The sequence below is a fragment of the Odontesthes bonariensis genome, chromosome 13, assembly GCF_027942865.1.
Source record: "Odontesthes bonariensis isolate fOdoBon6 chromosome 13, fOdoBon6.hap1, whole genome shotgun sequence".
NCBI lineage: Eukaryota > Metazoa > Chordata > Actinopteri > Atheriniformes > Atherinopsidae > Odontesthes > Odontesthes bonariensis.
The window spans coordinates 37,944,481-38,074,859 of NC_134518.1; the positions used below are offsets into that span (position 1 = coordinate 37,944,481).

Sequence of the window (130,379 nt, forward strand, 5' to 3'; positions counted from 1 at the left end):
CAGAGTGTTTTCTGCCACCCGAAGTCAACAATCCTGCATAAACAGCAGCCTGACATGCATACATTCAGCTCCGTGTCGGACATAAATCCTCCGGGCCTCCAGGTTTAACATATTCATTACCTTCGGCCTGCAGCTCATTTCCGAGTCGCTCAGCAGTGATGATACTCGGCGCCGGATGTCCTGGGCAGGACTCCCCGGGCCTGAGCGTGAATAAATTGACCCGGTCGCAGCAAAGTGTGTCGTAATGAGGGCGAGACGTGTCGGGCGGAGCCCTCGCTGTGATCCACTGTACACCACCAGCGCTGATTTATGGGGACGCTCAGGAGGAGCTTTCATTCACTTCCTGCTCTTTGTATTCAGATCAGTCACATGACTCTGAGTCGGTCTGACCTCAGATCTGCTTCTTCTTCTCTTGGTTTACCTTCAACACCGACCAGTGTCTTCCTCCCAGAACTGATAAAGGAATCAAACCTCTTCTTAGTGGCTCCTGGTTTACAGATAAATAAGCTTAAAGGGACATAGAGGACCGGTTAAAAGTCCAACTGCAGGTTTAGGACTTTAACTACAACTCCCAAGATGCATTTCAACAAAAAAGGAAATACTAAAGTCAAAAGTTTGAGAGAAAAATGAAAGACTTTGGCTGTGTTCCAAACCGCATACTTCTCCTACTACTCATACTAACTTTCTGAGTTAGTATGCGAGTTTGAGTAAGCAGAAGTTCCCGGATGCATACTAGATTCTCCTAAATGTTGGGTATGCATCATGAGGTTACTACTCATACTCAAACTACCCAAGATGCAACGTAACGTGACGTCGCCGATCGTCATTTCCTGTCAAAACGGCAGTTTCAAGCTAGCTACAACGAGGGTAGGTTCACTTCCTGTTTTCAAAACAAAAGCACCAATTGTATGGTAATGGCTTTCCCTATGATAAAAGGCAACGGGTATTTTATTTTGTGAAAATAACCGGAAGTGCGTTGCTCACTGCGGCTAGCTTTAGCGCTGAATTCGTGGGAACAAAATTGTAAACAGCCGGTATTTTGTCAGGTTTTCAACACGTTGGGGATCTAAACGACTACTTTCTCACCTGAAAATGTTTCAAATGTTGCTAAAGTTTACAGAGTTTAGAGCTTAAGAGAAATCAGCTTCAGGTCGGCTGATTTCTGCTCGGGCAGGAGCGAAATGCATTGTGGGTAAACGCTCTGCATACTGTCTGATCGATGAGTATGCCGTATGCAGTATGCAGTATGAAGTATGCAGTATGCAGTATGCAGTATGCAGTATGTAGTATGCAGTATGCAGTATGCAGTATGTAGTATGCAGTATGTAGTATGGAAGTATGCAGTATGTAGCATGCAGTATGTAGTATGCAGTATGTAGTATGTAGTATGCAGTATGCAGTATGTAGTATGCAGTATGTAGTATGCAGTATGTAGTATGCAGTATGCAGTATGTAGTATGCAGTATGCAGTATGTAGTATGCAGTATGCAGTATGCAGTATGCAGTATGCAGTATGTAGTATGCAGTATGCAGTATGCAGTATGCAGTATGTAGTATGCAGTATGCAGTATGCAGTATGCAGTATGCAGTATGCAGTATGCAGTATGTAGTATGTAGTATGCAGTATGCAGTATGCAGTATGCAGAATGCAGTATGTAGTATGTAGTATGCAGTATGCAGTATGCAGTATGCAGTATGTAGTATGCAGTATGTAGTATGTAGTATGTAGTATGTAGTATGTAGTATGCAGTATGTAGTATGTAGTATGTAGTATGCAGTATGCAGTATGTAGTATGTAGTATGTCGTTTCGAACACAGCCCAAGAGAATGAATCCACCGACAAATGTTTGGATCAAAGTACAGAAGGTCAAAGGTCAGAGTTAACAGTTCAGGCTCCACCTGTGGTTCTCCACCCTGAACAGAACCTGGACCCCCCAGGCTGCTGGGCGGGTGGGGGGATGAGGATCTGACTTTGTGACCTTGGGCTGTACAACACTCAGTGTGTCGAACATGAGGCTCCCGGTGCGCCGCCCCCCCCCCCCTTCGCACATTTGGGCTCCTTTGTTGCGCTTTGTTCTGGTTGGTCGCAGCCCTCCTCTGAGGCTCAGAACAAGAAGAAGAAGAAGAAGAGGAGGAGGAGGAGAAGGAGGAGGAGGTGTGGAAAACTTCTCAGCCCCTCAGGTCCCCGCGCTGGGCCTCTCTATGCCCGCATCCCTGCATCCTAACCCCCCCCCCCCCACACACACACACACACACACACACTCAGCATCTGCTCAGAGGATGAATAAATGAAGCCCCCCCCCCCTCCCACTGACAGAGGCCTGTCTTAATTGTGGCTGAAAGCTGGCTTTTCTCCCTGCTAATTAGCAGATTGCGGCGTTAAATGATTCAAAAAGTCGGGGCTTATCCGGCCGCCGCCGATCATCACTTATTCAGGCGGCGCGCGGCGCTCTGCGCTCGCGGTAAATTAATTTACTCCAATTAGCAGCCGCTGTCAGCGCGCATCACCGTCTCCTGGCGTCTTTAAAAAGTAATGCTCTTACTTTGTCCTCTGGTTTGGTTACATCTGATGTGCGCTGGAGGGGAACGGAGCAAACATAAAGAGACCACAGGAAGTGACACGCGCGCACGCAGAGACGCACCGACGGGATGAGGAACAGATTCCTGCTGGCAGCGGAGCGGGAACCTGTTCCTCTGCCAGAGGCAGGAGGACAGATGAGGCCCGGAGAGGAAGAAGAAGCTCAGAGGAGGAACACCTGAGCAGGTGGGTTAGGAAGCAGAGCCGCAGCTGTCAGTCAGGGCCACGTCACACAGCTGATCCAGAGTAGTTATGGAATACTCTATTCCTTTTACTGACCCGAGTTTGTATGAGTCACTCACTTAAATGAATCGCGTTTTCGAGTCACTTGAATCAGTCACCCAGAGTGTGCGCCACAGAATGTACAAAGCACGTCCCAAATCATTGTGAAAAAGGCTAAAAATCAAGAAGTCTCCAAGGTGAAACATTTAGTTTTCTTTCTTTCTCTCTAAATAAATGCAAATAACCCAAACAGCCAATAAATTAACATTCAGTGTGAAACAGTGCAAAATTATGATAAAATGTATGAAACTGTGCACAAATAAAACATTTAAATAACCTAAACAATAGTGCAAAAATAATAATATTCTAACATTCAACACCATTAGAATAAAATAATTATGTACAGAATGAATGAACTCCCGCTTCCTTCAAAATAAAGCCGGAAGGGAGAGGGAGCGAGTGAGCTGTGAGTCCTGAATCGTGAGTCCTGAATCGTGAGTCCTGAATCGTGAGTCCTGAATCGTGAGTCCTGAATCACGAGTCCTGAATCGTGAGTCCTGATTCGTGAGTCCTGAATCGTGAGTCCTGAATCGTGAGTCCTGAATCACGAGTCCTGAATCACGAGTCCTGAATCACGAGTCCTGAATCATTAGTCCTGAATCATGAGTCCTGAATCATTAGTCCTGAATCATGAGTCCTGAATCATGAGTCCTGAATCGTGAGTCCTGAATCTTGAGTCCTGAATCGTGAGTCCTGAATCGTGAGTCCTGAATCGTGAGTCCTGAATCGTGAGTCCTGAATCCTGAGTCCTGAATCCTGAGTCCTGAATCGTGAGTCCTGAATCCTGAGTCCTGAATCGTGAGTCCTGAATCGTGAGTCCTGATAGTGAGTCCTGAATCATGAGTCCTGAATCGTGAGTCCTGAATCGTGAGTCCTGAATCTTGAGTCCTGAATCGTGAGTCCTGAATCGTGAGTCCTGAATCGTGAGTCCTGAATCACGAGTCCTGAATCACGAGTCCTGAATCACGAGTCCTGAATCACGAGTCCTGAATCACGAGTCCTGAATCGTGAGTCCTGAATCGTGAGTCCTGAATCGTGAGTCCTGAATCGTGAGTCCATAATCACGAGTCCTGAATCGTGAGTCCTGAATCGTGAGTCCGGAATCGTGAGTCCTGAATCGTGAGTCCTGAATCGTGAGTCCTGAATCGCGAGTCCTGAATCGTGAGTCCTGATTCGTGAGTCCTGAATCGTGAGTCCTGAATCGTGAGTCCTGAATCGTGAGTCCTGAATCACGAGTCCTGAATCACGAGTCCTGAATCACGAGTCCTGAATCATTAGTCCTGAATCAGGAGTCCTGAATCATGAGTCCTGAATCGTGAGTCCTGAATCGTGAGTCCTGAATCGTGAGTCCTGAATCGTGAGTCCTGAATCGTGAGTCCTGATTCGTGAGTCCTGAATCGTGAGTTCTGATTCGTGAGTCCTGAATCCTGAGTCCTGAATCATGAGTCCTGAATCGTGTGTCCTGAATCGTGAGTCCTGAATCGTGAGTCCTGAATCGTGAGTCCATAATCACGAGTCCTGAATCGTGAGTCCTGATTCGTGAGTCCTGAATCGTGAGTCCTGAATCGTGAGTCCTGAATCACGAGTCCTGAATCACGAGTCCTGAATCACGAGTCCTGAATCATTAGTCCTGAATCATGAGTCCTGAATCGTTAGTCCTGAATCATGAGTCCTGAATCGTGAGTCCTGAATCGTGAGTCCTGAATCTTGAGTCCTGAATCCTGAGTCCTGAATCCTGAGTCCTGAATCGTGAGTCCTGAATCGTGAGTCCTGAATCGTGAGTCCTGAATCGTGAGTCCTGAATCTTGACTCCTGAATCCTGAGTCCTGAATCGTGAGTCCTGAATCATGAGTCCTGAATCGTGAGTCCTGAATCGTGAGTCCTGAATCGTGAGTCCTGAATCGTGAGTCCTGAATCACGAGTCCTGAATCACGAGTCCTGAATCACAAGTCCTGAATCACGAGTCCTGAATCACGAGTCCTGAATCACGAGTCCTGAATCGTGAGTCCTGAATCGTGAGTCCTGAATCACGAGTCCTGAATCGTGAGTCCTGAATCACGAGTCCTGAATCCTGAGTCCTGAATCATGAGTCCTGAATCATGAGTCCTGAATCATGAGTCCTGAATCACGAGTCCTGAATCGTGAGTCCTGAATCGTGAGTCCTGAATCGTGAGTCCTGAATCACGAGTCCTGAATCGTGAGTCCTGAATCACGAGTCCTGAATCCTGAGTCCTGAATCATGAGTCCTGAATCATGAGTCCTGAATCATGAGTCCTGAATCACGAGTCCTGAATCATGAGTCCTGAATCATGAGTCCTGATTCCTGAGTCATGAGTCCTGAATCGTGAGTCCTGAATCACGAGTCCTGAATCCTGAGTCCTGAATCATGAGTCCTGAATCATGAGTCCTGAATCGTGAGTCCTGAATCATGAGTCCTGAATCACGAGTCCTGAATCCTGAGTCCTGAATCATGAGTCCTGAATCGTGAGTCCTGAATCACGAGTCCTGAATCGTGAGTCCTGAATCGTGAGTCCTGAATCTTGAGTCCTGAATCTTGAGTCCTGAATCGTGAGTCCTGAATCGTGAGTCCTGAATCGTGAGTCCTGAATCCTGAGTCCTGAATCGTGAGTCCTGAACCGTGAGTCCTGAATCACGAGTCCTGAATCACGAGTCCTGAATCACGAGTCCTGAATCACGAGTCCTGAATCACGAGTCCTGAATCATGAGTCCTGAATCACGAGTCCTGAATCCTGAGTCCTGAATCATGAGTCCTGAATCATGAGTCCTGAATCGTGAGTCCTGAATCATGAGTCCTGAATCACGAGTCCTGAATCCTGAGTCCTGAATCATGAGTCCTGATTCCTGAATCATGAGTCCTGAATCGTGAGTCCTGAATCACGAGTCCTGAATCCTGAGTCCTGAATCATGAGTCTTGAATCATGAGTCCTGAATCGTGAGTCCTGAATCACGAGTCCTGAATCACGAGTCCTGAATCCTGAGTCCTGAATCATGAGTCCTGAATCGTGAGTCCTGAATCACGAGTCCTGAATCGTGAGTCCTGAATCACGAGTCCTGAATCCTGAGTCCTGAATCCTGAGTCCTGAATCACGAGTCCTGAATCCTGAGTCCTGAATCATGAGTCCTGAATCGTGAGTCCTGAATCACGAGTCCTGAATCGTGAGTCCTGAATCATGAGTCCTGAATCGTGAGTCCTGAATCGTGAGTCCTGAATCGTGAGTCCTGAATCGTGAGTCCAGAATCGTGAGTCCTGAATCGTGAGTCCTGAATCGTGAGTCCTGAATCGTGAGTCCAGAAAGCTCTAAATAAAGAATTCCTGAGAATCAGCTGTTGTGAACAAAATGGCTTCATTTTCAGTCAGGTTGAGGCTGAACTAAAATTTTTAAAATTTAATTTCTTTGCCCTTTCAGACCTTTTACATCAGATTGGATCCGGCTTGTGTCAGATAATCAGATCAGGTTGGATGTTGTTGGGTTTATTCCAGCTGTTTGAGCGTCAGCAGCACGTTTTTCTCCTGATCTGCTGCATGTTTTCAGTCATTTCTCCTTTTTTCTCCTGATCTGCTGCATGTTTTCAGTCATTTCTCCTTTTTTCTCCTGATCTGCTGCATGTTTTCAGTCATTTCTCCTCTTTCAGCTCCTCTTCACAGCTGAGGGCCGTCGCAGAATGAATGGACCTCTTCGTTCCAGATGTTTCATCATTAAAAGTGCGGCTGCTGTAAGGCGCCGCGTAGAAACGTGGAGTCGCAGAGGCGTGCGGCGGCACTCCAGAGACGCCAGATGTTTGCGCAGAGACAATTAACTGACAGGCGTCAGGAACCCGGAGGGGACGAGTTTGGACGTCACGGCTATGGAGATCTGGTTCTGGTCCTGTTCTGGTCCTGTTCTGTTCTGGTCCTGTTCTGGTCCTGTTCTGTTCTGGTCCTGTTCTGGTCCTGTTCTGGTCCTGTTCTGGTCCTGTTCTGTTCTGGTCCTGTTCTGGTCCTGTTCTGGTCCTGTTCTGGTCCTGTTCTGGTCCTGTTCTGTTCTGGTCCTGTTCTGGTCCTGTTCTGTTCTGGTCCTGTTCTGGTCCTGTTCTGGTCCTGTTCTGGTCCTGTTCTGAGAAGTGTTTCTGCTGTCGTTCTGCTGCTGAAACCGTCTCAAACTGCTCAAACTCTACTGCTAATCACACTTTTCCATCAGGGATTCATTCAGGCTGCAGAAGCTTTCATGTGTTCATCACAATTCAGTTTCTATAGAACACCAACTGTTTAATACAATGAGCCATATTTATTAGTTTTCATATCTTTGCACAACTCTCATCATCATTATGCATCTGTTGCTTGGAAATATTAATTATTTTAATCTTCATTTACTTAGTTTCTTCTTCATTTATTGAATTTATTCCACATCTGCTTCATTAATTCTTCCTGTACTGTTTAATCCTCATTTATTGAGTTTATTTATTGAATTACTTTATTCCTTGTTTACATGGTTAATTCTTTATTTCATTTACTTACTTTTCTTCCTTTACTTGGTTTATCCAACATTAACTTACTTTGTACCACATGTTTATTCCACATTTTACGCAGTTTAGCGTCAGATCCTTGTATTTGGCCAGTAAAAGCAGATTTTGCTTTATAATTCTCGGGGTTACCATTGGGGGCGGAGCCTCTCTGAACAGGTCCACCCCACATCACCACTGAATGTAACATGCGTTTTTGGCCTGCTGACTTATTGCTGACTCTGTGATCAGATTGTTTCTATAATTTGTCCCTGAAATATTTATGGCCATGTTTGTAGCTTGTAGAGCGAGTTATTCCGTCTGTGAATCATTTATATTCCGCCGGGTTTAACTGGGACAGTTTCAAGTTGATAAAAGTTACAGAGAAACTGTGAACCACCAAAGATGTTTCAGTGTGTCGGAGGCCGGAGGAACTGAAAACCCATCGCTGACACTCCCATCATGCTTTGTTTAAGAGCGCAGAGCCTCCCGATTAACACGCTGGAAACGTTTTATGACACCAAACGCAGCAGCTGACTGCTGGCCAAACCTTCCTGTTTCCACTTTTCTGGAATCCGTGGATCCGAACACATGTTGAATCATTGTTTCAGAGTTCAACCAACAAAACGCTCCCAGATTTTCAGTTTTAAACGTTGTCAAAGTCTCAGAGTCTGCGTCCAAAAAGCTGCCCAGAGCAGACATTTCATCCTAACCGGAGTCATCTGGACGTAAATCCGTCCAACTTTCACCTCCTCGGTTGCAGAATGACTCTGAGAGCTTCCAGGCGTTCGGATCCAAATGGGTCATCAGTAAATTTCCTGTCAGCTTCCACAGCCTGTCCCACTGTGAGATTCTCTCTGGGATTCAACAGAATTCTTTTTTTAACAAACTGTTCATTGAGTTTTACATAATAAACAATAGAGTTCCATACAATAATGATTAAAGTGTATTTTTTTTTTAGATTTGCAGATATAGATTCAATGTATCACAAAACAGATATCTGCCCCCCCACCCCCCTATCCCTCTGGCACCTAGCCCCAGCAGATAGATACACTGGAAAATATCAAAGTCTTACCAAGTATATTTGTCTCATTTCTAGTCAAAATATCTCATTACACTTAATATAAGACACAACTGCCTAACAAGCACCATTTCAGCCAGATATAGGGACTTGTTTTAATACAATACATCTTGAATATCTTGTTAAATGAAAAAGTCTTGAAATCAAATTGTTTTGAGTCACATATCACATGAAACAAGCTTTTTTTATTACATTTGAAGAGGTTTTTAAGCTAATTTCAAGATCACTTTTATCTCAAAAGTCCTAAATATCACGTTTTATTTCAAGAAATCTGGACAAGCCGATTTTCACTAGTTCCACTGGCAGATTTTTTGCTTATTTCAAGCAAAAACGTCTTTTATTTGTTGTTTTTCTTACTTATTTTTTCCAGTGTATATTTAGATAGAAAACAAAGGAAAACAAACAAATAAATAAATAAATGTGTGAAAGAATAAATATAGCAATATCAGTAAACGTATAAACAGATGGATAAGTGAATAAGATCAATATAAAATGACAAATATCTGAATTGGCAGATAATAATAATACAAAATATAAAAGACGAACATGATTCTGCATTTCAGATCCGTCTTCTGTGACTTTCTTCTGGATCCTCGTCCTGCAGCTCCAGGCCGACGCAGCGCTGACTTCATGCAGAGTGTCGCTGACGGTGCAGCTGATGGACGACAGCCAGCTTCAGCTTGTAAGTGGACACAGCTGGACACAGCTGGACACAGCTGGAGCAGGTAGACGGCTGAGGCCCATCTATCAGGAAGCAGCTCCCAGCATGTGGACGGCATGAAGGAAGCAGCCTCACTGCAGCTCACCGTCACCTCTTATTTCATGCCTGAGTAATCCTGCCCGACACGCACACACACACACACACACGCACACACACACACACTGTTTACTGTCAGCAGCCGTGTTACCAGGAAAACCACATTTCCCATCAGCCCCAGAGATCCAAACTGGTTCTGCCGGGGATCCAGAGCAGACCCAGCAGAGGTTCTGATTGGGATCATTTAGCTTTTTGTTAGCTTCACCAGAAGTACTGAACACAGTTTATTCCACTTTTACATCGTACATTTTTAGCCTGTTGCCCAGTGGGGTCACATGGCACTGAAAGAAACCTCCTCAAATGTTTCATTTTATCAACTAAAACCACCTGAAATGCTTCATTTCATGAACTAAACCTCCTCAAATGCTTCATTTCATGAACTAAACCACCTGAAATGCTTCATTTTATCAACTAAACCTCCTCAAATGCTTCATTTTATCAACTAAACCACCTCAAATGCTTCATTTTATCAACTAAACCTCCTCAAATGCTTCATTTCATGAACTAAACCACCTCAAATGCTTCATTTTATCAACTAAACCTCCTCAAATGCTTCATTTTATCAACTAAACCACCTCAAATGCTTCATTTTATCAACTAAACCTCCTCAAATGCTTCATTTTATCAACTAAACCTCCTCAAATGCTTCATTTTATCAACTAAACCTCCTCAAATGCTTAATTTTATTAACTAAACCACCTCAAATGCTTAATTTTATCAACTAAACCACCTCAAATGCTTCATTTCATGAACTAAAACACCTGAAATGCTTCATTTTATCAACTAAACCACCTCAAATGCTTCATTTCATGAACTAAACCACCTCAAATGCTTCATTTTATCAACTAAACCACCTCAAATGCTTCATTTTATCAACTAAACCACCTGAAATGCTTCATTTCATGAACTAAACCACCTCAAATGCTTCATTTTATCAACTAAACCACCTTAAATGCTTCATTTTCTGAACTAAACCACCTCAAATGCTTCCTGCTATTATTAAAGGAGACATTTCAGTATAAAAATGCTGATGTGTAAAATGAAAACATGTAGAAAAGATGTAAAAGTGACTCATGAATCTGGAAGAGGAGGAGCTCTGACATCAGAAAGGTTCAGGTGTGCACGCCTGTGCACAATACTGTCATTAATATTTCAGCTTTATTCTCAAAATGGGAATTTATTCCTCACATTTTGTCCTCATCTGCACATAAATGTTGTTCAAGATAATCCGTCTGATTTGGGTTAAAGGGTTAAAAATCAGCTGTTTCTGAGTATTTGATCTAAAGTGCACCGACAGTCACTTTTAAAAGGTAAAGGGCTCGTTTTTAAGCGTAGAAATATGCATTTATCTGAAGTAAAGTGAAGCTCGTTGGATCAGGAACATTAAACGCCACCTCTCAGCGGCGTTTCCTCCACGGATGATGTCCGGGCGGCGTTCTGAGCAGAAGATGTGAGGAAGCACAGAAGGCCTCCGAGGACTCGTGGGAAACCCTGAGAGAGCTTCAGCCAAGATGTTCACCTGAGGATGAAACAGCCGGAGATGTTTGAAGCTGGAGGTTAATGAGGGAATCCGCCTGAGAACAGACAACACAAAGGCAGATTTTATCTCTCATCATCAAACTGATGACATGTTTCACTGCGTAAAGCATTCACATCTGAACCAGATTCTGAGGACTGTTTAATAATAAAAACAGAAACGTTCATTTATCTAAAATAAAAGATGAATTTAACTCTGATCTCATTTCTTTTTCTTTTCCAAATATTTTTATTGAAACTTTCAGTTTCAGACAGTTTCTTTTCTTTTTAACTCACACATATGTAAAACAAAACAATAACCAGTCTGATAAAAATGTATAAGAAAATAATTAAACAATCTGTTGATAGAGTTTTACATAATAAACAATAATGATTACAGTGTTTGTTTTTTTAGATTTGCAGATATAGATTCAATGTGTCACAAAACAGATGTCCGCCCCCCCCACCCCCCCATCCCTCTGGCACCTAGCCCCAGCAGATAGATATATTTAGATAAAAAACTAAGGAAAACAAACAAATAAATAAATGTGTGTAAGAATAAGTATAGTAATATCAGTAAAACAAAATATATATACATGTATAAACAGATGGATAAGTGAATAAGATCAATATAAAATGACAAATATCTGAATTGGTAGATAATAATACAAAATATATAAATCAATTACAAATAAAGAAAAATATAAATAAATAAATAATAAAACACACACTAGCTCAGCATTGCAGTACTCAGTTCACAGTGATCTGACAACTTGAGAAGAAAATAATTGGATTAATTTACAGAGTGCTTTAGAGTAATAAACAGTGAACAGCCCCCCCACCAGCACACATACTGCTGGTTATTTATGGAATAAAAGGTAGAACAGGCACACATTAGTACCTCTAAATGAGTGAAAAAGGATACAAAGCGAATAAATCTGACTGTAAAGCCTCTCAGCGTATATTTCACTTTCTCAATTTTAAAAAAAGATCTTTAAGCAACCAGGAAACAGAAAGATATTTACCAGACTTCCAATGCAAACGTCTTATTAGTGAGGAAGTGATGCTATTATATGCTTTAGTGTGGACTTAAATGCAAGTGAGGGGTCAGAGAGGGGCCTTCAGTTATCAGGCCCCTCTCTGAGGAACCAGCTGCCAGTTTGGGAGGCAGAGCCTTCAGTTATCAGGCTCCTCTCTGAGGAACCAGCTGCCAGTTTGGGAGGCAGAGCCTTCAGTTATCAGGCCCCTCTCTGTGGAACCAGCTGCCAGTTTGGGAGGCAGAGCCTTCAGTTATCAGGCCCCTCTCTGAGGAACCAGCTGCAAGTTTGGGAGGCAGAGCCTTCAGTTGTCAGGCCCCTCTCTGTGGAACCAGCTGCCAGTTTGGGAGGCAGAGCCTTCAGTTATCAGGCCCCTCTCTGTGGAACCAGCTGCCAGTTTGGGAGGCAGAGCCTTCGGTTATCAGGCCCATCTCTGTGGAACCAGCTGCCAGTTTGGGAGGCAGAGCCTTCAGTTATCAGGCCCCTCTCTGTGGAACCAGCTGCCGTTTTGGGAGGCAGAGCCTTCAGTTATCAGGCCCCTCTCTGAGGAACCAGCTGCCAGTTTGGGAGGCAGAGCCTTCAGTTATCAGGCCCCTCTCTGTGGAACCAGCTGCCAGTTTGGGAGGCAGAGCCTTCAGTTATCAGGCCCCTCTCTGTGGAACCAGCTGCCAGTTTGGGAGGCAGAGCCTTCAGTTATCAGGCCCCTCTCTGTGGAACCAGCTGCCAGTTTGGGAGGCAGAGCCTTCAGTTATCAGGCCCCTCTCTGTGGAACCAGCTGCCAGTTTGGGAGGCAGAGCCTTCAGTTATCAGGCCCCTCTCTGTGGAACCAGCTGCCAGTTTGGGAGGCAGAGCCTTCAGTTATCAGGCCCCTCTCTGTGGAACCAGCTGCCAGTTTGGGAGGCAGAGCCTTCAGTTATCAGGCCCCTCTCTGAGGAACCAGCTGCCAGTTTGGGAGGCAGAGCCTTCAGTTATCAGGCCCCTCTCTGAGGAACCAGCTGCCAGTTTGGGAGGCAGAGCCTTCAGTTATCAGGCCCCTCTCTGTGGAACCAGCTGCCAGTCTGGGAGGCAGAGCCTTCAGTTATCAGGCCCCTCTCTGAGGAACCAGCTGCCAGTTTGGGAGGCAGAGCCTTCGGTTATCAGGCCCCTCTCTGTGGAACCAGCTGCCAGTTTGGGAGGCAGAGCCTTCAGTTATCAGGCCCCTCTCTGTAGAACCAACTGCCAGTTTGGGAGAGAGAGCCTTCAGTTATCAGGCTCCTCTCTGAGGAACCAGCTGCCAGTTTGGGAGGCAGAGCCTTCAGTTATCAGGCCCCTCTCTGTGGAACCAGCTGCCAGTTTGGGAGGCAGAGCCTTCAGTTATCAGGCCCCTCTCTGAGGAACCAGCTGCCAGTTTGGGAGGCAGAGCCTTCAGTTATCAGGCCCCTCTCTGTGGAACCAGCTGCCAGTTTGGGAGGCAGAGCCTTCAGTTATCAGGCCCCTCTCTGTGGGACCAGCTGCCAGTTTGGGAGGCAGAGCCTTCAGTTATCAGGCCCCTCTCTGTGGAACCAGCTGCCAGTTTAGGAGGCAGAGCCTTCAGTCATCAGGCCCCTCTCTGAGGAACCAGCTGCCAGTTTGGGAGGCAGAGCCTTCAGTTATCAGGCCCCTCTCTGTGGAACCAGCTGCCAGTTTAGGAGGCAGAGCCTTCAGTTATCAGGCCCCTCTCTGTGGAACCAGCTGCCAGTTTAGGAGGCAGAGCCTTCAGTTATCAGGCCCCTCTCTGTGGAACCAGCTGCCAGTTTGGGAGGCAGACCCTTCAGTTATCAGGCCCCTCTCTGTGGAACCAGCTGCCAGTTTGGGAGAGAGAGCCTTCAGTTATCAGGCTCCTCTCTGTGGAACCAGCTGCCAGTTTGGGAGGCAGAGCCTTCAGTTATCAGGCCCCTCTCTGAGGAACCAGCTGCCAGTTTGGGAGGCAGAGCCTTCAGTTATCAGGCCCCCCTCTGTGGAACCAGCTGCCAGTTTGGGAGGCAGATCCTTCAGTTATCAGGCCCCTCTCTGAGGAACGAGCTGCCAGTTTGGGAGGCAGAGCCTTCAGTTATCAGGCCCCTCTCTGTGGAACCAGCTGCCAGTTTGGGAGGCAGAGCCTTCAGTTATCAGGCCCCTCTCTGTGGAACCAGCTGCCAGTTTGGGAGGCAGAGCCTTCAGTTATCAGGCCCCTCTCTGAGGAACCAGCTGCCAGTTTGGGAGGCAGAGCCTTCAGTTATCAGGCCCCTCTCTGAGGAACCAGCTGCCAGTTTGGGAGGCAGAGCCTTCAGTTATCAGGCCCCTCTCTGTGGAACCAGCTGCCAGTCTGGGAGGCAGAGCCTTCAGTTATCAGGCCCCTCTCTGAGGAACCAGCTGCCAGTTTGGGAGGCAGAGCCTTCGGTTATCAGGCCCCTCTCTGTGGAACCAGCTGCCAGTTTGGGAGGCAGAGCCTTCAGTTATCAGGCCCCTCTCTGTAGAACCAACTGCCAGTTTGGGAGAGAGAGCCTTCAGTTATCAGGCTCCTCTCTGAGGAACCAGCTGCCAGTTTGGGAGGCAGAGCCTTCAGTTATCAGGCCCCTCTCTGTGGAACCAGCTGCCAGTTTGGGAGGCAGAGCCTTCAGTTATCAGGCCCCTCTCTGAGGAACCAGCTGCCAGTTTGGGAGGCAGAGCCTTCAGTTATCAGGCCCCTCTCTGTGGAACCAGCTGCCAGTTTGGGAGGCAGAGCCTTCAGTTATCAGGCCCCTCTCTGTGGGACCAGCTGCCAGTTTGGGAGGCAGAGCCTTCAGTTATCAGGCCCCTCTCTGTGGAACCAGCTGCCAGTTTAGGAGGCAGAGCCTTCAGTTATCAGGCCCCTCTCTGAGGAACCAGCTGCCAGTTTGGGAGGCAGAGCCTTCAGTTATCAGGCCCCTCTCTGTGGAACCAGCTGCCAGTTTAGGAGGCAGAGCCTTCAGTTATCAGGCCCCTCTCTGTGGAACCAGCTGCCAGTTTAGGAGGCAGAGCCTTCAGTTATCAGGCCCCTCTCTGTGGAACCAGCTGCCAGTTTGGGAGGCAGACCCTTCAGTTATCAGGCCCCTCTCTGTGGAACCAGCTGCCAGTTTGGGAGAGAGAGCCTTCAGTTATCAGGCTCCTCTCTGTGGAACCAGCTGCCAGTTTGGGAGGCAGAGCCTTCAGTTATCAGGCCCCTCTCTGAGGAACCAGCTGCCAGTTTGGGAGGCAGAGCCTTCAGTTATCAGGCCCCCCTCTGTGGAACCAGCTGCCAGTTTGGGAGGCAGATCCTTCAGTTATCAGGCCCCTCTCTGAGGAACGAGCTGCCAGTTTGGGAGGCAGAGCCTTCAGTTATCAGGCCCCTCTCTGTGGAACCAGCTGCCAGTTTGGGAGGCAGAGCCTTCAGTTATCAGGCCCCTCTCTGTGGAACCAGCTGCCAGTTTGGGAGGCAGAGCCTTCAGTTATCAGGCCCCTCTCTGTGGAACCAGCTGCCAGTTTGGGAGGCAGAGCCTTCAGTTATCAGGCCCCTCTCTGAGGAACCAGCTGCCAGTTTGGGAGGCAGAGCCTTCAGTTGTCAGGCCCCTCTCTGTGGAACCAGCTGCCAGTTTGGGAGGCAGAGCCTTCAGTTATCAGGCCCCTCTCTGTGGAACCAGCTGCCAGTTTGGGAGGCAGAGCCTTCGGTTATCAGGCCCATCTCTGTGGAACCAGCTGCCAGTTTGGGAGGCAGAGCCTTCAGTTATCAGGCCCATCTCTGTGGAACCAGCTGCCGTTTTGGGAGGCAGAGCCTTCAGTTATCAGGCCCCTCTCTGTGGAACCAGCTGCCAGTTTAGGAGGCAGAGCCTTCAGTTATCAGGCCCCTCTCTGTGGAACCAGCTGCCAGTTTAGGAGGCAGAGCCTTCAGTTATCAGGCCCCTCTCTGTGGAACCAGCTGCCAGTTTGGGAGGCAGACCCTTCAGTTATCAGGCCCCTCTCTGTGGAACCAGCTGCCAGTTTGGGAGAGAGAGCCTTCAGTTATCAGGCTCCTCTCTGTGGAACCAGCTGCCAGTTTGGGAGGCAGAGCCTTCAGTTATCAGGCCCCTCTCTGAGGAACCAGCTGCCAGTTTGGGAGGCAGAGCCTTCAGTTATCAGGCCCCCCTCTGTGGAACCAGCTGCCAGTTTGGGAGGCAGATCCTTCAGTTATCAGGCCCCTCTCTGAGGAACGAGCTGCCAGTTTGGGAGGCAGAGCCTTCAGTTATCAGGCCCCTCTCTGTGGAACCAGCTGCCAGTTTGGGAGGCAGAGCCTTCAGTTATCAGGCCCCTCTCTGTGGAACCAGCTGCCAGTTTGGGAGGCAGAGCCTTCAGTTATCAGGCCCCTCTCTGTGGAACCAGCTGCCAGTTTGGGAGGCAGAGCCTTCAGTTATCAGGCCCCTCTCTGAGGAACCAGCTGCCAGTTTGGGAGGCAGAGCCTTCAGTTGTCAGGCCCCTCTCTGTGGAACCAGCTGCCAGTTTGGGAGGCAGAGCCTTCAGTTATCAGGCCCCTCTCTGTGGAACCAGCTGCCAGTTTGGGAGGCAAAGCCTTCGGTTATCAGGCCCATCTCTGTGGAACCAGCTGCCAGTTTGGGAGGCAGAGCCTTCAGTTATCAGGCCCCTCTCTGTGGAACCAGCTGCCGTTTTGGGAGGCAGAGCCTTCAGTTATCAGGCCCCTCTCTGAGGAACCAGCTGCCAGTTTGGGAGGCAGAGCCTTCAGTTATCAGGCCCCTCTCTGTGGAACCAGCTGCCAGTTTGGGAGGCAGAGCCTTCAGTTATCAGGCCCCTCTCTGTGGAACCAGCTGCCAGTTTGGGAGGCAGAGCCTTCAGTTATCAGGCCCCTCTCTGTGGAACCAGCTGCCAGTTTGGGAGGCAGAGCCTTCAGTTATCAGGCCCCTCTCTGTGGAACCAGCTGCCAGTTTGGGAGGCAGAGCCTTCAGTTATCAGGCCCCTCTCTGTGGAACCAGCTGCCAGTTTGGGAGGCAGAGCCTTCAGTTATCAGGCCCCTCTCTGTGGAACCAGCTGCCAGTTTGGGAGGCAGAGCCTTCAGTTATCAGGCCCCTCTCTGAGGAACCAGCTGCCAGTTTGGGAGGCAGAGCCTTCAGTTATCAGGCCCCTCTCTGAGGAACCAGCTGCCAGTTTGGGAGGCAGAGCCTTCAGTTATCAGGCCCCTCTCTGTGGAACCAGCTGCCAGTCTGGGAGGCAGAGCCTTCAGTTATCAGGCCCCTCTCTGAGGAACCAGCTGCCAGTTTGGGAGGCAGAGCCTTCGGTTATCAGGCCCCTCTCTGTGGAACCAGCTGCCAGTTTGGGAGGCAGAGCCTTCAGTTATCAGGCCCCTCTCTGTGGAACCAGCTGCCAGTTTGGGAGGCAGAGCCTTCAGTTATCAGGCCCCTCTCTGAGGAACCAGCTGCCAGTTTGGGAGGCAGAGCCTTCAGTTATCAGGCCCCTCTCTGTGGAACCAGCTGCCAGTTTGGGAGGCAGAGCCTTCAGTTATCAGGCCCCTCTCTGTGGGACCAGCTGCCAGTTTGGGAGGCAGAGCCTTCAGTTATCAGGCCCCTCTCTGTGGAACCAGCTGCCAGTTTAGGAGGCAGAGCCTTCAGTTATCAGGCCCCTCTCTGAGGAACCAGCTGCCAGTTTGGGAGGCAGAGCCTTCAGTTATCAGGCCCCTCTCTGTGGAACCAGCTGCCAGTTTAGGAGGCAGAGCCTTCAGTTATCAGGCCCCTCTCTGTGGAACCAGCTGCCAGTTTAGGAGGCAGAGCCTTCAGTTATCAGGCCCCTCTCTGTGGAACCAGCTGCCAGTTTGGGAGGCAGACCCTTCAGTTATCAGGCCCCTCTCTGTGGAACCAGCTGCCAGTTTGGGAGAGAGAGCCTTCAGTTATCAGGCTCCTCTCTGTGGAACCAGCTGCCAGTTTGGGAGGCAGAGCCTTCAGTTATCAGGCCCCTCTCTGAGGAACCAGCTGCCAGTTTGGGAGGCAGAGCCTTCAGTTATCAGGCCCCCCTCTGTGGAACCAGCTGCCAGTTTGGGAGGCAGATCCTTCAGTTATCAGGCCCCTCTCTGAGGAACGAGCTGCCAGTTTGGGAGGCAGAGCCTTCAGTTATCAGGCCCCTCTCTGTGGAACCAGCTGCCAGTTTGGGAGGCAGAGCCTTCAGTTATCAGGCCCCTCTCTGTGGAACCAGCTGCCAGTTTGGGAGGCAGAGCCTTCAGTTATCAGGCCCCTCTCTACCGTTAAGATCAGGCTTAAAACTTTCCTTCCTGGTTCTGGTCCTGATGGAGGTTTCTTCCTGTTAAAGGGAGTTTTTTCTCCCCACAGTCGCCTTGTGCAGCTCATGACGGATTGGATCAGACAGAAGTTTCAGTTCATCAGCTGGTTTAATGAATCTGACTGTGTCTTTGTTGCTTTATAAATTAAACAGTCGGCACCAAAACCATGAATCAGGGCTAAAAACTGAAGTTATCTGGTGGGGAATTTGTTAAAAAAAAGAAGGAAAATGTGAATTTGTGGGGGTCAGGAGCACAACAGGAGCCCATGAAAGGTCCCGTCTCTGCTGGCATCAGCATGATGAATAAACAGTCCTTATGTGAAGTAAGGCTGGAGGTTTCTGCTCTTGTCGCAGCCTCTGCAGGAACATGGAAGGTGGCAGGAACAAAGAGGCGGTTTGTTTGGCAGCAGACTGAATATTCATCAGCACCACCTGCCACCTGCACCAGCTCCTTGTTTCCACGGTTTTGTATCATCTTCCTCGGCCCTCGCAGCGACCCGTGGCGATCCGAGCGGCTTTGAAGAGCTTCTCCCTGGAAATGGAGTTGTCCTTGGCACGCCGTCTGCAGCCCCCCCCATTAAAGGGCTCCTCTTCCATCCGGAGATCCATCTATCAGGACGGAACAAATGAGTCATTACGGCAGCTTACCGAGGCTGATTCTGCCCTCCTCCTGAAACGTGTGGGAGTTTTTAATATCGTGGAGAAGAAGAACAAGTCATCCTGGGACCAGTTTGGCTTTTCATCAATCTGCCGTTTCCTTTTCTTTTTTTTCGGTTGTTATTCTTCTCCCCCCCGCCCACACACCCAGAAACAGTGCAACACAGATCCTGAACAAAGCTTTCTTATTGTACTCCAGCTTAAAAATCAGCTCTTGTTTTCAGGAGGTCTCACAGGAAACTTGGACCACAGAGAGGTGGATGTTTTTCTAATAAAAGCTCTGGGAATGTTATGAAATCTCTTTGTTATACAAGAGGAAGTTTGCTGCTCTTTTATTTTCTTCAAAGTTAGGATGAACGAACAAAGAAAGCTGCTGATCAGCTGTAAACAGGAGAGATTCTGTCAGGTTTTACTGATTCTTTACTGTGAGGAACCAACGATACGGCTGAAAGGGTGGAGGAGGAGTCACCCAGAGAGGGGGTGGAGTCATCCAGAGGGGGGTGGAGTCATAAAGAGGAGGCGGAGTCACCCAGAGAGGGGGTGGAGTCATCCAGGGGGGGTTGGAGTCACAGAGAGAGGAGGTGGAGTCACAGAGAGGAGGCGGAGTCACACAGAGAGGAGGTGGGGTCATAAAGAGGAGGTGGAGTCACCCAGAGAGGGGGTGGAGTCACAGAGAGAGGAGGTGGAGTCACACAGAGAGGAGGTGGGGTCATAAACAGGAGGTGGAGTCACCCAGAGAGGGGGTGGAGTCACAGAGAGAGGAGGTGGAGTCACACAGAGAGGAGGTGGGGTCATAAACAGGAGGTGGAGTCACCCAGAGAGGGGGTGGAGTCACAGAGAGAGGAGGTGGAGTCACACAGAGAGGAGGTGGGGTCATAAACAGGAGGTGGAGTCACCCAGAGAGGGGGTGGAGTCACAGAGAGAGGAGGTGGAGTCACATAGAGGAGGCGGAGTCACACAGAGGAGGTGGACGAGCCCAAAGAATATTTGAAGGGCTGAGACTCGTATCTGTAATATAATCTGTAATATAATCAGTAATATAATCTGTAATATAATCTGTAATATAATCTGTAATATAATCTGTAATATAATCAGTAATATAATCTGTAATATAATCTGTAATATAGTCTGTAATATAATCTGTAATATAGTCTGTAATATAATCTGTAATATAGTCTGTAATATAGTCTGTAATATAATCTGTAATAAAATCTGTAATATAATCAGTAATATAATGTGTAATATAATCAGTAATATAATCTGTAATATCATCTGTAATAAAATCTGTAATATAATCTGTAATATAATCAGTAATATCATCTGTAATATAATCTGTAATATAGTCTGTAATATAATATCATCTGTAATATAATCTGTAATATAGTCTGTAATATAGTCTGTAATATCATCTGTAATATAGTCTGTAATATAATTTGTAATTTAATATAATCTGTAATATAATCTGTAATATAGTCTGTAATATAATCTGTGATATCATCTGTAATATCATCTGTGATATCATCTGTAATATAGTCTGTGATATCATCTGTAATATAGTCTGTAATATAATCTCTAATATAATATAATCTGTAATATCTATAATATAGTCTGTAATATAATATCATCTGTAATATAATCTGTAATATAGTCTGTAATATAATCTGTAATATAGTCTGTAATATAATCTGTAATAAAATCAGTAATATAATCTGTAATAAAATCTGTAATATAATCTGTAATATAATCAGTAATATAATCAGTAATATAATCTGTAATATAATCTGTAATATCATCTGTAATATAGTCTGTAATATAATCTGTAATATAGTCTGTAATATAATCTGTAATATAATCTGTAATAAAATCTGTAATATAATGTGTAATATAATCTGTAATATAATCTGTAATAAAATCTGTAATATAATCAGTAATATAATGTGTAATATAATCTGTAATATAATCTGTAATAAAATCTGTAATATAATCTGTAATAAAATCTGTAATATAATGTGTAATATCATCTGTAATATAGTCTGTAATATAATCTGTAATATAATCAGTAATATAATCTGTAATATAATCTGTAATAAAATCTGTAATATAATGTGTAATATAATCTGTAATATAATCTGTAATAAAATCTGTAATATAATCTGTAATATAATGTGTAATATTATCTGTAATATAATCAGTAATATAATCAGTAATATAATCTGTAATATAATATGTAATATAATCAGTAATATAATCTGTTATAAAATCTGTAATATAATCTGTAATATAATCTGTAATAAAATCTGTAATATAATCAGTAATATAATGTGTAATATAATCAGTAATATAATCTGTAATATCATCTGTAATAAAATCTGTAATATAATCTGTAATATAATCAGTAATATCATCTGTAATATAATCTGTAATATAGTCTGTAATATAATATCATCTGTAATATAATCTGTAATATAGTCTGTAATATAGTCTGTAATATCATCTGTAATATAGTCTGTAATATAATTTGTAATTTAATATAATCTGTAATATAATCTGTAATATAGTCTGTAATATAATCTGTGATATCATCTGTAATATCATCTGTGATATCATCTGTAATATAGTCTGTGATATCATCTGTAATATAGTCTGTAATATAATCTCTAATATAATATAATCTGTAATATCTATAATATAGTCTGTAATATAATATCATCTGTAATATAATCTGTAATATAGTCTGTAATATAATCTGTAATATAGTCTGTAATATAATCTGTAATAAAATCAGTAATATAATCTGTAATAAAATCTGTAATATAATCTGTAATATAATCAGTAATATAATCAGTAATATAATCTGTAATATAATCTGTAATATCATCTGTAATATAGTCTGTAATATAATCTGTAATATAGTCTGTAATATAATCTGTAATATAATCTGTAATAAAATCTGTAATATAATGTGTAATATAATCTGTAATATAATCTGTAATATAATCAGTAATATAATGTGTAATATAATCTGTAATATAATCTGTAATAAAATCTGTAATATAATCTGTAATAAAATCTGTAATATAATGTGTAATATCATCTGTAATATAGTCTGTAATATAATCTGTAATATAATCAGTAATATAATCTGTAATATAATCTGTAATAAAATCTGTAATATAATGTGTAATATAATCTGTAATATAATCTGTAATAAAATCTGTAATATAATCTGTAATATAATGTGTAATATTATCTGTAATATAATCAGTAATATAATCAGTAATATAATCTGTAATATAATATGTAATATAATCAGTAATATAATCTGTTATAAAATCTGTAATATAATCTGTAATATAATCTGTAATAAAATCTGTAATATAATCAGTAATATAATGTGTAATATAATCTGTAATATAATCTGTAATAAAATCTGTAATATAATCTGTAATATAATGTGTAATATAATCAGTAATATAATCTGTAATAAAATCTGTAATATAATCTGTAATATAATATGTAATATAATCAGTAATATAATCTGTAATATAATCTGTAATATAATCAGTAATATAATCAGTAATATAATCAGTAATATAATCTGTAATATAATCTGTAATATAATCAGTAATATAATCAGTAATATAATCAGTAATATAATCTGTCATATAATCTGTAATATAATCTGTAATATACGCCTCACCTTCCTCTGACTGAGGACGGTTATCGAGTCTCAGAAAGAAGGACTTCCACCTGCGTGTTGGGGGATTTCTGAAACATCTGGAGAACCAATCTGCTGTAAATAAGCAGCTCGCCGCCCGATAATTAAGAAGAGAAGAAGAAGCTGCACACACAGGTTTCTGTGGGAGGCAGACATGACGGATACACTCCAGCACATACATGCAGGCGTGTTGTTCGTCATGTCGGACGCACACACGTGTTTCTGCCGACTCCTCCGCCCAAAGCTGCTGTGGAAGCAGAACACATCCACCTGTTTCTGTGTTCAGCTTGTTCATCAGGATCCAACATTTCAGAGGAATGAGCCAGAAAATATCAGCTGTGGAGCGGCATCACTCAGTGGGGTCACATGGCTCTGAAAGGATCGGATTATTGGCTAAATCACAATAAGAATGAGCTGAGCAAGTAGCCTGGGAATTCCCATGCTGCTTTGCGTGCAATTTCATTCACACTGCAAAGGCAGCCTGGAAACCACCGCCCTTATTTTTGCCTGAGTTAGGGAACCAATCACAGAACGGGGGGGGGCAGCAAGACGATGACGACGTCTATGCGCGACACCGAAGCTTGTAGAGTGTTAATCCAACATGGCAGCGGACACAACGTTACCGTTCGATGCAGCCTTAGAAAGTGTTTTAAGTAGCTTAGAACGCAAGTTTACTTTTAAAAAAGAGCAACGTTTGGCGTTGAAAGATTTCTTCCTCGTCGAATTTCTGTCGCTCTACATACGTCATCTGGTATACGTGATACAATTGGCTAAGAATCGCGCGCAAAGCAGCATGGGAAGAACCAGACGCCATTTGATAGACATTCGTAGCGCCGAATAAACGGCTCTAGGCATTCGTAAACCACGCCTCAAATACGAGAAAATGCACACCGAGTTCCCAGACCACCATCTCATCCAGATGTGGACGCGTCAGTCAGGCTACTGAGCAAGGGTAATTATTAACATTCCAACTATTGCTAATAGAGCCACTTCCTGTTGACCTCTTCACCACCAACAACAACAACAAAGGCTGTGTTCCAAACCGCATACTTCTGCTCTCTTCTCCTTCTACTCCTACTACTCATACTAACTTTCTGAGTTAGTATGCGAGTTTGAGTAAGCAGAAGTTCCCGGATGCATACTAGATTCTCCTAAATGTTGGGTATGCATCATGAGGTTACTACTCATACTCAAACTACCCAAGATGCAACGTAACGTGACGTCGCCGATCGTCATTTCCTGTCAAAACGGCAGTTTCAAGCTAGCTACAACGAGGGTAGGTTCACTTCCTGTTTTCAAAACAAAAGCACAGATTGTATGGTAATGGCTTTCCCTATGATAAAAGGCAACGGGTATTTTATTTTGTGACAATAACAGGAAGTGTGTGTTCTCTTTGAGTTCATCCTGATGTCGGGTTTCTCTCTTCAGATCAGCAGCTTCTGTTGTTGCCGTGGCAGCAGAATAATCGTCGGGGCGCGAGGCTTCGGTGACATCAGACCGCCATCAGACCGCCCGTCACACACGTGTTTGTGAACACGGCGGTTAACGTGTCCTCGCTCCAGCAGCCGTGTGTTCATCACCAGCTCTCACTCACGTCCTCCGGGCTTCTCTTGGCGCACTCTCCCAGCTTCCCTCTTGTCCACGCCACAAAGCGGCGTCCCCCGGCGTCCCGCAGTCCATCAGAGAGAAGCGCTCGCAGCCACCGCCGCCGCTGCCATTATGGAGGCGCTCCCCGGGGAGGTGGAGGCGCCACGTCGCCTGTGAAGCAGGAGCTGAGAGCTGCTGGTGTTGTTGTTCAGACGGACGCGCTGCACAAACAGCGAGTTGGCTGCTTGGGTTGGCAGGGACGCCGGCTGTAATTATGCTTTCTGTGCCAAGCATCCAATCACATGTTAGCTGGAGCAGGAGCAAAGGATTGTGGGAGTGAGGGGAATGACAATGACTGTGTGGACCTCATCCTCAGTTAGGAGTTAGGTGGAGTTAGGTTAGATGGAGTCAGGAGGAGTTAGGTGGAGTTAGGTGGAGTTAGGTTAGGTGGAGTCAGGAGGAGTTAGATGGAGTTAGGTGGAGTTAGGTGGAGTTATCCTCATCCTCAGTAAGATGGAGTTAGGTGGAGTCAGGTGGGGTCAGGTGGAGTTAGGTGGAGTCAGATGGAGTCAGGTGGAGTTAGGTGGAGTTAGGTGGAGTTAGATGGAGTTAGATGGAGTTAGGTGGAGTTAGATGGAGTTAGATGGAGTTAGGTGGAGTTAGGTGGAGTTAGGTTAGGTGGAGTCAGGTGGAGTTAGGTAGAGTCAGGTGGAGTTAGGTGGAGTCAGGTGGAGTTAGATGGAGTTAGGTGGAGTCAGGTGGAGTTTGATGGAGTTAGATGGAGTTAGATGGAGTTAGGTGGAGTTAGATGGAGTTAGATGGAGTTAGGTGGAGTTAGGTGGAGTTAGGTTAGGTGGAGTCAGGTGGGGTCAGGTGGAGTTAGGTGGAGTCATATGGAGTCAGGTGGAGTTAGGTGGAGTTAGGCGGAGTCAGGTGGAGTTAGGTAGAGTCAGGTGGAGTTAGGTGGAGTCAGGTGGAGTTAGATGGAGTTAGGTGGAGTCAGGTGGAGTTTGATGGAGTTAGGTGGAGTTAGATGGAGTTAGATGGAGTTAGGTGGAGTTAGGTGGAGTTAGGTGGAGTCAGGTGGAGTTTGATGGAGTTAGGTGGAGTTAGGCAGAGTCAGGTGGAGTTAGGTGGAGTCAGGTGGAGTTATGTGGAGTTAGGTGGAGTTAGATGGAGTTAGATGGAGTTAGGTGGAGTTAGGTGGAGTTAGATGGAGTTAGGTGGAGTTAGGTGGAGGTAGATGGAGTTAGATGGAGTTAGGTGGAGTTAGGTGGAGTTAGGTGGAGTTAGATGGAGTTAGGTGGAGGTAGATGGAGTTAGGTGGAGTTAGGTGGAGTCAGGTGGAGTTAGATGGAGTTAGATGGAGTTAGATGGAGTTAGGTGGAGTCAGGTGGAGTTAGGTGGAGTCAGGTGGAGTTAGATGGAGTTAGGTGGAGTTAGGTGGAGTTAGATGGAGTTAGGTGGAGTTAGGTGGAGTCAGGTGGAGTTAGGTGGAGTTAGGTGGAGTTAGATGGAGTTAGATGAGTCAGGTGGAGTTAGATGGAGTTAGTGGAGTTAGATGGAGTTAGATGGAGTTAGGTGGAGTTAGGTGGAGTTAGGTGGAGTTAGATGAAGTTAGGTGGAGTTAGGTGGAGTCAGGTGGAGTTAGGTGGAGTTAGATGGAGTCAGGTGGAGTTAGGTGGAGTTAGGTGGAGTTAGATGGAGTTAGATGGAGTTAGGTGGAGTTAGGTGGTGTCAGGTGGAGTTAGATGGAGTTAGGTGGAGTTAGGTGGAGTCAGGTGGAGTTAGGTGGAGTTAGATGGAGTTAGGTGGAGTTAGATGGAGTTAGGTGGAGTTAGGTGGCGTTAGGTGGAGTTAGATGGAGTTAGGTGGAGTCAGGTGGAGTTAGGTGGAGTCAGGTGGAGTTAGATGGAGTTAGATGGAGTTAGGTGGAGTTAGATGGAGTTAGGTGGAGTTAGGTGGAGTCAGGTGGAGTTAGATGGAGTTAGGTGGAGTCAGGTGGAGTTAGGTGGAGTCAGGTGGAGTTAGGTGGAGTTAGATGGAGTTAGATGGAGTTAGGTGGAGTTAGGTGGAGTTAGATGGAGTTAGATGGAGTTAGGTGGAGTCAGGTGGAGTTAGATGGAGTTAGATGGAGTTAGATGGAGTTAGGTGGAGTCAGGTGGAGTTAGGTGGAGTTAGATGGAGTTAGATGGAGTTAGGTGGAGTTAGGTGGAGTTAGATGGAGTTAGGTGGAGTTAGGTGGAGTCAGGTGGAGTTAGATGGAGTTAGGTGGAGTCAGGTGGAGTTAGGTGGAGTCAGGTGGAGTTAGGTGGAGTTAGATGGAGTTAGATGGAGTTAGGTGGAGTTAGGTGGAGTTAGATGGAGTTAGTTGGAGTTAGGTGGAGTCAGGTGGAGTTAGATGGAGTTAGGTGGAGTTAGGTGGAGGTAGATGGAGTTAGATGAGTCAGGTGGAGTTAGATGGAGTTAGGTGGAGTCAGGTGGAGTTAGGTGGAGTTAGGTGGAGTTAGGTGGAGTTAGGTGGAGTCAGGTGGAGTTAGATGGAGTTAGGTGGAGTCAGGTGGAGTTAGGTGGAGTCAGGTGGAGTTAGGTGGAGTTAGGTGGAGTTAGATGGAGTTAGGTGGAGTTAGATGGAGTCAGGTGGAGTTATATGGAGTTAGGTGGAGTTAGGTGGAGTCAGGTGGAGTTAGATGGAGTTAGATGGAGTTAGGTGGAGTTAGGTGGAGTCAGGTGGAGTTAGATGGAGTTAGGTGGAGTTAGGTGGAGTCAGGTGGAGTTAGATGGAGTTAGATGGAGTTAGGTGGAGTCAGGTGGAGTTAGATGGAGTCAGGTGGAGTTAGGTGGAGTTAGGTGGAGTCAGGTGGAGTTAGATGGAGTTAGATGGAGTTAGGTGGAGTCAGGTGGAGTTAGGTGGAGTTAGGTGGAGTTAGGTGGAGTTAGATGGAGTTAGATGAGTCAGGTGGAGTTAGGTGGAGTTAGATGGAGTTAGATGAGTCAGGTGGAGTTAGATGGAGTCAGGTGGAGTTAGATGGAGTTAGGTGGAGTTAGATGGAGTCAGGTGGAGTCAGGTGGAGTTAGATGGAGTTAGGTGGAGTTAGATGGAGTTAGGTGGAGTTAGATGGAGTTAGGTGGAGTTAGATGGAGTTAGATGGAGTTAGGTGGAGTTAGATGGAGTTAGGTGGAGTTAGGTGGAGTCAGGTGGAGTTAGGTGGAGTCAGATGGAGTTAGATGGAGTTAGGTGGAGTCAGATGGAGTTAGATGGAGTTAGGTGGAGTTAGATGGAGTTAGGTGGAGTTAGATGGAGTTAGGTGGAGTTAGGTGGAGTTAGGTGGAGTTAGATGGAGTTAGGTGGAGTTAGGTGGAGTTAGGTGGAGTCAGATGGAGTTAGGTGGAGTTAGGTGGAGTTAGGTGGAGTTAGATGGAGTTAGGTGGAGTTAGGTGGAGTTAGATGGAGTTAGGTGGAGTTAGGTGGAGTTAGATGGAGTTAGATGAGTCAGGTGGAGTTAGATGGAGTCAGGTGGAGTTAGATGGAGTTAGGTGGAGTTAGATGGAGTCAGGTGGAGTCAGGTGGAGTTAGATGGAGTTAGGTGGAGTTAGGTGGAGTTAGATGGAGTTAGGTGGAGTTAGGTGGAGTTAGGTGGAGTTAGGTGGAGTCAGGTGGAGTCAGGTGGAGTTAGGTGGAGTCAGATGGAGTTAGATGGAGTTAGGTGGAGTTAGATGGAGTTAGGTGGAGTTAGATGGAGTTAGATGGAGTTAGGTGGAGTTAGGTGGAGTTAGGTGGAGTCAGATGGAGTTAGATGGAGTTAGATGGAGTTAGGTGGAGTTAGATGGAGTTAGGTGGAGTTAGGTGGAGTTAGGTGGAGTTAGATGGAGTTAGATGGAGTTAGGTGGAGTTAGGTGGAGTTAGATGGAGTTAGGTGGAGTTAGATGGAGTTAGGTGGAGTTAGGTGGAGTTAGGTGGAGTCAGATGGAGTTAGATGGAGTTAGGTGGAGTTAGATGGAGTTAGGTGGAGTTAGATGGAGTTAGATGGAGTTAGGTGGAGTTAGATGGAGTTAGGTGGAGTTAGGTGGAGTTAGATGGAGTTAGGTGGAGTTAGGTGGAGTCAGATGGAGTTAGGTGGAGTTAGGTGGAGTTAGGTGGAGTTAGGTGGAGTCAGGTGGAGTTAGGTGGAGTCAGGTGGAGTTAGGTGGAGTTAGATGGAGTTAGGTGGAGTTAGGTGGAGTTAGCAGGATCTCCGCGGATCCTTAAAAAGTATTTCATAAAAAATACGTTTTTTAAGGTCTTAAAATGTCTTAAATTTCGCAGTTTTTCTAAGAGTGGCATTAAATTTCATCTGGGCGGAAAGAAAGAAAGAAAGAAAGAAAGAAAGAAAGAAAGATATGTCTGGAGAGACGATTTTCTATCGCTCTGTGCACAATATAGCGGCCGCTGACGTTCGAGCTTGTGTGTGTGCGCCAGTACTTCCGGTGAAAACTTCCGGTGATTTGACAGCTAGGGCGTCAGGTTAGGGCCAGTGGCCGTAAACAAAGGTTAACTTATAGCCGAGAAGAAAGATGATAATATAACGTAGCTAAAAAGACTAGCTTTCTTCAGTAGCCTAATGCTTACCGATTTAGCAAGCCTAGCAGCCTAGCTGCTAATGCTAGCCGCCGTAACGTTACCAACCATACCCGACGTCAAGGAGTTGGCTGAGCAGGTTATGGAGGGGCTGGCAGAGTTAACTTCATAATGGGTGAGTGCAGGTTTCATTCACTTGTTTTCATTCTTTCACAGGATTGATCACTTTATTGGTTTATCCGGTTGCTGGCCGCCGAGCCATTATGTGTCTGGGTTTGTGTAGGTTACTGATAGTCAGGTTGTGTGATGTGTGTGAGAGTGTGTATTTGTTCTATGGGTGCGTGCCATTGACTGAAAGGTCTGTGCTCGTTTTTATTTATTTAATTAGATTGGAGATACTTTATTAATCAATTAAATTTTGTTGTGTGGTTTATGCAATGCAAACTCACTGTCCATAGTCTGTGCTTCACGTGAGTTGTCCAAAGTTCTGGTTTAAGTTAACTTGGGTAGTAAAATCGTTTTGCTAGTTGTAAAAGCACAGTAGACATAACTCGAAAATTAGGTTCAATTATGGATTTATTTTGCTCAGAGCCTCAGACAAACAGACAGACAAACAGACAGAGAGACAGGCAGACAGGCAGGCAGGCAGGCAGACAGACAGGCAGGCAGGCAGGCAGGCAGGCAGGCAGGCAGACAGGCAGACAGGCAGGCAGGCAGGCAGGCAGGCAGGCAGGCAGACAGGCAGGCAGGCAGGCAGGCAGACAGGCAGACAGGGAGGCAGGCAGGCAGGCAGGCAGGCAGGCAGACAGGCAGACAGACAGGCAGGCAGGCAGACAGGCAGACAGACAGGCAGGCAGGCAGGCAGGCAGGCAGGCAGGCAGGCAGGCAGGCAGACAGGCAGGCAGGCAGGCAGGCAGGCAGGCAGGCAGACAGGCAGGCAGGCAGGCAGGCAGGCAGGCAGACAGGCAGACAGGCAGGCAGACAGGCAGGCAGGCAGGCAGGCAGGCAGAGAGACAGGCAGGCAGGCAGACAGGCAGGCAGACAGGCAGGCAGACAGGCAGGCAGGCAGGCAGGCAGGCAGACAGGCAGGCAGACAGGCAGGCAGGCAGGCAGGCAGGCAGACAGGCAGACAGACAGAGAGACAGGCAGGCAGGCAGGCAGGCAGGCAGGCAGGCAGGCAGGCAGACAGGCAGGCAGGCAGGCAGGCAGGCAGGCAGACAGGCAGGCAGGCAGGCAGGCAGGCAGGCAGGCAGACAGGCAGGCAGGCAGGCAGGCAGACAGGCAGACAGGGAGGCAGGCAGGCAGGCAGGCAGGCAGGCAGACAGGCAGACAGACAGGCAGGCAGGCAGACAGGCAGACAGACAGGCAGGCAGGCAGGCAGGCAGGCAGGCAGGCAGGCAGGCAGGCAGGCAGACAGGCAGGCAGGCAGGCAGGCAGGCAGGCAGGCAGACAGGCAGGCAGGCAGGCAGGCAGGCAGGCAGACAGGCAGACAGGCAGGCAGGCAGACAGACAGGCAGACAGGCAGACAGGCAGACAGGCAGGCAGGCAGGCAGGCAGACAGGCAGACAGGGAGGCAGGCAGGCAGGCAGGCAGGCAGGCAGACAGGCAGACAGACAGGCAGGCAGGCAGACAGGCAGACAGACAGGCAGGCAGGCAGGCAGGCAGGCAGGCAGGCAGGCAGGCAGGCAGGCAGACAGGCAGGCAGGCAGGCAGGCAGGCAGGCAGGCAGACAGGCAGGCAGGCAGGCAGGCAGGCAGGCAGACAGGCAGACAGGCAGGCAGACAGGCAGGCAGGCAGGCAGGCAGGCAGAGAGACAGGCAGGCAGGCAGACAGGCAGGCAGACAGGCAGGCAGACAGGCAGGCAGGCAGGCAGGCAGGCAGACAGGCAGGCAGACAGGCAGGCAGGCAGGCAGGCAGGCAGACAGGCAGACAGACAGAGAGACAGGCAGGCAGGCAGGCAGGCAGGCAGGCAGGCAGGCAGGCAGACAGGCAGGCAGGCAGGCAGGCAGGCAGGCAGACAGGCAGGCAGGCAGGCAGGCAGGCAGGCAGGCAGGCAGACAGGCAGGCAGGCAGACAGGCAGACAGGCAGGCAGGCAGACAGGCAGGCAGGCAGGCAGGCAGGCAGGCAGACAGGCAGGCAGGCAGGCAGGCAGGCAGGCAGGCAGGCAGGCAGGCAGGCAGACAGGCAGGCAGACAGGCAGGCAGGCAGGCAGGCAGGCAGGCAGACAGGCAGGCAGACAGGCAGGCAGGCAGACAGGCAGGCAGACAGGCAGGCAGACAGGCAGGCAGGCAGACAGGCAGACAGACAGGCAGGCAGGCAGGCAGGCAGGCAGGCAGGCAGGCAGGCAGGCAGACAGGCAGGCAGGCAGGCAGGCAGGCAGGCAGACAGGCAGGCAGGCAGGCAGGCAGGCAGGCAGGCAGGCAGGCAGGCAGGCAGACAGGCAGGCAGGCAGGCAGGCAGGCAGGCAGACAGGCAGGCAGGCAGGCAGGCAGGCAGGCAGACAGGCAGACAGGCAGGCAGACAGGCAGGCAGGCAGGCAGGCAGAGAGACAGGCAGGCAGGCAGACAGGCAGGCAGACAGGCAGGCAGACAGGCAGGCAGGCAGGCAGGCAGGCAGACAGGCAGGCAGACAGGCAGGCAGGCAGGCAGGCAGGCAGACAGGCAGACAGACAGAGAGACAGGCAGGCAGGCAGGCAGGCAGGCAGGCAGGCAGACAGGCAGGCAGGCAGGCAGGCAGGCAGGCAGACAGGCAGGCAGGCAGGCAGGCAGGCAGGCAGGCAGGCAGGCAGGCAGGCAGACAGGCAGGCAGGCAGACAGGCAGACAGGCAGGCAGGCAGACAGGCAGGCAGGCAGGCAGGCAGGCAGACAGGCAGGCAGGCAGGCAGGCAGGCAGGCAGGCAGGCAGGCAGGCAGACAGACAGGCAGGCAGACAAGCAGGCAGGCAGACAGGCAGGCAGGCAGGCAGGCAGGCAGACAGGCAGGCAGGCAGGCAGGCAGGCAGGCAGGCAGGCAGGCAGGCAGGCAGGCAGGCAGACAGACAGGCAGGCAGACAGGCAGGCAGGCAGGCAGGCAGACAGGCAGACAGGCAGGCAGGCAGACAGGCAGGCAGGCAGACAGGCAGGCAGGCAGACAGGCAGACAGGCAGGCAGGCAGACAGGCAGGCAGGCAGGCAGGCAGACAGGCAGGCAGGCAGACAGGCAGACAGGCAGGCAGGCAGACAGGCAGACAGGCAGGCAGGCAGACAGGCAGGCAGGCAGACAGGCAGACAGGCAGGCAGGCAGACAGGCAGGCAGGCAGACAGGCAGACAGGCAGGCAGGCAGACAGGCAGGCAGACAGGCAGGCAGGCAGGCAGACAGGCAGACAGGCAGACAGGCAGACAGGCAGGCAGGCAGGCAGACAGGCAGGCAGGCAGGCAGGCAGGCAGGCAGGCAGGCAGACAGACAGGCAGGCAGACAGGCAGGCAGGCAGGCAGGCAGACAGGCAGGCAGGCAGGCAGGCAGGCAGGCAGACAGGCAGGCAGGCAGACAGGCAGGCAGGCAGACAGGCAGGCAGACAGGCAGGCAGACAGGCAGACAGGCAGACAGGCAGACAGGCAGGCAGACAGGCAGGCAGACAGGCAGGCAGGCAGGCAGGCAGGCAGGCAGGCAGGCAGGCAGACAGGCAGGCAGGCAGACAGGCAGACAGGCAGGCAGGCAGGCAGACAGGCAGACAGCGAAAACACGCAAGAACACAACAAAGCAAGGCTGCTCAATTTCTCCATTGATAAAATAAATTCACAACTCTACAACATAAAAATTCATAAAAAACATGTAGAATATAGCATATACTTTGTTGTCTACAGTAGTAGATCAACCCTCACCTTACTTTGAAGCTCCCAGATCAAGGAAGTGACGTCGACGCAGCTTTAGCAGCAGAGAAGCTATCAGGCTTGTGTTGATAATAATAAACTCCTGGACTATGTAAACTTCCAAATGCATCGCTTTGTGAGTACAGACCATATTTGTACTACTGTAGAAGTTTGGTGTCATGGCATGTGATTTTAGTGTGGTAATTTTGGAGATACTGCCAGGGTCCGTTAGCGCTTGTACTAAGCTATTCGGGATAACTCAGTAACTCAGCTGATGTTCAGCCAAGATCGGAAAAACTGCGGGTGGGCTACTTGGCTGGATATCACGGTTCAAATGACCCCAGGTTGAATCTACTCCGGAGTATCACTTTAAGCTGACTCCGTTTCCTCTGCTAAGCCCCGCCCACGCATATCCACCCTTCTGGGTGGATGAAGCCAGCTTCTGGTGGAAATGTTCTGCTGTCATTTGGTCTGAGGAGCATGCATCTTCCATCCAGCAGTAGCCTCAGAGGATATCAGAGCCCAGTGGATAAACTCTATCTGAGGCTAATGTTCCAGCAGAGTTAGCTACAGACTGTGGATGAACTCTATCTGAGGCTAATGTTCCAGCAGAGTTAGCTTAAGACTGTGGATGAACTCTATCTGAGGCTAATGTTCCAGCAGAGTTAGCTAAAGACTGTGGATGAACTCTATCTGAGGCTAATGTTCCAGCAGAGTTAGCTACAGACTGTGGATGAATTCTATCTGAGGCTAATGTTCCAGCAGAGTTAGCTACAGACTGTGGATAAACTCTATCTGAGGCTAATGTTCCAGCAGAGTTAGCTAAAGACTGTGGATCAACTCTATCTGAGGCTATTGTTCCAGCAGAGTTAGCTAAAGACTGTGGATGAACTCTATCTGAGGCTAATGTTCCAGCAGAGTTAGCTAAAGACTGTGGATAAACTCTATCTGAGGCTAATGTTCCAGCAGAGTTAGCTAAAGACTGTGGATGAACTCTATCTGAGGCTAATGTTCCAGCAGAGTTAGCTAAAGACTGTGGATGAACTCTATCCGAGGCTAATATTCCAGCAGAGTTAGCTAAAGACTGTGGATGAACTCTATCTGAGGCTAATGTTCCAGCAGAGTTAGCTAAAGACTGTGGATGAACTCTATCTGAGGCTAATGTTCCAGCAGAGTTAGCTACAGACTGTGGATGAACTCTATCTGAGGCTAATGTTCCAGCAGAGTTAGCTAAAGACTGTGGATGAACTCTATCTGAGGCTAATGTTCCAGCAGAGTTAGCTAAAGACTGTGGATCAACTCTATCCGAGGCTAATGTTCCAGCAGAGTTAGCTAAAGACTGTGGATTAACTCTATCTGAGGCTAATGTTCCAGCAGAGTTAGCTAAAGACTGTGGATGAACTCTATCTGAGGCTAATGTTCCAGCAGAGTTAGCTACAGACTGTGGATGAATTCTATCTGAGGCTAATGTTCCAGCAGAGTTAGCTACAGACTGTGGATAAACTCTATCTGAGGCTAATGTTCCAGCAGAGTTAGCTAAAGACTGTGGATGAACTCTATCTGAGGCTAATGTTCCAGCAGAGTTAGCTAAAGACTGTGGATGAACTCTATCTGAGGCTAATGTTCCAGCAGAGTTAGCTACAGACTGTGGATGAACTCTATCTGAGGCTAATGTTCCAGCAGAGTTAGCTAAAGACTGTGGATGAACTCTATCCGAGGCTAATGTTCCAGCAGAGTTAGCTAAAGACTGTGGATCAACTCTATCCGAGGCTAATGTTCCAGCAGAGTTAGCTAAAGACTGTGGATGAACTCTATCCGAGGCTAATGTTCCAGCAGAGTTAGCTAAAGACTGTGAATGAACTCTATCCGAGGCTAATGTTCCAGCAGAGTTAGCTAAAGACTGTGGATGAACTCTATCCGAGGCTAATGTTCCAGCAGAGTTAGCTACAGACTGTGGATAAACTCTATCTGAGGCTAATGTTCCAGCAGAGTTAGCTAAAGACTGTGAATGAACTCTATCTGAGGTTAATGTTCCAGCAGAGTTAGCTAAAGACTGTGGATGAACTCTATCTGAGGCTAATGTTCCAGCAGAGTTAGCTACAGACTGTGGATAAACTCTATCTGAGGCTAATGTTCCAGCAGAGTTAGCTAAAGACTGTGGATAAACTCTATCTGAGGCTAATGTTCCAGCAGAGTTAGCTAAAGACTGTGGATGAACTCTATCTGAGGCTAATGTTCCAGCAGAGTTAGCTAAAGACTGTGGATGAACTCTATCCGAGGCTAATATTCCAGCAGAGTTAGCTAAAGACTGTGGATGAACTCTATCTGAGGCTAATGTTCCAGCAGAGTTAGCTAAAGACTGTGGATGAACTCTATCCGAGGCTAATGTTCCAGCAGAGTTAGCTAAAGACTGTGGATGAACTCTATCTGAGGCTAATGTTCCAGCAGAGTTAGCTACAGACTGTGGATGAACTCTATCCGAGGCTAATATTCCAGCAGAGTTAGCTAAAGACTGTGGATGAACTCTATCTGAGGCTAATGTTCCAGCAGAGTTAGCTAAAGACTGTGGATGAACTCTATCTGAGGCTAATGTTCCAGCAGAGTTAGCTAAAGACTGTGGATGTGCAGCAGCCACTTTTCATCCTGCTGTTTTAACAACTTGCTCCAGTTCAACTCTGGACTTAAGAAACTGAGCCACAAAGAGGGATCAGTTCCAACTCTCAGAGCCTGAACTTCAGAGCAGGGAAATGGAAGCATCTGTATGTTTATGGAGGTAAACTGATGCAAACTGCTCCCGATCTCGTGTCAACATGCAACCAGAGTTTGACTGAAAATCTCACAAAAATCCTGAAACATAAAAACAGAAAAGATAAAAAAATAAAAACAGACAGAAAAAGATAAAAAAATAAAAACAGAGAAAAAGATAAAGAAATAAAAACACATCCTGAAACAAGCTGATTAGAAATGACCGTCCTCCAGGAGCTCCTCTCCATCATCCCGTCTCCCATCATGCCTCACCTGCCACAACATCACAGATGCATTATGGGATCTGAGGGAGGAGGGCCGGGGGCCGCGGAGCCCTGTCAATATTTGATGGAACATGAGAGGACCAAACACAGGTCGTCAGGAGAGGAGGAGGTCATCAATTTTACATCAGAGCGCCACAAAGACTCTCTGTTTCATCTCTTTGTTTCAGAGAAAGTTTGAGCAGAGTTTCATCCTCAGCGCTCCTCTGCTGCCGAATTCCTGCGATCAGAGGAACTCCAGAAGACATTTTAAATGAGGAGCTGGGATGTGTTATTTCTAATGTTTCCCGTTATGTCCCAACATGGCCGCCTGTTTTATATCCTTGTTTGCCTGGTTGATCAGGCTGTAGACGTGCTGGTTTGGACCAGATGTAAACCTGCTGAGCACGGTGGCCCTCATCACTCTGAGATTTTCTATCATGGAAATGTGATTAAAAAGTGTGAAGCCCCCCAAACTGCTGACCTGCTTTGAGACGAGAAACATCCAAACATCCAGAGAAGCAAAGGTCGGAGCTGAGAAGACTGAAGCTGCTGTAACGAGAGGATGAACAAAGGCGTGTAACTGTGTGAATGATCTGAGGAGCAGCGAAATAAATCACATCAAATCAACTGGGCCCCAACATGGATCCCTGAGGTACTTCCATGTTTTAACAGAGAATCCTGGAAATCCTGGAATCCAACCTGGTTCCTGAGACGCTTTAAAAGAAAATCGTCAACAAAGACCCAAAAACGTTCTGTTTCCAGCAGCCTTTCACTCTCCAATACCGCCTTAAAAATATGAAGGGGACAGAGTGGGGGTCGTAGGAGGAGAGATGAGATCCCACGGGATCCTGGAGAAGACGCAGTGAAGTGATTGTTTAGAACAAAACTTCAGGACGAGTTTTTAGACCCCGAACATTTAAAAACTTCCTTTTGGACAACAAACGGCCCCTCAGAGCCCCCTGATTACCCCCCCCCGCCCGGCGGGCCGGCGCTGATGGCGGGGCGGAGTCGTCCTGCTGTGCGTCACGCTGCAAACAGGATGATGCTGAGCGCGTTTCACGGCGGCTCAACGTGTTTTCTTTGATCAGCGGCAGCGCTGATGCAGATCAGACACTGAGACGGGGACGCTGAACACGGACGGAACAAGAAGCCGTGAAGGACGCTTCAGCCGTAAAACACTTAGAGAACAAGATTAAAGTCCGACTGTGAAAGAGCAGCGACACAGAAAACTGGGAGCCGTGACCTCTGACCTCCCTGATTCCTGATCAGCCCGGACGTTTCCATAGCAACAGAGTTCATCAGGACCTCTTACTCATCTGCATCTGGTCCCACAGCGCGGCCAAATCTTCAGATCCAGCTTCAGAGTTCAGATGGAATCAGCTCTGATCTCTCTGCAGCTTACAAACCAGTGTCCCAAGTTCCCAACCAAGAAATGTAGTGAAAAAACGCTGGATTTCATGTTTTGCATGCAAATACCTGTAAAACTGAAACGTAAAAGTCTATGCAGTTTTTGTAATGTCAACAATAGCCAGTATTCTGAACCTGGTGTACTTTGATTGACTGCATGTACCTTGTGAAGTGTAAACAAGTGTTATTCTTTGACAGAATAATTTCATTTTGAGTCAGATTTCCAGTGTTTTGGTAAAAAGTGTGTGCAGAAAAAGATGTGTTCTATTTTGAAATGAAGAGATATTATTTATTTAACAAAATGTGTTTTTGAGAAGAAAATGATCCATTTGGCCAACTGTGTTTTGTAGGTGTGAGTGTGTGTTAAGAGTTTAGAAAAAGTATCTGAAGTATGGGTAAGGCACATCAAGCCCATCGACTGAATATAAAAAGATCAAGCCTCACAATAGAGGTCCGATATCATAATTTACACGTTTTTAATCACAAAATGTAACATTTAATCACTATCACAGAGTTTATTTACTTACTTTGCCGAGGAAAAAACTCTGCACTTCATGGCTTGAATGAAAACTCTCAAAAAGACATAACTGCCCGCCGCAGATCGCCAAAAGACGAAGCTTCTGATCACTATTTTCCCAATTAAGTTCCGATGCGTGCCTTGGTGCGGGGGGGGGGGTCCTCTGCATACACTTACATGACAACTTGACTTGAAAAAGAAGTCACTTTTCTGCTGCCTCTTCCTTTTTGGCATCTCTGCCTCCTTCTTCTCTCTATTCTCTTCTCAGTTGACCAACAACCATCAACTTGGAGTTTAGGTACAGATACGACAGCCCACAAGCACCAGAGCGAGTCACTGAGAGGCCGTCAGCAAGTGGCATTTTGTTGCTGTGGTTGTGCACGTGTTGCTCATTAACAGGAGCACATGCTTAGTGCACTGCTGGGACAGGCTCCAGCCCCCCCGCGACCCGACCGACGGATTCAGCGGTGTAGCTAACGGATGGATGGACATGTTTAGTGCTCTTGTTAATGCAAAGTTATTTTGGAAATAAAGAGAAACGTACGGACAATTACTGAACTGATGTCCATTTTCAGGGGGGGGGGCACCACAATGTATTTGTGCTTAGGGCACCCAAATGGCTAGCGCCGGCCCTGCGTGTTCACGTTCAGCTTCAGGAGCCACTTTTATCTCAAAAGTCCCAAATATCACATTTTATTTCAGGAAATCTTGACAAGCCGATTTTCAGTAGTTCCATTGGCAGATTTATTTGCTTATTTCAAGCAAAAACGTCTTTTATTTGTTGTTTTTTTACTTATTCGCGTTCACGTTCAGCTTCAGGAGCCACTTTAGCTCCGGTTGTTGTTACAAGAATTCCACTGAACTTTACTGATGAATATTTCACTTTCACTTAGCAGGACGATGTTTGAGCCGGTCTTCCACTTTAATGACAAAACAAACTGCAGCTCAGACAAAACACTGGATTTAAAGATTAATGCCGCTGCAGACGTGTATCCTGAGCGGGGAAATGGGGCAGAAAGCTGAAGGAGGAGCTGCTCAGGTTGGGAAGGACGACGGTAAGTGCTCCGACGAACAAAACACGGATGCATAATGCACAAACATCCATTTGTCCTCTTTGACTGTGAGTGTGACAGACAGCCGGGAGAGGCTGGAGAGCCACTTCATTATCGTCATTATGAAAAAGTAAAAAAATCTGGAGAGGCTCGAAGGCAGCGCGATGAGGTCGAGCAGATTCCGGGGGGATTATCCCTTTAAGGCCGGACACTACAGGTGGACAGGGGAATATTTTAAAATAACAGATATCACCATGAAACTTCCTCAGTTGATGACTTATACAAGTATGAAAAAAAAATGTATTACATGTTTTAGATATTTGTATGTTTAATTATGCAAATGAGGCATTATCTCATTAAATATGCGTACATTTGCATATATTTCTGGAAGATAGATCTGAACATGTGATAAAGCCAGGTGCAAAATTCTTTTTTCATTTTGTTTACACACAAATTGTAAAGAAAATTACAGAGGGGTTTCAGGATATCTGCTTTCATTTCCTAGGAAATCAAAATATACTGTCCATGGCCTAAAAAAACATCAATTTTCGCCATATGTTTTTATTATAATGTCACATAAATCAGGCCAGGAATGATTTATCAACAAATCCTTCTATAAATATCTTCAGAATACTGCTAAGTGTATAACTGGAAAGTTTGGTGTTAGTAGGTGCTCCATAGGCTGAGATATTGATACTGGAAAAATACAAAAAACTGATTTTGAGAAAACGCATTTAAAGATTTAAATAGGGGAATTCGTTTTGGTAAATTTGGGCGAAACGTGCTGCCGCGATTAAACAAAATGTAATGAAATAAACATTTTTATTTATGTTTTCAACGTTTTCTTTAAAGCAGGTTGAAAGAACACATATTGAAGGAGTAGACTGGCCAGAAATCTAAACATTGACCCCTGTTTGACCACAAAAATCCCTGTTTTTGCCTGCCGTGTCTCGCCTTAAAAGCAGCAGCAGAAATCCCCGGGAACAACAGAAACGGCCCACCTGAGGTGATTCAGTAAAGTGCTTTTTAATAACTGCTGCCAACACCACTACATGTGATGCACATTAACTCAGCAGCAGGATCCTAATTATCCCCCCAGGACCAAACGTTGGACACCGTCAGCCGATTGAAACCACTTCTAATCACCTGACAGACGTGTGAGCGCGTATCAGACGCATCAGGTTTGAAGTCCATCGCATCGCCTCCGCGCCGCTCCGACTGATGATCGTTGAAGTTATTTTAGATTCCAGCATGTTTCTCACTTGTGTCATAAATGAATTTAATCTCAAACACATCCAGCATTTCTCCCTCGTGGACAGTAATGAATGCTAATAATAACGGAAAGTAGGAAATAACTGAGGGATTCAGAGAATATGCTAATGTCAGCGAGAACAAGATTTACGGAGGAACAACTTAACTTAATCTCTTTTATCTGTCAGTAAACCAAACAAAACAAGAAGGTTTTAAGGACTATACAAACAGAAATGCTAAGAGCTGCTTAGCATCTTCGTAAAAGGTTTTGAGGGGAAGCTAACAGATCAACATGCTAATGTAATATTAGCATAACAAAGCTACCCGTGATTCTCTGCCTTTTAGCAGAGATTACTGTCATTTTTAAGAACATATATGAGTTAATGGGTAATTAATAAGCCTTTTTAAATAATTTAAGATAAAAAAATATCAACACAGCTTTACTTTAGCAGAAAAGGTGGTTGACGTGTAAGACAAAGCTAATGTGTCATTATGCTAGTAGCAAAGCATAAAGCTAATGTAATATTGTTTGGGTTAAATACACAAACTGACTAACAGCAAAGAGAATTCAGCAAAAAGTTGTTTTAACAAGAAAAAAGATTTTTAAAAAAGGGAAGTTTTTAATGAGCTCATAAAGTTAAGATTAAAAATATCAGAATATTATTTTTACTAAACATCTTCAGGTATTTAATCCAGAGAACACGGTCAACACCATTCTAATAAATAATAAATAATTAAGTCATCTTTACAGAACCCTATAATGTTTCAGTTTGTGTAATAATCCTCAGAATGTAAAGTGTTTTACTGCAGATTACTGAATAAATGACATCAGAACTGTACTTCAGAACGTCTGTAACAGAACATATTGTTTGTGTAGCATTAGCGTCCTGTAGAGCCAATCAAAGCCCAGCAGGGAGCCCAGCAGGGAGCCCAGGGGAACCTCACTGGTGCCCAGTAAAATAAATAAAGCGTAGCAATGAAATATGGGTTATTTTTAATGAACAAGCACAATAAAAACTGACACACAAGTGATCTTTGAAATGAAGATGTAAGAATGAAAAGGAGAGAATGTTCTTTAAATGTGTTCATTAGATAAGAAATTACCTTTTGTTTCGATACGTATCTGAACTTAAAGAAATATCTGAAATCTACTGATCCTGATCTAAGTTGCTGCATTAATTATAAAAACATTTCACTCTAAACTAATTATGAGCTGAAATTAAATGATTTACAGACAATTCTAAAGTTCTTCTTCATCAAAATGAAAACTAATAGAAGACGTACAGGATGCACCTGCAGAGGGTTTTTATATTAACTCTATATTATATTAACTTTATATTATATGAACTTTATATTATATTAACTGGGTTAATGTTACTAACATCAGTGTTTCTAAACTAGATGAACAACTGAATAAATATGATGGTGATTAAACTCTTTATGGAGAAAATTAACCAGGAAAACCAAGGAAAGACAACTAACAATACAACAGTATATATATATATATGTATATATATATATATATATATATATATATATATATATATATATATATATATATATATATATATATATTCTAATATAATATATTATATATGTGTGTGTGTATACATTACATACAGCGAGGCAGGCTGATTTTACGTCTTTATTCTGAGGTTTTCATGAACACCTGCTGAGGCCTTAATAAACGGCGCCCTGGGGCCGCTGTTTACGTCACCTGGAGGAAGGACGTAAATAAAGCTGACCCGGATCAGCTGAGAGACTTTAAAAAACTCAGCTTATTTATTCATGACTTTATGACAATAAAGTGCACAAATAAACAATAAGTTAACAATTTAGCAAAAGATTGGAACAAATATTACAGAATAAAAGACATTTTAATAACTTCCATCAATGATTATTGATCAACAATTATATGTCGAATCATAAAAAATAACATTAAAATAATTATATTTAATCCAGGAAGAGTTCTGATAAACTGATTTATTATCGATTGATTTGTATGTTGGATTTCAGTGATTTGATGGAAAAAAGAAGAAATATTTCTCCACCTTATTTAATATATTCTCCTCCTCAGTTTTACTGAACCTGATCAACAGAATCAAACAGCTGATCATATTGATCAGAAAAAACTGTTCAGATTTTTATCATCATCTCAAACAGCTGCAGATTTTCAACATGTGGTCTGTGGCGCCCCCTTTAGGTCACTAACTGTAACTGCAGCTCAAACACACAAAATGATCAAATAACCTGATTGGAAGGAGCTTCGTATTATTATTATTATTACTGTATTGTTATTATTATTATTATTATTACTGTATTATTATTATTATTATTATTATTATTATTAAACTGGATTATATTATATATGATAATTATACTTATTACAATATTTTTCACTTTGTTTTTATATTAAACAAAACTTTCACTTTTCCTTTTTTTAAACTTTTATTTCAAATTTTTGGAGGATTTGATTCATTTAGTTTTTTATTACTTAGAATTTATTTTTAATTATTTTATTTTTTGCTGATTTTTAAGGCTTTTTGTGTTTCGTTTAATTTGTGAATATTTAGTTTTTATATGAACTTGTACTTTATTTTTATTTACATTTATTTAAAGAACTTCTCAGTGTTTATTTTACATTTACCATAATTTTATTCCCATGTTTGAGTGTTTTATGACCTCTAATTGAACTGTGGTGGTCGGTTCTGTCTCCTCACAGCAGGAGGTTCCTGGTTCTGATTTCAGTCCTAAAACACACATTTAAAATGATCCAAACCTTTCTTATTGTTTTTAAAATATCTTTTTATTCACTTATAGCCTGTTTATGGTCACTAGTGATATATTATTATTAAACTTCCTGAATGATGCTGCACACTGTTTTCTTTTGCATCTCCTGGGTTGTTCACAGCATCTTCAGTCGACTTCATTAGAGACACCACAGATCTGCTTGATCTCAAACCAGCTGCTATAATCTGAAAGGAAATGTTAGTTAATTAAATAAAATATTACAAAATAAAATCAGGAAGCAAGTGAATTAAATTCAGCGAAGAAAGCAGCACATCAAATGCATTATAATGGGAGGTGGGGGGATTATTTCATGTTTTATTTCACATTTGTTTTATTTTTAATTCTATAAATATGTAACATATAAGAATATATAAGATGTATGATTCTTATTCAGTCAAACTGATCTCCTGACTGAGATTCGTTGATGGAGCTCATTTCTCTTTGATAATCGTCACAGTTTGAGCTTCAGGGTTTAGTTTTATTATCCTGTTTATATGATATATTATCCTTTATGCATAACTCTGCTCTGTAAACAGCTCTGAAACACAGACTGAAAGGAAGAAACTGTGAGGAACTAAATAAGGTGCAGGAGATCTTCATCAAAGTTCAACGTTTCTTTGGTTTTTATGTGTTTCCTCCTCAAAACGAAACATTTTCCATCATTAAAATCATCTTCGGGTCATTTTTATAAATTTATTTATAAAGTTTATCTCTTCCGGTTCTGATCCCGGTTCTGGAGGTTTTTCCTTTTTAATACTGAAAGGTGAGAAATTGTTAGAAACGTGTTCTGTGGTCCCATCCAATCGTGGGGCAGCATAGCTGTCACCATGGTTACTGTGACCTCTGCTGGTGGGACGGCTTTAATCACATTAAAAATATAAAATCATAGATTAAAATCTAGTTAAAATCAGAGTTCTAAATAAATGTTTTCTGCTGAAGAAAGTTCCCTTTTGAATCCATCAAATGAGCAACAGATTAAACATCAGCAGGGAAACGGCGCCACCTGCTGGTTAAAATGTTTCAAACAAACATCATGAGAAAAGATTCAATTCTAACTTTGTTTTTTTCTTATTTACATTATTTCAATTCAATTCAATTCAGTTTATTTATATAGCGCCAAATTAAAACAAATATCATCTCAGGGCACGTAAATAATAAAGTCCAATTCAAGCCAATTGGAATTCAATTCATCGTAATCATAATTATTTACAAAATAATCCAATTCATTCATATAGAGCCAATTCAAAAACAGTTTCCTAGCTAAGGAAACCAACAGATTGCACCGAAACTTGTCTTCAGTCCAATCTCCCGGCCTGAGCGTAACTGAGAGGAACCAGAACCAGAAAGGGTGGCGACCAGAACCAGGGAAAAGGGAAACACGAGTTAATGACCACAATAATGTCACATGTACATAAAGAGAGTAAAGTGAGGAAAGGTGTGACAGATGAGGCCCCCAGCGTCTGGGCCTATAGCAGCTTAACTATGGGATGTTTCAGGATCACCTGAGCCACAGAGAGGGGCCTGATAACTGAAGGCTCTGCCTCCCAAACTGGCAGCTGGTTCCACAGAGAGGGGCCCGATAACTGAAGGCACTGCCTCCCAAACTGGCAGCTGGTTCCACAGAGAGGGGCCTGGTAACTGAAGGCTCTGCCTCCCAAACTGGCAGCTGGTTCCACAGAGAGGGGCCTGGTAACTGAAGGCTCTGCCTCCCAAACTGGCAGTTGGTTCCACAGAGAGGGGCCTGATAACTGAAGGCTCTGCCTCCCAAACTGGCAGCTGGTTCCACAGAGAGGGGCCTGATAAATGAAGGCCCTGCCTCCCAAACTGGCAGCTGGTTCCACAGAGAGGGGCCTGGTAACTGAAGGCTCTGCCTCCCAAACTGGCAGCTGGTTCCACAGAGAGGGGCCTGATAACTGAAGGCACTGCCTCCCAAACTGGCAGCTGGTTCCACAGAGAGGGGCCTGATAAATGAAGGCCCTGCCTCCCAAACTGGCAGCTGGTTCCACAGAGAGGGGCCTGATAACTGAAGGCTCTGCCTCCCAAACTGGCAGCTGGTTCCTCAGAGAGGGGCCTGATAACTGAAGGCTCTGCCTCCCAAACTGGCACCTGGTTCCTCAGAGAGGGGCCTGATAACTGAAGGCTCTGCCTCCCAAACTGGCAGCTGGTTCCTCAGAGAGGGGCCTGATAACTGAAGGCTCTGCCTCCCAAACTGGCAGCTGGTTCCACAGAGAGGGGCCTGATAACTGAAGGCTCTGCCTCCCAAACTGGCAGCTGGTTCCACAGAGAGGGGCCCGATAACTGAAGGCACTGCCTCCCAAACTGGCAGCTGGTTCCACAGAGAGGGGCCTGGTAACTGAAGGCTCTGCCTCCCAAACTGGCAGCTGGTTCCACAGAGAGGGGCCTGGTAACTGAAGGCTCTGCCTCCCAAACTGGCAGTTGGTTCCACAGAGAGGGGCCTGATAACTGAAGGCTCTGCCTCCCAAACTGGCAGCTGGTTCCACAGAGAGGGGCCTGATAACTGAAGGCTCTGCCTCCCAAACTGGCAGCTGGTTCCACAAAGAGGGGCCTGATAACCGAAGGCTCTGCCTCCCAAACTGGCAGCTGGTTCCACAGAGAGGCGCCTGATAACTGAAGGCTCTGCCTCCCAAACTGGCAGCTGGTTCCACAGAGAGGGGCCTGATAACTGAAGGCTCTGCCTCCCAAACTGGCAGCTGGTTCCACAGAGAGGGGCCTGATAACTGAAGGCTCTGCCTCCCAAACTGGCAGCTGGTTCCACAGAGAGGGGCCTGATAACTGAATGCTCTGCCTCCCAAACTGGCAGCTGGTTCCACAGAGAGGGGCCTGATAACCGAAGGCTCTGCCTCCCAAACTGGCAGCTGGTCCCACAGAGAGGGGCCTGATAACTGAAGGCTCTGCCTCCCAAACTGGCAGCTGGTTCCACAGAGAGGGGCCTGATAACCGAAGGCTCTGCCTCCCAAACTGGCAGCTGGTCCCACAGAGAGGGGCCTGATAACTGAAGGCTCTGCCTCCCAAACTGGCAGCTGGTTCCACAGAGAGGGGCCTTATAACTGAAGGCTCTGCCTCCCAAACTGGCAGCTGGTTCCACAGAGAGGGGCCTGATAACTGAAGGCTCTGCCTCCCAAACTGACAGCTGGTTCCACAGAGAGGGGCCTGATAACTGATGGCTCTGCCTCCCAAACTGGCAGCCGGTTCCATAGAGAGGGGCCTGATAACTGAAGGCTCTGCCTCCCAAACTGGCAGCCGGTTCCACAAAGAGAGGCCTGATAACTGAAGGCTCTGCCTCCCAAACTGGCAGCCGGTTCCATAGAGAGGGGCCTGATAACTGAAGGCTCTGCCTCCCAAACTGGCAGCTGGTTCCACAGAGAGGGGCCTGATAACTGAAGGCTCTGCCTCCCAAACTGGCAGCTGGTTCCACAGAGAGGGGCCTGATAACTGAAGGCTCTGCCTCCCAAACTGGCAGCTGGTTCCACAGAGAGGGGCCTGATAACTGAAGGCTCTGCCTCCCAAACTGGCAGCTGGTTCCACAGAGAGGGGCCTGATAACTGAAGGCTCTGCCTCCCAAACTGGCAGCTGGTTCCACAGAGAGGGGCCTGATAACTGAAGGCACTGCCTCCCAAACTGGCAGCTGGTTCCACAGAGAGGGGCCTGATAACTGAAGGCTCTGCCTCCCAAACTGGCAGCTGGTTCCACAGAGACGGGCCTGATAACTGAAGGCTCTGCCTCCCAAACTGGCAGCCGGTTCCACAGAGAGGGGCCTGATAACTGAAGGCTCTGCCTCCCAAACTGGCAGCCGGTTCCATAGAGAGGGGCCTGATAACTGAAGGCTCTGCCTCCCAAACTGGCAGCTGGTTCCACAGAGAGGGGCCTGATAACTGAAGGCTCTGCCTCCCAAACTGGCAGCCGGTTCCATAGAGAGGGGCCTGATAACTGAAGGCTCTGCCTCCCAAACTGGCAGCTGGTTCCACAGAGAGGGGCCTGATAACTGAAGGCTCTGCCTCCCAAACTGGCAGCTGGTTCCACAGAGAGGGGCCTGATAACTGAAGGCTCTGCCTCCCAAACTGACAGCTGGTTCCACAAAGAGGGGCCTGATAACTGAAGGCTCTGCCTCCCAAACTGGCACCTGGTTCCATAGAGAGGGGCCTGATAACTGAAGGCTCTGCCTCCCAAACTGGCAGCTGGTTCCTCAGAGAGGGGCCTGATAACTGAAGGCTCTGCCTCCCAAACTGGCAGCTGGTTCCACAGAGAGGGGCCTGATAACTGAAGGCTCTGCCTCCCAAACTGGCACCTGGTTCCTCAGAGAGGAGCCTGATAAGTGAAGGCTCTTCCTCCCAAACTGGCAGCTGGTTCCAAGAGAGGAGCCTGATAAGTGAAGGCTCTGCCTCCCAAACTGGCAGCTGGTTCCAAGAGAGGAGCCTGATAACTGATGGCTCTGCCTCCCAAACTGGCAGCTGGTTCCTCAGAGAGGGGCCTGATAACTGAAGGCTCTGCCTCCCAAACTGGCAGCTGGTTCCACAGAGAGGGGCCTGATAACTGAAGGCTCTGCCTCCCAAACTGGCAGCTGGTTCCACAGAGAGGGGCCTGATAACTGAAGGCTCTGCCTCCCAAACTGGCAGCTGGTTCCACAGAGAGGGGCCTGATAACTGAAGGCTCTGCCTCCCAAACTGGCAGCTGGTTCCACAGAGAGGGGCCTGATAACTGAAGGCTCTGCCTCCCAAACTGGCAGCTGGTTCCTCAGAGAGGGGCCTGATAACTGAAGGCTCTGCCTCCCAAACTGGCAGCTGGTTCCACAGAGAGGGGCCTGATAACTGAAGGCTCTGCCTCCCAAACTGGCAGCAGGTTCCACAGAGAGGGGCCTGATAACTGAAGGCTCTGCCTCCCAAACTGGCAGCTGGTTCCACAGAGAGGGGCCTGATAACTGAAGGCTCTGCCTCCCAAACTGGCAGCTGGTTCCTCAGAGAGGGGCCTGATAACTGAAGGCAGTCCTAGAAACCTGTTTCATATGTGAGTCAGAGGACAGTTTCTGGTCAGAAATAACTCACTGTGGGACCAGAAGCTGAGGAAATACCATCCGGAGTAACTATACAGCCGGACATGTTATTATGTTATTTACATGTTTCATCACTAGGTGGCGACAGAGATTCTGTTTACAACATTTAATAAAAAACGCAGAAGAAGAGTTGTCTGCATCTGTTCGGGGATCGCTTCTTAAATTGCTTCATTTTTGCCGGATTTCAACATAAACGACACGAACAGCAAATATCTTGTTAATTTATTTGCTAGTTCGATTTTTTTTTTGTCTTCTGAGGTGAGTCTGTCCGTTATTCCTGCCCACTGTTAGCTCCACCGGCTAGCGCTGTTAGCTCCACCGGCTAGCGCTGTTAGCTCCACCGGCTAACGCTGTTAGTTTAAACGGCTAACGCTGTTAACCAAACATTTCGCAGTTTTTGCATCATATCTGACCGACTGGTTTATCATGGAGCACAGAAACCCGTTTGTTGTGTTTATTATGCATGTTTTTCCTTATTTGTTGCTTTGCATCAGATGTATTTCAGACCGTTTATGTGGACAGAAACAGATCAACAAACTTCTGTTTGAGTGATTGATGAATGTTTTTTTTTTTTTAATCAGCGTTGAAATTCAAACCCCATTTTCAGAAAAGTTTTCTAAAGTGCAACAAAGTCTTAAATTTATTCATTTAAGTTGATCAGTTTGAGCCTTTATTTAACAGAGAAGCTGATTCTCAGCATCTTCTCTGACCACCTTTGGCTTTAGAAAACAGAACCAAACATAGAATCTGAAGCATCAGCACTCAGTGAAAGCTGCTCCAGAGTCCTGCTCCGGAGTCCTGCCCCAGAGTCCTGCCCCAGAGTCCTGTCCCAGAGTCCTGCCCCAGAGTCCTGTCCCAGAGTCCTGCCCCAGAGTCCTGCCCCAGAGTCCTGCTCCAGAGTCCTGCTCCAGAGTCCTGCTCCAGAGTCCTGCTCCAGAGTCCTGCTCCAGAGTCCTGCTCCAGAGTCCTGCTCCAGAGTCCTGCTCCAGAGTCCTGCTCCATCAGCTTCCTGCTCCATCAGCTTCCTGCTCCATCAGCTTCCATCAGCTTCCTTTAACAACCCTTCTTAACTCTTTGGGAACTGAGTTTTTCACAGGAATCTGGGTCCACTTCCTGCTGAATCCCAGCTTTCAGTCGGTTGAAAAGTCGTCACCTGGATGGCAGCATCTGTCTCTGCAGAACTCCAACATCCAGCTCGGCATCAGGGGCAGCTTCACACAGATGAAGCCCCCCCCATGGACCCTGATGCCCCCCCACACCTTCACACAGATGAAGCCCCCCCCATGGACCCTGATGCCCCCCCACACCTTCACACAGATGAGCCCCGACCCGTCCCTGCTGGAGAGGCTGAACCTTTGCTGCTGTTACACCCGATCCTGAACAGGTTTAGGGCAACCTAACCCTAACCCGGACACCCTCACCTGTCAGCAGGTGACCTGCTGGCTGCAGAAGCTTCCAGAACGCTGTTCCTGCAGATTCTGCAAACTTTCTGTCTCTCTGGGACTCCAGAACAGCTTCCACTGAGTGCTGCTGCTGCAGGTTCTACGTTTGGTTCAGTTTCATAATGAAGTTCAGTCACATTAACGTTTTAAAGACTCTTTAACTGTTTTACTTTTTTAATTTTAGGTCAGAGTCAGTCATTTCTGATTAAAGGTTTAAATATTCTCACTTAATTAGCTTTAAAAGAAGCTTTGAATACGAATGAAAGTTCTCTTTTCTTTTCTGTAAATGCGTTGGAACCCGTTTCTTAAAGCGAACGTCTCAGATGTTTTGGTTCCTCCTCCTTCCCAACAGTCAGCTGATCACATGCTGTCAGACTCTTCTGTTTTCTCCAGGACGCCTCCTCCAGCCTTCTGTAACGTCTCCTGTCTTCCCGACGCTTCTTTCTGCAGGAGGCGCCCACGAGCATTTCTCCATCATGTCTAACAACTACCCGTACCGCCGCCCGCCGTCTGACTCCGACCTCCGGCCCGGCTCGCGGCATCGCGCCTCCGCGGCCGACGGCGACTTCTACAGACCGCCTCAGGAGTCTTTCTCCTCGTCCTACCTTTCAGCCTCCTCGTCCTCCTCGGCGTCTCAGAGCTCGGCGGCGCTGCAGGCGGCCTCGTGCCCGCAGGACGGCGTCCTCAGCATCCTGAACAGCTGCGGCCTGGAGCCCGCAGACCTGGCCCTGCTCGCCAAGCTGCCCGAAGACGTCCTGACCGTCGAGTCCCTGCCGCACATCCTGAAACAGATCAAAGGGAAGAGGGGCACCGTCAAACCTTTTCCCCCTACAGCCTCCAGCCCCTCAAGCCCCGCCCATCGACCTTCTCATAGCCCCGCCTCCAGCTCCGCCCATCGACCCTCTGCCAGCCCCTCAAGCTCCGCCCATCGACCCTCTTCTAGCTCCGCCTCCAGCTCCGCCCATCGACCCTCTCCGAGCTCCGCCTCCAGGGACTGGAACCAGCTGCGCAGCCAGCCGGTCCAGTACCCGCTGAACCTGAACCAGTCTACAGCCCCACCCGAGTCTCTCCAGGACCGCTGGTGGACGCCCTCGCCCGGCGGCTCCGTCAGACCAGCACCACCTTCCTCCTCCTCGTCTTCATCATCCAGACACGTGACGGACTACGACCACCGACCCAGCGCCTCTGATTACGGTAAGACTGGTCCGGTTCCCTCTTGCAGCCCGGCAGGACCAGCGCCAAGACCTCGCCCCGCTCGTGTCTCTGATCCTGGACGAAGTGACTACAGAACGGCGCCGCCTCTTGGCGAGCAGCAGGCCGGCCCCTACAGAACGGCGCCGCCTCTTGGCGAGCAGCAGGCCGGCCCCTACAGAACGGCGCCGCCTCTTGGCGAGCAGCAGGCCGGCCCCCGGGAGGCTCGCCACGATTCCAGACTCTCCTCCAAGAGCAGCTGGGCCGCCATGCCCTCCAGGAAACAGGCTCTGGACTTCCACGGGATGTCTCCGCCCATGTACCCGTACTCGTGCTCTCTGTGTGATATTACCGTGCTGTCCGAGAGGGTAAGTTGAGCCGCCTCCTGCAGTGGGCGGGGCCTGTGTTCGGGCGCAGCAGAGGGGATGATGGGAAATGAGGCCGTCGGCTCGGAGACTGATCAGCTTCCTGTTTGTGTTTCAGGTTTGGATTCAGCACATCAATGGCACCATTCATGCTGACGGCCAGCTCAGCCTGCTGCAGAAGTGAGTCTCACATGCACACGAGCACGCTCACATCCACACGAGCACGCTCACACGCTCACGCACGTTTACTGTTACTGTTCTCATGACTCCGCCTCCTCTCCAGGTTTCCTAACTGGGACTGTCGCATGGAAACCATCAACAGGTGAGTCAGAGCACATCTGTGGTCAGCTGGAGGAAAAGTTCTGCCTCCATCTGTTCCTCCATCTGTTCCTCCACCTGTACCTCCATCTGTTCCTCCATCTATACCTCCACCTGTTCCTTCATCTGTTCCTCCATCTATACCTCCATCTGTTCCTCCACCTGTACCTCCATCTGTTCCTATACCTCCACCTGTTCCTTCATCTGTTCCTCCACCTGTACCTCCATCTGTTCCTTCATCTGTTCCTCCATCTATACCTCCATCTGTTCCTTCATCTGTTCCTCCATCTATACCTCCACCTGTTCCTTCATCTGTTCCTCCATCTATACCTCCATCTGTTCCTCCATCTGTTCCTCCACCTGTACCTCCATCTGTTCCTTCATCTGTTCCTCCATCTGTACCTCCACCTGTTCCTTCATCTGTTCCTCCATCTATACCTCCATCTGTTCCTCCACCTGTACCTCCATCTGTTCCTATACCTCCACCTGTTCCTTCATCTGTTCCTCCACCTATACCTCCACCTGTTTCTCCACCTGTTCCTCCATCTATACCTCCACCTGTACCTCCACCTGTTCCTTCATCTGTTCCTCCACCTATACCTCCACCTGTTCCTTCATCTGTTCCTCCACCTATACCTCCACCTGTTCCTCCACCTGTTCCTTCATCTGTTCCTCCACCTATACCTCCACCTGTTCCTTCATCTGTTCCTCCACCTGTTCCTCCATCTATACCTCCACCTGTTCCTTCATCTGTTCCTCCACCTGTTCCTCCATCTATACCGCCACCTGTTCCTCCACCTATACCTCCATCTGTTCCTCCATCTATACCTCCATCTATACTTCCACCTGTTTCTCCATCTGTTCCTCCATCTATTCCTTCACCTGTTTCTCCATCTGTTCCTTCATCTGTACCTCCATCTATTCGTCCATCTGTTCCTCCACCTTGTAACCTTTCTGTTGAAGGGATGTCGACCAATCGGAGAGGAGGAAGGATGAAGAAGGACCCGCCCCACGAGCTCACAGAGCCAATCAGAGCCAAAGTAAATGAGTCTCATTGATCCGTTGGTTCTGTTGAATGTTCTGATCCGAGTTTCTGACCTGTTCTTCGTTGTTTTCAGCAGCACCGAGTAAGAAGCAGCAGAAGGTGAGACTGAAACCCGCCGTCCATCACGCCGGTGATGCCGCTGCGGCGGCGCCGCCTGAACACGTGTGCGTGTGTTTCCCAACAGGCCGCGGAGAAAGGGAGGGTGGTGTGCGCCAAGTTTCCCGCCCAATCTGTGGACGAGGCGTACCTCAGAAAGCTGACAGAACCCTTCGGGAAGATCGTCAAGATGCTGATGTTCCCGTCTTTGGTGAGTCGCTGCGGCCCGCCGCCCACACGGCGTCCGTCTGAGCCTCAGAGGGCCTCGGGTCCCTGTGGTACCAAACGTCTTCAGTGTTCTCGTTGGTCCCTGCAGGCGTTCGTGGAGCTGGACTCCGTCGATCAGGCCAAGGACCTGGTGAAATATCACAGTAACAATCCGCCAACGGTGAACGGGGAAAAGATCGAGTTCAGCATGTCCACCGCCTTCCTCTTCCTGCAGGTAGGAGTGAAGCCCCGCCCCCCCGAAACCGAGAGGGACTCTGGGCCCTACACTGGTTCTGTTCTCCAGAACCCAGACCCTGACATAAGAGGTAGTTGGGTCTTTACCTGCAATTGGTCGGTGCCGCTGTAGCTGCAGTTTTCCTGGACCAGAACCAGTGTTTCTAAGTTGGGTTCTGGCTGAGTAACTCTGTTTGAGTCCTGATTGGCTGCCTCTGATGTGTTCGATGACCACAGGAAGTGATGACAGATGATGATGTTTCTCCTCAGAGCTCTCGGGTGCTGAGTTTCTCTCCGGCTCCTAAAGGTGGGGACGGATGCTCGGATCTGATCGGTGTGGTCAAACGCTTCGGCGAGCCGCTCTACACCCTGTTCCTGCCGTCCAAGGTGAGCTCAGCGCTGTACGAAGATGAACCCAAACTGGTTTTAGAGAGAAAATACGACCTCAGAGGAAATGTTTGTTCAGAAATATGGAACTTTATCTATTTAACTTTTTATTTTTTGTTGTTTTGGAAAGGAAAATGTTAATAATGACTTGGCTAAGGAGTCAGATTTACCACTTTATTCAATTATTTACACACAACATGAGATGAAATCCACAAACCATGCAGCTGAAACACTTAAAGCTTATCTGTTCAACATACTCGGTTTACTGGACCACGTAGTTCTGATCATCTTTAATGGGAGTTCTTTGTCTTTCAGGCATTTTTGGAGATGAAAAACCCATCCGACGCCCAGAAGCTGGTTGAATATTACTCATCCAACACTCTGAAGATCAATGGGGAAGCCATCAGCGTGTCCTTCTCTGCGGAGTACAAGACCCTCATGTGAGTGTGACCGAGCCGCTGGTTCTGGTTCTGTCATTACAGATTGTTGGTAACACTGGTTCTGTTCTGCAGGCGGGTTTCAACAGCCAAGAGGTACGAAGAGGAACCAGTTACAGCCAAGAGGGCGAGGAGCAGCAGCAGTAGCAGTAAGGAGTCCAGCAGAGACCACAAGACCAGGTCCAGAGACGAGTTTGGAAGAGAAAAAAGGACCAGAACCAGGTCTAAGTCGAGGTCCAGAGACGAATCCGGAAAAGAAAAAAGGACCAGAACCAGGTCTAAGTCGAGGTCCAGAGACGAATCCGGAAAAGAAAAAAGGACCAGAACCAGGTCTAAGTCGAGGTCCAGAGACGAATCCGGAAAAGAAAAAAGGACCAGAACCAGGTCTAAGTCGAGGTCCAGAGACGAGTCCGGCAAAGAAAAAAGGACCAGAACCAGGTCTAAGTCGAGGTCCAGAGACAAGTCTGGCAAAGAAGAAAGGACCAGAACCAAGTCCGGCAGCAGTTTTTCCAGACAGAACCAGTCTGCAGAGTCAATAGAGAAACCAGGTGGGAACCTAGAACCTGACGAAGGGCTCAAGGTCCAAGATGGGGACGTTGACTTTCAGTAACCTTCGTTATCATCATCATCATCGGTTCGACGCTTTAAACAAAACGAGGATGACAACACGGCGATAATGACATGATAACTACACGCCAAACGACACGTCAAACTACCACAAACGACACAACAAACAACACGTCAAACTACCACAAACAACGCGCCAAACTATTCGAAGACTTACCACAAACAACACGTCATACTACCGATAACGACGCAGCAACATGTAAAATTACCGTAAACTATGCGTCAAAGTTCATCAAACCACAGCAAAGGACAGGCCTAACTACGGCACTATAGTTTTGGTAACTGACGCAGCCTGTTAAATAGATTCAGATTAGTGCAGCTTGTAGAGGGTCATCCTGTGTTTAGAGGATCTTTGATGGACTGAAATCAGTCGGTGTGGATGCTGATGGATTCTGTGTCTACATGACGGTGGTCTTCTTCTTCATCTTCTTTTTCTTCTGTGCAGGGTCCAGCTCAGCAGGTGGTCTACAGACAGCTACAGAACCTCATGTTGCAGAAGAAGAACACCTGGAGGAGGAAGATCAGTGAGTTCCTCTGCAGTCTCAGTCAGTGATGTTCAAGTCAAAGGTGTCAAAACACAGGATCTCCTGTCTGCAGGTCTTCTGAAGAGGAGAGCGACATCGAGGGGATGGAGGTGATCGCAGAGGACGGACAGAATGTCGATGAGGAAGATGCTGAGGAATCCAGCTGTCCGGAGGAGAGGGTTAACTCCCCTGAAAGAGGTAAAAACACAAGTTTGAGAGCTAAACTAACTCAGAAACAGCAAATTTAACTGTTACTGTTTTCCAGAAGAGGAGCTGAAGAATACTGACCAGGAGAAACCTGGGATGGAGGAGGAGGGAGGTTCTGATCAGAAAGAGGACGGAGGTTCTGATCTAAAGGAGATAGAGGGAGGTTCTGATCAGAAGGAGGAGATGGAGGAGGAGGGAGGTTCTGATCTGAAGGAGGAGATGGAGGGAGGTTCTGATCCGAAGGAGGAGAGTGGGATGAAGCAGCAGAGTGAGGAGTCTGAGGAGGACGAGGTAAAAACGTTTATTGGGCCTCTGCTCTGCTGCCTGGTTTTCTTTCCATTCTGTTTCATCAGGGTGTTTATAACCTGAAACACAGTTTTTCCAGTGTCAGAACATTAGTTCTGTCGGTTCTGATCGCTGATTTAATTCTGTTCTTCAGGCAGAACCGGAGTTCCCGGTCGACCTGGACAGCTGCATCACTCTGGATGAAGTGGAGGCGGATGACCATGGTAGGCTCAGTTTAATTCGAGGGAGCAGAATCAGAGGAGGGAGTTTACAGATGTGGTGTTGCTTTGTGTTTCAGATGAAGACCACCAGGACCAGAACAGTGAGGTAAGACCCGGTGAACCGCTTCAGGTTCTGTTTGTCCAGCCTGTGAGATGGTCGGTAAGACGTCCGTGTTCCCTTTCAGTCAGAGTCCAGCAGAGTCGTGTTCTTCAGCACCTTGCCGCTGCGCTTCACCGACGTCGAGCTGATCAAACTGATGGGAGGTTTTGGCACGGTGGTACGGTACCTCCTGATCCGCCAGCGCCGCCAGGTCAGATATCACGCTCTCTTCTTCTGCTGTTCGGGTTCTCATTTGGTTCTGATCAGCCTGATTTGGCTGATTTACAAATGCGCGCGACAAGATTTACAAATGCGCGGGAAAAGATTTAAAAATGCGCGGGAAAAGATTCACAAATACGCGGGAAAAGATTCACAAATGCGTGGGACGATTTACAAATGCGCGGGACAAGATTCACAAATGCGCGGGACAAGATTTACAAATACGCGGGGAACGATTCACAAATGCGCGGGACAAGATTTAAAAATGCGCGGGACAAGATTTAAAAATGCGCGGGACAAGATTTAAAAATGCGCGGGACAAGATTTAAAAATGCGCGGGAAAAGATTTAAAAATGCGCGGGAAAAGATTCACAAATACGCGGGAAAAGATTCACAAATGCGTTGAACGATTTACAAATGCGCGGGACAAAATTCACAAATACGCGGGAAAAGATTCACAAATGCGCGGGACAAGATTTACAAATGCGTGGGACAAGATTCACAAATACGCGGGACAAGATTCACAAGTGCGCGGGACAAGATTTACAAATGCGCGGGACAAGATTCACAAATGCGTGGGACAAGATTCACAAATACGCGGGACAAGATTCACAAGTGCGTTGGATAGGATTCACAAATGCGCGGGACAAGATTTAAAAATGCGCGGGACAAGATTCACAAATGCGCGGGACAAGATTTACAAATACGCGGGACAAGATTTACAAATGCGCGGGACAAGATTTAAAAATGCGCGGGACAAGATTTAAAAATGCGCGGGACAAGATTTAAAAATGCGCGGGACAAGATTTAAAAATGCGCGGGACAAGATTCACAAATGCGTTGAACGATTTACAAATGCGCGGGACAAAATTCACAAATACGCGGGAAAAGATTCACAAATACGCGGGAAAAGATTCACAAATGCGTGGGACAAGATTCACAAATGCGCGGGACAAGATTCACAAATACGCGGGACAAGATTCACAAGTGCGTTGGATAGGATTCACAAATGCGCGGGACAAGATTTACAAATGCGTTGGACGATTTACAAATGCGCGGGACAAGATTCACAAATGTGTGGGACAAGATTCACAAATACGCGGGACAAGATTCACAAGTGCGTTGGATAGGATTCACAAATGCGCGGGACAAGATTTAAAAATGCGCGGGAAAAGATTCACAAATGCGCGGGACAAGATTTAAAAATGCGCGGGAAAAGATTCACAAATACGCGGGAAAAGATTCACAAATACGCGGGAAAAGATTCACAAATACGCGGGAAAAGATTCACAAATGCGTGGGACGATTTACAAATGCGCGGGACAAGATTTACAAATACGCGGGGAACGATTCACAAATGCGCGGGACAAGATTTAAAAATGCGCGGGACAAGATTTAAAAATGCGCGGGACAAGATTTAAAAATGCGCGGGAAAAGATTCACAAATACGCGGGAAAAGATTCACAAATGCGTTGAACGATTTACAAATGCGCGGGACAAAATTCACAAATACGGGGAAAAGATTCACAAATGCGCGGGACAAGATTTACAAATGCGTGGGACAAGATTCACAAATACGCGGGACAAGATTCACAAGTGCGTTGGATAGGATTCACAAATGCGTTGGACGATTTACAAATACGCGGGACAAGATTCACAAATACGCGGGACAGATTCAGAAATTTGTGGGACGATTTACAAATGCGCAGGATAGGATTTATAAATGCGCAGATGTTCATAACGTAGTAGTGTGAACGTATGCGTGCGATAGCATCCTGTAAGCTCCATAAGAACCAGCTGGTCCACCATGTTCAGAACTGAGTCCGGCCCTCAGACCTAAAGCAACCTTTCAGGATCCTTCGCTCTGTTTTCCTTTCAGGGCTTCGTGGAGATGTCGAGCACCTCAGAGGCTCTGAGAGCTGCCCGGGAGCTGGACACCAAACCCGTCAGCATCAACGGCTCCAGGTTGCTCGGTGGCTTGTCCTGCAAATACGACCGACTCGAGAACGGGTCAGAAACTACCAGCTCACGCTTCCTGCTTCCTTCCCATCACCTTCCAACCGTCACTCACCTGTAATCTGTCTCTGCAGGTGGGACGTCCCGTCGGATGAGAAGAGGAGCGAACGCAGGAGGAGCGAAAGACTGAGCAAATCCGGCAGCTCAGACCCAGACCCGACCAGCAGGGGCAGGAGGGAGTCCTCCAGGAAGACCCGGGAGAGGAAAAGTGAACCCGAGCCGTGCGAGAGAGAAGCTGAGCCCAGATCCCCTCCAGACACAGACTCCACCAGAAGGAACCCGAAGAGGAAGGCCGGGTCCGGAAAGAGTCCAGGAAAAAGAAAAGGGAACCCTGAGAGTGACGCTGTGCCTCAGAAATCCCCCAAAACAGAACCAGAAGAGAAGGCCGAAAGCAAACAGGAGGCGGAGGAGCCGATGGACGGAACCCACACGTCCTCTGAAGTTTGTTCTGAAACAAAAACATCCGGACCTGAGAGGAAAGATTCAACGAGTCCAGAACAACCAGAACCAGAAGAAGAGAAGGCCGAAAGCAAACAGGTGGCGGAGGAGCCGATGGCCGGAACCCACACGTCCTCTGAAGTTTGTTCTGAAACAAAAACATCCGGACCTGAGAGGAAAGATTCAACGAGTCCAGAACAACCAGAACCAGAAGAAGAGAAGGCCGAAAGCAAACAGGTGGCGGAGGAGCCGATGGACGGAACCCACACGTCCTCTGAAGTTTGTTCTGAAACAAAAACATCCGGACCTGAGAGGAAAGATTCAACGAGTCAAGAACAACCAGAAGAAGAGAAGGCCGAAAGCAAACAGGTGGCGGAGGAGCCGATGGACGGAACCCACACGTCCTCTGAAGTTTGTTCTGAAACAAAAACATCCAGACCTGAGAGGAAAGATTCAACGAGTCCAGAACAACCAGAACCACCTGGACAGGTAGGACCTGGAGGCCCACTGCCTCCCTTAGTTACCCACAAAATATGCATTCAGCCTGGGCCGTGATATCAGAAACTGACCAGAACCATATGAGCCGGTAGCAGCGGTAGTTTGACAGGAAATGCTCTTATCAGCCTCACTTTAAAAGGGGGTGGGGCCAGTAAGAGTTCTCTTCTGATTGGATGAATAGTAGGACAGTGAAGGCGAGACACTACAGGTGAATAGTAGCCTGGGAATTCCCATGCTGCTTTGCGCGCGATTTCATTCACACTGCAAAGGCAGCCTGGAAACCACCGCCCTTATTTTTGCCTGAGTTAGGGAACCAATCACAGAACGGGGGGGGGGCAGCAAGACGACGACGACGTCTATGCGCGACACCGAAGCTTGTAGAGTGTTAATCCAACATGGCAGCGGACACAACGTTACCGTTCGATGCAGCCTTAGAAAGTGTTTTAAGTAGCTTAGAACGCAAGTTTACTTTTAAAAAAGAGCAACGTTTGGCGTTGAAAGATTTCATTGCCAAGAAGGATGTATTTGCTCGTCGAATTTCTGTGGCTCTACATATGTCATCTGGTATAAGTGATACAATTGGCTATGAATCGCGCGCAAAGCAGCATGGGAAGAACCAGACGCCATTCGTAGCGCCCTATAAACGGCCCTAGGTATTCGTAAACCACGCCTCAAATGCACGAGAAAATGCACACCTAGTTGCCAGACCACCATCTCATCGAGATTTGGACGCGTCAGCCAGGCTAGGTGAATAGGGTAATATTTTAAAATAACAGATATCATCATGAAACTTCCTCAGTTGATTACTTATGCAAATTAGGCATTATCTCATTAAATATGCGCACATTTGCAAAATTCTTCTCATTTTGTTTACTCACAAAGTGAACAGAAAATTACACAAGGATATCTGCTTTGATTTCCTAGGAAATCAAAATGTACTGTCCATAGCCTAAAAAAACATTGATTTTTGCCATATTTTTTTTAATGTCACATAAATCAGGCCAGGAATGATTTATCAACAAATCCTTCTGTAAATATCTTCAGAATACTGCTAAGTGTATAACTGGAAAGTTTGATGTTAGTATGTGCTCCATAGTCTGAGATATTGGTACTGGAAAAATACAAAAAACTGATTTTGAGAAAACGGTATTTAAAGAGGACCATGGTCTCGGATTTGGAGGTGCTGAGTCTCATCCCAGCCGCTCACGGACCCCCTCAATGCCCTGGCTGCGCCTAGAAATCCCCTGCGCCTCTCACCACGGGCAACTCCAGAGTGGAAGAGAGTCCAACCCCTCTGGAGGAGGCTGGTTCCGGAGCCCAAGCCATGCGTCGAGGTGAGTCCGACTATATCTAGCCGGAACCGCTCAGCCTCGCGCACCAGCTCAGGCTCCTTCCCCAGCAGAGAGGTGACGTTCCACGTCCCAAGAGCCAGCTTCAGTAGCCGAGGATCAGACCGCCTTTGGCTGCCACCCAGCTCACACTGCACCCGACCCCCTCGGCCCCTCCCACGGGTGGTGAGCCTGTCGGAAATCCGAGACCATGGTCCTCGGCCGGAAAAGGGTGGAATGCCTCCGCATCGAGGAGTCAGATGAGGTGGCTCGGGCATCTGGTTAGGATGCCTCCCTGGTGAGGTGTTCCGGGCCCGTCCCACTGGGAGGAGCCCCCGGGGAAGACCCAGGACACGTTGGAGAGACTATGTTTCTCGGTTGTGTTGGGAACGCCTCGGGGTCCCCCCAGAAGAGCTGGAGGAAGTGGCCGGGGACAGGGACGCCTGGGCTTCACTGCTCAAGCTGCTGCCCCCGCGACCCGATCCCCGGAGAAGATGATGGATGATATTTAATACGCTCAGGACGGGAGATTGGACCAAAAACAAAGTTTCAGTGCAATCTGTTGGTTTCCTTAGCTAGGAAAGTGTTTTTGAATTGGATTATTTTATGAATAATTATGATTACAATTAATTGAATTCCAATTGGACTTTATTATCTAAGTGCCTTGAGATGACATTTGTTGTATTTGGCGCTATATAAATAAAAATGAATTAGAATACAATTGCTCAAAAACAGAATGAATGATCAGGCCCTTAGTAATACTAATATAGAATAAATAATACAAGTTCAATACAATAAAAGATCGCATATCAATTCATTAAGACGTGTGACATGTAGGACCAGCCTCTTTCATTAACTCCCCTTGGTTTCCTAACCACAGTTTACGGTCAGGTGTGCTGCTTCCTGATGGTTCATCAGCTGATCTAATAGATTTTCTTTTATTGCATCTTGCAAAGCGCAATTGTTGCAGTGTTATGGGGCATTTTCAGAGATTCCGCGAAAGCTAAACACGGGAGCGTCAGCAGCCAATGAGATTTTGTCATTAGCTATAAATCCGCCTTTAGACGTTCAGGATTGGTTTCTGATAGAAAGGAAGTGCCATTATTTGGGTGACATATCATTGTGCAGGAGACTCAGAGCTTTACGATACCGGTCATGACAGACTTCAGTAAATAGACGAAGCTCGGCATGCTAACTTTTTGGTAAATTCGGGCGCAACGGGCTGCCTCAATGTTTTCTTTATAGCAGGTTGAAATAACGCACATTGAAGGAGTAGACAAATCACTGTTTTTGCCTTAAAGGACCAATCAGTGGAGGCACAAGACACTGACCCCGTCCCTAAAGTGTCAGAGGTTCTGGTTCTGCACAGTTTACCGGGTCTGAGTTTGATCTGTGGTCTTTTTTCAGGACTCGGAACCGCAGTCCGAACCCGCAGAGGGTGCCGCAGAACCCGAGAAACCCGCCAAACCAGTCGGTAAGAACTCCCCACACACCTTAGTATCTCTGATTGGTGAACCACATCTGTTCTGACCCCAGTGTTGTCATGGCAACAAGACTTCAGACGGGGCTTAAAATCACTCGGTCCTGTTGGACCTCAGCACAGCTCAAAGCTGATCAGTGTGCCCTCGGTGTTTGTGTTGCAGGAGCAGAGTTCGTGCGCCCAGTCGTCGGTTACTTCTGTAACTTGTGTCAGCTGATCTTCATCGACGAGGACGAAGCCAAACTGGAGCACTGCAGCACGCCGGCGCACTACAGCAAGTACCAGGTCGGCATGGCAACCAGCAGTTTGACCCCCGAGGCGTCAACGGCGGCTTTCTAACGTTCTTTTTGTTGTTTTATTTTTTCAGGAGAAGACGGGGAAAGATCCGTGGACGAGCTGAACGACACAAGACTCGTGTTTTTTTACTTTGTGAAAATAAAGTAAAAATAAAAGTGAAATGTAGTCTGAGTTTATTCTGGAAAACTTCCATCAAACGATCCAACAGTAAAATTCAGACACAAAACAAAGTTAAAGGGGCAGTTCGACATTTCAGGTGTTAGACTGAGCCCTGTGTGTTCAAACGTTGAACTGCTCCTTTAATACAAAAACACTGCAGTCATTACGTGTTCACGGTCCAAGAACAAAAAGACAGCGTCCAATCAGAGGGCGTCACCATGACAACCGCCCAAAACTTCACATCTAAACAATAAACTAAAGAAGTTAAAACTGGAGACTCGGGCCTCCTACGCCGGCGTCTTCTTGGCTTTCTTCTTCTCCAGATGTTTCTGAAATAAAAAGGGAATGATGTCATCATTTTTTACTAGAATTAGTATAATTAATGTAAATGTTGAGCTACTTGACTAATTTGAATTTCCCCCATTGGGAGATGAATAAAGTATTTTTCTATTTTTTTTTTAAATTTAATATACAATATGTTACAATTACACTTTATACACCACCCCTTTTACTGTGAAGACAATAAATGCTATTTCCTTGTTTCAATCTTGCATGACGTGTGCACGCGGTGAATTAGAAAGCGCCGATATCATTACATCCACATTGCTTTGTTATCTCAAGCCCCGCAAAAAAAAGAAAAAACTCCAAGCTTTAATGTATATTTACTTCTTGGTCTGACCACTCCCGAAATAAATATATATTTATATATATATATAAATATAGTATATTTTATCAGAGCGATAAACGGCGGGGTCTCAGGTGTGGTGGGCGGGGCCTCACCTGCAGCTTGTCGTAGTGCGCCTGGCTGCTGCAGTGCGTGACCTTGGCCGTGTCTTCGTTGGAGTAGAACAGGAAGCAGACGCGGCAGTAGTAGCCCATCTTCACGTGTTCCACGCCTAAACAAAAAAAACACGTCAGTTTCTATGGAAACAGACTCCTCCTCCTCTGTGACAGCGGGTCGTTTTCTCACCGATCGGCGTGTCGGGGTCGTACGCCGGCAGCGGCAGAGACGCCGCGCGGGGTTTGACTGCAGGAGGCGGAGCTTCAGTCTGTCCGTTCTGATTGGTGGAAGAGTCCATCTCCTCCGGCCGCTCCTCCTGCTGCAGAAAGGAGCGTCAGAGTGATGTCACGGTGATGTCACAGCTGGTTCTTACAGCTTTAAGAAGAGTTAACAACATGTCCGACAACCTGATCGGTTCCTGTTCACTGAAACATTCAATAACAGAACTATGGCTGTGTTCGAAACCTCCTACTAACTTTCTGAGTTAGTATGCGAGTTTGAGGTGCTGTTTACACATACCCGGGTATTTTGATAAACGCATATTTTCTAACCTTCGTTTGCAAAAATAACTAGGTGCACACAGCCCCGTTTTAAAAAAAAAAAAACACGTCTACATTGATCAGCATAAAAACGCTATCAGGAGCTGTTAAATTACGCCAAGCCTGACGGTGGCAGTGTTAGAACAATGAGAATTCCACACAAGCCAATCAGAAGCCTAATAGAGAACCGCTGACAGGAAGAACTTCGAAAAAATGTATTTCGTTGTTCCTATGTTTCCCAAACGTATCATGTGAGGTACTGTACAGTTCTTCACACAGCAGTGATTTCCAGGCATGTTCTTGCAATTCCGCACTGTTTAAACTTACTGATTTAAAAACACGCGCGTACACTGTAAGCGAACGGAGAGAATGGCGTTTTCACGCTAGCATCCTGCCAACATGGCGGATAGGGGCGGGGCTCTGTACTATGACGACAACTCCTCATTCTCAAGTGCCCAAAACTCCGTTTTTGTCTCTTTCAACCAGTTTATACACAAACGCTAAACGGAGTTTTTAAAAAATCTCCACTTTTGCCGGAGTTTTTTTTATGCCTCGTTTTGAGGAAAAAACTCCGTTTGTGTATAAACGAAAGGCACAAACGAAGGGAAAGGTCTTCGTTTATCAAAATACCCGGGTATGTGTAAACAGCACCTGAGTCAGCGAGAAGTTCCCGGATGCATACTAGATTCTCCTAAATGTTGGGTATGCATCATGAGGTTACTACTCATACTCAAACTACCCAAGATGCAACGTAACGTGACGTCGCCGATCGTCATTTCCTGTCAAAACGGCAGTTTCAAGCTAGCTACAACGAGGGTAGGTTCACTTCCTGTTTTCAAAACAAAAGCACCAATTGTATGGTAATGGCTTTCCCTGTGATAAAAGGCAACGGGTATTTTATTTTGTGAAAATAACAGGAAGTGCGTCGCTCACTGCGGCTAGCTTTAGTAGCGCCGAATTCGTGGGAACAAAATGGTAAACAGCCGGTATTTTGTCAGGTTTTCAACACGTTGGGGATCTAAACGACTACTTTCTCACCTGAAAATGTTTCAAATGTTGCTAAAGTTTACAGAGTTTAGAGCTTAAGGGAAATCAGCTTCAGGCCGGCTGATTTCAGCTCGGGCAGGAGCCAAATGCATTGTGGGTAAACGCTCTGCATACTGTCTGATCGATCAGTATGTAGTATGTAGTATGCAGTATGTAGTATGTAGTATGCAGTATGGAAGTATGAAGTATGTAGTATGCAGTATGTAGTATGCAGTATGCAGTATGGAAGTATGCAGTATGTAGTATGTAGTATGTAGTATGCAGTATGAAGTATGCAGTATGCAGTATGTAGTATGCAGTATGGAAGTATGCAGTATGTAGTATGCAGTATGGAAGTATGCAGTATGCAGTATGTAGTATGCAGTATGAAGTATGCAGTATGCAGTATGTAGTATGCAGTATGGAAGTATGCAGTATGTAGTATGCAGTATGGAAGTATGCAGTATGTAGTATGCAGTATGGAAGTATGAAGTATGTAGTATGCAGTATGCAGTATGCAGTATGCAGTATGAAGTATGCAGTATGCAGTATGTAGTATGCAGTATGGAAGTATGCAGTATGTAGTATGCAGTATGGAAGTATGCAGTATGCAGTATGTAGTATGCAGTATGGAAGTATGCAGTATGCAGTATGTAGTATGGAAGTATGCAGTATGCAGTATGTAGTATGGAAGTATGCAGTATGCAGTATGCAGTATGTAGTATGGAAGTATGCAGTATGCAGTATATAGTATGTAGTATGTAGTATGGAGTATGTAGTATGCAGTATGTAGTATGGAAGTATGCAGTATGTAGTATGCAGAATGTAGTATGCAGAATGTAGTAGGCAGAATGTAGTAGGCAGAATGTAGTAGGCAGAATGTAGTAGGCAGAATGTAGTATGCAGAATGTAGTATGCAGAATGTAGTATGCAGAATGTAGTATGCAGTATGTAGTATGCAGTATGCAGTATGTAGTATGCAGTATGTAGTAACAGTATGTAGTAACAGTATGTAGTAACAGTATGCAGTATGTAGTATGCAGTATGCAGTATGTAGTATGCAGTATGTAGTATGCAGTATGCAGTATGTAGTATGTAGTATGCAGTATGTAGTATGCAGTATGTAGTATGTAGTATGCAGTATGTAGTATGTAGTATGCAGTATGTAGTATGTAGTGTGCAGTATGCAGTGTGCAGTATGCAGTATGCAGAATGTAGTAAGCAGTATGTAGTATGCAGTATGCAGTATGTAGTATGTAGTATGCAGTATGTAGTATGTAGTATGTAGTATGCAGTATGTAGTATGCAGTATGTAGTATGCAGTATGCAGTATGCAGTATGTAGTATGCAGTATGTAGTAACAGTATGTAGTAACAGTATGTAGTAACAGTATGCAGTATGTAGTATGCAGTATGCAGTATGTAGTATGCAGTATGTAGTATGCAGTATGCAGTATGTAGTATGTAGTATGCAGTATGTAGTATGCAGTATGTAGTATGTAGTATGCAGTATGTAGTATGTAGTATGCAGTATGTAGTATGTAGTGTGCAGTATGCAGTGTGCAGTATGCAGTATGCAGAATGTAGTAAGCAGTATGTAGTATGCAGTATGCAGTATGTAGTATGTAGTATGCAGTATGTAGTATGTAGTATGTAGTATGCAGTATGTAGTATGTAGTATGTAGTATGCAGTATGTAGTATGCAGTATGCAGTATGCAGTATGTAGTGTGCAGTATGTAGTGTGCAGTATGCAGTATGTAGTATGCAGTATGCAGTATGTAGTATGCAGTATGTAGTATGCAGTATGCAGTATGTAGTATGCAGTATGCAGTATGCAGTATGTAGTATGCAGTATGCAGTATGTAGTATGCAGTATGTAGTATGCAGTATGCAGAATGTAGTAAGCAGTATGTAGTATGCAGTATGCAGTATGTAGTATGTAGTATGCAGTATGTAGTATGTAGTATGCAGTATGTAGTATGCAGTATGTAGTATGCAGTATGCAGTATGTAGTGTGCAGTATGTAGTGTGCAGTATGCAGTATGTAGTATGCAGTATGCAATATGCAGTATGTAGTATGCAGTATGCAGTATGTAGTATGCAGTATGTAGTATGCAGTATGTAGTATGTAGTATGCAGTATGCAGTATGTAGTATGTAGTATGTAGTATGCAGTATGTAGTATGTAGTATGCAGTATGTAGTATGCAGTATGCAGTATGCAGTATGTAGTGTGCAGTATGCAGTATGTAGTATGCAGTATGTAGTATGCAGTATGCAGTGTGCAGTATGTAGTATGCAGTATGTAGTATGCAGTATGTAGTATGCAGTATGTAGTATGCAGTATGTAGTGTGCAGTATGCAGTATGTAGTATGCAGTATGTAGTATGCAGTATGCAGTATGCAGTATGTAGTGTGCAGTATGCAGTATGTAGTAAGCAGTATGTAGTATGCAGTATGCAGTATGCAGTATGTAGTATGCAGTATGTAGTATGTAGTATGCAGTATGTAGTATGCAGTATGTAGTATGCAGTATGTAGTATGCAGTATGCAGTATGTAGTATGCAGTATGCAGTATGCAGTATGTAGTGTGCAGTATGCAGTATGTAGTATGCAGTATGTAGTATGCAGTATGCAGTATGTAGTATGCAGTATGTAGTATGCAGTATGCAGTATGCAGTATGTAGTATGTAGTATGTAGTATGCAGTATGTAGTATGGAAGTATGCAGTATGTAGTATGCAGTATGTAGTATGCAGTATGCAGTATGCAGTATGCAGTATGTAGTATGCAGTATGCGATTTCGAACACAGCCTAAGACTCCATCTTTGGGAGGAACACCGTTTCCGGATGAGTCCGTTTCATTCCAAAGACCGTGTGATGTCACAGTGAACAGCTGGGATTAGTGACATCACTCTGAGCTGATTGGTGGGCTGGCTGAACTCACCTCCTCGCCGAGCTTCTGCTTCTCGTCTGAACCTCCTTCGATCTTCAGATCTCCAGCGCTGACGTCACAGCTCGGCGCGTCTCCCTCTTCCTCTTCCTCCTCCCTCTGCTTCTTGGCTGGCGGCTCTTCTTCTTCGTGTTGGGAGGACTTTGGCGGCGGGCTGCTGGCGGCTCTCTTTGCCAAAGTGGGACACCGGTGGCTGAAACGAATAACCCAACAGATTACTTTGGTTCCTTTGAAACTCTGAGCTTCCACTCGGACAGAGAACCAAACGTGTTCTGCAGAGAATCAGAACCATCTCTGGTTCCCGTTTCCTTCAGGAACATTTCTAATGACGACACTCGGTCTGCTCAGCTGAGATAAAACGTCCTGAAACTTTATAAACAGCGGTCTGAGTTCTACGTAGAGCTTTAAAGGGACAGTTCGCCTCTTTTGACATGAAGCTGTATAAGGCTACGTTCAGACTGCAGGCCTTGATGCTCAATTCCCATTTTTTTGTGAGGTCGTTCACATTGAAATTAAATGCCACGTGTATGTGGCCTGCTGCGTGAACGGCTTACCGCCCCATACTATCCCGCATGCGCAGAAGAGCGTACGATGACGTCATAGGGCGAGCGTGCCCAGTGTTTGCGGAAGTAAACATGGATGGTAAGAGTAGGAATGCATATATTGCGATTTTAAAGTTGTTGTCCAGCCGGAGCCAGCACATTACTCACGGCATAATGTTAAAGAGGATATTAAAGAGAAAAAGAGCTCGGCTTTTGGCCCCAGCCTTTTGTGGGGCAGTGGACAGTTTGGGTGCGTCGTCGTAGCCAGGAGTGCTGGGACTGCGAGCGGCTTTTCAGACGCGCAGGTCGGATAAATGCGGCCTGGCCGTTCACACTGCAGTCGCATGGCAAAAGATCAGATACGTATCGGAGTTAGGACCACATGTCCAAGTGGCCTGGATCGGATCTGAAAAAATCCGATCTGTGCTGTTCAGACTGTCATGAAAAGATCAGATACAGGTCGCATAGGGCCAAAAAAAAAAAAATCGTATTTGGGTCACTTCAGTGTGCTGTCTGAACGTAGCCTAACATCCCATATCAGCAGCATCATTTCTGAACATCTTCTTACCCCCTGCTGCGTCCTGTGAGCAGAGTTCCAGCCTCATTTTGGTGTTGATGAAGGTAGTCCGGCTAGTTGGCTGGGGTTTAAAAAATAAAGCGTCTTGCTTCTCAGAACAATATGCGTTCAACAGAGTAATACATTTGCATCACAAAATGGTTCCAGGGTTCCTACAGGTTTCTTCAAGTCAAATTTAAGTCTTTTTAAGACCATTTATAAAAAAAAGACCTATTTCACAGACCTACCGGCAAAGAAAACTTTTTTTTTTTTAATTTGTTCATTTATTTCTGAAACAAATGAAAGTGTGGACTGTGTAAAGCATTGATGAAACATTGCAGCATAGTAGTAGTAAACGCTACAACACCACAGACACAGACAGACAACAAGCCAAACAGAGGTGTGAAAAATCAAAGTAAATTTCAGCAGACCACAAAAAAGTTTAACTGACACAGTTAAGTTGTTTTTTAACATGTTCGCTAGCTACTTATTCCATGCTGGGAATATGGGGAGTAGAGAGAACTACAAATAATGAAAATCAACTAAAAAATTTGTCGTTTCGTTGAGGCTCTCATCGAACATAAGAACGGACGGTGACTTGTTTACCTTGGACACCAGTTCCTCTCTAATATGCACAGCTCAACCAAACTTGGCTATGTACGCCGTTTTGTCGGGACCACGAGTAATTGTGGCAGCGATGTCGGAATCGGGGAACATGCATTTAAACAACTCTGAAATACTCTCGTTTCCATCATATGAATGGTGTTTGGCGATTGTGTTAGGAGTCCACAACACCTCTGCTTTCATGGTTGGTGTGGACCCAAAAGCTGTTCGCAGATCTACTCTAGTTGCGGTGACGGTCGTAACTGGAGGGGCTGAACTAGCAGTTGGCTGGTTAACGTTATCTGCTAGCTCAGATACATTAATAGCTAACTGGCTAGCGTTGGCCGGTTGAAACACCCCGGCGATGGAAGGAGTTTGATCCTTCGCTTTGATATTATTCATGTGCTTGAAGGACTTGGCATGAGACTCTACGACATTTCCCCATAATCCCAGCAAGAAATGGGAAGCAAGGACACGCAAACAAATGTTAAAAAACAACATAACAGCGTAAGTTAAACTTTCTTGTTTTCTGCTGAGATTTGCCTTGATTTTTCACGCTTCTGCTTGGCTTGTTGCTGTGGTCTGTGTCAGTGCTGCAGCAATGTGATCGGACCCGGGCGGAGCGGTAGGGGCAGCGTTGCGTTCTCAATGATTGGTTCCGCCACTCTTCATTTAGGCTACGTTATCTAGGCTTTTCAAAATAATAGTAGCCTAGTTGACAAATGAAATGTTTGAGGAGAATGCGATACGGAGAAGTTACTGCACAAATTTTAAGACCCAGATATCAAAATTCAAGTCTTTTTAAGGTATTATTTCCAAATTCATAAATTCAATGCTTTTAAGACTTTTTAAGACCCTGCGGGAACCCTGGGTTCTCCAGGAAAAAGTCAGACCTCTCCTTTCCTTTCCTTTCCTTTCCCTGCTGAGCAGAGCGAGCAGCAAACAGCGTAACAGGCGCGGCTGTCTGCACAGTAGGCAGTGATACGCAGGGAGAGAAAATAGGGCCAAGAGATTGCGAGGTCTGACTTTTTCCTGGAGAACCATTTTGTGATGCAAATGTATTACTCTGTTGAACGCATATTGTTCTGAGAAGCAAAACGCTTTATTTTTTAAACCCCAGCCAACTAGCCGGACTACCTTCATCAACACCAAAACGAGGCTGGAACTCTGCTCACAGGACGCAGCAGGGGGTAAGAAGATGTTCAGAAATGATGTTGCTGATATGGGATGTTACACAGCTTCATGTCAGAAGAGGCGAACTGTCCCTTTAAGAGGCGAACTGTCCCTTTAAGGAGGCGAACTGTCCCTTTAAGGAGGCGAACTGTCCCTTTAAGGAAGCGAACTGTCCCTTTAAAGAGGAGAACTGTCCCTTTAAGGAGGCGAACTGTCCCTTTAAAGAGGCGAACTGTCCCTTTAAAGAGGCGAACTGTCCCTTTAAGGAGGCGAACTGTCCCTTTAAGGAGGCGAACTGTCCCTTTAAGGAAGCGAACTGTCCCTTTAAAGAGGAGAACTGTCCCTTTAAAGAGGAGAACTGTCCCTTTAAGGAGGCGAACTGTCCCTTTAAAGAGGCGAACTGTCCCTTTAAAGAGGCGAACTGTCCCTTTAAAGAGGCGAACTGTCCCTTTAAGGAAGCGAACTGTCCCTTTAAAGAGGAGAACTGTCCCTTTAAAGAGGCGAACTGTCCCTTTAAAGAGGAGAACTGTCCCTTTAAAGAGGCGAACGTCCCTTTAAAGAGGCGAACTGTCCCTTTAAAGAGGCGAACTGTCCCTTTAAAGAGGAGAACTGTCCCTTTAAAGAGGAGAACTGTCCCTTTAAGGAGGCGAACTGTCCCTTTAAGGAAGCGAACTGTCCCTTTAAAGAGGAGAACTGTCCCTTTAAGAGGAGAACTGTCCCTTTAAGGAAGCGAACTGTCCCTTTAAAGAGGAGAACTGTCCCTTTAAGAGGAGAACTGTCCCTTTAAAGAGGCGAACTGTCCCTTTAAAGAGGCGAACTGTCCCTTTAAAGAGGCGAACTGTCCCTTTAAAGAGGCGAACTGTCCCTTTAAAGAGGCGAACTGTCCCTTTAAAGAGGCGAACGTCCCTTTAAAGAGGCGAACTGTCCCTTTAAAGAGGAGAACTGTCCCTTTAAAGAGGCGAACGTCCCTTTAAAGAGGCGAACTGTCCCTTTAAAGAGGCGAACTGTCCCTTTAAAGAGGCGAACTGTCCCTTTAAAGAGGCGAACTGTCCCTTTAAAGAGGCGAACTGTCCCTTTAAAGAGGAGAACTGTCCCTTTAAAGAGGCGAACGTCCCTTTAAAGAGGCGAACTGTCCCTTTAAAGAGGCGAACTGTCCCTTTAAAGAGGAGAACTGTCCCTTTAAAGAGGCGAACTGTCCCTTTAAAGCATCACGCGGGTGAACCCTCGCTGAAGGCCCGTTTGGGCAGGACGGACCCACCCGTGTTTGAGCTGCCGGTACTTCCTGCTGACGTAGATGGTCAGGCGTTTCCCGTTGAACCTCGGCAGCTTGGCTTTACAAGCTTCGGCCATCTTCTCGGCGTCCTCGGCTCGGTCCATCTCGATGAAACACTGCAGACAAACGTTCAGACGGTTTTAATCTGCGGCTCGCCGCCCGACTCGGCAGAACCCGGTTCCCGGTTCCGTACCTCTCTCCTGATCCTGTTCAGGAAGTACTTCCGGACTTTCCCGTACGGCTCGGCGAGCTTCAGGATGTCCTCGTCGGTGTATTTACAGTTTGGGATCTGGCCGACGTACACCACCCTGCTGGAGCCGCACTGAGCACACAAGCAAAGAAAACATCCGTCAAACGGACTGAAAAATGAAGCTCAACATAAAGACCTGACGGGGATTTAACCCTTGTGCGGTCCCCCCAAAAAAGCCCCAAAATAAAGCAACTTAATTGAATTTTAAATCCAAAATCTCTTTAGTATGATGAAACCACCTGTTATTTATCTATTCAACTCAACTCAATACATTTTTTGCGGGTCCAAAGTGAGCCACTACCATGTTTAGCTGTAGAAAAAATACCTTAAACTATCTTTTTCTGACTTTTCCTAAAGGGACCCCATCATTAGAAAAAGTCACACTTTATGTTTGTTTATGTTTCCATGTGGGCTGTACACCACTAGGGTACAAAGATTGTCTTATGGGTCATTTTTGACCCGTGAATTATAAAAACATTTAAACACCAGAAAAAAGTTCACTGTTTTTTCCCCTTTCAATATAATTAATTCAAAAGTAATTACTTCACATTTATATAACAGCAATAATAAACCTTTATTATGTAAAAGAAAACTGAGAAAACAAGAAAACTGTTGGTCCAACTGACCAAAAAAAAAAAAAAGTGTAATCCTGAAAACTGCTGATTGTCTTTTTGTATTGTGTAACAAAAAATACATGATAAAAAATGTATTGAGTTGAGTTGAATAGATAAATAACAGGTGGTTTCATCATACTAAAGAGATTTTGGATTTAAAATTCAATTAAGTTGCTTTATTTTGGGGCTTTGGTAGGACAAAGGGAGTAAACACAATAAGACCGCACAAAGGGTTAAATCCACGTGAACATCCAGAATCACCATCAGAAGTTCTGGTACTGACGATCCAAAGAGCTGAACCCACGACGTCTGCTTTCAGGCAGCACATCGATCAGTAACAATGCTTCTCAAAGGGAACACAATGGCTGATTTTTTTATGATAAACAGTTCAGTTTCACCCAGAAAACATCCGGCTGCCTCACACCTGGACCGCTCACCTGGATGGTGGGGTAAGTCATGGAGTGGCTGACCCTGACCGGCCGGCCGCACACAGACGCCGTCACGTTACTGTTGTAGAACCTGGACATGGACCGGGCTTCCTCCTCAGTTTCAAACTGGATGTAGGCCTGAGGAGGAAGAGGAGGAACTGTGACTCCTGAAAGCTGATTGGTTCAGCTGACTCTCACAGTACTGATCAGCCTCATTTCTTTACATTCTAACAGCTGCAGTGATGCACTGAAACCTGGTCAAACATGAATATAAACACAGAAGAAGAAGCAGAAAGAGACGAATGGGCTGTGTTCGAAACCGCCTACTACTCCTACTAACTTTAACTTTTTTAAGTTCCCGGATGCATACTAGATTCTCCTAAATGTTGGGTATGCATCATGAGATTACTACTCATACTCAAACTACCCAAGATGCAACGTAACGTGACGTCGCCGATCGTCATTTCCTGTCAAAACGGCAGTTTCAAGCTAGCTACAACGAGGGTAGGTTCACTTCCTGTTTTCAAAACAAAAGCACCAATTGTATGGTAATGGCTTTCCCTATGATAAAAGGCAACGGGTATTTTATTTTGTGAAAATAACCGGAAGTGCGTTGCTCACTGCGGCTAGCTTTAGTAGCGCCGAATTCGTGGGAACAAAATTGTAAACAGCCGGTATTTTGTCAGGTTTTCAACACGTTGGGGATCTAAACGACTACTTTCTCACCTGAAAATGTTTCAAATGTTGCTAAAGTTTACAGAGTTTAGAGCTTAAGAGAAATCAGCTTCAGGCCGGCTGATTTCGGCTCGGGCAGGAGCGAAATGCATTGTGGGTAAACGCTCTGCATACTGTCTGATCGATGAGTATGCAGTATGTAGTATGCAGTATGCAGTATGGAAGTATGCAGTATGTAGTACGCAGTATGAACTATGTACGCATGTAGTATGCGGTATATAGTATGCAGTATGTAGTATGCAGTATGTAGTATGCAGTATGTAGTATGCAGTATGTAGTATGTAGTATGTAGTATGCAGTATGCAGTATGCAGAATGTAGTATGCAGTATGTAGTATGCAGTATGTAGTATGCAGTATGTAGTATGCAGAATGCAGTATGCAGTATGTAGTATGCAGTATTCAGTATGTAGTATGCAGTATGCAGAATGCAGTATGCAGAATGTAGTATGCAGTATGCAGAATGTAGTATGCAGAATGTAGTATGCAGTATGCAGAATGTAGTAGGCAGAATGTAGTATGCAGAATGTAGTATGCAGAATGTAGTAAGCAGTATGCAGAATGTAGTATGCAGAATGTAGTATGCAGTATGCAGAATGTAGTATGCAGAATGTAGTATGCAGTAGGCAGAATGTAGTATGCAGAATGTAGTATGCAGAATGTAGTAGGCAGAATGTAGTAAGCAGTATGTAGTATGCAGAATGCAGTATGCAGTATGTAGTATGCAGTATGCAGTATGCAGAATGTAGTAAGCAGTATATAGTATGCAGTATGCAGAATGTAGTAAGCAGTATATAGTATGCAGTATGTAGTATGCAGTATGCAGTATGCAGTATGTAGTATGCAGAATGTAGTATGCAGAATGTAGTAAGTAGTATGCAGAATGTAGTATGTAGTATGCAGAATGTAGTAGGCAGAATGTAGTAGGCAGAATGTAGTAGGCAGAATATAGTATGCAGTATGTAGTATGTAGTATGCAGAATGTAGTATGCAGAATGTAGTAAGTAGTATGTAGTATGTAGTATGTAGTATGCAGAATGTAGTAAGCAGTATGTAGTATGCAGAATGCAGTATGCAGTATGTAGTATGCAGTATGCAGTATGCAGAATGTAGTAAGCAGTATATAGTATGCAGTATGCAGAATGTAGTAAGCAGTATATAGTATGCAGTATGTAGTATGCAGTATGCAGTATGTAGTATGCAGAATGTAGTATGCAGTATGTAGTATGCAGAATGTAGTATGCAGAATGTAGTATGCAGTATGTAGTATGCAGTATGCAGTATGTAGTATGCAGTATGCAGAATGTAGTATGCAGAATGTAGTAGGCAGAATGTAGTAGGCAGAATGTAGTAGGCAGAATGTAGTAGGCAGAATGTAGTAGGCAGAATATAGTATGCAGAATGTAGTAAGCAGTATGTAGTATGCAGAATGTAGTATGCAGAATGTAGTAAGTAGTATGTAGTATGTAGTATGCAGAATGTAGTAGGCAGAATGTAGTAGGCAGAATGTAGTATGCAGTATGTAGTATGCAGAATGTAGTAAGCAGTATGTAGTATGCAGAATGTAGTATGCAGAATGTAGTAAGTAGTATGCAGAATGTAGTATGTAGTATGCAGAATGTAGTAGGCAGAATGTAGTAGGCAGAATGTAGTAGGCAGAATATAGTATGCAGTATGTAGTATGTAGTATGCAGAATGTAGTATGCAGAATGTAGTAAGTAGTATGTAGTATGCAGTATGTAGTATGTAGTATGTGGTTTCGAACAGTCATGGAAACAGGACGGTTCGCCCACCTCGGGTCGGAGGTCCAGCACCAGGTGTTTGACCACGTTCCCAAACGGCTTGGCGAGTCCCAGCAGCTCGTTGAGGAAGTTGTAACCTCGCCTGAAGCCGACGATGTTGACGACCCTCATGCCCTGCAGGACGCAGAGGAAAACATTCTGATATCGGTTCACATTGTTCTGAGGCGATGAAGATCCCGCCAGGACTCACCGACAGCAGGAAACCTTCCTGAATTAAAACGTCATCTTTAAAGTTCGGGTTCGTATTTGGACGTAAAAAAACCTAAATATGTGATTCTGGTGATTTTAAAGGCGTGTGTGGGGCGCCGTGCACGTACATACCGCTTGCTTTGTGCTCTCTGCAGAGAAGAAGAGACACAAACACAGAAGAAGATCAGCTTCAACGTCTCATCAAGCCACAAACATCACGTAGAAGTTCTGACCCGTACAGTCCGTCTCACTTCAACACGTACCGGCGGCGTCAGAATCTCCGTGGCCGTCGTCCTCGTCCTCCCCCAGCTCGTCCAGCGTCACGAAGTCCTCCATGTTCTCCAGGAAGTCTTCCTCAAACTGACGACACAGAACACGGTGAACATTAGGGATGCACCGATCCGCTTTTTCCACCTCAGATACTGATCTCTGGGTTTAGTATCGGCCCATACCGATCTCTGAGGTTTAGTATCGGCCCGTACCGATCTCTGAGGTTTAGTATCGGCCCGTACCGATCTCTGAGGTTTAGTATCGGCCCGTACCGATCTCTGAGGTTTAGTATCGGCCCGTACCGATCTCTGAGGTTTAGTATCGGCCCGTACCGATCTCTGAGGTTTAGCATCGGCCCGTACCGATCTCTGAGGTTTAGCATCGTCAGGTACCGATCTCTGAGGTTTAGTATCGGCCCGTACCGATCTCTGAGGTTTAGTATCGGCCCGTACCGATCTCTGAGGTTTAGCATCGGCCCGTACCGATCTCTGAGGTTTAGCATCGGCCCGTACCGATCTCTGAGGTTTAGTATCGGCCCGTACCGATCTCTGAGGTTTAGCATCGTCAGGTACCGATCTCTGAGGTTTAGCATCGGCCCGTACCGATCTCTGAGGTTTAGCATCGGCCCGTACCGATCTCTGAGGTTTAGTATCGGCCCGTACCGATCTCTGAGGTTTAGTATCGGCCCGTACCGATCTCTGAGGTTTAGTATCGGGCCGTACCTCTATCTGAGGTTTAGTATCGACAGGTACCGATCTCTGAGGTTTAGTATCGTCAGGTACCGATCTCTGAGGTTTAGTATCGTCAGGTACCGATCTCTGAGGTTTAGTATCGTCAGGTACCGATCTCTGAGGTTTAGTATCGTCAGGTACCGATCTCTGAGGTTTAGTATCGGCCCGTACCGATCTCTGAGGTTTAGTATCGTCAGGTACCGATCTCTGAGGTTTAGTATCGGCAGGTACCGATCTCTGAGGTTTAGTATCGGCAGGTACCGATCTCTGAGGTTTAGTATCGGCAGGTACCGATCTCTGAGGTTTAGTATCGGCCCGTACCGATCTCTGAGGTTTAGTATCGGCAGGTACCGATCTCTGAGGTTTAGCATCGGCCCGTACCGATCTCTGAGGTTTAGCATCGGCCCGTACCGATCTCTGAGGTTTAGTATCGGCCCGTACCGATCTCTGAGGTTTAGTATCGGCCCGTACCGATCTCTGAGGTTTAGTATCGGCCCATACCGATCACTGAGGTTTAGTATCGGCCCGTACCGATCTCTGAGGTTTAGTATCGGCCCGTACCGATCTCTGAGGTTTAGCATCGGCCCGTACCGATCTCTGAGGTTTAGTATCAGCCCGTACCGATCTCTGAGGTTTAGTATCGGCCCGTACCGATATCTGAGGTTTAGTATCGGCCCGTACCGATCTCTGAGGTTTAGCAGCACGTACCTACTCTTGATTTTAACCAGAACCGTGGAGCAAAGAAGCGGTTCTGGTACCTGCAGTCTGATCAGAACTCATCCCGTCCTCCTGAGTTCTTAAACGGACCTTCACCTCAGGCCCGTTTGCCTTGGTGGACCCCCCAAAAAAACCCAAAGGTTCTGATCCGCGTGACAAACCGGGTCTCACCGTGTCTGCAGACAGATCTCCCTCCGCCGCCTCAGAATTCGCCGCCTCTGCGTTTGGGTCCTCTTTGTTCTCGTGTATGTCCTCGGCGTGGGCCTCTGGCTCCGCCCCCTGCGTGACCTCACCCTCAGCCTCCATGTCTCCAGGTGTGTCATCAGTGACATCATCAGTGACATCATGAGGAACCTGCGTACATGTCACAGGTTACCGCTCAGAAACATTTCACCTCCATGTTCCCTAAACCTCTGGCTTCCTCACCTCTTCCTGTTTCGCCGCCGCCTCCTCTGGTTTCGCCGCCTCCTCCTCTGGTTTCTCTTCTTCCTCCTCTGTTTTCTCTGGTTTCTCCTCTTCCTCCTCTGGTTTATCCTCTTCCTCCTCTGGTTTCCCCTCTTCCTCCTCTGGTTTCTCCTCTTCCTCCTCTGGTTTCTCCTCTTCCTCCTCTGGTTTCTCCTCTTCCTCCTCTGGTTTCCCCTCCTCAGAATCCCCCCCCTGTGTCTCCTTCACAGACTCCGCCCTCTCTGGCTCCTCCTCCTCTGCGTCTCCATCAGTTCCCTCCCCTTCCACTTCTTCCTCTCCTCCCTGCATCACTCCAGACACCACCTCCTCTTCCTCCTCCTCCTCCTCTGCAGGCTTCATCTCCTTCCTCTCCTCCTCTCGGCTCCTGGACGACGACTTGGACGAGGCGGTTCTGGAGGTGGCCTTGAATTCGGGGCTGGTTGATCTTCCGCTCCTCCGGCTTTGATCATCAGATTCATTCTGTCTCCGGTTCACACTGTAAAAAAACAGAGAAACTTCCCGTTCAAAGCGGCGCTGCGAGGCCCCGCCCCCTCTGAGGTCAGCTGACACCTCATGAGGCAGAGATCCAAAGAAAGATGTAGATACATTTCACATCACAGGGTTCAGGTTATTCAAGTATGTAAGTAAAGAGAGTTTCAGAGTTCACTGCCGTACGCATGACTCATGCAAACGCATACAAGTGTGTCACCAAAAACATTCGTGACTGTGTAACATGAGCGCTTGTGCTCCACCAATCACAGCCACGGTCTGGGATCCAAATATCCCCGCAGCAGAAGCAGCTTCAGACACCAGAAAAGAAGCCGGAGGTACAAATTAATTATTCAGTCTAACAGGATGGCTAACATTAGCCTGAACTGCTGTTAGCCACAAAGCTACCGGTGCGGCTACCGGTGAGGCTACCGGTGCGGCTACCGGTGCGGCTACCGGTGCGGCTACCGGTGAAGCTACCGGTGAAGCTACCGGTGAAGCTACCGGTGAAGCTACCGGTGCAGCTCCCGGTGAAGCTACCGGTGAAGCTACCGGTGAAGCTACCGGTGCAGCTCCCGGTGAAGCTACCGGTGAAGCTACCGGTGAAGCTACCGGTGCAGCTCCCGGTGAAGCTATCAGACAGCGAGCTTCAGGGACGGCTGCTAGAAATGGGTCAACAGGGCTGAGCCTCCTTTACTTTATAAAATGAACGAGAAAATCAATGTGAAATAGACCTCGAGTAGAAACGGCATCAAACAATTACAAGAAAAACCAGCTTTCATTCATCTTTGTTCTAACAGGTGAGTGACAAGGCTGTGCCCCGCCCCCTTCACCCGTGATATCCCCCTCACGTGCACGACCTCCCCATCAGTGTGCACGCTGAAGGAAGGTCCAGGATAGTGTAATACATCTGTCATTCCGAGGCGGGCCTCCTTCAGGTGCCGTTGTCATGGCAACCAGGTGAACCCACTGAATACTCACTTGAGGGTTTTGTATTTGGTGCAGATGTTGAGGCGGATCAGCCGTCCCTTCATGGTGAGCGGGTTCATGGTGTAATACTTCACCAGCATCTCTGCGTCATCCACGGTTCCCATCTGGATGAAGGCCTGGACACAGAAAGGTGAAGGTGTTACAAACCCTGGTCCGGGTAGGGGGTAGAAATAGAAGAGGTAAAGATAAGTAGGAATGGGGTTCAAACCCTGGTTCGGGTAGGGGGTAGAATTAGAAGAGGTAAAGATAAGTAGGAATGGGATTCAAACCCTGGTTCAGGTAGGGGGTAGAAATAGAAGAGGTAAAGATAAGTAGGAATGGGATTCAAACCCTAGTTCGGGTAGGGGGTAGAAATAGAAGAGGTAAAGATAAGTAGGAATGGGATTCAAACCCTAGTTCGGGTAGGGGGTAGAAATAGAAGAGGTAAAGATAAGTAGGAATGGGGTTCAAACCCTGGTTCAGGTAGGGGGTAGAAATAGAAGAGGTAAAGATTAGTAAGAATGGGATTCAAACCCTGGTTCGGGTAGGGGGTAATGAAAGTATAGAGGGTGCCAGAGGTGGAGGCAGAACAAGACACACTAGCAGATTCAGCAGACAAACTCCCCCAAACAGTCCTACAGTCACTAAGAATGCCAGCAAAAACAAAGCCATACAGGCCAACTCACCCAAAATGGCCACCTGGTTTCAAAAGGCTCATCTCTTTTTGCCGTCTAGACTTAACTAAATGTACTCTTTCAACCCTGTTTCTATCTTGCACCCCAAATCTTTCTACACCATAGGAGTAAATTATATCTCCCATCTTCTCTAGCCTATCGCTTGCATTTCCTCCTAACCTACCCAATATTATCGACAAATCTTTATTGACTGCCTCCCATTCTTTGTAACTATTTGCCCTAGGCCACTTAACTCTAGGTTTCTGCTCCATATTTCTCTCTCTAACTGGCCTGTTCACCTCAGTATCAGCTGCATCCCCTCTTAGAACTGGTTTTCTACCTGCCGCTGGACTCCGACTTACTCGATTGACTTCTTAAAAAGTACTGATCGATGCGGCCACACTGCCCTTCTTTTACCACACATCTTCTTCCCTGGTGCATTTTAAGGCCTCTAACTGATGTTACTTTCAGCCACAAACCTGGAGCTTATTTCCCTCTAGCCTACCACTTTTATTTACGCTCTCTCTAATCTGAGAACTATTCTGGCTAGTTCTAGCCGTAGAGAATAGGTCCGTGCCCCAATCCTTCACTGAGTCACGTCTCCACCTCGTAGTCATGTTCCAGTGTCAGTTGCCATGTAGTCATCTTTATCAGAACTTTTCATTCACCATGTTCTGCCTCCTATCTGCTTCAAACTGATCCCGCGGTTCTGTTCGGACTGAAGCTTACCCGGTCAGTGAGGAACAGGTGTTTCTCCACCACGCCAAAGCGTCCAGCGATGGTCAGCAGCTCCTTCTTCTTCTCCTCCTCTTTGGGCAGGTGGGAGAAGAAGACCACTTTGCTGCAGTGGCTTTTGATGTCCCGTCCGGGTCGGTCCATCGGCCGGTCCTGCGCCCGGTCGTCTTTCTGAGGGTCAAACACAGAAACTGGGATTTAATTTGTGACACTGATGTGCAAACAGTATCACAGTGAGAGGGGGGGGGGGGGGGGGGCGGGGGGCGTTACCTCGATGACCATGAGCCTCTGGGACAGGTAGAAGGTGACCGGTTTGCCGTACAGAGAGGCGGGGTTCTGCTTGTAGTAGTTCACAGCGTCCCGAGCTTCTTCATGAGTGTTCATCTCCAAAAAGGCCTGATGGGAGACACAGAACATTCAGCAGGGTTCTGAGGTTCTTCTGGTTCCCGAGAGACCCGTTTCATACTCTCCAACCTGCTTCCTTCAGAGCTGCAGCAAACAATTATTTAAGCACTCGAGTAATCGGACATGCCTGTTCTTTGCTAGCTTCCTTCCGTTCTCCGCTAGCTTCCTTCCGTTCTCTGCTAGTTTCCTTCCGTTCTCTGCTAGCTTCCTTCCGTTCTCTGCTAATTTCCTTCCGTTCTCTGTTAGCTTCCTTCCGTTCTCCGCTAGCTTCCTTTCGTTCTCCGCTAGCTTCCTTTCGTTCTCCGCTAGCTTCCTTTCGTTCTCCGCTAGCTTCCTTTCGTTCTCCGCTAGCTTCCTTTCGTTCTCCGCTAGCTTCCTTTCGTTCTCCGCTAGCTTCCTTTCGTTCTCCGCTAGCTTCCTTTCGTTCTCCGCTAGCTTCCTTTCGTTCTCCGCTAGCTTCCTTCCGTTCTCCGCTAGCTTCCTTCCGTTCTCCGCTAGCTTCCTTCCATTCTCCGCTAGCTTCCTTCCGTTCTCCGCTAGCTTCCTTTCGTTCTCTGCTAGCTTCCTTTCGTTCTCTGCTAGCTTCCTTCTGTTCTCTGCTAGCTTCCTTCTGTTCTCTGCTAGCTTCCTTCCGTTCTCTGCTAGCTTCCTTCCGTTCTCTGCTAGTTTCCTTCCGTTCTCCGCTAGCTTCCTCCTTCCGTTCTCCGCTAGCTTCCTTCCGTTCTCCGCTAGCTTCCTTCCGTTCTCTGCTAGCTTCCTTCCGTTCTCCGCTAGCTTCCTTCCGTTCTCAGCTAGCATCCTTTCCATTGAAATGCTAACGTGAAATGTTTCCTTTGTGTTTGTTCCGCTCAGTGGACTTGATATGTGAACTGGCTGCTTTCTGCTGAGATGCTGTAGCATTGACATTGTGCTATCGTGCTAAGCTAACTGGCTTTTACAATGGACACACTGTTCAGTATTTTCCTTTCGGTGGCGTATTGGGTTGAGCAGGCGCCCCTTGTTCAGAGTCTATAGTCCTCGCTGCAGCTGGCCCCGGTTCGAGTCCAGCATCGGACGGTTATTTGCTGCATGTCTTTCCCCCTCTCTCTGCCCCCTGCTTCCTGTCTCTCTTGAACTGTCCATTAAAGGCATAAAAAAATATATATATTTTTCCTCTGATTTAGCTCCTAGTCGTTTTATCCAGTTTCCTCCATCAAATCAAGCTGCTACAAACGTGCGCACGTTGTGCGACAGTAGTAACTGTCCGTGTGAAACAAGGCGAGCACACCTGATGTCTGACTAGGGTTGCAAAGGGGCGGAAAATTTCCGGTAAATTTCCATGGGAAGTTAAGCTTGGGAATTTTGGATATATTCCATATTGGAAACTTTCCATGGGAATAATGGGAATTTAGGAGAATTAACTGGGAATATATTATATCCAAGCATAAATATATACAGAAGTCATAAGAAAACATCCATACAAAATGTTTTCAACAGATTTATTTGTAAGTAGAGTAGAACACGTGGCTGCAGATATGTGCTGGCATGACGGCCATCCCCTTTCCAAAGGCCTTGCTTTGTTCGATACTTTGTCAAACTGCCTAGAACTTTGTCTTTATCAAGACCCAGGTGGTCAGACATGGACTTAGGCACCGTTAATCTCTTCCCCAGAAAGTATGCCCTTGTCATATTTTGGGTCCAGCATGTATGCCGCTGCATGCACTGGCTTCATGCAGAACTCCCTCCGCTTTTCCAATGACTTGAATAGCATCTGTTTGATTTAGTCAAGATTATGCTAAAATATACTTTCCTCAACTATATTTAAATTCCCTAGAAGAGCCAACCTTCAATTTTGAAAATTCCCAGTTTATTCCCATTAATTCCCTTAAATTCCATGGAAAGTTTCCGGGAATTTTGCAACCCCATGTCTGACTGGACTCGGAAGAGGCGGAGCCAGTTTCTGTACCTTGTTCTTGAGCACCAGGTGCTCCCTCAGGCGGCCGAAGGGCTCGGTGAAGGCGAACAGGGTCTTGTTGCTCAAAGGCTTCCTGTCGTACTTCACCACCACCACTCTGCTTCTCATCTGAGGACAACACATTCAACATCAGCGCCACTACCACACCCTCAGAAACCAAAGGTAACGAGGAGTTTCCACCCACCGTGTTCTGTCCCAGCTGGTTTCCGAGCAGTCCGGCACCCCCGGCGCTTCCTGACACACAAACACAGACGTTAAAGAGCGCCGAGGTTGGAGGTAAAACATCAGAAGCTTCATCAGAAATGATCCGTTTAATCTGCTTTATAATCTCACCCCAGCTGGAGGACATCCCTCCTGTCGGTACCGATGACATGGGGCCCGGTCCCAGCAGGCCTGCAGCCAGGTTGGGGGTGTCCCGGCGACCCGGGCTGAAAAAAACAACAACAACGAGTCACTTCAATTCAAAGAGACTCAGTCAGCATCCTCCCAGCGGGTGGGGGGGTAGGACTTACCCTCTGTTTGAAGCCATATTTGGGTCCCAATCAGGGTACCTGCAACACACACAAACAGGTTCAGACCTCAGAGTTACAGCTGTGAAGGAACATCAAAACATCAGGACTGAAGACACGTCGGTCAGCTTCCAGAGCAGAGTTACCACCACAGGTATGCGAGTAGGGGGGGAGGACTGTTCAGAAACAGCTGAAGAAGAAGCAGCTCAGAGAGAGCAGAGGTGACATCACATTAGCCTCGTTTCCACTATGCAGTCCGGTACGGGTCGGTTCAGAACGGTTCTCCTATTTCAGTGTTTCCACTACCACCAGAGCGTACCGGTCCCATGGAACCCGTTACCATGGAACCCGTTACCATGGAACCCGTTACCATGTCTGTAAAGCCGGAGTTACAGTTGACGCGTCTGTCACGGCGGTGTCGCACCGTGACGTTAAAATGACGTATCAGGCCTGGCGCTTCCCTTGAAAAGACGGCGCAGCGCGTTGTCGTGCACCAGTCGATTTTTGTAACTTGGCGGCGCCAACAACGACAGACCGGATGGACCGATGTGAGACCGGCTCAGTGAGGAGGTGCGTTTGTACAGCAGCTGTACGACACTGCAGTGAAACAGCACAGGGAGCACGTAAACTCCCAAAACTGGTGCACAGAGATGGGCAGAACTTTGGGGAAAGAGGGAGAGTTCTGTAAGAATGTGAGGAAGAAGCTACGGGACAGATACGTGAAGGCAAAGAAGAGGGCAGAGACTCCAAATGGTGATGCCGGGGGCTTCAGACCTTCACCTCTTAACTGAATTAAAAAATTAAAATGATCCCAATACTGCAGCAGTATCATTAATTACAGTATTCTTGCTCTCGACAGAGGCATTGTTTTCTTTTCTACTTTCATGGTTGTAGAGTAGCGGTAACCTTAACGTAGCAGAAACACCTCTGTGACGGAGAAGACTAAGCAACTACTGGCGCATCTATTTGCGCCACTATATATTGTGGGCACGAAATCGTGACGTCATCAACACCGCTCGCGCTAGCAGACGCGGCAACCATGCTAGAGCCTTAGCCCTTCTGCTTGGGGTAGCGAGCCCACAGGACCGGTTCCAGGCTCTGCTCTCCGGTGTCGGTGAGGAGGCTGAGCAGCGGCAGCTCGATGGCGCTGGGCCAAACCAAAAAGTGTTCCAGCTGATTGCAGCAGAAATGTCAGAGAGTGGTTTCACCCGGACCGCGAGCCGGTGTGGCATTAAGCTGAAGAAGCTGGGAGCTGGTTCCACATTATGGATGTTTGCTGTTATTTGCTGTTTACGCTTCGGCTTCGCCCACCCCCGAGGGTCCCCTTTGTACAGTGGGAACGCAAGCTGACCCCAAAGAAACCCGACCCGTTCTGAACCGACCCGTCCCGTTCTGAACCGACCAGTACCGTTCTGAACCGATCCGTACCGTTCTGAACCGATCCGTACCGTTCTGAACTGATCCGTACCGAACTGCATAGTGGAAATGAGGCTATAGTGAATAACGTGATTCCACCCGGCTCTGACAGCCCTACTTATAAGGTTTGGTTACTTCATCATCACGGCTGCGTCAGTGACTCACATGTCCAGGAGAAGTCGTCTGTTTTCAGCATGTCGAAGGCCGTTAACGTGCTGGTTCCACTCCTGCAGATATGAGCAGATTCACAGATTACGGAGACGATTCTTACAACAACATCCGTTTAAAACCTGCTCTGTTTCTGAGCTCCAGGCTGGTATAAAGACAGATTTCACCTCACTGCTAACGGCCCGAGGAGCTCCAGGCTGGTATAAAGACAGATTTCACCTCACTGCTAACGGCCCGAGGAGCTCCAGGCTGGTATAAAGACAGATTTCACCTCACTGCTAACGGCCTGAGGAGCTCCAGGCTGGTATAAAGACAGATTTCACCTCACTGCTAACGGCCCGAGGAGCTCCAGGCTGGTATAAAGACAGATTTCACCTCACTGCTAACGGCCCGAGGAGCTCCAGGCTGGTATAAAGACAGATTTCACCTCACTGCTAACGGCCCGAGGAGCTCCAGGCTGGTATAAAGACAGATTTCACCTCACTGCTAACGGCCCGAGGAGCTCCAGGCTGGTATAAAGACAGATTTCACCTCACTGCTAACGGCCCGAGGAGCTCCAGGCTGGCATAAAGACAGATTTCACCTCACTGCTAACGGCCCGAGGAGCTCCAGGCTGGTATAAAGACAGATTTCACCTCACTGCTAACGGCCCGAGGAGCTCCAGGCTGGTATAAAGACAGATTTCACCTCACTGCTAACGGCCCGAGGAGCTCCAGGCTGGTATAAAGACAGATTTCACCTCACTGCTAAAGGCCTGAGGAGCTCCAGGCTGGTAAAAAGACAGATTTCACCTCACTGCTAACGGCCCGAGGAGCTCCAGGCTGGTATAAAGTCAAATGTAATGGTTGCTTCGGTCTCTGAGATCATGCTGTTTGACTCCACAGTCGGAGCTAACCGGGACTCTCCTGAAACTAAAACTGAGACGTTCTTTCTGATCTGTGCAGACTCAAGAGGCTGAGAAGAAGCTGCAACGCTAACTGCTCTCAGGGTGGACAGACTGACCACAGGTGAGTGTTACCTGGGACAAAGCTACCTGTAAAGGGCTGCAGGCATCAGTAAGAAAGACTCCTGATTTCAAACTAAAATTACAGGAAGCAAACTGGCGCTCGGCCCAACAGAAACATGAGGATGATAAGCACCTGTGATTGGCTGACAGAAGGTTGCGCTCAGGTGTGCGAGCTGAAACATTTACGGTTAGTCCGAGAAGAAAAGAGGAAGAAGCAGCTGGACGTACTCACCATGATGGAATGAACGTCAAAGTCACAAAGAGAGCACACGTGAGGGAACCTGGGGGGCATGACTCCCAAGAAGTCCTGGACCTTTCCCTGAGACGGGGAGCCCATCCTCCTCTGCATAAAGTCAGACTGCGCCGGCCCCATGGAGAGCCCGCCATAGGAAGTTTGGCGAGAAAGTTCAGAGTAAGGCCGGTCTGCTCTCCCGCCGCCGCCGCCCCCGCCGCTGTAGCCGAAGCCCCGGCCGGGGGACACGTCCTGCATGGAGCTGAACCCGAAGTCCGCCGAGGACGGCGCCCGGGCCTGGCCTTGGCCCATAGAGGGCCCGCTCATCCTGCCCATGCGCCCTTCGTCCCAGCCGTCCCGTCCTCCTCGGTAAGCGGCGTCAGAGGACATGGAGGAGCCCGGCCCGCGCTCTCCGGCGCCCGCCTTGCGGCTCTTGAGCTGCATGAGGATGCGAGGCAGCGTCTCCACGCTGATCTCCTCTTCGGGGATTTCAGCCAGAGCGTCCAGGTCGGAGGGCGACAGCCCCAAACTGGCAAACAGCTTCATGGTGCTGCCAAGATTACTCCCGCCCCGCCGGGACATCTGCGAGCCTCCGTCCGGGCCCTCCATCCCACCCATCCCCATCCCCGAAGACATGCCCCCCATCTGCTGGCCGGAGCGCTGCTCGTTCATGTTGAAGTTCAAGGTCTCTGCGGCGGCAAGGAGCCCCCGACCCACGGAAAACTGCTTCTGACCGCCGTCCGACTGCAGCTTCTGAGACATAACAGCAGCAGGCGGCGCTGCCCTCAGAGGAAAGAGCGAGAACGAAGACCGGCGGCGGCGGCAGAGCGTCGGACGGGTAAAGATTTGCGAGGCGGCTAAAGTCAGACAGGAAACAGTCAAAGTGAGGTGGGGGGTCCTCTTCTGTTCTAGAATAGAATAGAATAGAAAAATACTTTATTCATCCCCCCAATGGGGGAAATTCAAAGATTTTTTGAATTTTCAAAGAAATTCTGGAGAGTTCTGCTGAAACACAACGAGGCAAGAGAAAACCTTCAAACAAAGAGTCCACTGGGAGTCCCGTGAGGAGGAGTCGGCGTCCACCTGAGCAGGTGGAGCCGAGGTTACTGCAGAGGGAACATGAGAAGACGTTAAAGAAGGAGACAGAAGGCTTCAACCTCAGACCAGGAGGAAGAAATGAACTGATGGGAAACAGAGTGATGAGACTCCGGCACTGAGGAGACGACAAACGCTCTTATTGTGAAAATCACTGACAGATGCAAAGAGAAGAAGACTGACTCTAACATAAGAAGAAGACTGACTCTAACATAAGAAGAAGACTGACTCTAACATAAGAAGAAGACTGACTCTAACATAAGAAGAAGACTGACTCTAAAAGAAGAAGACTGACTCTAACATAAGAAGAAGACTGACTCTAACATAAGAAGAAGACTGACTCTAACATAAGAAGAAGACTGACTCTAACATAAGAAGAAGACTGACTAATAAATGATGGCAGAACAGCTGGACCGAACTAGTTGTACCTGAATCCTGTCGCTCAGCCAGCTTCGGTAAAACTGTCAGGGTCATTCTGAAGGGTCAGTTTATCTGTTAAAGTTCTTTCCCTAATTAAAATTATATGGCCGTTTAGGAAACTTATTCAGGAACCTTTTTCACTGCAGCAACAACATGTAAATGCTGGTTTGAAACAGATTTATTCAGGATATCTAACACACATATTTATATACATTTCATATATATCAGACTGTACTCAGCAGAGTCTTCATAAGCAAAGCAGAGCGAACGTCTACATCATCATGAAATCAATGCTGTGTTCACAGATAACAGATCAACAGAACCTCAAGTTCAGATACTATAGAACATTCAAACACATTTACAGTCCTGAACCAGAGTCCTGATCAGCCTCATTTCTTTCTGTAACCTTTAAAGTGTCCTGATCAGCAGTTCTGCATCTTCCTGAAGCTCTCTCAGAGTTTCTCTTTGGACATTTTCTGCTTCTTCCCTCATCTTCAGTCCAGTCCTTGTACCCGAGCATCTTCAGAGGAATGTGTTTTTTCTTTAAGCCACTTTGTTAAGCCTCCACCTGGCACCCTCTATACTTTCATTACCCCCTCCCCGAACCAGAGTTTGAATCCCATTCCTACTTATCTTTACCTCTTCTATTTCTACCCCCTACCCGAACCAGGGTTTGTATCCCATTCCTACTTATCTTTACCTCTTCTATTTCTACCCCCTACCTGAACAAGAGTTTGAATCCCATTCCTACTTATCTTTACCTCTTCTATTTCTACCCCCTACCTGAACCAGGGTTTGAATCCCATTCCTACTTATCTTTACCTCTTCTATTTCTACCCCCTACCCGAACCAGGGTTTGTATCCCATTCCTACTTATCTTTACCTCTTCTATTTCTACCCCCTACCTGAACAAGAGTTTGAATCCCATTCCTACTTATCTTTACCTCTTCTATTTCTACCCCCTACCTGAACAAGAGTTTGAATCCCATTCCTACTTATCTTTACCTCTTCTATTTCTACCCCCTACCTGAACCAGGGTTTGTATCCCATTCCTACTAATCTTTACCTCTTCTATTTCTACCCCCTACCTGAACCAGGGTTTGTATCCCATTCCTACTTATCTTTACCTCTTCTATTTCTACCCCCTACCCTAACCAGAGTTTGAATCCCATTCCTACTTATCTTTACCTCTTCTATTTCTACCCCCTACCCGAACCAGGGTTTGTATCCCATTCCTACTTATCTTTATCTCTTCTATTTCTACCCCCTACCCGAACCAGGGTTTGTATCCCATTCCTACTTATCTTTACCTCTTCTATTTCTACCCCCTACCTGAACCAGGGTTTGTATCCCATTCCTACTAATCTTTACCTCTTCTATTTCTACCCCCTACCTGAACCAGGGTTTGTATCCCATTCCTACTAATCTTTACCTCTTCTATTTCTACCCCCTACCCTAACCAGAGTTTGAATCCCATTCCTACTTATCTTTACCTCTTCTATTTCTACCCCCTACCCGAACCAGGGTTTGTATCCCATTCCTACTTATCTTTATCTCTTCTATTTCTACCCCCTACCTGAACCAGGGTTTGAATCCCATTCCTACTTATCTTTACCTCTTCTATTTCTACCCCCTACCTTAACCAGGGTTTGTATCCCATTCCTACTAATCTTTACCTCTTCTATTTCTACCCCCTACCCGAACCAGGGTTTGAATCCCATTCCTACTTATCTTTACCTCTTCTATTTCTACCCCCTACCTGAACCAGAGTATGAATCCCATTCCTACTTATCTTTACCTATTCTATTTCTACCCCCTACCTTAACCAGGGTTTGTATCCCATTCCTACTTATCTTTATCTCTTCTATTTCTACCCCCTACCTTAACCAGGGTTTGTATCCCATTCCTACTAATCTTTACCTCTTCTATTTCTACCCCCTACCCGAACCAGGGTTTGAATCCCATTCCTACTTATCTTTACCTCTTCTATTTCTACCCCCTACCTGAACCAGGGTTTGAATCCCATTCCTACTTATCTTTACCTCTTCTATTTCTACCCCCTACCCGAACCAGGGTTTGAATCCCATTCCTACTTATCTTTACCTCTTCTATTTCTACCCCCTACCTGAACCAGGGTTTGAATCCCATTCCTACTTATCTTTACCTCTTCTATTTCTACCCCCTACCTGAACCAGGGTTTGAATCCCATTCCTACTTATCTTTACCTCTTCTATTTCTACCCCCTACCCGAACCAGGGTTTGTATCCCATTCCTACTTATCTTTACCTCTTCTATTTCTACCCCCTACCTGAACAAGAGTTTGAATCCCATTCCTACTTATCTTTACCTCTTCTATTTCTACCCCCTACCTGAACAAGAGTTTGAATCCCATTCCTACTTATCTTTACCTCTTCTATTTCTACCCCCTACCCTAACCAGGGTTTGAATCCCATTCCTACTTATCTTTACCTCTTCTATTTCTACCCCCTACCCGAACCAGGGTTTGTATCCCATTCCTACTTATCTTTACCTCTTCTATTTCTACCCCCTACCTGAACCAGGGTTTGTATCCCATTCCTACTAATCTTTACCTCTTCTATTTCTACCCCCTACCTGAACCAGGGTTTGTATCCCATTCCTACTTATCTTTACCTCTTCTATTTCTACCCCCTACCCTAACCAGAGTTTGAATCCCATTCCTACTTATCTTTACCTCTTCTATTTCTACCCCCTACCCGAACCAGGGTTTGTATCCCATTCCTACTTATCTTTATCTCTTCTATTTCTACCCCCTACCTTAACCAGGGTTTGTATCCCATTCCTACTAATCTTTACCTCTTCTATTTCTACCCCCTACCCGAACCAGGGTTTGAATCCCATTCCTACTTATCTTTACCTCTTCTATTTCTACCCCCTACCTGAACCAGAGTATGAATCCCATTCCTACTTATCTTTACCTATTCTATTTCTACCCCCTACCTTAACCAGGGTTTGTATCCCATTCCTACTTATCTTTATCTCTTCTATTTCTACCCCCTACCTTAACCAGGGTTTGTATCCCATTCCTACTAATCTTTACCTCTTCTATTTCTACCCCCTACCCGAACCAGGGTTTGAATCCCATTCCTACTTATCTTTACCTCTTCTATTTCTACCCCCTACCTGAACCAGGGTTTGAATCCCATTCCTACTTATCTTTACCTCTTCTATTTCTACCCCCTACCCGAACCAGGGTTTGAATCCCATTCCTACTTATCTTTACCTCTTCTATTTCTACCCCCTACCTGAACCAGGGTTTGAATCCCATTCCTACTTATCTTTACCTCTTCTATTTCTACCCCCTACTCGAACCAGGGTTTGAATCCCATTCCTACTTATCTTTACCTCTTCTATTTCTACCCCCTACCCGAACCAGGGTTTGAATCCCATTCCTACTTATTTTTACCTCTTCTATTTCTACCCCCTACCCGAACCAGGGTTTGTATCCCATTCCTACTTATCTTTACCTCTTCTATTTCTACCCCCTACCCGAACCAGGGTTTGTATCCCATTCCTACTTATCTTTACCTCTTCTATTTCTACCCCCTACCCGAACCAGGGTTTGTATCCCATTCCTACTTATCTTTACCTCTTCTATTTCTACCCCCTACCCGAACCAGGGTTTGTATCCCATTCCTACTTATCTTTACCTCTTCTATTTCTACCCCCTACCAGAACCAGGGTTTGTATCCCATTCCTACTTATCTTTACCTCTTCTATTTATACCCCCTACCTTAACCAGGGTTTGTATCCCATTCCTACTTATCTTTACCTCTTCTATTTCTACCCCCTACCTGAACCAGGGTTTGAATCCCATTCCTACTTATCTTTACCTCTTCTATTTCTACCCCCTACCTTAACCAGGGTTTGTATCCCATTCCTACTAATCTTTACCTCTTCTATTTCTACCCCCTACCCGAACCAGGGTTTGAATCCCATTCCTACTTATCTTTACCTATTCTATTTCTACCCCCTACCTTAACCAGGGTTTGTATCCCATTCCTACTTATCTTTATCTCTTCTATTTCTACCCCCTACCTTAACCAGGGTTTGTATCCCATTCCTACTTATCTTTACCTCTTCTATTTCTACCCCCTACCTGAACCAGAGTATGAATCCCATTCCTACTTATCTTACCTCTTCTATTTCTACCCCCTACCCGAACCAGGGTTTGAATCCCATTCCTACTTATCTTTACCTCTTCTATTTCTACCCCCTACCCGAACCAGGGTTTGAATCCCATTCCTACTTATCTTTACCTCTTCTATTTCTACCCCCTACCTTAACCAGGGTTTGTATCCCATTCCTACTAATCTTTACCTCTTCTATTTCTACCCCCTACCCGAACCAGGGTTTGAATCCCATTCCTACTTATCTTTACCTATTCTATTTCTACCCCCTACCTTAACCAGGGTTTGTATCCCATTCCTACTTATCTTTATCTCTTCTATTTCTACCCCCTACCTTAACCAGGGTTTGTATCCCATTCCTACTTATCTTTACCTCTTCTATTTCTACCCCCTACCTGAACCAGAGTATGAATCCCATTCCTACTTATCTTACCTCTTCTATTTCTACCCCCTACCCGAACCAGGGTTTGAATCCCATTCCTACTTATCTTTACCTCTTCTATTTCCACCCCCTACCTTAACCAGGGTTTGTATCCCACTCCTACTTATCTTTACCTCTTCTATTTCTACCCCCTACCTGAACCAGAGTATGAATCCCATTCCTACTTATCTTTACCTCTTCTATTTCTACCCCCTACCTTAACCAGGGTTTGTATCCCACTCCTACTTATCTTTACCTCTTCTATTTCTACCCCCTACCCGAACCAGGGTTTGAATCCCATTCCTACTTATCTTTACCTCTTCTATTTCTACCCCCTACCTGAACCAGGGTTTGAATCCCATTCCTACTTATCTTTACCTCTTCTATTTCTACCCCCTACTCGAACCAGGGTTTGAATCCCATTCCTACTTATCTTTACCTCTTCTATTTCTACCCCCTACCCGAACCAGGGTTTGAATCCCATTCCTACTTATCTTTACCTCTTCTATTTCTACCCCCTACCCGAACCAGGGTTTGAATCCCATTCCTATTTATCTTTACCTCTTCTATTTCTACCCCCTACCCGAACCAGGGTTTGTATCCCATTCCTACTTATCTTTACCTCTTCTATTTCTACCCCCTACTCGAACCAGGGTTTGAATCCCATTCCTACTTATCTTTACCTCTTCTATTTCTACCCCCTACCCGAACCAGGGTTTGAATCCCATTCCTATTTATCTTTACCTCTTCTATTTCTACCCCCTACCCGAACCAGGGTTTGTATCCCATTCCTACTTATCTTTACCTCTTCTATTTCTACCCCCTACCCGAACCAGGGTTTGTATCCCATTCCTACTCATCTTTGACAAGTGGAGGACAAAAGAAGAAGTGTCAGGCCTAAAGAACTATCTCCAGCAGATGAACAGGATCTGAAAGTGATGTCCTTAAGAAAGAGGAAAAAAATCCAGCAAAGACCTGACACAGGAGCTGAGAGATGCATCTGGACCTTCAGCTGATCCATCTGCTGTTGGCCCAAGCCTCATCAGAAATGGGCTCCATGGAAGGGAGGCTGTTACCATGGAAACATCTGCAGATATTCACTTTAAAGCTGCTCAGAACTGAACTAATTCTGGTTCTGCCTCAGATTCTGGGTTTATGTTCATGTTGGAACATGTTTCAGTGAATCTCTGCAGCTGTTACCATGGAAACATCTGCAGAGATTCACTTTAAAGCTGCTCAGAACTGAACTAACTCTGGTTCTGCCTAGAGATGCTTAACTCGAATCTTTTGGGTGATCCGGGCTGATCGGATCATTTCAAGGAGGTGATTCGAGTTATACGGATCACTTGAATCACTTGAGTCACTTATTAAAAAAAAAAACAAAAAAAAAAAACCTTTCTGCCGTTAAGTGGCTATGTACCTCGCCTTTTTTTTTTGTCCCATTTATCAATTCATTTTGATAAATCAAAGAGCAGCCTACGGCTACAAGTTCACTCATTTATTTTTGTCAAGTAATAATTCAATGCCATTTTATCTGAAAGCCAGACATGAAATGATTATTTTTCAACGACTGTACAAGATGCATGAAGCCACGCTAACCGAGCCTGTAGCGAGCTACAGAGGCTTCAGCAGACGGGTTGACGACGACAATCCTTGCTGCCGGCAGAATCGAAACTTAAAAAGATCCGAGTTGGCAGTGATCCGCTACTTGCCCGTCTGACCGCTGAATCGCTGGCTCTGAGTGACTCAGCGGGTCAGACGGGCAAGTAGCGGATCACTGCCAACTCGGATCTTTTTAAGTTTCGATTCTGCCGCGTGACTCGACTGGCCGTGAGTCACCCAGAGCCGGCATGATTCGCCCGACTCAGCTTGCGAGCGAGCAGAGAGATAGAGCCGAGTGCGCCGCGACCCGCGACTCGCAGAGTGATCCGTTCGAGCAGTACGAGTCAGCGGGGATCCGTCCCGTCCGGACGGATCGCAAGTCAGGACGGATCAGTAGGGGGCATGGCTCACTTAACCAACAACAAACGGGCTCGTGACAAACGGGGCGGGACTAGCTAGCTAGCACCCAACTACACCAGTTCTAACATGATTATTACAATTCTTCCTCTTTATTTTTTTATTATTTATCACACAAATACCAGTCTGTGAAAACTACCAGTCTGTGATTGGCTGGTGGCGTGGCTCATTTATACAACTAGGAGTTGCGAGCGAGCAGAGCCGAATGCGCCGCGACCCGCGACCCTCGACTCGCAGAGTGATCCGTTCGAGCAGTACGAGTCAGCGGGGATCCGTCCCGTCCGGACGGATCGCAAATCAGGACGGATCAGTAGGGGGCATGGCTCACTTAACCAACAACAAACGGGCTCGTGACAAACGGGGCGGGAGTTAGGTTTCGTTTCACTCAGTGTGTGCCTGTGACTGTGTGTTCGTGACTGAACTAGTAGGCAACTAAAGAGGGATATATATATATATATATATATTCCGGTTTCATCATTTCTCTCACGACAAAGGTGCAAGAGCGCTGTAACTGCCATTTGTTGACATAATGAAATGCCGTCTGGCTCAACTTGGGCGGATCTTTTTTTTTTTTTTTTTTTTTTTTTTTTAAGGCGGATCAAATGCATGCCACCATCCGGTCTGCCCGGGTGACGTATTTATCCGGGTTGAAAACCGGATAACCCGGATTTTGTTACAGCTCTAGTTCTGCCTCAGATTCTGGGTTTATGTTCATGTTGGAACATGTTTCAGTGAATCTCTGCAGCTGTTACCATGGAAACATCTGCAGATATTCACTTTAAAGCTGCTCAGAACTGAACTAACTCTGGTTCTGCCTCAGATTCTGGGTTTATGTTCATGTTGGAACATGTTTCAGTGAATCTCTGCAGCTGTTACCATGGAAACATCTGCAGATATTCACTTTAAAGCTGCTCAGAACTGAACTAACTCTGGTTCTGCCTCAGATTCTGGGTTTATGTTCATGTTGGAACATGTTTCAGTGAATCTCTGCAGCTGTTACCATGGAAACATCTGCAGATATTCACTTTAAAGCTGCTCAGAACTGAACTAACTCTGGTTCTGCCTCAGATTCTGGGTTTATGTTCATGTTGGAACATGTTTCAGTGGATCTCTGCAGCTGTTACCATGGAAACATCTGCAGATATTCACTTTAAAGCTGCTCAGAACTGAACTAACTCTGGTTCTGCCTCAGATTCTGGGTTTATGTTCATGTTGGAACATGTTTCAGTGAATCTCTGCAGCTGTTACCATGGAAACATCTGCAGATATTCACTTTAAAGCTGCTCAGAACTGAACTAACTCTGGTTCTGCCTTAGCCTGATAAACCAGCCTAAATGGATTGGATGTCTAATTTAGTCTGGCACCGATCAATGGATACAACGGAACATTGTTGATGAGCACAACCCGTTGTCTTTCAAACCGCGTCTGTGCCTATAGGCCAACGCTCTGACCAATCAGCGCAACTGACTGTGACGTAGTAAGCGCGACAGAAAGCTTTGGTGGGAGGGGACTCTTCCAAAACTGATGCCAAGCACAGATTCTATAATAGGACAGATACGCCACTCACGGTGCATTTCCGGTTTCCAACGAGGCGATTTTGGTTGCATTTCCACCCTCTTTCCACGTGGGGCGCCCAATTTTGGAGACCAGAATGAATGGAGTCCTATGGAGCTATACGCCCTTTCGTGCCCTTATCTCAAGATATAATTTTTTCTCTAGTAATTCGAATGTTGTTTTCGAAAAAGGGTGTTTAGAAAATACCCATGGCTGAGTTTTAGATTTTTAGAGCCACTCATTTGCTTAAAAAAAGGATTTGAAGTGTATATGACGTCATACATAGCTGGTCGACCAGCTGTCATTAGCACAATGCTAGCGCGTTGTGGACAACAAGAAGCCAACCAGTAAGAAATCAAAGCGATATATGTACTCGTTCAGTAGATTTTTTACTTGAAACCCATGTTGAGCTCTCAGAAACTACATTCAAATCTGAGCGCTCTTGAGGAGACTTAGGTGAAACTGACCATTTGTAGCATCTAGCTCCATAGGGCCCCATTCATTCTGGTCTCCACCGACGCTCCCAGTGGAATTCTGGTGGAACTGCAGCCAAAAAGCCGGTACAATGGGGCTTAATACAGAGTGGCAAGGCTGTTCGTTATAATGGCTGTGTGCCAAGGCTGAATCAAACGAGCACTGTTCCATTGCCGCCGCCATCTTTCTTGTTGTGCTTTCGCTGTCTATGTTCGCTTCCACTGCCCAACGTCGCACTGCTCTGTCGTCACTCCCTCAAAACCCCGCACCAGAACCCTCTGGCCCGCCCGCGTTGATTCAAAACACATCTCTGCGTTGTGATTGGTTTAGTTGCCATCTGCCAGATTCAGGGCAGTATTTTCAAAATGACAAGTGGATCGAGGCCAGACCCAACCGCAGGCAAAACATTTTGCCGTCCAGCAGTTGGCGCTGGTTTTCCAGGCTAGTTCTGCCTCAGATTCTGGGTTTATGTTCATGTTGGAACATGTTTCAATGACTCTCTGCAGCTGTTACCATGGAAACATCTGCAGATATTCACTTTAAAGCTGCTCAGAACTGAACTAACTCTGGTTCTGCCTCAGATTCTGGGTTTATGTTCATGTTGGAACATGTTTCAATGACTCTCTGCAGCTGTTACCATGGAAACATCTGCAGATATTCACTTTAAAGCTGCTCAGAACTGAACTAACTCTGGTTCTGCCTCAGATTCTGGGTTTATGTTCATGTTGGAACATGTTTCAGTGAATCTCTGCAGCTGTTACCATGGAAACATCTGCAGATATTCACTTTAAAGCTGCTCAGAACTGAACTAACTCTGGTTCTGCCTCAGATTCTGGGTTTATGTTCATGTTGGAACATGTTTCAGTGAATCTCTGCAGCTGTTACCATGGAAACATCTGCAGATATTCACTTTAAAGCTGCTCAGAACTGAACTAACTCTGGTCCTGCCTCAGATTCTGGGTTTATGTTCATGTTGGAACATGTTTCAGTGGATCTCTGCAGCTGTTACCATGGAAACATCTGCAGATATTCACTTTAAAGCTGCTCAGAACTGAACTAACTCTGGTTCTGCCTCAGATTCTGGGTTTATGTTCATGTTGGAACATGTTTCAGTGGATCTCTGCAGCTGTTACCATGGAAACATCTGCAGATATTCACTTTAAAGCTGCTCAGAACTGAACTAACTCTGGTTCTGCCTCAGATTCTGGGTTTATGTTCATGTTGGAACATGTTTCAGTGAATCAGCTGCTTCCTGTTTCCATGGAAACGGAGAAAGGAATGAGGCTGATCAGGACTGTGACTTTGTTAATGAAACTGTTCTACATTTCTTACTTTATGTTGGGAAATTCCCAGAAAGATCAGATAAGTTCTGGACAAAGATTATTTTCTCCTCGTAGTTTCATCTTCTGAACCAAAGCTTTCACCAAACACAAAGACAGACGTTTCTATCTGCCCAGCTGCCCTGTGAACAACAGAAATACCGAAAGTGGGAAATGTTTAGATTTCTGTCCTGAAAATAAAAAATACTGATCTCTGCTCAGATTTCACCGTAACTTATCTTCTGTCCAAAAAGGAAACAAATGACTGGACTTCCCATGACTCTAAACTAGAACTAACCTGTCAGAAAAATTTCAGAGTAAAATACAATAATATTAATTCCAAGTTCTGTCCTCGAGAAAGAATCTTTATTATATTAATCTAATCAATAAATGTGTCAGCAAAATAATCCAGCTAAAAGAACTACCAACCTTTCACATTTTCAAAGTGACAGAAGTAAATTAACACAGAATCACAATCAATAAATCACATTTCATCGATAAAAACCACAAGTTGAGCTTTTCAAAACAAACCAACGTGCAGGTTATTTCTTCCATCTACAGAATGAGCTGTTATTTACTACTGTGTGCATTCGGCATGCTGTATGTTGAGGTTTAATTGTGCTTAAAATCGAGTCTTAATCACGCTTAAAGGGACACTATGTAATATATTAAGTCATTTATTAGCTCAAATCAACATATTCATTCATAAATTAGTCCTCATTGGTGTAAAATTATCTCTGTCAACAATCTCCCTTATCCTCCTGAGTGAAGAATAACTTGTCTGTATCTACATAGAGCGGGCAAGCTCTATGGAGGCCGCCATGTCCTTCCGCTCTATGAAAAACGACGAAGTGCCGAGAGGGACATAAAGCACTTCGAATCGCGTTTTCCCAACGCCGAATGGCTTATTACAGCCGCTAATGGTAAATAGATTTTATCTGGTAAATGATCCCACTAATAATGCATTGATTGTTACCAAACTCCTGCCGTAGTACACATAGGTTCTTAACTCACAAAACGAGGCATTAGAAAGTTTGTAAGTTTACCGGGAGTTTATTTAAAGGAGAACTGCGTTATTTTCAACATTAAGCCTCTTTTCTGAGTCGTCTGCAGTGTTTTAGAACCCCCCTCACCGCTTTTTTGATGTTTACTGCTGTCTCCGGTATTTGCCTAATTTTGATTCCTGCTTCAGAACGGCAAGTCATGCTCATGTCCAAAAAGGTCCGTAAAAGCACCATAAACGTCCGTTTTCAAAATCATCAACTCACCGGAGTGGTTACTGGTGTGCACTGGTAAATTTCGTTGCGAAAAGTTGCTTCTGTCGTGTTTTATTTGGCAGCTCGTTCATGCTCGAACTATTTTCTTAGCCACCTCACAGCCGTGGATAAACTTCCGCTCAGCAGTTGAATCTGACTTGCTATACTCCACACCGGTGGCGGAGTAATATCAACGAACATCCAGTCTTCAATAGAACTCAATGGGATTTAAAAATGTCAAATAAAACACGACAGAAGCAACTTTTCGCAACAAAATTTGATCTGGGTAACCAGTGCACACCAGTAACCACTCCGGTGAGTTGATGATTTTAAAAACGGACGTTTATGGTGCTTTTACGGACCTTTTAGGACATGCACATGACTTGCCGTTCTGAAGCAGGAATCAAAATTAGGCAAATACCGGAGACAGCAGTAAACATCAAAAAAGCGGTGAGGGGGGTTCTAAAACACTGCAGACGACTCAGAAAAGAGGCTTAATGTTGAAAATACCGCAGTTCTCCTTTAAAAGAACACTTTCCAGATAGCAACTACACACTGCTGCTAACGCAGCGTCGACGTCAATTCCGGTAACTCCCGGAATAGGACTAATTGCGTTGCTTGCACACCAAAGGCTGTCAACTCATGTTATCTGACATGTTATCTGTCATCTGTATTTATAGTGTTATTGTATGTGTGTTATGTAATTCTTTGTACTGTGTGTCTTGATGTATTTTTGTTTGTATGGACCTTGAGTCTGAATCTGTAGCTTCTTGAATCTTGACACATACCGCCTGCCGTAGTTCAAGAAGTTGCAACGCACATTTGAAAACGCGAGGCGCTAGAGAGCAAATTCATTCGACTTTGCTAAATAAAATTGCAACTACTAAATGGGGGAAGAAATTACATAATGTCCCTTTAAATCACGTTTTAACACCACATGCTAACGCGGCTCTGAACGCTGCAGTTAGCTTTCAGTGGAGCCGTTAGTAGCTAGCCTTACGGCGCTACCGGCTGTTAGGAAACTATATAATTATATTTCAACCCACTGGGACTTTCCCCCACTTAACTCATTTATAAAATCACAAATTAAAAAAATTCAAATAAACGCCGACTAATTTTTTCGTGCCGCTCCGCAGTTACGGCTAACTGTAGCATACAATGTGGCTAACCTCATCATGCTAACACGGGTCGTTATTTGGCTCAGTTTCTTCTTTTTTGCACGCCAGTGTTGTAGTTTTGTCTTGTGCAACATGAGCATTAAACTATTCGCTTTTAGACAGCTCATAAGTTACAGATCCATCTGCAGATTCAAACACACTTACCTCAGCTTTTCTTTTATAACCGCGGAGCAGACTTAGCCGCCAGCACCGAGGAAAGCTTTGTCACCGAACGTGACGCCAAGTATCGCGAGATTTGGAGCCCTCCTTACAGATCTGGGTCACACAGGTTCCGTTTTGTGTTTCAGTTGTTCCCCATATTCCCTTATATTATATATTATATTTGATATAATATTTTATTTTCTCTCAGACGGCCCAGCTGTGTACCTCACTGCTGTTAGCGGCAAACAACCCCAGCTGTTGGTGTGTTTCTGAGCCTCAGTGGATCCAGTGAAGTCGGTAAGTTTCCACCGGAAGTGGACTGCTTGGAGTACAGTGATGCCTTCGGGAACATCGGGAATTTTCAGCAGCAATGGAGGCTTTCGAGGTTTTTAATCAATGACATGATTCAGGTGTCTCACAGTGAGATCATTCTGTGATAAAACTTTAAGTTGAAACTATTTCATTATTTTATGTTACCCATAAAATAACCCAGACATCGGCTTTTCATTCGCGTTTTCAGATGTTATAGGAGAATGTTTGTTTTTTTGCGTCCATCTTTTTCAGATATCTATAAATAATTAATTACATTACATTAGATTGTACTTTATTTATCCCACAACGGGGAAATTCACTTGTCACAGCAGCAACAACAGACATGAAACAAGAAATGAATAAAGATAAAACTAACTAATAACAACTTTTTAAAAGAGAAAAGGCAAGTACTAAAAAGTAAAGTGACCTAGTATATATAATATTGCACATTGTGAAGTTGAAATGAATAAAATATAAATAATACGGCTAAAGAAAAATCTCTATCTCTAATATTTACATTTATCATATCTATGCAACATGAAGTCATAGTTTTAGAATCAGGTAAAACTAATTCACCTTTTTACTTCGACAATTGAAGTCTTTTACATTTACATTACACCAAAACTCTTCATTAGAACAAAATGGAAATATTTTAATTTAATTTCTCTCAACTTCACACCAAACTTTAACACTTTACACAGGCTTGTAAAATCTGACTTTGTTGCCCAAAGCCTGGAAATAAACATTTCCCCACAGATCGGGTGGACATGAAGGCAGCACCAAAATTCAACCAATCACGAGGGAGCAGAGAATGACGCAGGAGATGTAAACAAACAGAGGCAGCGCAGCCATTACTGGTTCCAGAGGAGTTTTCATAGTGGACCGTTGGTTCTTTTTGCCGTCGAACAGATCCGCTCCTCAGGTATTCTGACGCCTAAAAAACACGGCCGTGCGTGTGTTTTCTCACGCTGTCGCGCGCCCGTGTCCGTGACTCGTTTCACGGGACGTCATCAGACGTCCGTCAGCTGTTGTTATTGTTTGTGAGACAGCGGCCATCACGGCGGAGTGTTGACCGGCCGGCCGCCTCCTCTGTGTCCCGTTCTGTCCCCCCGCAGGGCCGCAGAGACCCCGGACCGCAGAGGCATGAAGGACCCGAGCATCGGCGGCTCCGCCCCCAACATGTCCGCCGGCGGAGAGGTGATCCTGAGCGGCCACTTCAGCTCCGAGGAGGACCCGTTCGCTGAGTACATGTGGATGGAGAACGAGGAGGAGTTCAACCAGCAGGTGAGGAGGGGCAGGGCCCCCCTGCACACCTGTCCTGCAGGTGGGGGGGGGGGGCAGGGACGCATCTGAGGGGGGGCAGGGCCCCCCTGCACACCTGTCCTGCAGGTGGGGGGGAGCAGGGCCTCTGATGCAGGTGGAAACATCTGCATCAGGTGGAAACATCTGCAGCAGGTGGAAACATCTGCATCAGGTGGAAACATCTGCAACAGGTGGAAACATCTGCATCAGGTGGAAACATCTGCAACGGGTGGAAACATCTGCATCAGGTGGAAACATCTGCAACAGGTGGAAACATCTGCATCAGGTGGAAACATCTGCAACGGGTGGAAACATTTGCATCAGGTGGAAACATCTGCATCAGGTGGAAACATCTGCAACGGGTGGAAACATCTGCATCAGGTGGAAACATCTGCAACAGGTGGAAACATCTGCATCAGGTGGAAACATCTGCAACGGGTGGAAACATTTGCATCAGGTGGAAACATCTGCATCAGGTGGAAACATCTGCAACAGGTGGAAACATCTGCATCAGGTGGAAACATCTGCTACAGGTGGAAACATCTGCAGCGGGTGGAAACATCTGCAGCGGGTGGAAACATCTGCAGCAGGTGGAAATATTTGCATCAGGTGGAAACATCTGCAACAGGTGGAAACATCTGCAGCAGGTGGAAACATCTGCATTGGGTGGAAACATCTGCATCAGGTGGAAACATCTGCAACAGGTGGAAACATCTGCATCAGGTGGAAACATCTGCAACAGGTGGAAACATCTGCATCAGGTGGAAACATCTGCTACAGGTGGAAACATCTGCAGCGGGTGGAAACATCTGCTACAGGTGGAAACATCTGCAGCAGGTGGAAACATCTGCAGCAGGTGGAAACATTTGCATCAGGTGGAAACATCTGCATCAGGTGGAAACATCTGCAGCAGGTGGAAACATTTGCATCAGGTGGAAACATCTGCAGCAGGTGGAAACATCTGCATCAGGTGGAACCATCTGCAGCGGGTGGAAACATCTGCTACAGGTGGAAACATCTGCAGCGGGTGGAAACATCTGCTACAGGTGGAAACATCTGCAGCAGGTGGAAACATCTGCAGCAGGTGGAAACATTTGCATCAGGTGGAAACATCTGCAGCAGGTGGAAACATCTGCATCAGGTGGAACCATCTGCAGCGGGTGGAAACATCTGCTACAGGTGGAAACATCTGCATCAGGTGGAAACATCTGCTACAGGTGGAAACATCTGCTACAGGTGGAAACATCTGCAGCGGGTGGAAACATCTGCAACAGGTGGAAACATCTGCAGCAGGTGGAAACATCTGCAACAGGTGGAAACATCTGCAGCAGGTGGAAACATCTGCAGCAGGTGGAAACATCTGCATCAGGTGGAAACATCTGCATCAGGTGGAAACATCTGCATCAGGTGGAAACATCTGCAACGGGTGGAAACATTTGCATCAGGTGGAAACATCTGCATCAGGTGGAAACATCTGCAACAGGTGGAAACATCTGCAGCAGGTGGAAACATCTGCATCAGGTGGAAACATCTGCAACAGGTGGAAACATCTGCATCAGGTGGAAACATCTGCAACGGGTGGAAACATCTGCATCAGGTGGAAACATCTGCAACAGGTGGAAACATCTGCATCAGGTGGAAACATCTGCAACGGGTGGAAACATTTGCATCAGGTGGAAACATCTGCATCAGGTGGAAACATCTGCAACAGGTGGAAACATCTGCATCAGGTGGAAACATCTGCTACAGGTGGAAACATCTGCAGCGGGTGGAAACATCTGCTACAGGTGGAAACATCTGCAGCAGGTGGAAACATCTGCAGCAGGTGGAAATATTTGCATCAGGTGGAAACATCTGCAACAGGTGGAAACATCTGCATCAGGTGGAAACATCTGCAGCAGGTGGAAACATCTGCATTGGGTGGAAACATCTGCATCAGGTGGAAACATCTGCAACAGGTGGAAACATCTGCATCAGGTGGAAACATCTGCAGCAGGTGGAAACATTTGCATCAGGTGGAAACATCTGCAGCGGGTGGAAACATCTGCTACAGGTGGAAACATCTGCAGCGGGTGGAAACATCTGCTACAGGTGGAAACATCTGCAGCAGGTGGAAACATCTGCAGCAGGTGGAAACATTTGCATCAGGTGGAAACATCTGCTACAGGTGGAAACATCTGCAGCAGGTGGAAACATCTGCAGCAGGTGGAAACATTTGCATCAGGTGGAAACATCTGCATCAGGTGGAAACATCTGCATCAGGTGGAACCATCTGCAGCGGGTGGAAACATCTGCTACAGGTGGAAACATCTGCATCAGGTGGAAACATCTGCTACAGGTGGAAACATCTGCTACAGGTGGAAACATCTGCAGCGGGTGGAAACATCTGCAACAGGTGGAAACATCTGCAGCAGGTGGAAACATCTGCAACAGGTGGAAACATCTGCAGCAGGTGGAAACATCTGCATCAGGTGGAAACATCTGCAACAGGTGGAAACATCTGCATCAGGTGGAAACATCTGCAACGGGTGGAAACATTTGCATCAGGTGGAAACATCTGCATCAGGTGGAAACATCTGCAACAGGTGGAAACATCTGCAGCAGGTGGAAACATCTGCATCAGGTGGAAACATCTGCAACAGGTGGAAACATCTGCATCAGGTGGAAACATCTGCAACGGGTGGAAACATCTGCATCAGGTGGAAACATCTGCAACAGGTGGAAACATCTGCATCAGGTGGAAACATCTGCAACGGGTGGAAACATTTGCATCAGGTGGAAACATCTGCATCAGGTGGAAACATCTGCAACAGGTGGAAACATCTGCATCAGGTGGAAACATCTGCTACAGGTGGAAACATCTGCAGCGGGTGGAAACATCTGCTACAGGTGGAAACATCTGCAGCAGGTGGAAACATCTGCAGCAGGTGGAAATATTTGCATCAGGTGGAAACATCTGCAACAGGTGGAAACATCTGCATCAGGTGGAAACATCTGCAGCAGGTGGAAACATCTGCATTGGGTGGAAACATCTGCATCAGGTGGAAACATCTGCAACAGGTGGAAACATCTGCATCAGGTGGAAACATCTGCAACAGGTGGAAACATCTGCATCAGGTGGAAACATCTGCTACAGGTGGAAACATCTGCAGCGGGTGGAAACATCTGCTACAGGTGGAAACATCTGCAGCAGGTGGAAACATCTGCAGCAGGTGGAAACATTTGCATCAGGTGGAAACATCTGCATCAGGTGGAAACATCTGCAGCAGGTGGAAACATCTGCAACGGGTGGAAACATTTGCATCAGGTGGAAACATCTGCATCAGGTGGAAACATCTGCAACAGGTGGAAACATCTGCAGCAGGTGGAAACATCTGCATCAGGTGGAAACATCTGCAACAGGTGGAAACATCTGCATCGGGTGGAAACATCTGCAACGGGTGGAAACATCTGCATCAGGTGGAAACATCTGCAACAGGTGGAAACATCTGCATCAGGTGGAAACATCTGCAACGGGTGGAAACATTTGCATCAGGTGGAAACATCTGCATCAGGTGGAAACATCTGCAACAGGTGGAAACATCTGCATCAGGTGGAAACATCTGCTACAGGTGGAAACATCTGCAGCGGGTGGAAACATCTGCTACAGGTGGAAACATCTGCAGCAGGTGGAAACATCTGCAGCAGGTGGAAATATTTGCATCAGGTGGAAACATCTGCAACAGGTGGAAACATCTGCATCAGGTGGAAACATCTGCAGCAGGTGGAAACATCTGCATTGGGTGGAAACATCTGCATCAGGTGGAAACATCTGCAACAGGTGGAAACATCTGCATCAGGTGGAAACATTTGCATCAGGTGGAAACATCTGCAGCGGGTGGAAACATCTGCTACAGGTGGAAACATCTGCAACAGGTGGAAACATCTGCATCAGGTGGAAACATCTGCTACAGGTGGAAACATCTGCAGCGGGTGGAAACCTCTGCTACAGGTGGAAACATCTGCAGCGGGTGGAAACCTCTGCTACAGGTGGAAACATCTGCAGCGGGTGGAAACCTCTGCTACAGGTGGAAACATCTGCAGCGGGTGGAAACCTCTGCTACAGGTGGAAACATCTGCATCAGGTGGAAACATCTGCTACAGGTGGAAACATCTGCTACAGGTGGAAACATCTGCATCAGGTGGAAACATCTGCTACAGGTGGAAACATCTGCAGCGGGTGGAAACATCTGCTACAGGTGGAAACATCTGCAGCAGGTGGAAACATTTGCAGCAGGTGGAAACATTTGCATCAGGTGGAAACATCTGCATCAGGTGGAAACATCTGCAGCAGGTGGAAACATTTGCATCAGGTGGAAACATCTGCAGCAGGTGGAAACATCTGCATCAGGTGGAACCATCTGCAGCGGGTGGAAACATCTGCAACAGGTGGAAACATCTGCAGCGGGTGGAAACATCTGCAGCAGGTGGAAACATCTGCTACAGGTGGAAACATCTGCATCAGGTGGAACCATCTGCAGCGGGTGGAAACATCTGCTACAGGTGGAAACATCTGCAGCAGGTGGAAACATCTGCATCAGGTGGAACCATCTGCAGCGGGTGGAAACATCTGCAACAGGTGGAAACATCTGCATCAGGTGGAAACATCTGCAGCAGGTGGAAACATCTGCAGCAGGTGGAAACATCTGCTACAGGTGGAAACATCTGCAGCAGGTGGAAACATCTGCAGCAGGTGGAAACATCTGCATCAGGTGGAAACATCTGCAGCAGGTGGAAACATCTGCATCAGGTGGAAACATCTGCAGCAGGTGGAAACATCTGCTACAGGTGGAAACATCTGCAGCAGGTGGAAACATCTGCAGCAGGTGGAAACGATGACAGGAAGTAGCGTTTCTGTAACAGTGTGTGTGTGTGTGTGTGTGTGTGTGTGTGTGTACGTGCGTGTGTGTGCGTGCATGTGTGCGTGCATGTGTCTGCAGGTGGAGGAGGAGCTCTGGGAGGAGGAGTTCATCGAGCGCTGCTTCCAGGAGATGCTGGAGGAGGAGGAGCAGTGGGAGTGGTTCATCCCGTCCAGAGACCTCCCCGCCGCCGTCAGCCAGCTGCAGGAGCAGATCAGCCTGATGGTGCTGGACGCAGACGCCGACGAGCCGGCCGTGGCGGTGAGTTTGGTCCACGCCGCGGGGCGCTCAGGCTCCGCCTGCCGCCGCTGACCCGTGTTTCTGCTCCTGCAGATGAACAGCAGCCTGAACCCCAACGCCAAGGAGTTCACCCCGGGCATCCAGAAGCACGTCATGTGACCCCGCCTGGCCCCGCCCACACTGTGACATCACCGCCTGATGTCTGCTGTATTTTCCAGCCGCCACTCGAACCTTCAGCCTGATGTGTTGCCAAAGTCGTGCGCTCGCCTCGCATGTGTTCAGAGAAACGTTAGCGTCACTTCCTGTTCACCTGTGTGAGTCACTTCCTGTTCACCTGTGTGAGTCACTTCCTGTTCACCTGTGTGAGTCACTTCCTGTTCACCTGTCCAGTGTGTGTGAGTCACTTCCTGTTCACCTGTGTGAGTCACTTCCTGTTCACCTGTCCAGTGTGTGTGAGTCACTTCCTGTTCACCTGTCCAGTGTGTGTGAGTCACTTCCTGTTCACCTGTGTGAGTCACTTCCTGTTCACCTGTGTGAGTCACTTCCTGTTCACCTGTCCAGTGCGTGTGAGTCACTTCCTGTTCACCTGTGTGAGTCACTTCCTGTTCACCTGTCCAGTGTGTGAGTCACTTCCTGTTCACCTGTCCAGTGTGTGTGAGTCACTTCCTGTTCACCTGTCCAGTGTGTGTGAGTCACTTCATGTTCACCTGTGTGAGTCACTTCATGTTCACCTGTGTGAGTCACTTCCTGTTCACCTGTCCAGTGTGTGAGTCACTTCCTGTTCACCTGTCCAGAGTGTGTGAGTCACTTCCTGTTCACCTGTCCAGAGTGTGTGAGTCACTTCCTGTTCACCTGCCCAGTGTGTGTGTGAGAGTGTGTGAGCTCTCTGAATGTAAATCAGCTGAGAGGAGTGTTTGTGTCCCTCTGAGTTCAGAACAAAGTGCTTTGTGCTTTAGGTGGCTCCGCCCCCGCCGCCGCCGCGCCCTCCTCGTGTCTGGATCCTCTTTCTGCTCCGGTTCGGTTCTGCAGCGTTAGTTTTAGGGTCTGATATCTGGGTCAGGTCGTGTTGTTCTCTCCTCTGTGTTTCTTCTTCTGCTGCTTCGTTATCTGATGTCGTGGTGACTTTTTTCTAAACGCACAGAAAGTACTGTATAAAAATCATATAAAGAAAAAAGATGTAAAAAAAAAATCTATTTTTTCTTAAACTACTTGAAAATACATGTTTATGGAGAAAATGTGTCCGTGTGGCTTTATTCATCCTGAGAGTTAAAAAGCCAAAGTCTGCTCGGATTGGAACCAACAACCCTCTTATAAGTGGACCGGGTTCTGCTCTGTGGATCGGGTTCTGCTCTGTGGATCGGGTTCTGCTCTGTGGACCGGGTTCTGCTCTGTGGACCGGGATCTGCTCTGTGGATCGGGTTCTGCTCTGTGGATCGGGTTCTGCTCTGTGGACCGGGTTCTGCTCGGTGGACCGGGTTCTGCTCTGTGGATCGGGTTCTGCTCGGTGGACCGGGTTCTGCTCTGTGGATCGGGTTCTGCTCGGTGGACCGGGTTCTGCTCTGTGGACCGGGTTCTGCTCTGTGGATCGGGTTCTGCTCGGTGGACCGGGTTCTGCTCTGTGGACCGGGATCTGCTCGGTGGACCGGGTTCTGCTCTGTGGACCGGGTTCTGCTCTGTGGACCGGGTTCTGCTCTGTGGACCGGGATCTGCTCGGTGGACCGGGTTCTGCTCTGTGGATCGGGTTCTGCTCTGTGGATCGGGTTCTGCTCGGTGGACCGGGTTCTGCTCTGTGGACCGGGATCTGCTCGGTGGATCGGGTTCTGCTCGGTGGACCGGGTTCTGCTCGGTGGACCGGGATCTGCTCGGTGGACCGGGTTCTGCTCGGTGGACCGGGATCTGCTCGGTGGACCGGGTTCTGCTCGGTGGACCGGGTTCTGCTCTGTGGATCGGGTTCTGCTCGGTGGACCGGGTTCTGCTCTGTGGATCGGGTTCTGCTCGGTGGACCGGGTTCTGCTCTGTGGACCGGGTTCTGCTCTGTGGATCGGGTTCTGCTCGGTGGATCGGGATCTGCTCTGTGGACCGGGTTCTGCTCTGTGGATCGGGTTCTGCTCGGTGGACCGGGATCTGCTCGGTGGACCGGGTTCTGCTCGGTGGACCGGGTTCTGCTCGGTGGACCGGGTTCTGCTCAGTTCCAGGCTCCTGAAGAACCGGCTGGAGCGCTCAGATGTTTGGAAAAATACTTTTTTATAGTTTTTATTGTATTTTATTTTTATTATTGTATTTTATTATTTATGATATTTTAGACGGGAACTACTACAGTGAGAAGACAATTCAACTTGGCTGTAAATGCAGGAGTTTTTTTTTTAAATTTATTTTGAAATACGTTCTTTTATGTTGAAACAAGTAAAACAGGAAGTAGCGCCGGTTAGCTCCGTTAGCTTCACACAGAGACCGAGGCTGTGTTCAAAACCGCCTACTACATACTGCATACTGATCGATCAGACAGTATGCAGAGCGTTTACCCACAATGCATTTGGCTCCTGCCCGAGCTGAAATCAGCCGGCCTGAAGCTGATTTCCCTTAAGCTCTAAACTCTGTAAACTTTAGCAACATTTGAAACATTTTCAGGAGAGAAAGTAGTCGTTTAGATCCCCAACGTGTTGAAAACCTGACAAAATACCGGCTGTTTACAATTTTGTTCCCACGAATTCGGTGCTACTAAAGCTAGCCGCAGTGAGCAACGCACTTCCTGTTATTTTCACAAAATAAAATACCCGTTGCCTTTTATCATAGGGAAAGCCATTACCATACAATTGGTGCTTTTGTTTTGAAAACAGGAAGTGAACCTACCCTCGTTGTAGCTAGCTTGAAACTGCCGTTTTGACAGGAAATGACGATCGGCGACGTCACGTTACGTTGCATCTTGATAACCTCATGATGCATACCCAACATTTCGGAGAATCTAGTATGCATCCGGGAACTTAAAAAAAGTTAAAGTTAGTATGAGTAGTAGGAGAAGTAGGCGGTTTCGAACACAGCCACGGTTTGTGGGTCGGTCGGACCTCCAGAACAAGAAGTCCGGTCCAGTTATTTAATTCTGATCAGAAGAAAGAGGACAGAGGAGATAAGGAGATGAGCTGAGGAGATAAGGAGATGAGCTGAGGAGATAAGGAGATGAGCTGAGGAGATAAGGAGATGAGCAGAGGAGATAAGGAACAAAGAGGCACAAATGAGAGGGTCTGTGTGGTGTGTTGTCCAGCAGGGGGCGGTGTTGGTTTACTCTAAAGTTCTTCTTCCTGTTCTCCTGATCAGCACATTTCAACATGCTGAAATGTTTTTGGGTTTAATCTTCTTTGAAGAGTTGGCAGGTTTTCAGTCTCCTGAATAAAACACACGCACATAATTAATGTAAAACTTGTTTTCATCACACGTGTAAAGTAAAAGCAAACAGGATAAATTCTGTGGAGGACAGAATCTTTGTGATGGACAGATGCAGATCTGGAAAATCCTCCATGAAACAAACATCAAATGAAGGGTGTTGCTGACTCGACTCGAAATATATTTTTATGTTTTGAGTAGGGCTGGACGAGTTAACACGTTAATTGTTTAATGTGCGATAAATGTTTTATCGCGCATTAACGCAGGTTTTATTCTTTATTTTATTTTGTAAAAGTCTGCTGCTCTCAGGCTTTTATTCTGTAAAAGTCTGTTGCTCACAGGCTTTTATTTTGCAAAAGTCTGTCGCTCACATGCTTTTATTTTGTAAAAGTCTGTAGCTCACAGGCTTTTATTTTGTAAAATTATGTTGCTCACAGGCTTTTATTTTGTAAAAGTCTGTAGCTCACAGGCTTTTATTTTGTAAAAGTCTGTAGCTCACAGGCTTTTATTCTGTAAAATTCTGTTCCTCACAGGCTTTTATTTTGTAAAATTATGTAGCTCACAGGCTTTTATTTTGTAAAAGTCTGTTCCTCACAGGCTTTTATTTTGTAAGAGCCTGTTGCTCACAGGCTTTTATTTTGTAAAATTCTGTCGCTCACAGGCTTTCATTTTGTAAAAGTCTGTTGCTCACAGGCTTTTATTTTGTAAAAGTCTGTTGCTCACAGGCTTTCATTTTGTAAAAGTCTGTCGCTCACATGCTTTTATTTTGTAAAAGTCTGTAGCTCACAGGCTTTTATTTTGTAAAATTATGTTGCTCACAGGCTTTTATTTTGTAAAAGTCTGTAGCTCACAGGCTTTTATTTTGTAAAAGTCTGTAGCTCACAGGCTTTTATTCTGTAAAATTCTGTTCCTCACAGGCTTTTATTTTGTAAAATTATGTAGCTCACAGGCTTTTATTTTGTAAAAGTCTGTTCCTCACAGGCTTTTATTTTGTAAGAGCCTGTTGCTCACAGGCTTTTATTTTGTAAAATTCTGTCGCTCACAGGCTTTCATTTTGTAAAAGTCTGTTGCTCACAGGCTTTTATTTTGTAAAAGTCTGTTGCTCACAGGCTTTCATTTTGTAAAAGTCTGCTGCTCACAGGCTTTTATTTTGTAAAAGTCTGCTGCTGTCTGCTGTGGAACAGGAAAGAAAGTAATCTTTGGATCCACCAAACATGGAGAAGGGTACGGAACTTTTACTCGGCCATTTTCATTTTAAAGTTCTTCCAGACGGCGGAGTCGACAGAACCAAAGTCATCTGTAAACTCTGCCAAGTTGAATTGTCTTCTCAGCGTAGTAGTTCCAGTCTAAAATATCACTTAAAGGCAAAACACACAACTGATAGCAGCAAGTCATTCAAGGAAACAGACAGTGGAGCGAGGCTTCTACATAAAAACTACAGAAAGATGCTGATGTTAAAAGTGTGTTTGCACAACAAATGTTATGGCACTTTCATTCATATGGCAGCACATTTAAAATAAAGCTAAATGCTAAAAGCTATACGCTACTTTTATATTCATTTTTGGTTTCTGCGTACAAATGCGATTAATCGTGATTAATCAGGGAAATCATGTGATTAATTAGATTAAACATGTTAATCGCTGCCCAGCCCTAGTTTCTGAGGCTTGAAGGAGAAGCGCTGCAGTGGCGTGCTGTCACCAGCAGGTGGCAGCACAGTCTGGTCCCAGAGCAGGAACTCATAGATCAGCCGCAGCCTCCTTTGTGGGCCGACAGGTCAGATGCAGCCGGACCGCGGCCATGCATGCTGATGAATGCGTGCGGTGAGGGGCGTGGCTCATGGTGAGGGGCGTGGCCTCAGGGAGCCGCAGCTGATTGGTCAGAAGAAGATGTCAGGGAATGCACCAAAGCTACAGATGTCTGCAGAGCCAACAGGTCGTGACCCCTGTATCTGTGTCAGGACCCCCCCTCTGCTGACATCATCACCTTCATCATCACCATCATCATCATCAGGATCAGAGGCTGAGCGACACACTGGCTCATTGTTCCCTCAGGGGGAGGATTTAGGATCCGCTCAGGGGGCTGAGGCACCCAAACAACCCCAACCCTGATCCTTCAGACCTGATCCTGATCCTTCAGACCTGATCCTTCAGACCTGATCCTGATCCTTCAGACCTGATCCTTCAGACCTGATCCTTCAGACCTGATCCTTCAGACCTGATCCTGATCCTTCAGACCTGATCCTTCAGACCTGATCCTTCAGACCTGATCCTTCAGACCTGATCCTGATCCTTCAGACCTGATCCTGATCCTTCAGACCTGATCCTGATCCTTCAGACCTGATCCTTCAGACCTGATCCTTCAGACCTGATCCTGATCCTTCAGACCTGATCCTTCAGACCTGATCCTGATCCTTCAGACCTGATCCTTCAGACCTGATCCTGATCCTTCAGACCTGATCCTGATCCTTCAGACCTGATCCTTCAGACCTGATCCTGATCCTTCAGACCTGATCCTGATCCTTCAGACCTGATCCTTCAGAACTGATCCTGATCCTTCAGACCTGATCCTTACAGACCTGATCCTTACAGACCTGATCCTTCAGACCTGATCCTGATCCTTCAGACCTGATCCTTCAGACCTGATCCTGATCCTTCAGACCTGATCCTTCAGACCTGATCCTGATCCTTCAGACCTGATCCTGATCCTTCAGACCTGATCCTGATCCTTCAGACCTGATCCTTACAGACCTGATCCTGATCCTTCAGACCTGATCCTTCAGACCTGATCCTGATCCTTCAGACCTGATCCTGATCCTTCAGACCTGATCCTTCAGACCTGATCCTTACAGACCTGATCCTTCAGACCTGATCCTTCAGACCTGATCCTTACAGACCTGATCCTTCAGACCTGATCCTTACAGACCTGATCCTTACAGACCTGATCCTGCAGACCTGATCCTTCAGACCTGATCCTTACAGACCTGATCCTTCAGACCTGATCCTGATCCTTACAGACCTGATCCTTACAGACCTGATCCTTCAGACCTGATCCTGATCCCTCAGACCTGATCCTTCAGACCTGATCCTTCAGACCTGATCCTTACAGACCTGATCCTTACAGACCTGATCCTTACAGACCTGATCCTTCAGACCTGATCCTTACAGACCTGATCCTTCAGACCTGATCCTTCAGACCTGATCCTTACAGACCTGATCCTTCAGACCTGATCCTTCAGACCTGATCCTTACAGACCTGATCCTTCAGACCTGATCCTTACAGACCTGATCTCCCATCTTTTATCGTTCATCTCCCCGTTCTTTCTTTTCTTTCTGATCGTGTAAACTATAAACTTTGTGGCGCAGCTTCTTTGTGTTACATTCTCTGGAACATTTAAACTTCCTGAGACTCTGCAGGTGAATTTTTCATCAACATCGTGTTCTCAGTCTCAATGCAGTAAAGCATGCAAATCAGCCCTAATGAGAGTGTACATTACACCAGAGAAACCTAACACATTTAATATGCAGATCCCTGAGCTCTGTAAGAGGTGTGCAGAAGATCAGGGCGCATCGTGTCACTGTTTATGGTCACGTCCAAAAACAAAGGAATCTTGGGAAGAGGTTAGAGAAATGATACAGGAGATTTTATCAGTTAGGCTAGTGATGGAAGCCACACTCTTCCTACTGGGCTTATATCCTGTAGGACATAACTTCAATCAATTTGAAAAAAATCTTCATAAATATGGGAATACTGCAAGCAAAGAGAGTGATAGCTTTAACTTGGAAAAGTATTGGCAAACCAAGTATTGTGCATTGGTTTAAAGAAGTATCTTTCTGTTTACCGTTAGAAAAAATTACATATACTCTAAAAGATAAATGAGAAATGTTTCAGCAGATATGGGGGTGCTACATCCAGAATATTAAGAACAAAGATTTATCTGACCTACTGTGTGAAACAGCATAATTACTCCCTGTGCAGGACCACAATCACATGCTGTGATCTGCAGACTGTTTTAGAACACAAGCGCTTTTATTGAATGTACCCAGTGTTTGTATATTGTTCGTGTATGTATGTTTGTGTACTTTGTATATCTGTGAAAAACTTTAATAAATATGTTGTTAAAAAAAAAAGAAACATAAACTCTGATTGGTGGAAAGAAGAAGAAGAAGAAACAACAGCGAGGCCCACAAATACCCTCAGAGCTGACGATGCAGAGAGGCACTGTGACCCCCCACCTTCCTCCTCCTCCCCCAGCCTTTCGCCCTGCAGCTTTCACATGCAAACGAAGCAGACATATGGAGAGGAGGTGTCTCTGCCGCGGCCCTCCTAAAGATTCAGATTGTATGACAAATCACGTCCAGGGCCGCTCGGCCGCCTCCGCCCAGCCTCCACCCGGCCTCCACCACACCCCCCAGACAACAGCTTCATCAGCCTGAAAGAGGAGAGTTTTCGCAGCTTTGTCGAGTCAAGGCTCACGGCTCCTTCTCTCCTGCTCAATTACTCCTTTGTTGCAGTGAATTCAAGTTATTGCACTCCAAACCATATGCCCCCCCTCTCCGGGTCTCTCTCCAGCTCCAGGAGTGCAGCCGAACCTCGCTCGCAACGCGGCAACACAAGTGGCTGTTTGTGGTGGTTCACACTTTTTCAGCATTCACTTTGAACTTTTTGTTCAGTCAACATTTCTTTCAAAAATATTTGTATTGAATTTTCCAATCCAATCCAGTTTTATTTATAAAGCTCTTTACAACAACCTCAGTTGACCAAAGTGCTGTACGAAAAATAAAAACAACGAAATTTAAAAGAATAAAATACAAGAATAAATTAAAAGGCACAAAACAGCTATATAATTTAAAACAATAATAATACTAAAAATAGCAATTTCACATTTCAATATCTCACATCGTGTCAAAAGCCAGGGAGAAGAGACGTGTTTTAAGATGGGATTTAAAAACAGACAGAGAGGAAGCCTGTCTGACGTGGAGAGGCAGATTGTTCCACAGTAATCAACAGCAATGTGAGGGCACGTCCAGCATAAAGAGTAGAAGTAATAACAAATAAATGAAATAAAGTAAAAACAAAACAAACACCTTGGGTATACAGACAGTACAATAAAAATGAAACAAACCCCTTGGGTACGCAGGTGGTAAAATAAAATAATACAAAACAAACACTTTGGGTATATAGAAAGTAAAGTTAAATCAACGTTTCATTCTGTTTTTAACACGTTTTACGGTTTTATTGTTCAGGAACAGGAGCTCCTCCTTCAGTGAAAGAACTCCTGCTGTCGGTTCCCTCAAATAACATCAACTAAATATATTCTGTTGAGTATTTCATGCAGTTAAATAACAGGAAAGATGAAGCAAAACCATTTTTCTGCAGCTGATCTGATCAGTTATTATGTGTGAAGGATTTTATCCTAAATGTGTTCATAAGTAAGTGTGTTTTATGCCTTGTATTTTGTGTTGTACAGCACTTTGTTTCAGCCACGGCTGTGTAAAAAGGCTTTATAAATAAAGTTGAGTTGAGTTGATAAGTAGCAGCAGTCTGTGCCTCTCATGTCTATCGCATAATAATGTTTCTTCTTTCATCGCAGCTGCACGAGTTGAGAGATAATTTGTAAAAACCACAGCTCCGTTTCTGAGTGAGTATCTGACATCGAGCTGTTTCTACGAACCCCATTTTCACAAAAGTTTTCATAAAATGTAGCAAAAACTAAATATTTCATCAGTTTGAGCCTTTATTTAATAGACACAAGAACAAAGAAAATATTTGAGAGATTTTTACTTTTTCACAGAGCGAAAAACAAAATTAGTTCAGTTTCTCCAAACCAAATTTCCAGATTCTTCTTATTTTGCTAAAACGAATTCAAGATAAACACAAGAAACAAGTAAAAAATGGACCAGACTCAGTGAATAATTCCCTATAATATAGATCAGTGAGCAGTGCTGACCAACATGTCATTGGGGTCATCAGGTGGGAACCTCCTTTCATCAGTGTTTCGTCTCGTTGGTTCGGGTAGGGGGTAGAAATAGAAGAGGTAAAGATAAGTAGGAATGGGGTTCAAACCCTGGTTCTGGTAGGGGGTAATGAAAGTATAGAAGGTGCCAGAGGTGGAGGCAGAACAAGACACACTAGCAGATTCAGCAGACAAACTCACCTAAACAGTCCTACAGTCACTAAAAATGCCAGCAAAAACAAAGCCATACAAGCCAACTCACCCAAAATGGCCGCCTGGTTTCAAAAGGATCACATGGGCCACACCCTCCACTTAAATATCCTGAATTTCTTCTTTGCTTCTTCCAAAAGTCTGTTTACCCTAAGTGCTCCCCCTGCTGGGCCCCCAGCTGCTATTGCTTCTTCTAATTCAAATCCACTGACTGGACTTTACTGCCTCATCTGACACTTCCTTCACTATTTTCCTCACACTCTGTCCACTTACACCCAGCTCCCTCAGCAATGAGACAACAGACTTTGCAACAAATCCTTACATCCTACTTCCACTGGACAGATTCTAACCTTCCATCCTCGCTGCTCTGCTTCTGCCCCCAACTCCACATATCTAAGCTTTTTCCTTTCATATGCTTCTGCTACTAATTCCTCCCAAGGAACAGTCGGCTCTATGAAACAGACTCTCATTCTACTCCTAGACCACAAGACTATATCAGGCCTTAGGTTTGTAGAGGCTATCTCCTGGGGAACAACAAGCTTATTTCCTAAATCTACCTGCATCTCCCAATCACAAGCATCCTCCAAACTGCCGTGCCTCCTTATTAACTTTCTCCCCCTCTTGAACAAACTGAATTGCCACTCTCTTCACCTTGGACCCTCCTAAGTTTACCTGCCTTTGTTTATCTTCTATACCTGCACCTAAGCTTCTTAATACTTGGTCATGTCGCCATGTATACCGGCCTTGTGACAGACTAACCTTACAACCTGACAAAATATGCCTTAGGGTTGCAGTACCTGAACATAACGAACATAACGGGTCTCCATTTACCCAGAGTTTTAGGTTCTGGGGAGTTGGCAATACATCATATGTTGCCCCTATGTTTGATGCTGTATTTTCAACAAGATGTCCGTTCACTTCTGCCTCATGTTGAATCTAAAGTTTCATTGTTTTTGTCCTCTGCTTCAGGTTAATTGGATCTGTTTATGTAACCAAACTAAACAGCTTCACAGTGTGATATTAGAGGTTTTGGGTTCTGTTTTGAGGAAAAACTTTCTGAAACCTGCAGCAGGTTCCAGCAGCATCAGCACCTCCTCCTCCTCCTCTTCCTCCCGCCGCTCCTTCATCACGTCTCTGCACACAAACACGAAGCGTGATCAAACACGGTCCATTGTGCCGTCTGTCTGCGGTAACGGATATCTTTCCTGTGCTCAGAGCCGTCTGCTGGTTCAGGAAGGTTTTAATGTAACGGCACGTCACAGCAGCAGCACGGCCGCCATCAATCTGAGGCCGGCTTCCTTTCACTTGTCCGCCGCCTGTTTGCGCAGGGTGATAATTTACCTCCAGTTTACCCCGCATTAGCAGCCACAAAGGCAACCGTTGGGATTTATCTGCGGCCGGAGGGCGTCATGGCAACGCCACGACCAGAAAACAAACACCTGAAAGGCGTCCGGACTCCAACTCATCACCGAGTCTGAGGATGTTTTCACTTCAGCCTCAGTCGCAGAAGAACAAGAGGAACCTCCCAGCTTCACGTTCAGCAACTCAGACCGATGTTTACGGCTGCTCAGTGGGGAAAAACAGCCGGTTTAATGCTACTCTGTGGGGGAAAAACGGCCGGTTTAATGCTGCTCTGTGAGGGGAAAAACAGCCGGTTTAATGCTGCTCTGTGAGGGGAAAAACAGCCGGTTTAATGCTGCTCTGTGAGGGGAAAAACAGCCGGTTTAATGCTGCTCTGTGAGGGGAAAAACAGCCGGTTTAATGCTGCTCTGTGAGGGGAAAAACAGCCGGTTTAATGCTGCTCTGTGAGGGGAAAAACAGCCGGTTTAATGCTGCTCTGTGGGGGAAAAACAGCCGGTTTAATGCTGCTCTGTGAGGGGAAAAACGGCCGGTTTAATGCTGCTCTGTGAGGGGAAAAACAGCCGGTTTAATGCTGCTCTGTGAGGGAAAAACAGCCGGTTTAATGCTACTCTGTGGGGGAAAAACAGCCGGTTTAATGCTGCTCTGTGGGGAAAAACAGCCGGTTTAATGCTGCTCTGTGAGGGGAAAAACAGCCGGTTTAATGCTGCTCTGTGAGGGAAAAACAGCCGGTTTAATGCTGCTCTGTGAGGGGAAAAACAGCCGGTTTAATGCTGCTCTGTGAGAGGAAAAACAGCCGGTTTAATGCTGCTCTGTGAGGGGAAAAACAGCCGGTTTAATGCTGCTCTGTGAGAGGAAAAACAGCCGGTTTAATGCTGCTCTGTGGGGGAAAAACAGCCGGTTTAATGCTGCTCTGTGGGGGAAAAACAGCCGGTTTAATGCTGCTCTGTGGGGGAAAAACAGCCGGTTTAATGCTGCTCTGTGGGGGAAAAACAGCCGGTTTAATGCTGCTCTGTGAGGGGAAAAACAGCCGGTTTAATGCTGCTCTGTGAGAGGAAAAACAGCCGGTTTAATGCTGCTCTGTGAGGGGAAAAACAGCCGGTTTAATGCTGCTCTGTGAGAGGAAAAACGGCCGGTTTAATGCTGCTCTGTGGGGGAAAAACAGCCGGTTTAATGCTGCTCTGTGAGGGGAAAAACAGCCGGTTTAATGCTGCTCTGTGAGGGGAAAAACGGCCAGTTTAATGCTGCTCTGTGAGGGGAAAAACAGCCGGTTTAATGCTGCTCTGTGAGGGGAAAAACAGCCGGTTTAATGCTGCTCTGTGAGGGGAAAAACAGCCGGTTTAATGCTGCTCTGTGAGGGGAAAAACAGCCGGTTTAATGCTGCTCTGTGAGGGGAAAAACAGCCGGTTTAATGCTACTCTGTGGGGGAAAACAGCCGGTTTAATGCTGCTCTGTGGGGGAAAAACAGCCGGTTTAATGCTGCTCTGTGAGGGGAAAAACAGCCGGTTTAATGCTGCTCTGTGAGGGGAAAAACAGCCGGTTTAATGCTGCTCTGTGAGGGGAAAAACAGCCGGTTTAATGCTGCTCTGTGAGAGGAAAAACAGCCGGTTTAATGCTGCTCTGTGAGGGGAAAAACAGCCGGTTTAATGCTGCTCTGTGAGAGGAAAAACAGCCGGTTTAATGCTGCTCTGTGGGGGAAAAACAGCCGGTTTAATGCTGCTCTGTGAGAGGAAAAACAGCCGGTTTAATGCTGCTCTGTGAGGGGAAAAACAGCCGGTTTAATGCTGCTCTGTGAGGGGAAAAACAGCCGGTTTAATGCTGCTCTGTGAGAGGAAAAACAGCCGGTTTAATGCTGCTCTGTGAGGGGAAAAACAGCCGGTTTAAAGCTACTCTGTGAGAGGAAAAACAGCCGGTTTAATGCTGCTCTGTGAGGGGAAAAACAGCCGGTTTAAAGCTACTCTGTGAGGGGAAAAACAGCCGGTTTAATGCTGCTCTGTGAGGGGAAAAACAGCCGGTTTAATGCTGCTCTGTGAGAGGAAAAACAGCCGGTTTAATGCTGCTCTGTGAGGGGAAAAACAGCCGGTTTAATGCTGCTCTGTGAGGGGAAAAACAGCCGGTTTAATGCTACTCTGTGGGGGAAAACAGCCGGTTTAATGCTGCTCTGTGGGGGAAAAACAGCCGGTTTAATGCTGCTCTGTGAGGGAAAAACGGCCGGTTTAATGCTGCTCTGTGAGGGGAAAAACAGCCGGTTTAATGCTGCTCTGTGGGGGAAAAACAGCCGGTTTAATGCTGCTCTGTGGGGGAAAAACAGCCGGTTTAATGCTGCTCTGTGGGGGAAAAACAGCCGGTTTAATGCTGCTCTGTGAGAGGAAAAACAGCCGGTTTAATGCTGCTCTGTGAGGGGAAAAACAGCCGGTTTAATGCTGCTCTGTGAGGGGAAAAACAGCCGGTTTAATGCTACTCTGTGGGGGAAAAACAGCCGGTTTAATGCTGCTCTGTGGGGGAAAAACAGCCGGTTTAATGCTGCTCTGTGGGGGAAAAACAGCCGGTTTAATGCTACTCTGTGGGGGGAAAACAGCCGGTTTAATGCTGCTCTGTGGGGAAAAACAGCCGGTTTAATGCTGCTCTGTGAGGGGAAAAACGGCCGGTTTAATGCTGCTCTGTGAGGGGAAAAACAGCCGGTTTAATGCTGCTCTGTGGGGGAAAAACAGCCGGTTTAATGCTGCTCTGTGGGGAAAAACAGCCGGTTTAATGCTGCTCTGTGAGAGGAAAAACAGCCGGTTTAATGCTGCTCTGTGGGGGAAAAACAGCCGGTTTAATGCTGCTCTGTGAGGGGAAAAACAGCCGGTTTAATGCTGCTCTGTGAGAGGAAAAACAGCCGGTTTAATGCTGCTCTGTGGGGGAAAAACAGCCGGTTTAATGCTGCTCTGTGAGAGGAAAAACAGCCGGTTTAATGCTGCTCTGTGGGGGAAAAACAGCCGGTTTAATGCTGCTCTGTGGGGGAAAAACAGCCGGTTTAATGCTACTCTGTGAGGGAAAAACAGCCGGTTTAATGCTGCTCTGTGGGGGAAAAACAGCCGGTTTAATGCTACTCTGTGAGGGGAAAAACAGCCGGTTTAATGCTGCTCTGTGGGGGAAAAACAGCCGGTTTAATGCTGCTCTGTGAGGGGAAAAACAGCCGGTTTAATGCTACTCTGTGAGGGAAAAACAGCCGGTTTAATGCTGCTCTGTGAGGGGAAAAACAGCCGGTTTAATGCTGCTCTGTGGGGGAAAAACAGCCGGTTTAATGCTGCTCTGTGAGGGGAAAAACAGCCGGTTTAATGCTGCTCTGTGAGGGGAAAAACAGCCGGTTTAATGCTGCTCTGTGAGAGGAAAAACAGCCGGTTTAATGCTGCTCTGTGAGAGGAAAAACAGCCGGTTTAATGCTGCTCTGTGAGAGGAAAAACAGCCGGTTTAATGCTGCTCTGTGAGGGGAAAAACAGCCGGTTTAATGCTGCTCTGTGAGAGGAAAAACAGCCGGTTTAATGCTGCTCTGTGAGAGGAAAAACAGCCGGTTTAATGCTGCTCTGTGGGGGAAAAACAGCCGGTTTAATGCTGCTCTGTGAGAGGAAAAACAGCCGGTTTAATGCTGCTCTGTGGGGGGAAAAACAGCCGGTTTAATGCTGCTCTGTGGGGAAAAACAGCCGGTTTAATGCTGCTCTGTGGGGGAAAAACAGCCGGTTTAATGCTGCTCTGTGGGGGAAAACAGCCGGTTTAATGCTGCTCTGTGAGGGGAAAAACAGCCGGTTTAATGCTACTCTGTGAGGGGAAAAACAGCCGGTTTAATGCTACTCTGTGAGGGGAAAAACAGCCGGTTTAAAGCTACTCTGTGAGGGGAAAAACAGCCGGTTTAATGCTGCTCTGTGAGAGGAAAAACAGCCGGTTTAATGCTACTCTGTGGGGGAAAAACAGCCGGTTTAATGCTGCTCTGTGAGAGGAAAAACAGCCGGTTTAATGCTACTCTGTGGGGGAAAAACAGCCGGTTTAATGCTGCTCTGTGAGAGGAAAAACAGCCGGTTTAATGCTGCTCTGTGAGAGGAAAAACAGCCGGTTTAATGCTGCTCTGTGAGGGGAAAAACAGCCGGTTTAATGCTGCTCTGTGAGGGGAAAAACAGCCGGTTTAATGCTGCTCTGTGAGGGGAAAAACAGCCGGTTTAATGCTGCTCTGTGAGAGGAAAAAACAGCCGGTTTAATGCTGCTCTGTGAGGGGAAAAACAGCCGGTTTAATGCTGCTCTGTGAGGGGAAAAACAGCCGGTTTAATGCTGCTCTGTGAGGGGAAAAACAGCCGGTTTAATGCTGCTCTGTGAGAGGAAAAACAGCCGGTTTAATGCTACTCTGTGGGGGGAAAACAGCCGGTTTAATGCTGCTCTGTGGGGGAAAAACAGCCGGTTTAATGCTGCTCTGTGAGGGGAAAAACGGCCGGTTTAATGCTGCTCTGTGAGGGGAAAAACAGCCGGTTTAATGCTGCTCTGTGGGGAAAAACAGCCGGTTTAATGCTGCTCTGTGGGGGAAAAAACAGCCGGTTTAATGCTGCTCTGTGGGGGAAAAACAGCCGGTTTAATGCTGCTCTGTGAGAGGAAAAACAGCCGGTTTAATGCTGCTCTGTGGGGGAAAAACAGCCGGTTTAATGCTGCTCTGTGAGGGGAAAAACAGCCGGTTTACTGCTGCTCTGTGAGAGGAAAAACAGCCGGTTTAATGCTACTCTGTGGGGGAAAAACAGCCGGTTTAATGCTGCTCTGTGGGGGAAAAACAGCCGGTTTAATGCTGCTCTGTGGGGGAAAAACAGCCGGTTTAATGCTGCTCTGTGAGAGGAAAAACAGCCGGTTTAATGCTACTCTGTGGGGGAAAAACAGCCGGTTTAATGCTGCTCTGTGGGGAAAAACAGCCGGTTTAATGCTGCTCTGTGAGAGGAAAAACAGCCGGTTTAATGCTGCTCTGTGGGGAAAAACAGCCGGTTTAATGCTGCTCTGTGGGGGAAAAACAGCCGGTTTAATGCTACTCTGTGAGGGGAAAAACAGCCGGTTTAATGCTGCTCTGTGGGGGAAAAACAGCCGGTTTAATGCTACTCTGTGAGGGGAAAAACAGCCGGTTTAATGCTGCTCTGTGGGGGAAAAACAGCCGGTTTAATGCTGCTCTGTGAGGGGAAAAACAGCCGGTTTAATGCTACTCTGTGAGGGGAAAAACAGCCGGTTTAATGCTGCTCTGTGGGGGAAAAACAGCCGGTTTAATGCTGCTCTGTGAGAGGAAAAACAGCCGGTTTAATGCTGCTCTGTGGGGGAAAAACAGCCGGTTTAATGCTGCTCTGTGGGGGAAAAACAGCCGGTTTAATGCTACTCTGTGAGGGGAAAAACAGCCGGTTTAATGCTGCTCTGTGGGGGAAAAACAGCCGGTTTAATGCTACTCTGTGAGGGGAAAAACAGCCGGTTTAATGCTGCTCTGTGGGGGAAAAACAGCCGGTTTAATGCTGCTCTGTGAGGGAAAAACAGCCGGTTTAATGCTACTCTGTGAGGGGAAAAACAGCCGGTTTAATGCTGCTCTGTGGGGGAAAAACAGCCGGTTTAATGCTGCTCTGTGAGAGGAAAAACAGCCGGTTTAATGCTGCTCTGTGGGGGAAAAACAGCCGGTTTAATGCTGCTCTGTGGGGGAAAAACAGCCGGTTTAATGCTGCTCTGTGAGGGGAAAAACAGCCGGTTTAATGCTGCTCTGTGGGGGAAAAACAGCCGGTTTAATGCTGCTCTGTGAGGGGAAAAACAGCCGGTTTAATGCTGCTCTGTGAGGGGAAAAACAGCCGGTTTAATGCTGCTCTGTGGGGGAAAAACAGCCGGTTTAATGCTGCTCTGTGAGAGGAAAAACAGCCGGTTTAATGCTGCTCTGTGAGAGGAAAAACAGCCGGTTTAATGCTGCTCTGTGAGGGGAAAAACAGCCGGTTTAATGCTGCTCTGTGAGAGGAAAAACAGCCGGTTTAATGCTGCTCTGTGAGAGGAAAAACAGCCGGTTTAATGCTGCTCTGTGGGGGAAAAACAGCCGGTTTAATGCTGCTCTGTGAGAGGAAAAACAGCCGGTTTAATGCTGCTCTGTGGGGGGAAAAACAGCCGGTTTAATGCTGCTCTGTGGGGAAAAACAGCCGGTTTAATGCTGCTCTGTGGGGAAAAACAGCCGGTTTAATGCTGCTCTGTGGGGGAAAAACAGCCGGTTTAATGCTGCTCTGTGAGGGGAAAAACAGCCGGTTTAATGCTGCTTCTTGCTTCTTGTGAGGGAAAAACAGCCGGTTTAATGCTGCTCTGTGAGAGGAAAAACAGCCGGTTTAATGCTACTCTGTGAGGGGAAAAACAGCCGGTTTAATGCTACTCTGTGAGGGAAAAACAGCCGGTTTAATGCTACTCTGTGAGGGGAAAAACAGCCGGTTTAAAGCTACTCTGTGAGGGGAAAAACAGCCGGTTTAATGCTACTCTGTGAGGGGAAAAACAGCCGGTTTAATGCTGCTCTGTGAGAGGAAAAACAGCCGGTTTAATGCTGCTCTGTGAGGGGAAAAACAGCCGGTTTAATGCTGCTCTGTGAGGGGAAAAACAGCCGGTTTAATGCTGCTCTGTGAGAGGAAAAACAGCCGGTTTAATGCTGCTCTGTGAGGGGAAAAACAGCCGGTTTAAAGCTACTCTGTGAGAGGAAAAACAGCCGGTTTAATGCTGCTCTGTGAGGGGAAAAACAGCCGGTTTAATGCTGCTCTGTGAGGGGAAAAACAGCCGGTTTAATGCTGCTCTGTGAGGGGAAAAACAGCCGGTTTAAAGCTACTCTGTGAGGGAAAAACAGCCGGTTTAATGCTGCTCTGTGAGAGGAAAAACAGCCGGTTTAATGCTGCTCTGTGAGGGGAAAAACAGCCGGTTTAATGCTGCTCTGTGAGGGGAAAAACAGCCGGTTTAATGCTACTCTGTGGGGGAAAACAGCCGGTTTAATGCTGCTCTGTGGGGGAAAAACAGCCGGTTTAATGCTGCTCTGTGAGGGGAAAAACGGCCGGTTTAATGCTGCTCTGTGAGGGGAAAAACAGCCGGTTTAATGCTGCTCTGTGGGGGAAAAACAGCCGGTTTAATGCTGCTCTGTGGGGGAAAAACAGCCGGTTTAATGCTGCTCTGTGGGGGAAAAACAGCCGGTTTAATGCTGCTCTGTGAGAGGAAAAACAGCCGGTTTAATGCTGCTCTGTGAGGGGAAAAACAGCCGGTTTAATGCTGCTCTGTGAGGGGAAAAACAGCCGGTTTAATGCTACTCTGTGGGGGAAAAACAGCCGGTTTAATGCTGCTCTGTGGGGGAAAAACAGCCGGTTTAATGCTGCTCTGTGGGGGAAAAACAGCCGGTTTAATGCTACTCTGTGGGGGGAAAACAGCCGGTTTAATGCTGCTCTGTGGGGGAAAAACAGCCGGTTTAATGCTGCTCTGTGAGGGAAAAACGGCCGGTTTAATGCTGCTCTGTGAGGGGAAAAACAGCCGGTTTAATGCTGCTCTGTGGGGAAAAACAGCCGGTTTAATGCTGCTCTGTGGGGAAAAACAGCCGGTTTAATGCTGCTCTGTGAGAGGAAAAACAGCCGGTTTAATGCTGCTCTGTGGGGAAAAACAGCCGTTTAATGCTGCTCTGTGAGGGGAAAAACAGCCGGTTTAATGCTGCTCTGTGAGAGGAAAAACAGCCGGTTTAATGCTGCTCTGTGGGGGAAAAACAGCCGGTTTAATGCTGCTCTGTGGGGGAAAAACAGCCGGTTTAATGCTGCTCTGTGAGAGGAAAAACAGCCGGTTTAATGCTGCTCTGTGGGGGAAAAACAGCCGGTTTAATGCTGCTCTGTGGGGGAAAAACAGCCGGTTTAATGCTACTCTGTGAGGGGAAAAACAGCCGGTTTAATGCTGCTCTGTGGGGGAAAAACAGCCGGTTTAATGCTACTCTGTGAGGGGAAAAACAGCCGGTTTAATGCTGCTCTGTGGGGGAAAAACAGCCGGTTTAATGCTGCTCTGTGAGGGGAAAAACAGCCGGTTTAATGCTACTCTGTGAGGGGAAAAACAGCCGGTTTAATGCTGCTCTGTGGGGGAAAAACAGCCGGTTTAATGCTGCTCTGTGAGGGAAAAACAGCCGGTTTAATGCTGCTCTGTGAGGGGAAAAACAGCCGGTTTAATGCTGCTCTGTGAGAGGAAAAACAGCCGGTTTAATGCTGCTCTGTGAGAGGAAAAACAGCCGGTTTAATGCTGCTCTGTGAGAGGAAAACAGCCGGTTTAATGCTGCTCTGTGAGGGGAAAAACAGCCGGTTTAATGCTGCTCTGTGAGAGGAAAAACAGCCGGTTTAATGCTGCTCTGTGAGAGGAAAAACAGCCGGTTTAATGCTGCTCTGTGGGGGAAAAACAGCCGGTTTAATGCTGCTCTGTGAGAGGAAAAACAGCCGGTTTAATGCTGCTCTGTGGGGGAAAAACAGCCGGTTTAATGCTGCTCTGTGGGGGAAAAACAGCCGGTTTAATGCTGCTCTGTGGGGAAAAACAGCCGGTTTAATGCTGCTCTGTGGGGGGAAAACAGCCGGTTTAATGCTGCTCTGTGAGGGGAAAAACAGCCGGTTTAATGCTACTCTGTGAGGGGAAAAACAGCCGGTTTAATGCTACTCTGTGAGGGGAAAAACAGCCGGTTTAAAGCTACTCTGTGAGGGGAAAAACAGCCGGTTTAATGCTGCTCTGTGAGAGGAAAAACAGCCGGTTTAATGCTACTCTGTGGGGGAAAAACAGCCGGTTTAATGCTGCTCTGTGAGAGGAAAAACAGCCGGTTTAATGCTACTCTGTGGGGGAAAAACAGCCGGTTTAATGCTGCTCTGTGAGAGGAAAAACAGCCGGTTTAATGCTGCTCTGTGAGAGGAAAAACAGCCGGTTTAATGCTGCTCTGTGAGGGGAAAAACAGCCGGTTTAATGCTGCTCTGTGAGGGGAAAAACAGCCGGTTTAATGCTGCTCTGTGAGGGGAAAAACAGCCGGTTTAATGCTGCTCTGTGAGAGGAAAAACAGCCGGTTTAATGCTGCTCTGTGAGGGGAAAAACAGCCGGTTTAATGCTGCTCTGTGAGGGGAAAAACAGCCGGTTTAATGCTGCTCTGTGAGGGGAAAAACAGCCGGTTTAATGCTGCTCTGTGAGAGGAAAAACAGCCGGTTTAATGCTACTCTGTGGGGGGAAAACAGCCGGTTTAATGCTGCTCTGTGGGGGAAAAACAGCCGGTTTAATGCTGCTCTGTGAGGGGAAAAACAGCCGGTTTAATGCTGCTCTGTGAGGGGAAAAACAGCCGGTTTAATGCTGCTCTGTGGGGGAAAAACAGCCGGTTTAATGCTGCTCTGTGAGAGGAAAAACAGCCGGTTTAATGCTGCTCTGTGAGAGGAAAAACAGCCGGTTTAATGCTGCTCTGTGAGGGGAAAAACAGCCGGTTTAATGCTGCTCTGTGAGGGGAAAAACAGCCGGTTTAATGCTGCTCTGTGGGGGAAAAACAGCCGGTTTAATGCTGCTCTGTGAGAGGAAAAACAGCCGGTTTAATGCTGCTCTGTGAGAGGAAAAACAGCCGGTTTAATGCTGCTCTGTGAGGGGAAAAACAGCCGGTTTAATGCTGCTCTGTGAGAGGAAAAACAGCCGGTTTAATGCTGCTCTGTGAGAGGAAAAACAGCCGGTTTAATGCTGCTCTGTGGGGGAAAAACAGCCGGTTTAATGCTGCTCTGTGAGAGGAAAAACAGCCGGTTTAATGCTGCTCTGTGGGGGGAAAAACAGCCGGTTTAATGCTGCTCTGTGGGGAAAAACAGCCGGTTTAATGCTGCTCTGTGGGGGAAAAACAGCCGGTTTAATGCTGCTCTGTGGGGGGAAAACAGCCGGTTTAATGCTGCTCTGTGAGAGGAAAAACAGCCGGTTTAATGCTGCTCTGTGAGGGGAAAAACAGCCGGTTTAATGCTGCTCTGTGAGAGGAAAAACAGCCGGTTTAATGCTACTCTGTGAGGGGAAAAACAGCCGGTTTAATGCTACTCTGTGAGGGGAAAAACAGCCGGTTTAATGCTACTCTGTGAGGGGAAAAACAGCCGGTTTAAAGCTACTCTGTGAGGGGAAAAACAGCCGGTTTAATGCTACTCTGTGAGGGGAAAAACAGCCGGTTTAATGCTGCTCTGTGAGAGGAAAAACAGCCGGTTTAATGCTGCTCTGTGAGGGGAAAAACAGCCGGTTTAATGCTGCTCTGTGAGGGGAAAAACAGCCGGTTTAATGCTGCTCTGTGAGAGGAAAAACAGCCGGTTTAATGCTGCTCTGTGAGGGGAAAAACAGCCGGTTTAATGCTGCTCTGTGAGAGGAAAAACAGCCGGTTTAATGCTGCTCTGTGAGGGGAAAAACAGCCGGTTTAATGCTGCTCTGTGAGGGGAAAAACAGCCGGTTTAATGCTGCTCTGTGAGAGGAAAAACAGCCGGTTTAATGCTGCTCTGTGAGGGGAAAAACAGCCGGTTTAAAGCTACTCTGTGAGAGGAAAAACAGCCGGTTTAATGCTGCTCTGTGAGGGGAAAAACAGCCGGTTTAATGCTGCTCTGTGAGGGGAAAAACAGCCGGTTTAATGCTGCTCTGTGAGGGGAAAAACAGCCGGTTTAAAGCTACTCTGTGAGGGGAAAAACAGCCGGTTTAATGCTGCTCTGTGAGAGGAAAAACAGCCGGTTTAATGCTGCTCTGTGAGGGGAAAAACAGCCGGTTTAATGCTGCTCTGTGAGAGGAAAAACAGCCGGTTTAATGCTGCTCTGTGAGGGGAAAAACAGCCGGTTTAAAGCTACTCTGTGAGAGGAAAAACAGCCGGTTTAATGCTGCTCTGTGAGGGGAAAAACAGCCGGTTAATGCTGCTCTGTGAGGGGAAAAACAGCCGGTTTAATGCTGCTCTGTGAGGGGAAAAACAGCCGGTTTAAAGCTACTCTGTGAGGGAAAAACAGCCGGTTTAATGCTGCTCTGTGAGAGGAAAAACAGCCGGTTTAATGCTGCTCTGTGAGGGGAAAAACAGCCGGTTTAATGCTGCTCTGTGAGGGGAAAAACAGCCGGTTTAATGCTACTCTGTGGGGGAAAACAGCCGGTTTAATGCTGCTCTGTGGGGAAAAACAGCCGGTTTAATGCTGCTCTGTGAGGGAAAAACGGCCGGTTTAATGCTGCTCTGTGAGGGGAAAAACAGCCGGTTTAATGCTGCTCTGTGGGGAAAAACAGCCGGTTTAATGCTGCTCTGTGGGGGAAAAACAGCCGGTTTAATGCTGCTCTGTGGGGGAAAAACAGCCGGTTTAATGCTGCTCTGTGAGAGGAAAAACAGCCGGTTTAATGCTGCTCTGTGAGGGGAAAAACAGCCGGTTTAATGCTGCTCTGTGAGGGGAAAAACAGCCGGTTTAATGCTACTCTGTGGGGGGAAAACAGCCGGTTTAATGCTGCTCTGTGGGGGAAAAACAGCCGGTTTAATGCTGCTCTGTGAGGGGAAAAACGGCCGGTTTAATGCTGCTCTGTGAGGGGAAAAACAGCCGGTTTAATGCTGCTCTGTGGGGGAAAAACAGCCGGTTTAATGCTGCTCTGTGGGGGAAAAACAGCCGGTTTAATGCTGCTCTGTGAGAGGAAAAACAGCCGGTTTAATGCTGCTCTGTGGGGGAAAAACAGCCGGTTTAATGCTGCTCTGTGAGGGGAAAAACAGCCGGTTTAATGCTGCTCTGTGAGAGGAAAAACAGCCGGTTTAATGCTGCTCTGTGGGGGAAAAACAGCCGGTTTAATGCTGCTCTGTGGGGGAAAAACAGCCGGTTTAATGCTGCTCTGTGAGAGGAAAAACAGCCGGTTTAATGCTGCTCTGTGGGGGAAAAACAGCCGGTTTAATGCTGCTCTGTGGGGGAAAAACAGCCGGTTTAATGCTACTCTGTGAGGGGAAAAACAGCCGGTTTAATGCTGCTCTGTGGGGGAAAAACAGCCGGTTTAATGCTACTCTGTGAGGGGAAAAACAGCCGGTTTAATGCTGCTCTGTGGGGGAAAAACAGCCGGTTTAATGCTGCTCTGTGAGGGGAAAAACAGCCGGTTTAATGCTACTCTGTGAGGGGAAAAACAGCCGGTTTAATGCTGCTCTGTGAGGGGAAAAACAGCCGGTTTAATGCTGCTCTGTGGGGGAAAAACAGCCGGTTTAATGCTGCTCTGTGAGGGGAAAAACAGCCGGTTTAATGCTGCTCTGTGAGGGGAAAAACAGCCGGTTTAATGCTGCTCTGTGAGAGGAAAAACAGCCGGTTTAATGCTGCTCTGTGAGAGGAAAAACAGCCGGTTTAATGCTGCTCTGTGAGAGGAAAAACAGCCGGTTTAATGCTGCTCTGTGAGGGAAAACAGCCGGTTTAATGCTGCTCTGTGAGGAAAAACAGCCGGTTTAATGCTGCTCTGTGAGAGGAAAAACAGCCGGTTTAATGCTGCTCTGTGGGGGAAAAACAGCCGGTTTAATGCTGCTCTGTGAGAGGAAAAACAGCCGGTTTAATGCTGCTCTGTGGGGGAAAAACAGCCGGTTTAATGCTGCTCTGTGGGGAAAAACAGCCGGTTTAATGCTGCTCTGTGGGGGAAAAACAGCCGGTTTAATGCTACTCTGTGAGGGGAAAAACAGCCGGTTTAATGCTACTCTGTGAGGGGAAAAACAGCCGGTTTAAAGCTACTCTGTGAGGGGAAAAACAGCCGGTTTAATGCTGCTCTGTGAGAGGAAAAACAGCCGGTTTAATGCTACTCTGTGGGGGAAAAACAGCCGGTTTAATGCTGCTCTGTGAGAGGAAAAACAGCCGGTTTAATGCTACTCTGTGGGGGAAAAACAGCCGGTTTA

General features: G+C 46.8%; 3 protein-coding genes across 10 annotated transcripts; 2 read left to right on the top strand and 1 right to left on the bottom strand.

The window, feature by feature from the left end:
- The first annotated feature begins 47,628 nt into the window (after positions 1 to 47,628).
- LOC142398069 (uncharacterized) lies at positions 47,629 to 61,643 on the top strand. 4 transcript variants are annotated; one of them, XM_075482039.1, is made up of 22 exons: positions 47,629 to 47,778; positions 49,413 to 50,521; positions 50,637 to 50,698; positions 50,802 to 50,840; positions 51,800 to 51,876; positions 51,955 to 51,980; positions 52,066 to 52,188; positions 52,294 to 52,419; positions 52,689 to 52,805; positions 53,121 to 53,245; positions 53,318 to 53,790; positions 54,315 to 54,393; positions 54,467 to 54,591; positions 54,659 to 54,891; positions 55,040 to 55,109; positions 55,184 to 55,212; positions 55,292 to 55,417; positions 57,305 to 57,435; positions 57,516 to 58,368; positions 61,113 to 61,179; positions 61,349 to 61,470; positions 61,553 to 61,643. In XM_075482039.1, exons 2-22 carry the CDS (start codon positions 49,439 to 49,441, stop codon positions 61,583 to 61,585), a joined length of 4,119 nt encoding a protein of 1,372 aa, XP_075338154.1. In that variant the 5' UTR covers positions 47,629 to 47,778; positions 49,413 to 49,438; the 3' UTR covers positions 61,586 to 61,643. The 4 variants fall into 4 exon arrangements, with proteins under 4 accessions (XP_075338154.1, XP_075338156.1, XP_075338155.1 ...); XM_075482041.1 differs by having other exon boundaries at positions 54,662 to 54,891; XM_075482040.1 differs by having other exon boundaries at positions 51,958 to 51,980.
- matr3l1.2 (matrin 3-like 1.2) lies at positions 61,639 to 100,177 on the bottom strand. Of its 5 annotated transcripts, XM_075482045.1 has the most exons (24): positions 99,869 to 100,177; positions 97,304 to 97,433; positions 86,852 to 86,925; positions 85,820 to 86,727; positions 84,579 to 84,640; positions 83,001 to 83,039; positions 82,822 to 82,916; positions 82,673 to 82,722; positions 82,480 to 82,596; positions 80,400 to 80,525; positions 80,124 to 80,300; positions 78,733 to 78,857; positions 77,245 to 77,758; positions 76,990 to 77,172; positions 75,364 to 75,460; positions 75,233 to 75,249; positions 74,903 to 75,025; positions 72,386 to 72,514; positions 71,278 to 71,406; positions 71,070 to 71,200; positions 66,932 to 67,130; positions 62,612 to 62,741; positions 62,422 to 62,537; positions 61,639 to 61,970 (listed from the first exon to the last, which is right to left on the bottom strand). In XM_075482045.1, exons 4-24 carry the CDS (start codon positions 86,579 to 86,581, stop codon positions 61,929 to 61,931), a joined length of 3,363 nt encoding a protein of 1,120 aa, XP_075338160.1. In that variant the 5' UTR covers positions 86,582 to 86,727; positions 86,852 to 86,925; positions 97,304 to 97,433; positions 99,869 to 100,177; the 3' UTR covers positions 61,639 to 61,928. The 5 variants fall into 5 exon arrangements, with proteins under 5 accessions (XP_075338160.1, XP_075338162.1, XP_075338163.1 ...); XM_075482047.1 differs by lacking the exon at positions 97,304 to 97,433; XM_075482048.1 differs by lacking the exon at positions 86,852 to 86,925 and having other exon boundaries at positions 62,612 to 62,738.
- Positions 100,178 to 100,974: 797 nt separating this feature from the next.
- Positions 100,975 to 107,867, top strand: LOC142398064 (polyadenylate-binding protein-interacting protein 2-like). The gene is made up of 4 exons (XM_075482028.1): positions 100,975 to 101,099; positions 101,293 to 101,461; positions 106,459 to 106,638; positions 106,711 to 107,867. Exons 2-4 carry the CDS (start codon positions 101,321 to 101,323, stop codon positions 106,774 to 106,776), a joined length of 387 nt encoding a protein of 128 aa, XP_075338143.1. The 5' UTR covers positions 100,975 to 101,099; positions 101,293 to 101,320; the 3' UTR covers positions 106,777 to 107,867.
- The last annotated feature ends 22,512 nt before the right edge of the window (positions 107,868 to 130,379 follow it).

Coding starts and splice junctions, on each gene's coding strand:
- LOC142398069 (XM_075482039.1), top strand. CDS start 49,439: ATGTCTAACAACTACCCGTACCGCCGCCCGCCGTCTGACTCCGACCTC. Junction 52,420..52,688: donor CCGCCTTCCTCTTCCTGCAG/GTAGGAGTGAAG, acceptor GTTTCTCCTCAG/AGCTCTCGGGTGCTGAGTTT. Junction 53,791..54,314: donor AGAGTCAATAGAGAAACCAG/GTGGGAACCTAG, acceptor TCTTCTGTGCAG/GGTCCAGCTCAGCAGGTGGT.
- matr3l1.2 (XM_075482046.1), bottom strand. CDS start 86,581: ATGTCTCAGAAGCTGCAGTCGGACGGCGGTCAGAAGCAGTTTTCCGTG. Junction 82,597..82,672: donor ACCAGCTGGGACAGAACACG/GTGGGTGGAAAC, acceptor TGTTGTCCTCAG/ATGAGAAGCAGAGTGGTGGT. Junction 61,971..62,421: donor CGCACTACGACAAGCTGCAG/GTGAGGCCCCGC, acceptor TTTTTATTTCAG/AAACATCTGGAGAAGAAGAA.
- LOC142398064 (XM_075482028.1), top strand. CDS start 101,321: ATGAAGGACCCGAGCATCGGCGGCTCCGCCCCCAACATGTCCGCCGGC. Junction 101,462..106,458: donor AGGAGGAGTTCAACCAGCAG/GTGAGGAGGGGC, acceptor ATGTGTCTGCAG/GTGGAGGAGGAGCTCTGGGA. Junction 106,639..106,710: donor CCGACGAGCCGGCCGTGGCG/GTGAGTTTGGTC, acceptor CTGCTCCTGCAG/ATGAACAGCAGCCTGAACCC.